Source organism: Primulina tabacum, chromosome 15, assembly GCF_025594145.1.
Source record: "Primulina tabacum isolate GXHZ01 chromosome 15, ASM2559414v2, whole genome shotgun sequence".
NCBI classification, from domain to species: Eukaryota; Viridiplantae; Streptophyta; class Magnoliopsida; order Lamiales; family Gesneriaceae; genus Primulina; species Primulina tabacum.
The window spans coordinates 33,940,186-34,081,157 of record NC_134564.1 but is presented as its reverse complement, the minus strand read 5'-3'; the positions used below and the strand labels follow the sequence as shown (position 1 = coordinate 34,081,157).

Genomic DNA, 140,972 nt, shown 5'->3' with positions numbered 1-140,972 from the left:
GTAAATTCATAAATCAAACACATATATTTATAGTTATATAGATTTAAAGTATAATAAATTGAAGGCAAAAAATTGTGTGAGACGAATCTCTTATTTGGGTCATCCATGAAAAAATATTACTTTTTATGCTAAGAATATTACTTTTTATTGTGAATATCGGTAGACTTGACTCGTTTCACTGATAAAGATACGTGAGACCGTCTCACAAGAAACATACTCTAAATTGAGACCCTGAGATTGATTTGCTACCCGAACTTTATCTAAAATTTTATTTCAATATTTAAAGTTCAAAATATCCACATGAATTTTAGTATATTACATATATTTATCAAATATATATTTCATAAATACTCGATCTTATAATTGTTGGCTAAAAAACCTCTTTTATTATATAATTTTATTATATAGAACATGATTCATTAAAATAGGACTAACAAGTTTTGAGTTACAGGATTTTTGAAGCCAATCAAGAAAGGGGCCGATCTAAATTTGAAGATAAGACGGTTGCTTTGTCAGCGAAAAGGAGCCTCTCCACTGTTCGCCATCCTAGCTCCCTGAATCAGCAGCCTCTCCACTGCTCGAGAAACTCGGGCACAAAGGACTAAAAGATACAGTGACAGGAGATCTCCTTGTCTTAAACCCCTCTCCATGTTAATCGTACCAAAAATGGAGTGATTGATATGGAAATCATAAGAGATCGTAGAGACATATCTCATCATTAGATTAATCAAAGATTCTGAAATCCTCATTATGAACATCAATTTTTGTATAAATTGTTCTTTCTACTATCTTTTTAAGCTTTATTCATATCCAATTTGAGCAACACATACCCAACTTTAGCCTTGCGATTGTTTCGTATCCAATGCATAAATTCAGTCGATTATTTGGTTAAGAATACTGAACCTGCCGAGATACGATTTTGTAGCAGGTGTTGCAGATGTTTATCAGCCTAAAATCTTTCAAGCTTGGCGGATCTTTAATATTTGTAAGAGGTGTAATAAGAGTAGTTATTCCATTCCGTCGGGTCCCTCTGCTCATTGAGGATTGATAATGCAGCCCCGTTATATCCTTACCAATAACCGGCCACAATTTCTGACAAAAGATTGATGTGAAACCATAATCGGATCTTTAAGCTTTGAAAAAAAAAATTTGTAACCAAACAATATAAGTTTTTTAAAAAACATTTTTTTCGAACAAAATATTTTTTGTCCGTCGACTTCTCCAACTAAACGCAATCGCATCAACCAGGGCACGTGCCTTGTTAAAAAAATATAAATAAAAGGGCATATAATGCTTCTAATCTAACCACAGTTTAAAAAAAGTACTTGGAGATTCTTCTTAATCCTTAATCTTCGGAACTCACATATACGACGACCGTACAAAGTTAATGAACCAAGTTGATGGAGTATCTAACTCATGATTTTTTGGCATAAGTAGCTCAACTGATATCAAGTTTTTTTGAACTAATAATGACGGATGTGGAAAGCCCGTGACGGAAAAAGGCTCAGAGGGAACCCAAGATGAGACAAGGCCCCCGAGGGAGCCCAAGATCGGGATAGTCCATGATCGTTAGACGATCTCACGAATCTTTATCTTTCAGACGAGTCAATCCTATTGATATTCACAATAAAAAGTAATACTCTTAGCATAAAAGTAATATTTTTTCATGGATGATCCAAATAAGATATATGTGTAACAAAATACGATCCATAAGACTGTCTCAAACAAATTTTTGCCAAATTTATTATCCAAAGTTTTTGTGGATCCCTTAAACCATGGCATATTCCTGGTACAAACACAATTTTGGGGGTCCTGATCGTACGCGAATGAAGAATCAGAATATATAACTCCTGTTACGATAACGAAGCCATAATCAAATATTTACTCAAACTGAGCATTCAAGAAAATTGTATGTCCTCCTATAAAACCGGTCAGAAAACAACGCAACCCCTGTGTCTCGTCATCTTTTGTCTCTCTCGTGTTGCATGTTATTTCTTGAAATTTCGCTCTCCTTTTCTGTTTAGTTTGGCTTCTAGGATCATCTTTTGTTATTCAATTTGATCCGTGATTTGATTGAACTGAACCCGCAAAAATCCCGTGCGCCTTTTTGTTTTTCTTTTCCAGGAACTGTTGTGGAAAGACTCGAACTGAGGGTAGGGAAAAAAGAGAGAAAAAGGGCACCTTTTTTCAATTTTTGAAGGGTATATATAGTGGGTTTGGGAGGAGAAATGAGCAAGAAGCTAGAAAAAATGGCATCAATTGATGCCCAGTTAAGGCTATTGGCACCTGCGAAGGTTTCAGAGGATGATAAGCTGGTGGAATATGATGCTCTGCTTTTGGATCATTTTCTTGATATTCTTCAGGGCTTGCATGGGGAGGAGATCAGAGAGACGGTGCGAAATTTTATTTTATTTTTTCTAAGAATTATTTATTCATTTTTTTCTTGAATGGTGTCTGTGCAAACTTGTGTTTTGACTGTGAAGTATTGTCGATTTGGTGATGTTACTTTTTGATAATCGAATATATGTTTGACATATTGGAATTCTTTTTTTATGGAGAATTCTATTTGACTTTTATGAGTTTTTTTGTTCTCTTTTGCTTAGGCCATGGTTAGAAAAGACAGATTTATACTTTGCAATTAAAACCTTTTTTTTTTGGTTTTATGATCCAACATTCTTTCTACTTTATGATGGGAACGGAAGCAAGTTCTTGTGGGTATTATAAGTGAAACTGTTGTAAAACTAACAATTCTAATGTTAAAATATGGACTAGGTTCAAGACTGTTATGAGATTTCTGCAGATTATATGGGGAAAGGTGATCCGATGAAACTCGAAGAACTAGGGAGAGTTCTAACTAGTTTGGATGCTGGGGACTCCATTGTTCTGGCAAAATCTTTTGCTAACATGTTGAATTTAGCCAATCTTGCCGAAGAGGTTCAGATTGCATACAGACGCCGGATCAAGTTAAAAAAGAAGGACTTTTCTGATGAGGCCTCGGCACCCACTGAATCAGACCTCGAAGAGACTCTAAAACGGCTTGTTGGACAACTGAATAAGTCCCCCGAAGAAGTTTTCAATGCGTTGAAGAACCAAACTATAGATTTAGTGTTGACGGCACATCCTACTCAGTCTGTCCGTAGATCTTTGCTTCAAAAGCACGCGAGGTTTGTATTATTCGCCTTTTTTTATTCTAAGCAAGATTTGTGAGATTAAATAGGGATTTTCTTTTACTCGTATATTTTCCAGGATTCGTAATTGTTTAACTCAGCTAAATGCTAAGGATATTACTCCCGACGACAAGCAGGAGCTTGATGAGGCCTTACAAAGAGAGGTGCTTTTGGGATATTCATTAACTTTTTGTTAGTTGATATCAATGAATTACTCCTTAGACATTAAATTTTCTGTTTTTATCATTTTCGATTCATTATCACAACTGGTAAAACGAAGTCCGTATGTTCTTTGTGGATTCTTATCATTGAGCTAATATTAAAAACCATTTATGAGATCAATTAAAGTAGGGGCATGCTTTAAGATATATGCGATTGCTTTTTTAAAAGGATTTTTTTGTCTATCATGCAATTCTCATAGTATATATTTGGTCCTTTCAGATTCAAGCTGCATTTAGAACAGATGAAATTAGGAGAAATCCTCCGGCCCCCCAAGATGAGACAAGAGCTGGATTAAGTTACTTTCATGAAACCATTTGGGAGGGAGTGCCAAAATTTTTACGGCGTGTGGATACTTCTCTGAAAAATATTGGAATAAATGAGCGGCTTCCCTACAATGCTCCTCTTATCCAGTTCTCTTCCTGGATGGGTGGGGATCGTGATGGTATTTCCTTCTTTAATGCATTTTGATTATTATTGGTATCCTTTTTTGCCACTTTTTTAGATTGCTAAATAATTTAGTAGAAACAAGATTTTACCGACTTTGCTATTCCTATCTCGATTTCTTTTTTAACCAACATGATTGCAACTGAGATGTGTTGTATGTGTCTGATGGCAGGAAATCCAAGGGTAACTCCTGAAGTTACAAGAGATGTATGTTTGCTGGCTAGAATGATGGCTGCAAATTTGTACTTCTCTCAGATAGAGGATCTCATGTTCGAGGTAAGAAAGTGAATTTTTTGGCATTTCTGGATTTTTCTTGAAAAAGTCTTGTTTGGTAATATATATTCTTTGGCAGCTTTCAATGTGGCGCTGCAACGAAGAACTCCGTACTCGTGCAGATGAATTGCAAAGGTCATCAAAGAGAGATACAAAACACTACATTGGTACGTAAAAACATATTTAATTTTGTTTTAAGTATCCTTAATTCCCGTGAATCCGTTTTATCTACTGTACTACTCATTGTTGGTAGTGTTATAATACAATCGTGGTGATCATGATCTGTCTTTATATGTTCCAAAACGTCGAATTTTTATGATTTACTCATTTTGTTTTACCCCCAAAATTTGTTGACAGAGTTTTGGAAAAAAATTCCACCGAATGAGCCCTATCGTGTTATTCTTGGTGATCTGAGGGACAAGCTCTATTATACGCGCGAACGTGCTCGTCAATTACTATCAAATGGAGTCTCTGATATTTCTTTGGAAGCAACCTTCACCAATGTTGAAGAGGTCTGTCCATCCCAAACACTTTAAATCTCTTTTTGTCACTTGCTTCTTCTGACTTATATTAAGTTCCGAGTATTTCACTAAAACAGTAACAGTTTCCAACACACGAAAATAAGTTTATTTCCTGGTCTTGCAACATATGCAAAATTGATGATTATTTATGAATTGTTCGACTATCATTCCATGATATTCATGTCTACGATTTTATGATTTGATTACATGCCAATTTTGCATGAATTTTGTTGGTAGAAGAGGAGAGAGTGTTTGATGCAAAGTAGTCCTTGAAATTTCAATATATTCCTTGGAGTGAAACATGAATACATTTTTTTAAAAAAGAACTGCGTTATTGTACTTTGTTAATTTTCCTTCTTTGTATTTGATCTTGGTGCATGAATGTAATAACAAAAACTTTTATCCTCAGTTTCTGGAGCCTCTGGAACTTTGCTATAGATCTCTTTGTGATAGTGGTGATAGACCGATTGCTGATGGGAGTCTTCTTGATTTTCTGAGACAAGTCTTCACATTTGGGCTTTCACTAGTAAGACTCGATATCAGGCAAGAGTCAGATAGGCACACTGATGTTTTAGATGCAGTTACCACGCACCTGCAAATTGGATCCTACAAGGAATGGTCGGAGGAGAAAAGACAAGAATGGCTATTATCTGAACTTAGTAGCAAGCGCCCATTGTTTGGGTCTGATCTTCCCCAAACTGAGGAAATTGCTGATGTTTTGGAAACATTTAATGTCATTTCTGAGCTTCCCACTGATAATTTTGGTGCATACATAATTTCAATGGCGACTGCCCCATCTGATGTGCTAGCTGTGGAGCTTTTGCAACACGCGTGTCATGTCAAAAACCCATTAAGGGTTGTTCCGTTGTTTGAAAAGCTTGCCGATCTTGAAGCTGCACCTACTGCGATGGCTAGACTTTTTTCAATAGATTGGTATTGTGATAGGATCAAGGGGAAACAAGAAGTCATGATTGGATACTCGGACTCAGGAAAGGATGCAGGACGCCTTTCTGCAGCATGGCAACTATACAAGGCCCAAGAAGAACTTGTAAGCGTAGCTAAACAATATGGAGTGAAGCTCACGATGTTCCATGGTAGAGGTGGGACAGTTGGAAGAGGAGGAGGTCCGACGCATCTTGCCATTTTGTCGCAGCCACCAGAAACTATTAATGGCTCGCTGCGTGTCACTGTTCAAGGGGAAGTAATTGAGCGATCATTTGCAGAGGAGCATTTATGTTTCCGGACTCTACAACGTTTTACTGCAGCTACACTTGAGCATGGAATGCATGCCCCTATTTCACCAAAGCCAGAATGGCGTTCGCTCATGGGGGAGATGGCTGTTGTTGCAACAAACGAGTATCGGTCTGTGGTTTTCCAAGAACCTCGATTTGTTGAATACTTTCGCCTTGTGAGTATCTCGTTGCTTTATCGTATTGTGCTTATTTTCTTTTAGTCACCTCTAAAAAGCTCGCACGAAATAATTGTATAAAATAAACAAGGTGAAACAATGTGCATATGCCATGCAAGGGGGCCCCTTCTTCTTGTACCCTCGGATCTCGTTTTCCTGATTACATTTTCTTTTTCCTGTCTCTGAATATTACAGGCCACGCCTGAATTGGAATATGGCAGGATGAACATTGGGAGTCGTCCATCAAAAAGAAAGCCAAGTGGTGGAATAGAGTCGCTTCGAGCAATCCCATGGATATTTGCATGGACACAAACAAGATTTCATCTCCCGGTATGGCTTGGGTTTGGGTCTGCGTTGAAGCACGTAATTGACAAGGACATGAGAAATCTTCAAGTGCTCAAGGATATGTACAAAGAATGGCCTTTCTTTAGAGTGACTATTGACTTGGTTGAAATGGTGTTGGCCAAGGGAGACCCAAGAATCGCCGCTCTGTATGACAAACTCTTGGTTTCAGAAGATCTGTGGTCATTCGGAGAGCAGTTGCGCGCCAACTATGAAGCAACTAGACTCTTAATTCTTCAAGTAAGGCCCTTCAATTCGTCTGTCCACCTAAATGATATTATAGGTCATTTAAAGATGCATTTCTATTCTTTTTTTGTTTGAAAAATTACCAACTCGTTCATGTTCCCCTTAGGTTGCTGGGCATTCCGAACTTCTTCAAGGTGACCCTTATTTGAGGCAACGACTCAGGCTTCGGGATCCATATATCACTGTCCTCAATGTCTGCCAGGTTTACACTTTGAAGCGAATTCGTGACCCAAGTTACCACGTAGAAGTTGGTCGGCACCTGTCGAAAGAGGTCACAGAGATGGAAACAAGTAAGCCAGCTTCAGAACTAGTTAAGCTCAACCCGAAGAGCGAATATGCACCAGGTTTGGAAGACACTCTTATCTTGACGATGAAAGGTATTGCTGCAGGATTGCAGAACACTGGTTAAAAGCACCGTGAACCCTTCGTATACGATGCTAGGTTGGTTAATCATAGCAAACTATGTTACTGATTCGAAGAGTTGACAGTTGGAGAGTAAAAGACTTGAGTAGAATCAAGTTCTAACTATGTGCTTACTGATTAGTATATGTGGTTTTCTACTTGTTTGTTTTGAATTTTTTTTACTTTAAAATCTGTGGTCATTTTGGTAATCCCACCCGGGCCTAGCTATCGTAATGCGTCCCGATGCCAAAGCTTCCTGAACCTACTGAAGCAAGGAATTCCATGATCATATGCTTAAAATTGTGAGTTTTCTAAATATCTAAGTTTTACGTTTCAAAAATGTTACTTGACTTTAGTTTAAATGAATATTTTTTAGAGGTGATTTAAATGAATTTTAATTGTATTAATAAAGCAGATATCAACATAACTATAACTCTTAACCTGATAAAACTATGAAGGTATCGATTATCTATCAACGAAAACTTTAATTAAATGAGTTATCTGCGACACTTGTTACAAAATAATGTTGTTAGTATTTGTCTTTCTTTTATATATAAAATATTATAATTAATTTAAAGAACAAAAAATTCATTCTGGGATTTCATTAATACTATTTTCTTTGTTAAATTAATTTTAAAGAAAATATTAAGTATTTATTATGTAAATTGCATATTTATGACGAAGTGCAACAACATACATAGTAGACTTGATTTTTTCCTCGAATATATATTTTTATTTAATTGTAACTATATGTTTATACCTTCTCTTTCAAATTAATTATTATTTTAAGAATACATAACCCAAGAATTCTTAAGATCAAATATTCATGTGAATAAATGAGAAAAAGTGAATGAAAATAGTATAGATGAGAATTTTATAAAATAAACCTTTGATATTGTATTATATCTTTCAGATATCGATCTTATCATTTTTCTATCGTCTACCATATCCCAACATAGACAAAATTACTCGTGACAACTTCTCAAAAATCATCCATATCAATACTGCTCACTCATGATTGCTTAGCTCAACAAGAAAGCTTTCAAACATTGATAGCCCCACTTATTTCGTACATAATAATTATAAATAATACCTAAGATTCAACCAACTTGCTAATGTCAACAACACATGTTACCAAAACTAAAGCACATGCACCCCGTCCACAGACAACGATAGCATTTACTAGTACAGCTGAATGACTCAAAAGTCACAAGATTCAAGAAAAGTAGCCGCCCGGAACACTGCATTATTTAAGACGTTCTTGTGAACATTCGCAAACCTTCAGTTGCTTGACTGGCGAAGTTCTGGACGAACAAAATCAGCATCTGGGGGTACTGAAATGTCCACGGTAGGTCTCAACTGGGCACATACTTCGATGGCTCCATGCACGGGATCTGACAGGAAGTTGCTAATGAGATCTTGATTGATGGGCGCTCCATTGTCGACCGCGACCAATGCCTGCTGAGTAAGAATGTAATCAAATCTTGGTGCCCACTTCCTGGATCCCAGCCGTGCCGTGGTTGAGCAGTTGTCAACCATGAACGAAACCCCTCGAGCATGCATGAATGGGTTCAATGAATCCACAGCCTCGATCACACTCTCGTTTATGATCTCTGAGTAGGAGTGCCCCTTCTTCCTCAGAATCTCAATCTGGAATTACCACAAAGCGAAGTCAAAAGACTAAACTCATTATTTACAGAGGTCGATCAAGTAATACGTCGTTCTTGCAAAAAAAATAAAATTAGCAATCAACTTTCACTGGGTCGACAAATTAAACATGAGTGAAGTTCTGGAAAAAAATAAAAAAATAAAACACGGACCAACACACACCTGTGCCATCATCAATGCAACAAAGACACCTGCAGTGAAAGGATACAGGGGTCCCAAGTCTCCTGGTGGACGTACAGCGCGTACACGCTCACCAACTTTCCACATGCGTGTTTGGTCGATCTTGCCCATTGGGAAAGACGGTAAACCATCCTTCTCCTGCGAGATGAATGAAAATTTTAGGAAAAGAATGGAAATGATGCTTGCACTTTGTCACAGCAGATGTCAGACCAACATACATAAAATCGCCGCCCAGCCAAGACAACGCTCCTTATCTCACTGCCACTGGCTACGTCTTCATAGCACTCATATAAGATGTCCATGCAGGGATAATACGAGGCACTGTATGCACGCTCAAAGTCTCTTTTACCATCTCCACTCAATGAATTGTAGACAGCTAGCATGCCCTGCAACGAGACTCATCATCTAAATTCAAATGTCAGAAAAACTAACAAAAGAATTAAATAATATAAAACAGTCCATGGAGGCTATATAAACTTAGGAAGTGTAGCCTAACAAAACTATATGTCCTTAACCTGACCTTTGTTGATATGGTCCTAGACACAATTCCTGTAACAGCACTCCACAGTATTCTTGTAAGCAAGATCCTCACTCATCCCGTTCTCAGTGTATCTCCTGAACAAGGTTTCCACAAGACCATGCACAGCACCAAGTAAAATGCCTATCAATCAAACAATTAAATCAGGAACCATTAAGTCTCGCAGGAGTTCATCAAGACAATCATACATTGGCACGGGTAAAAGTTAAAACTTCTAACCTCGCTCCCCAAAAATGTCACTCTTGTACTCCTGCTCCAGAGTAGTTGCGAAAGTAAAAGGCGAACCAAGAGCAACAGACCATCCAAGGGCAACATCTGTAGCTCTTCCATCCACATCCTTCAGAAGTAAAAGTCATCAGTGTTCACAACACAAGAAACGTGAAAACCAAAACAGGTAAGATACCCACCAGTCCACACCCAAAAAAATATATATGAACATACAAAGAGATGAACACACCTGGTGGACAGCAAAACTTGAATTTATACCAGCACCATTAATTTCCTTCCCCTGTACATACAACCTCCTGACAGAGGGTCCCATTCCCTTGGGGCACACAGCTATCACACTGATGTTTTTAGGAAAATCATGACCCATTGACTGCAAATGACCCAAAAGGAATCCATGGGAAAGTCCAAGTATGCTTTTTGGTTTCATGTGGGAGAACAGTTTCTCATGATAATCAGCCTGCCATGCGAATGAAAAAAGGAATGCAATATCTCAGCCCAAACAAAAGATGAGTAGCAGAAAACATGCCGAATAATCATTTGTGTAGAAAATCTAATCTCTAAACGATGCCAGTGGTAATTTCACTTTTCACCTATTTTGTCTGCAAGAGAATTTTTTCTTGCAGCACATACATCATTAGGGCAGCACATACATCATTAGGGCAGCACATACATCATTCATGTGCCTAAAATTGATTTAATAAGTTGAAGCTGAATATGTACAGAACTAGCGAGCACAAAACCAAACCCTGATGTAAGAAAGAAAGGCAATTCAATACCTGGGCGGCATCTGATATCAATAGCAGCACCAAATCACTTCCAGACACAGTCTCCCATATGTCTCCCAAGGTTCCATTTTCTTCAGTAAACCCAGCAGCACGGGCCTCATCAAATGATCGAGATCCCTTCCTTAATCCAATCTGCAAACAAAGCCAATTAATATCCCATACAATATAAAAGATCTGGTCTTTATTTATTGGAAATAATTAAGAAAAAGACAACAGAAGAAAGACTACCTTGACCACTATATCGTACTTTACATCAGCAAGGGAATCTCTTAGATTTTGAGCTTGTGCAGGTCCCTGGAGAAATTGAAAGAACTACCATCATAAAAATATAGATTTAAAATGAACCAAGCCAACTATATAATTGAGTTGGCAGAAGATGATTCGAACTAAAATAGTTATGACATAAGATATATGCGCGCACATATACAGAGTTTTCTAACGTGGTACAATTCAACTACTTAATCCATATCAAACTGACAAATGTTACAGAAATACATTCAATAAATCCCTAGTACAACAATAGCAAAGCAATGCACCTGTGAACCCCAACCAATCACTCCAATCTGCTTTACACCCTTGAATGCATCCGGCAGCAACTTGAACAAATTTCTCCCTCCTCTCACAATGTACTACACATTGAGATGGATCATGTTAAACTAGCTTCACCTTTCAGAAAACACATACTCAAGTTGGGCTGTATATATAATTTTGCAAGTTCACCAATAAAAAATTAAAAACTTTAATCATATAAAAATAAACAACAAATGAGAAAAAAAACACCATAGTAAATGACTACTTAAATGTAAAAAAGCAGAAATTAAACCAAAGATACAATTTCATTCATCTAACAGAAAAGCACAATGTTCTCAGACCTCGAGAACCTTCCACCACGTTCACTATCTTTTGAAAGCAGAAAGAGCAAACACGTTAACAATCATCAAAAAATATCTAAAACACGTCGTTAAGGTACTTTATTTCTTCACACACAAACCTCATCGTGACCAGCGAGATTGATTTTCTCCTTGGTGAAAACGGAGGAGTCGAAATCGAGAGAAGCAGGGGATTTGATGGCGGGAACTGAAACCATGCTAGCCGTAATAGCCGATCCGGCGGCTGAAGCCTCGCCTCGGGCAGTGGCGGCGGTTCGGAGAGGCTTGAGGGACGGGGATGACGACGAAAGGAAACTCAAGGATGTCGAAGATAGCTTGGATGGCGCATTCAGAGATCTGGAGGAAGAGGAGGAGGAGGTGGTGGAGAAGCAGGTAGACGACGCCGCCGCCATGAGTAACCGAGAGTAATGTGGCTTCAGAGGTTACTGAATGAGCAGAGGATAAGGACCGCTGATATCTGATATAGTTGCTCACTATTGACCTATCAGTTATAGGATTAATCGGAGTTATTTGGAAAAAATCTCAAATCCAATTTAATTTAGATTTACTCCTTCCTAACTAAAATTTTAGTTTGAATTCTGTAATTTCGACAAATTGATAAAAAAAATAGCTTTCATGTTATAATTGAGATATGATTATGACAGTTTATTATTGTGTAATTATATGTTTGAGAGATAGATTTTTTCGAAAAATTCTGAATCTGAATATACGTTCAATATTAAATATTTACATAATTTATTTTAATATTTTGGAATATTTACGAGAAAAAATAACCAATGTCAGACATTAAGTGCAAAAACGAACATATCAGTTTCTCAATGTAAATTTATGATTCAAAGCTATAGGTTCTTAAAAATTATCTCGTATTTTTCTGAACTCTCTGAGATTTAAGATAGATATAAAAGATGATACAAAACTGTGACAATCAATTATATTATATATCGCATAAAATTGATGAAATCTTTGAAAAACAAGAAGAAATTCTTGGACCAATAAAACATATTCAAATAAGAATCCAAATTTTAGAACAACAACCAAGTTCTAGTAAAAAGATATCGGAATGAAGATTATCATGATCATTTGATACTGAACCTTTATTACACCAAAGAGAAAATGTCAACTAATACCAAAACCTTTAACCGGCGAATAAAAACTGATCAATCTGATTAAAACTATCTCGGAGAAGAAATTAAATTAATTACAACTATAGAAATGATTGATCTAGAATATCTTCAAGACCTTGTAGACTTTTTTTGTGAATTTCAATATCGTATATCTGAACTTAGTGATCTTCCTATTGATCATCAAAGGAAATGGTGTTATTTCGTGACAACTATGAGAGGACCTCAAATATATTTTATTCAAAATAACTTATACTATTAAATATATTAGAGTAATTAAATAACGTATTAGATTATTCATATCTTGTAATATATATATATATATATATATATAATACAAGGAAAGAAAACAGCTATGAATGATTTTATGATTTAGACATGGTGGTGGACATTTTATTAGAGATATGATAACGGAGCGGGTGTAACACGGATTTGGCTAAATCTCATATTTGTCAGTGGAAAATTAGAACCTGAATTTGAACCGGTATCGTCTTCTTTTTAGTCCTGCCCTCTCAAAACTCAGTGGGTCCAACTTGAGTTAAACCTATGAATTTATTATACATTTAATTAAAAAAAACTTAAATAAATTATTTATATATATACATAATGATATTGATAATGTGTATATATATATAATGTACTGGTTAAATCGCGAGGTCTGAAACTATAAGGGACCCTACAAAGATTTTGGAAGGATTTTTTAGGTTTGCCACTCATGCATCACTTAAGAGAGGGGTAAGACTTACAAAAATACTCAAACAAACTATCCAAGACCAAGACTCATTATTGTAGTTATTTTTTGGCAATTTATATATATATACACACACAGGGTTCACCCAAATCCGAGACCCGTCCTGAACTCGAAACCCGTTTAACCGAGTTTAGTCCACCCCAAACAAGATGGCTTTAATATAAAATCTAATCTATTGTCATATCTATTTTTAATGCTTTTGGGGAGACCATTCTCTTCTCTGTATTATCTGTTTCTATTTTTTTATATAAACACAAAAAAGGAAATACAAACTTATCCCGCAACACTTATTACTTAAAAACTAATAAATAAGAATATGATCTCCAAGTTTTTGGTATTTTTTTGTTCCTTGATTGATTTACAAAATGAATTTCTTTTTATTATTTATAATGTACCATAATTTTTGCTCTTTTACTTCAGTTTGATAATTTCACGTTTCATCTTCTTCTTTCAATATTTATAAATATAAATATCATATTTCCATAAATTAATAATCTCTATCACAAACATTACCTTTTTAATGTTGATAAATTATGATTGTTTATACACGTTTTATAAATATTTATTTCTTTACTCGTAATAATTTAAGTTTTTGTGCTCGGTACTTGAGAACATGATTTTACTATTTAAATTATAAAAAATATAATATTTCGTATTTATCTTTAATGATTCATAAACACAAATAAGAATTAAATAATTATTAGTTTCTTTTCGAATCAATTTAATAATAAAAACTATTTTGGATATATTGCTCTAAAAACCTCACGTGTTTGTATTTATAATAAAAAATACTTTGTTTCCTCACATCAATAAAAAATAATAATTAAAGGTTAACCAGTCCAAAAAAAATAAAGGTTAACTTAAAAGTTAGTTCACCAAACTTTTTGATATTTCTGGTTTAAATTAAATTATTTACGCCGCCAATAATATTTAATATGCATTTAATCCGCTAATGTAAGTTGCATATAGGGATGTAATCGAGTCGAGCCGAGCCGAATTCTTGAATGTTTGAGCTTGGTTCGTTTATAATCGAGCCGAGCTCGAGCTTTATTTAACGAATATATACATGACTCACGAGCTTATTCAAGCCTTTATTGAGCCTAAACAAATTTAATAAATATGAATTATACATTTAAAGTTTCATTAAATTAATTAAAAAGTACTTAAAGAAAAATATATTATTCTTATTAAAATTTATAAATTTATTATAATAAATAAATTTAATAGATTTTTCTATATATTTCATAAATAATATGCAAAATCAATAAATCAAATATCAAAACTATTATTTTTTCATCTAAAAGATTACTCATGAACTTACCAACGAACATGTTCACGAGCTAACGAGCCGAATACTGTAAAGCTTTAGTTTGGTTTGTTTATCTTAACAAGCCCCATTAAACGAGCCCAAACGAGCTTTTATCGAATCGAGCTTCGAATAGCTCACAAACGATTTGGTTCGTTTACATCCCTAAACTTGCATCTATATCTTTCCAGCAAGCATATATAATATAATATAATAAATAAATATATGCGCATTTTCATAAATCATAACTAGTGGCATCAATTTGCTCCTTATATCATTAATATTACAAACTATTTTGAAAATTTTAGAAATCTAACTGAGTCAATCAAATGTTTTTAATGGGATTTTTCATATAAAATTATATATATATAAATAATTTTATATTACATTATGGTTGCTGTATCTGATATGAATTCATTTTAAAATTATAAAACACGAATATTTAGCCATTGGAATTTTAAAATATGCTAGATTTGTTTGAGTACTTGTTCCAAATATTATATATGTGTTTATAATAATCAAATCAACTTACTTTCTAAATTAAAAATATCTGAATAATTAGTATACTAGTATATACTATTTATACCTACCAAGTCATTAGAATTATATTTCGATGACTTATAATTCATTTTACATCAATATTTCAAGTTTCAAACGGGATCTCGTTTGAAATATTCAATTGTAATAAAACCCTTCTTTTGACTGAAAAAACCGAGCAATCGCGTGGATGGCAATCGAAGACTCTATTTTGATAACTCGAGAAATCTTGTTTCATTTTATGTAATTTTTTTGCTAAGTAAAATAAAATGATAAAATGGTGGGTTTAATTGGGCTTGGGGCAAGTAATCAACGGTGATTAGTACCATGTAAAGTGGGCTTCTATCTAACAAGAGAATTATCCAAATCCACCAGCTGTAACATACCATTCCATCTCTGTAATGGGCTTTTCTCAAAATCCTCATTTGCGAACTACATAGAGACAAATTGGTGTCCAATTATCACAAAACAATGACTAAATCAATTACTTCTAAATAATAGTTGCAACATGTATATATACTACTTACGTAATATGTAACAAATAATACAAGTTGTCAAACCAAGTACTAAATCTAATAGCATTTGTCACACACACACACACACACACACACATATATATATATATATATGATGAAATCATCATGCATACTTGAACCTAATTTGCGAACATGGAACCCAACATCTCACATTTCCAAATATTCAAGTTGGTGGTTGACTCTTGTTTACCTTATAGTATTTGGTTAGGTAAATTATCGGTTTTCTTGTCCTCTATATAAAAATTAATCTTCATTTGCAAATATATTAATTAATTAACTTTTTTTTAATGACATGATAACTCACGATCATTAATTTTTCGATACGTATTGGATAAATCATCGGGCCAACGCATTAGCGTGCAAACCACGATAACCAACTAAAGTATAACTTGACAATCTATGTGACAAGTTTTTCTTGTTGGTAGCAGGAATTGAAATCCTAATAATTTTTGGTCAAACGTTCACCTACTCCACCAATTCAGACATTTCATAAGAACCAATAATTAAGTTTCTTATTAGCATTTGATCTGACATTGGATTCCAACAAAACTTCAACGATCATTTGGAATCCTATGTCATATATAACACTAATAAATTGCCAAACTATTTAGGAAGGACGTCCCATTGATAAAGGTGACCACAAGAGTCAGCTGGTTAATCATTTGTTGAACGAGTGCGGTTGACAGTTTGGCTGCCTTCATATCAATTAATTTTATTTCAACGAGGAATTCGAAATTAACTCCACGATTTGAAATAAAATAAGAGCAGAATACTTTAAAAATTACCTAAACAATTAAACTATATATATTTATATCAAATATTTTAAAACCGAAATTCATTTAGTCCTCTTTCATCGACTAAACATGTATATCTTCATGTTCCATTGCATCATTTATTTATAGGCAAAAACTTGTGTGAGACGGTCTTCACGGGTCATATTTGTGAGACGGATATCTTATTTGGGTCATCCATGAAAAAGTATTACTTTTTATGCTAAGATTATTACTTTTTATTGTGAATATGAGTAGGGTTGACCCGTCTCACAGATTAAGATCCGTGAGACAGTCTCACATGAGACCCACTCTTATTCATATGATTCTAAACAAGATTAAGTTTTTTTAAATTTTTAAGCTCGAATTTAATTTTACATCGAGTTTTAATCTGAGATCATTGCATTCAATTAAGGCAATTTCTTTAACTCTGAGTGGCAACGAAATTAATTAATGTTATATATGAGCAAAGTCTCTAAGTTCATCACGATAAGGGAAACATTAATATCTACATTTTTAGATGATGATGATGATGATGATGATGATGATGATGATGATGATGATGATGATGATGATGATGATGATGATGATGATTTGTGAGATCAAAGAACCTTCGAAGTTTAAATTTAAAATTATTCGAGACTAATATATATCATTTGGTATACACCATAGCACTATTACACGACCAGTCGTGTCAGTGATTAAATAAATACGAATTTGCAAATGTATTAGTATAACATTCGCATAAACGCGACTACGCAATGATTTTATATATGAATTAACTTTTTATTCGTCCAACTTCTGCGAAAATTGTATTCCAAGTTGCAATAAGAATCCGTATTAACCCTTATAAATCACTTTAAAACGTTTATTTTTAACCGATGTAAAACTACGATATGGTTCATGTCATCATATTTTGAATAAGTTTGTTATTACTTTATATATATACAAAGATCATTTTATTGTATACTGGTATGAATTTACTGATAGGGCTAAAAGAAAATTACTGGTTCATAAAGTGCAAAAATTATGTAATTATTGTAAAGGGCTAAAAGAAAATTACTGGTTCAAGGCGACTTGTGTATTGTTTTGGAGTTGGTAAAGAACGAGTTCACACTGAAATTACCGACGACATGTATTTTAGTCCCCGTGCAGGGAAAAAGGGACCTTGAAATTTGATGAACGGCCTAACTTTCGAAGAGATTTGGTTTAAATAGTTGTTTGCACACAAGTTTTTCTCCCAAAAACATGGCCTGCAGGGACACCAAATGGCGCATAGAGTTAATGCAGCGATCAAAAAGTAGCAGTCAGGGCCCAAGTAAAGGATTCTAGTTGACATTTGAGTGGAAATTTCGCATCCATCATCTGTATTATTGTGCTTTTATAACAAATCTTCGATATGGTTTCCAAAAGATTTTGCCAGTATCCCATTTTATGAACAAAAAATCCAGCACAATTACTACAACCCACAGTTCTCGTATCTATCATTGGTTTATCCCATCAGGCAACTGATTTTATAGAGCAAAACAAGCTCAGCAATCCCATTTCAAGAATTATCACCTCTTTTAATCTGCCCCAAAATTCTTTTGCCTTCGCCTTGCAACGGCTGTGTTTTCTGATAAAAAAGAAAAGAAAAAAAGATGGATTTTTGCAACAACTTTGACGGGTTTTCAGACAACTGTTTTGGGTTTCAAGAGGTCTCAAACGAAGGGTTATCATTGGTTTTGGATGGTAAGAGAGCAGAGCGTGTGAAGCCTCTCGTTAAGCCTGGACGAAAGGTAACCGGTGCAGAGAAGGCATTGTTAGCTTTGAGGAACCACAGTGAGGCTGAAAGGAGGAGAAGAGAAAGAATAAATGCTCATTTGACCACTCTTAGGGGTTTAATTCCTGGCACAGCTAAGGTAACGCAATATTATTTTGTTCCATTTTGCGTTACTTCAGAGCATATCATTCTTACGCAAGTATTTCCATCTCCCTGGGATCTCCCTGATTTTGATCATAGTGCGCGCGCAAATGTGTTGTAGTATTGCTATAAAAAGTTTTCTTGATTTTATTTGTGAAGTTTTCATTCCTATAGCTGTCATCTTACTCAAAATTATTTCCAGCAGACAACTTTGTAAAGAATTTATATCAGATTATTACTTTGCTGTTCCTTGCTTCAATCTGCTGGCGTTTTTGTGGTTGATATCGATGTTATCTCACAAAAGTGTTGTCTACGAACATTTTAAACTTTACCCGTATGTTAAAAAAGAGTTTTTGCACTTGTTGCTATCAAGATATGCTTGATAGGATAGACGTACAGAGCAGGTATCTCATATCTGCTTGTTATCATAATGAGCTTAGATAATCATGAACTATTAAATCAACATCAAAATGGAGGAAAATGCTGTTTTCTTTTGTTTTTATGAGGTGAAGAGATGGAGGGAGTGATTAAAAGGCACGATGACCTAAATCATTCACCATTTTCAACTTTCAAAAATGTCCTTAATCTTTTTCAAAATTTTTGAATTGGTTTTTTCATTTATATCAGCTCAATTTGAATATTATTGTTGAATTGGTTGATCATTTTCACTTTCTTCGGCAGATGGACAAAGCAGCATTACTTGCTGAAGTAGTAAATCAAGTAAAGGAATTAAGAGACCATGCGACTGAAGTTACCAGTGGCACGCTCGTGCCAACAGACATTGATGAATTGATAGTAGAACGAGAAGACCAGGACGATGAAAATTCCTTTTCTATACGAGCATCCCTGTGTTGTGATTTCAAAGCCGAGCTTCTCTCCGATATAAGAGAAGCCATTGAAGCTCTCCCTTTAAAAACAGTAAGAGCGGAGATTGCTACCTTGGGAAGTAGAATGATAAATGTCTTTGTGATTGCTGGATGCAATGCGGATGTGGAAGGATCCCAACTTCTTGTTGATTCTGTTCGTAAGGCTTTAAGGTCTGTGCTCGATAAATTTTATGAGTCAGAAGAATTCTCATCAAGAAATACTATGTCTGATAAAAGGAAAAGAGTTTCCTTATTCAGTTCTCTGAACTCATCTTCTCACGGAGATATATGGTGATAGGATGGTTTTAGTATAGGTTCTTCTGTTCGTTTTTTATTATCAAGGACATTGGTGAATAAGTTGGGGATTTGTAATCTGCGGGCATAAGCCTTGGCATGCATATCTTCTGCTTTTTTGTGGAAAGGGATGTGCATGCCTTGTCTTATGCCTGCATTTGTAGTGGTATATATATGTTGCACTAAGTATTACTTGTTTTTAAATTTCATCTTTATAGTGAATTTTGCTGGTGGTAATGTCGAAATCTTTTTCCTGCTGTGCTTTATATCGCATTGTATTTAAATCAGAATTGTGTAACTGCAGCAACGAAGACTGGATCCACTAGATTGAAGTAACCTGCCAAAATAGATCATATACGTCCGTCCTCGTTCTTGTTGAGTTTTGTTTGCTTTTGCTGTGTATTGTAGAAGCGGTTGGAAAATCTTTAACATGAAAAATAAAAAATTTACTGTCGATTTAGTTTGAAGACAATGAAATGAGACTGAAAGGGTATAAATGATTCTGAGTTGTATCTCCATCTCTTAAAACATCAATGCTAATGTTTATGAGGATTCTCTGAAAGAGCAAGCCGTGCACTACTCGTAGAGAAATGATTTTGTGCTTGTTGCAAAATGACAAGTAAACAGGCGCTTAAAAGCAAATGGCTTGAAGGTACATTAACTTGCGGGTCTGTATGATTTGTACCAGAGACTCAAAAAACCTACGAATCTGTAACAAAAAATGAAACACGACATCACAACCAAATTATTCCATTTCTGTGACTCCTTCAAACCTTGCCTCATCAAGAATCGATCCCCATAAATTAAACACTGGCCTTCTATAGTGTCTAAGCACCTCAACTTCCCCTGTTCTCCTCCATACTCATTGATCATTAAACATTCAAATGGATACTTGAACAGGCTCAGGTACTGCATGAATTTCCAATACTTGGGTATTGCATCCTTTGATAGAAAGTATCCCGAGAACAGGAAAAATGACCCCATAATACCAGCGACCAGAGACATTCCCATGATGAAATTTGGCACCAGTGCACTGAAGCACGCTACAAAAGAGTTTGACATCAAGACAACCATCCAAACTACTAGAAAGAAGTAGAGAAATCCATCAATTTCTCGCCTCAACCCAACAAGCCAATATACGGGAGTTGCGTAGAGAATAGAAACTACTAGTAGGAATTGGAAATACACTATGGTGTTTGCTATGATGTAAGAAGATACTCTATATGCTCCCCTTGAAGTCTCTCTCATTAGAATTGTTTTTTCTTGCAAGAAAATTGGAAGAGCTTCCGTTGTTGATGACATTAAGAATGTAAGACTAAAGGCAAAGAATCCCAATTGGTTTTGCACCTTCGTTTTCACGGAGTCACTGAAGGCATTGATGAAAATCGTCCCTAACATGATTCCCACCAGTGATGCTTGAATCATCCTTGCTGCGAAAAGCTGTTTGGTTCTGAAAATGTTCAAGGAGAATCTCTGGCTGAGAATCAGCACCTCTTTGAATGGGGAATTGCAGTATGATATTCGATATCCTTCTGTATTTTTGGAGATACAATCACTTTCTTGCTGCATTTCGTAAGGTTTGACGTCATTTTCTTCTTTATGCAGGCTTTCTATTATATCAACTGCAAATTCAAGCACATTTACATGCCGAGGGATGAAATGGCCCGCAGATTTAAACCGTTCCTCTAGGAGATGCAAAGAACCGTCATGAAGAACCACACCATTGGATAGCAGTATAACTTTCTCGAATAATTCAAGAATCCGAAATCCCGGTTGATGGATTGTTAGTATTATCGTCTTACGTTGGTTCTCGGCCATGGATTTGAGAAGCATCATAACATGAAGAGCAGAGGCCGAGTCAAGCCCGGAAGTAGGTTCATCAAGCAGAAGAACTGCAGGGTTATGCACTAAATCCAACCCAATCGACACTCTACGCTTCTCGCCCCCTGAAATTCCACGGCTCGATTCACTCCCGACTCGGACACCAGCAATGTGCTCCAGTCCCAGTTCCTTCAGCAGCCTTTGGATTCGATTTCTGACCTTATCAGGACCCGCTTTAAGCCTCAGACGTGCATGGTAAGTCAGCGTCTCTTCAACCGTTAGGAGTGGAAAGAGAGCTTCATTTTGCGTCACATAACCTGATACTCTGCGAAAATGTTCTTCGTCCATAGGCTGGTCGTTGACAAGAACCTGACCGGAAACCCTAAACGGGACTATCATCCCTGCTAGAATTTCTAGTAATGTGGTTTTCCCAGCACCACTTGGACCAGTAATCGCTGTAAGTTCTCCCGGTTTGGCTTCACAATTCACGTTCTTCAAAATGCGCTTAGCATTGCAGCTTGAGCCCTCTCTCCACCCAAGCCAACCATATCTTGGAAACAATGTGTATGATAAATCTTTAGTCTTTATTTTATAATGATCAGTTTCTTGGTGACCAGAATATGGTTTCTTCACAGGCAACTCCATAGCCCGAAAATTTGAAGAAAATGGATCAGAGGGGAAGATGGGCTACTTAATCTCGAAACTGGCCTTTATTTATATCAGTAAATCACAAAGGTGATGGTATGCATCATGCATGTACTTCGTGTTGAAGAAGTACTGTGGAGGCAATTTCACGTGGTTGGCAGCCAATTTTGTTGATTCTCACATCCAGCCCCACATTGAAGAAAGGTAGGTTAGGGCGCTGCCATGCAATTCAAACTCTCTTTGCATTATAAAGCAGATTGGATGATGTCGGTTATCATGTGCAGAATCGAAGCTGGTGAAGTTCATGTGTACCCAACTTGAACTGTAGGCCCCTCTTTTACAGAAGGAGAATTCCTTCTTGCAAGGCTGGTCAAGGGACACATGAAAAGTGTCACCTAGTGTTGTGATAATCGACGGTTTCAAAAGTTGTAATAGTTGAGTGTTTTTCATGTGTACTAAACTAAACAACTGAAATTGAAATTTGTGATGCATGCTGAACAAGCAAAATTAATTATTGATTTTTAAATAAAAGGACCAAAAGTTGGAGTTAGTACTGTTTATCAAATGACCATTTCATTCATGTGTTTCATGTCCAAAATCGATAGATAATTAATTTTTATATATTTGTGGTCTCCAAAAATTATTAAACTGGTTTATAAAATAATATTGGACAAATCTTTTTTTTTTTCCAAACATATATTTTATAAATAAATAATATATTATGGCAGTAATAAGTTCTCTCGCTTAACATTTACATAATAGTATAAATTGTGTTTAATTTAATGATATATTTAAAGTTTTAAAAATAAACATGCTGAATGAATTAAAATTTTCTTGATGTTTATTACATGACCTTAAACCCCCCTCGGCAACTTAACTAGGTAAATGAGTTTAAAACAATTGGTCACATTAAGCATGCATGTCGCGAGGGTGTTTTTTTTTTTAAAACTGAATGGAACCCAAAAAACAGTAAATATCCAAAAACAAATTAAAGGGATCGAGAAGTTTGTTGGCGTGAAGGGACAATGAGGTTTCTTCGGCTCCTCTGTGGAAGCGTTTGATGAGTTTGGTTTCGTCTCTTTTCTCGTGATTGAGGTTCATGTTGATAGAATCCTGGGCATGTTATCGAATCGGGCTAACGTTTCGAGATGCGTCGGAATCGTACCAGAATTTTACGCGCAAATGCATAAGAATTTGGATCTGTAAACTTTCGGTATGTGTGATGTTTAGAGCAGTAGGGTTTGAACTATTTGAAGAAAGAAAGAATAACAAATAATAATAGTAATGATGCTTATTGTGATCATCATTATTATAACAAATAAATCAAAAAATGTTCATTGATATATTATCCTTTTGATTTCTATATTGTAATTTTTATTTTAAATGATTTTATCATATTTATTTCTAAATTTAATGTGCGTGGAAGTTTTTTTTTTTTTTTTACATACTCATATGTTATATGTGTATAAATTATTATTTTGTATAGAAAATTTAGAATTATATTAAAATTTAAAAAAAATATTCTTTCTCATATGATAAAATGGTATAAGTTTTGTCATGAACATGACATTACTCTAAAGTAATTATTCTATATCACGTACCGAACTGTTTGATATACTATATTTGTACAAAATTTTAATAAAACTCACTTTATTAATCGATTGGATACGATGAAATATATCAATTATATAAATCATCTTTGATGCAGCTAAAATAAATGAGTCGAGTAGACTGCACACGCGAGATCCGACTGATTAGTAATTGGTCCACGTGGCCCGTAAACGAGCTCACCTGGCTGGTAAACGGATCCACGTAGACGATATACAGTTAATTTACGGGGCGTCACCTGCGTCACGAACACTCGTTAAGTGGGCGTCGGGAGGGTTCTCGACGTAGACACTCCGATGCTCAAGTCAGTAAGCAGACCCAAGAAAATTCAGAGAACTAAAGAACTTTTATCAAAATGAGAGCCCCCTCAAATTGCCAAGAGCTTCATCTATTTATAGATTTTTAAGAGCGTCTGATGGGCTTGGGCTTCTGCAAGCATAATCAATGATTTGGACCTCAATAGCACTAAGCCCAATCGATTCTATTAATCCAACAAATAATTGGTCTTATACCCATCATAGGCCCCCCACTCTCGAGCAGCTGCAGGTAAATGGAGGTGATGGAGAGTACAAAATTCATATAGAAATAACGCAATCAAATGTCCAGATTTTGGTACAAAAGTGTCGTTGATTTGGAGATTTTGTGAAATTTACTGCAGGATTTTTGTCTTACATTTTACTTTTATCTCCCTTGCAAATATTAGTGTTATTATTACATACCATACTTGTATAGATTATTAGTTGAAGATACCCACGTAATTGGTATGTCCGTGAATAATGAATCTTGATTTCCTCCCTTTCTTTTTTATTATTATTATTATTATTATTATTATTATTATTTTTACCTTACATTTTTCTTTGTTTTTGAATTCAATATTGTATAGTATTTCAAAATAGTACACACGTAGATCTTTTTCAACGTAAATGGGTATGCGTTGTCTTCTTTCTCTTTTCATTATTTTTGGATCGTTTTATTACTTTCATGCTTGCACTGTCTTCTCCCTCTTTATTACTGGGGCTGTTTTGTTTTGTAACCCTGGTCAACATTTTTTTTTAAAAAATAGCCTCATGTAGTGTATTTGTTCACTACATAGGAAGGTCATTTTTTTAAAAAAAACGTTGACCAGGTCTATTTCCCCAAATATCCCTTTATTATTACTGTGCCTTCTATTTTTTATGTTTGTATTTGCTTTATTGTAGTATTTATAGTTATTTGTCTTTGCTCATGGTTGGAGTAAAAATCGAAGGTTCCTCCTCTGTGTGTTTTTTTTTATTTCGTCGCTTGAGCTTTGAACGATTCTGCTATCTGGAGTGATGGTCGGGGTGTGGGAGCAGCACATGCGGCGACGAGGAAAAGCATGAAGAAGAGATCGGCGAAGGCGAAAGAGAAGGCGAATGATCCGGGCTCTCACCGCTTTTAGCGAGCGGGATGTGGGGGTGGAATTCGAGCGCCGGGACAGCATTAGGCGGCTTTTCTGGAACACGGTGGTGGAAATTCCGGTGGACATTTGCGACGTTAGTCCCATACGAAGTGAAAGTATCATTCGGAGCATTCCCATTTTCAGCATAGTTGGTGAAAGTTGAACCTATCACGTTCGAATTGTTCCCGTAGCTCTTGAATTCATTAGCGGCGCCATTTCCATTTTTTCCGTAGCTGGTGAAACTCTGGTCCCCGGCGTCGGCGTCTTGGGAGTATTGGGTGAATGTTTGTTTCTGGGCATTGCTGCTGTCTGAACAAGAAGTAAATTTGAGACCGGGCACGTTTACTCTAGTGTTATAATTCTTGAATTTCCCTTTGCCACCATTTGTAGAAGTTCTGTACGTGTTGAAGCGCTGGTCTATCACATTCGATCCCGTCGCGTAGGCAGTGAATTTGTCGTTATGGGCGGTGGAGCCACGGCTGTAGCGGCGGAAATTGTCGAGGATGACATTATCATGCTCGGAGTATTTTGAGAAAGAATCAACTCCACCGCCGCAATTTGTTCCGTAGTTTGTGAAATTCTGGTCGAGGTAGGTAGCGAAGTTCACATCATGCGAGTGTTTCTCCAGGCTAGCGCGTACATCGGGGAAGCAGAAAAGACCGGCCTTTGTGCGGAAATCGGGAAGGTGAGTCGACAGTGAATTCTGATCGGCGAGTTTGGAGAATGCTGCGTAATCCGCGGCTGTAAGCGGCGAGGCCTTGCCCAGCAAGAACGATGGTTTTGGCAAGTTGTTTGAGACCTGGAACATGTCTTCTTGTTGACTTTAAATTTTTCAATATAACATTGGATTTGCTCGACTGGGTATTCTTGTAGGTATTATTTTTGTTAAAAAAAGTGAAAAATATGTGCAGGTTGTGTTCCTCGAGGGAAGGAGTATTCCTTGCTGATGGCCAACCGCCGGAATAGCCAAACTTTAATAAGTAGCTCTAGTGAGAGTGATGATTCTAGTAGTGACTCTTCAAAATCTGATGGCGCCGACTTCTCGGGTGGTTCGGTTTTTTTTAGTGACTCCAAGACTCGATCTGTAGCCTCTCGTGGATTCCCTAGGGGATCTACGCCATTAGAGAATCCCTTGTTGTGTGATGATCCTGAATGGATCAAACCTTTAGGCTGTGACGATAAGGATGCCTTGTCTAGCCAAGATGTCGGAAGTTTGCGCGAAGTGCTTGGAATACCACCCGAGTGTGACATTAGGGTTCCGGGACCTCAAGATGATTGTCATACCTCACCGCCGGGTTACTTCACCCTTTTCCTTGAATACTTTACTGGTGGACTTACGTTTCCTCCGCAACCTCTATTAGTTGAGTTGGTTAAAAGCCTCGGTATGAGCTTTAGTCAATTAACACCAAATGTCATTATAGTTTATTCGGTCTTTTGTCATAAGATGAAGGAAATTCACATGCCTTTGTCCGTAGAATTGTTCCACTCACTTTTCTTGGCGCGTAGAAGCAAACCGGATTCGCATGTTCACTTTCAACCTCGGGCCAAATGCAAATTTTTGTCCCGAATTCCGTCTCCTAGAAGTTCCTGGAAGTCTCACTTTTTCTACGTTAAGGACTGTGGGTGGGGTATACCCTGTGGTCTGGAGTTCGGGACTTCGAGTGATTGCAATGAGAAGGACTCACCATGCACTTCAACTTCAATGTCGTGATTTAGGTCTTTTTGAAGAACTTCGTAATCCTAGGAATTTAACTACTTCTGGTATTTTTTGGCGCTTTATGTTTGTAATTCGTTTTTGCTCTTTTTTTTAATTTGGCATTATAATATACTGTTTATCTCTTATTTATATGACTTTTTCGGCGATTGTTCATTGGTAGGTGATAGATTTGACTTGGCCACGATCCGGGCTCGCAAGACCACCTTGGGGAGGCCATCCCCGCTTGCTGGGAATAGTAGAGCGCCTGTGGATCGTGTCGACACTATGCGTAGGGGACTTCCACCGGCACGCTCTGAGCATGTCCGTGGGTCGGTCTCTAACTCGCAAAATAAAAGTAACTCTTCGCCATCAAACAAATCTTTGGAAATTAGGCCCCTGAGTGGGGGAGGAGGAGAGGTGAAAAAACGAGGATATGAAGGAGTGGAAAAAATATGGACGAGGAAGCACAAAAAAATCCTAAAAGGACCCGTGTGGATGACCAAGGAACAGCTTCCAAGACTCCGCGTGCTAAACATATATATGTTGACGAGGTGAACCATAACGAGAAGGTTGACTCTTTCTGGGATTTGGATGACCCGGAGATAGGGTGGAAAAAAGGACGGAGCATTGTGGGAGACTATGACATGGTCCGTTTGGTGTCGCTGCCTACTGATTCATTTGCTCATTCCCTTGCTTGGAATTCATGTCAGGTATTGTGCTTATTATGTTAGAATCTTGCAAGTTTTGTCTGCTTTTTGATCGTTTGGTCTTCTCTTTGTAGAGTTTGTCGTTAGCTAGTGCTGTGCGAGTTCGGGAGGAAAAATTGCGTAATTATCAAGATAAGCTGCGAGAAGAGGTTGCTCGGCTGAAAGAAGAGAAACTTCGTCTTACTCAGGAGAAAGAAAAAGCCAACACGGAGCTGCTCCAGGTTCAGGGAAATCTTGCGGACAAGATAAAAGAATTTTCGATCCTGGAAGAGAAGTATTCGACTGAGGTGAAGACATGTGGTCAATTTCTTGTCTCTGAGGCGGGCAATAATCTTCTGAAAAGGACTGAGGAGAAAGGCGCTCAGAATTTCAAAGCATCATCTGCATTTACAGATGAAGTACTTGATCGCGCCATGATCATTCATGATGAGGTAGTTCTAGATTGTCGAAACCAACTGAGGAAGAAACTTGTGCCTGAGGATATAGTGATGATGATTGAGCCCAGTGTCTCGGAGGTGGGTGGAGGCTCCATGGTCGATGTCCCTTCGGACAATGCTGAGATGATTGAAGCTTTGGATCTCCTCCCTACTGAGGGGGAAGCATAGCGTTAAATTTGCATTTATTATTGCTCCTTAAATTTGTTTATTTTCATTCGTTACTTTTCGCAATGTTGTTTATTGTCTTTTCCCATGGATTGGGTAGTCATTTCATTTGAGTATTGATGTACTTCATTTATAAATTTGCTTCATACAGTGCGATGTGTTGTAGCTTTGTTTGTGATGACGTAATGCTTTTTTTCACGTATACTTGGGAGGGGATCAATCTCCCAAGATTTTGTCTCAAGGGGAAGTCCTAAACCCCCAATAAGGGTGGTGAGGTATCCCGGGACTTGTTTCATCGTTGTCCTTCTCTAGAGTCGTCATGTCAGCAGTCCCACGAGGTTGGCCAAACCTCTTTTTTTTTTTTTTTTTTTTTCTGGGAGCCCTCGAAGACTACATGGGAAGGTGACGGTATAAGCATACGTATTCGGAGTATTACACCTGAAAAAATTCCTTGCTAACATTGGAGAATAACTGATAATTTTATTGAATAATGTAGTGATGGAGATACATGGGCAAAATGATGACACATGAAACAACCAAACATAAACTATTATTTTCTTTTTCAACTACGTTCCTCTATGCATAAAACTTCTTCAGATTTGCTACATTCCACGGCCGAGGTAATACTTTCCCATTTTGGTGTTGGAGGCGATAAGTACCCATCTTGATTATCTCTACCACCTTGTAGGGGCCTTCCCACTTTGGGTCAAGTTTTCCGACTGGACGCAAGACATCAGCTTTTCTCATCACAAGGTCTCCTACTTGGAAAGATCTTGGATTTACTCGGTCATTGTAAACCTTAGCCATGCGTGCCCTGTACCTTTCTGCCCGGATGGATGTTTCCTCGCAATTCGTCGATTAAATCCAAGGAGGCTCGAAGGGCCTGATCATTCTCAAGTTGCTTGTACTGTTTCACCCTCAATGAAGTTTCTCCTATCTCAGCGGGGGCTACAGCTTCAATACCGTAAGCTAGATTGAAAGGTGATTCCCCTGTCGATGTGCGCGGTGTAGTTCGGTAAGCCCACAATGCGCTCGGCAATTCTTCCACCCAGTTTCCTTTAGCGCTGCCGAGACGGGTCTTTAATTGTTGCAAGATAGTTCGGTTAGTTACCTCTGTTTGCCTATTGGCTTGTGGGTTGCCGACCGACGTAAATAGTTGTTTGATAGAGAGGCCCTGACACCACTCCTTTAGTCTTGCTCCAGAGAACTGAGTGCCGTTGTCCGAGATAAGAGCTCGGGGAATCCCAAATCTGCACACTATGTTTTTCCAAAGAAAACCTATGACGTCTTTCTCTGAAATTTTCGCCAATGGCTCTGCCTCGACCCACTTCGTGAAATAATCTACGGCAACTATGAGAAACTTTCTCTGCCCCGTAGCTTGGGGGAAAGGTCCTACCAGGTCCATTCCCCACTGAGCAAAGGGTAGGGGGCTTTCAAGTGGTTGTAACAACGCCGCGGGTTGGTGATGGAGATTGGCGTGCTCTTGGCAAGATCGACACCGCTTAACCAATTCCATGGCATCTTTCCTCATGGTGGGCCAAAAGTAACCTTGTCGTAAGGTTTTGGCTGCCAATGCTTTCCCTCCCAAGTGGTTTCCACATATTCCTTCGTGGATCTCACGAAGAACGTAGTTTGCCTTGCTAGGAGTGAGACACTTTAGGAATGACTGAGAGTAACCTCGTTTATAAAGCTCTCCATCTATAATTGTGAATCGCGCAGCTCTTATCCTTAGCTTACGTGCAGCGATTGGATCTAGAGGAAGATCGTCACACATTAAATAGTTAACAATCTCTTCTTTCCAGCTTGGTTCTTCTCCTTCTACGCAAAAGATGTTGCAGTCGGCCTTCTCCTGCCTCCTCTTTACTGATTGTCAAGAAAGTTATCGTTCTGTTGTCTATGTTAGTCCAGGAACTGGCTATCTTGGCCAGATGGTCAGCCACTTCATTATTTTTCCTGGGCACTTGTTTTATCTCATAGCTCTCCAGTAGAGCTAGTAACTCGTTAACTCGGGTCACATATTGGTTCATTTTTTTCTCTTTGTCTTCGTAAGTTCCATTGAGTTGGTTAACGACTAGCTGAGAATCGCTGTGCACCACCAAACTTCTTGCTCCTGCCGACAGAGCCAACTTAATTCCTGCCACAAGTGCTTCATATTCGGCCTCATTATTTGACGCGGAGAATTTAAATTTGATGGAATACATCAATTTATCACCTTGAGGGCTTTCTAGCAACACCCTGACTCCGCTCCCGTGCGAAGTTGAGGATCCATCGACATGGACCACCCAAGTCTGGACGGAGCATTCTGCCTCATTAGTGGTCATTTCGACAAGAAAATCTGCAAGAACTTGTACTTTAATGGCTGGGAGAGGTTTAAACTCAAGTCCGAATTCGCTCAGCTCAACGGCCCACTTAACCATTCGACCTGACGCCTCTGGACTAGATAGCACTTGCTTTAGAGGGTGATTGGTGAGCACCACCACTTGGTGACATAGCAAATATGGGCGTAATTTTCTTCTGGCAATTACTAAGGCAAGCGCTAATTTCTCAATGTTGGTATATCGGAGCTCGGCTCCATGTAAGGTCCGACTTATATAATACACAGGTTTATGCTCTCTTTCTTCATTCACCACGAGCACAGCGCTAACCGCTTCAAGTGAGACTGCCAAATAAAGAATCAATGGGTCCCCAAATCGAGGTTTTGCTAGGAGTGGCGGTGTGGACAAATACTTCTTTAAGTCTTCGAATGCTTGCTGACATTCTTCCGTCCACTTGAATCCTTTTCCTTGCCTTAGAACTTTGAAGAATGGTAGGCCTTTGTCTGCAGATCTAGAGATGAAACGGTTCAAAGCAGTCATCCTTTCAGTTAGTTCTTGTACTCCCTTCACGTTCCGCGGGACAGTCATGCTTAAGATTGCTTTTATCTTTTCGGGGTTTGCTTCTATTCCTCTTTGCGAAACCATGAATCCAAGGAACTTTCCACCACGTACCCCAAAAGAACATTTTTCTGGATTTAGCTTCATGCGATACTTTCGTAATATTTCAAAGCATTCTTCCAGGTCCTCCACATGTTTGATCGCTCGGATACTTTTTACAAGCATGTCGTCTATGTACACCTCCATATTCTTCCCAATCAAGTGTTCAAACATCTTGTTAACCAACCGCTGATATGTTGCTCCCGCGTTCTTGAGTCCAAATGGCATTACCTTATAGCAATAGATCCCTCGATCAGTGATGAAACTAGCCTTTTCTTGATCCTCTGGAGCTAATCCTATCTGATTGTACCCTTGGTGGGCGTCAAGGAAACTGAGCAATTCGCATCCCGCTGTCGAGTCGACCAACAAATCGATCCGAGGCAAAGGGAAAAGATCTTTAGGGCATGCCTTGTTTAAGTCAGTGAAATCTATGCAAAGACGTCATTTTCCTCCAGTCTTTGGAACCAACACAACATTTGATAACCATTCCTGGGTACGAAACAGGCCTGATGTATTTGGCCTTTATCAACTTTCCCACCTCATCATTTATATGTTTATTTTTGTCTGGGCCAAAAGCTCTCTTTTTCTGCTTAATCGGTTTCATTCGTGGATCCACATTAAGACGATGAAGTGCGTATTCTGGAGGTATCCCTGGTAAGGGCTCGTCACCCCAGGCAAATGCATCGACGTTGCGCTGCAGAAAAATTGTCAAAGTGTTCTCCACTTCTGTCGGCAGATCTGACCCAATCTTGAGGGTTTTTCTTGGATCACCGGGAACTATCTCGATATGTTTGAGAGCTTCTGTTGCGGTCATCCTTTCTCTGTCATTCGATTCTCCATCCACGAGATGTATTCCCTTTTCATTTGAAATTTGTTCAAGTTTTTGTTTCTTTCCCTTCAAAGAATCTATGTCGGATCCCTGTCTTCTTTGAGTCTCCACCGCATTTAGCAAAATGGACGCATGACATTCTCTTGCGAGTCTGCTATCTCCGACCGCCTCTCCCGCCCCTTCTAGAGTCGGGAATTTCAGCTTCATGTGGTATGTGGATGCAATGGCGCGAAACAGATTGAGGCTTGGACGGCCCAGGATCACGTTATAAGCCGACGGGGCTTTCACTACTAAGAACTTCACCATTTTCGTGCTCCGCCGCGGGTAAGATCCCAAGGATATGGGTAGAGCGATTTCACCTACCGCTTCAACTACTTCTCCGGCAAAAACCGACGAGAGGAGTATTCACTCGCATTAATTGCGCATTACTCAGACCCAACTTTTGGAATGCCCTATGAAAAATGATATCTGCAGAGCTTCCTGAGTCCACCAATATTTTCTTTACCCAAAAGTTAGAAATCGTGGCGGAAATGATTAAGGCGTCATTGTGTTCCCCCCGAGAGGCTTCCAAGTCCTCTTCTCCAAAAAATACTTCTTCATCTCTCTTCGATATCTCGTTAATCGAATGAGTTATGGCTAAATATGAGGAATTTTGATCATGTCTGGCTGCACGTGCGAGATTTTTCCTTGCATTGTTTGAATCCCCACAGGCGGGTCCCCCTGGTTATAACAGAGATTATGCCTCCAGTGGGCATATTCTCCTCTCTCTGCTCGGGTTTTTTGCCCCTTTCAACCCGTTCTCGCTGCTGCTCGCTTGGGCGGTTGTCATCAGGACGCTTGTTGCCTTTCTGCTGATTGCGGAATCTATCCACATAGTCACCTAAATATCCTCTTTTGATCAACTTTTCTATCTCGGCCCGAAGGCTGAAACAATCCTCAGTGGAATGACCTTTATCTTTGTGGAACAGGCAGTATTTGTCAGATCTCTGACGCTTAGGATTTTCTTTCATCGGGCACGGGGGTTGCAGTAATCATTGCTGCTCTGCTACTACCAGTATGTCTGACAAACGTGCCTTTAAGGAGTATACTGGAGTCTCGGACTTTGGGCCGTTCGTTTGTCCTCCCTCTTTGCCCCCTCTGGTCTCTCATCTTCCCTTCTTTTCTTTCCTAAGTATCGTGGTTCGATGGCTTTCTTCAATGCGTATATGTTTTTCGACTCTTTCTAACAATTCCTCCAGAGTGCTTGGGGGCTTTCCAGCTATAGATTCCTTGAATTTTCGATGGCGGAGGTTCTGCTGCATTATTCCGGCTAACAGGTCATGGTTAACATGGGGAACCTCGTGCACAGCTTGTGTGAACCGTTGTACGTATTCTCTCAGGCATTCCCATTCCTTTTGAATTATCGTAAATAAATAAGCTGCTGTTTTTGGGTATTTTTTGTTGATAGAGAACTGATGGAGAAAACGCTGAGTTAGTTGCTCCAAGTTATCTATGGTTCCTGGAGGGAGCTTGTTGAACCAGGTAAGCGCACGACCAGATAGCGTAGTTCGGAAGATTTTGCAGTAAGCGGCTTCACTAATATCGTATAAATCTGCCTTCGCATAGAATTTGTCGAGATGATCTTGTGGGTCACCCATTCCCTCGTACTCTGGCAAGTTGGGTATTTTCACTCCCACTGGTACCGACTCGGCTAAGATGGCAGTGGCAAAAGGGCTGCGCCGAGCAGGTAAAACGGCCAATCGGCTGTCTTGCTCATTCAAAGCGCGAGATCCTCGTGCGTAAGTGTGGAGCGAGATACTTTTTCTTCGTGGAGGAGGGCGATGTGTACGGCCGTCTGATTCATCTTCATTGCACGCTTCATCATTGCGCCTGGTCGTCTTGCTGGGGTCATGGGAAGTCGAGCGGTCGTTGGGAGTTGTTTCACCGGTATTAGTACGTGGATGATGTGCAAGCATCTGGGCCACTGCTTCAGCTGCTGCGCGAGTGGCTGTCTCTTCCATCATGGCTTTCAGCGCCTCTCGGGTGATGAGCATTTCTGATTGCGAAGGAATAATAGGCGGGTTTCCCTCACCTCTTACGCTGCGAGAGGTGTGCGAACGAGTGTGCATCCTCGAGTGACGAAGTGACACTTTTCCCGCAGACGGCGCCAAGCTGATGCAGCTAAAATAAATGAGTCGAGTAGATTGCACACGCGAGATCAGACTGATTAGTAATTGGTCCACGTGGCCCGTAAACGAGCTCACCTGGCTGGTAAACGGATCCACGTAGACGATATACAGTTAATTTGCGGGGCGTCACCTGCGTCACGAACACTCGTTAAGTGGGCGTCGGGAGGGTTCCCGACGTAGACACTCCGATGCTCAAGTCAGTAAGCAGACCCAAGAAAATTCAGAGAACTAAAGAACTTTTATCAAAATGAGAGCCCCCTCAAATTGCCAAGAGCTTCATCTATTTATAGATTTTTAAGAGCGTCTGATGGGCTTGGGCTTCTGCAAGCATAATCAATGATTTGGACCTCAATAGCACTAAGCACAATCGATTCTATTAATCCAACAAATAATTGGTCTTATACCCATCAATCTTAATATTTAACATATATATTTAAGTGGATACAATAGTCGGACAATATATCAAACTATATTTATGCATATGTAGTATGTTGCACAATAATAATTTAATACAATTGTTGATATATAATATATATTTGATGTTAAATCAATTAATATATAAACAGTGGAAACTTATATTAAAATTGATAATTTTTAGCGATGATTTTATAAGATTATTTATAATAATTTTAAATAGATTAGGAGTTAAGGACATTGTTTACATCGTCAATTTACGAAAAATAAGAAGATTTTTATGGAATATAAGACGCAGTAACTAGTCTAAGCTGATTCTTGTACACGTGTCAAAATCCCATGCCCAAAGCTAACAGGATGCATTCCTTTCCACCTCTACGTTTCTCTCTTTCCCTTCTGCTCAACCCTTTTTAATCCCCCTCTGTCTCCATTGTATTTTTATTTTTCAATTTTGTTCATTTTTTTGAAGTATAATTCATCATGCTTTCTGCTTTTGGGGTAACTTCTCGTTCGTCAGTTCGTAAGTTCTGCTGCTTTACCTTTTACTGATGATATTTAAGTTTTCTTGTTGACTTGTATGCTTTTGATCGTCCTTTTACTTATATATTTCTTGGGTTTAATGTAGCTCTTCGAATGTTTTTTGAGCTTTTCGTTTTGATTATTAATTTTTTGAGTTGGGTTTTTTTTTTTTTTGGTGGAGTAAGAAAAATGGTTTTCGTGAAAAGTACGGAATTTGGGTGGAGGCTTGGAGTTTGGTCTTGTTTTCTGGTTGATGGTTGACTTACAGGGTTCGGATTACTTCTGCATGAAATTTGGTATGATTACGGTTTAGGTTAGATTAAAAACCTTATTTTGGAAATAGAGGAACTGTTGATGGCCTTTTCTGTATGTGAAGTTTTATTCTATATCAATGAAAGTTGAATTGTGAAAGAATATATTCCAATGACAGGAAAAGGGTTCTTAAAAAGTTCCCCTTTTGAATGGGAATTTTCGTCTGGAAGTGATTTTGTTTCAATGGTTTGTAGGGATTTCTGAGTTTATACTCCAGCTATGTGCTGGGGATTCTTCTCTAGAAGTGTTCTTGCTATGTTTCTCATGTTTTTAGTTTGCAGTTTCAAATATGTGAAATCCTTCTTTTGGGTTGCCTTCTTTTTAGTTATGCGCCTGTTGCATTAATTTTGCTGGAATATTTTCTAGCAATGTTTTCATGTTTAATGATATTTGCGATATTGACTTGCCGGGAATTTAGTATAACTTCTTTCTTAATCTGCTCCTAGGTGTTTTTTTTTCTATTCTCCATTCAAGTTTATTTTTGACTCTCCATTTTCTTCATAGTTCTTGAGCCCATGCAATAATGAATTATGTTTTATCGATTTTTTGCTGAAAATATTTATTGATTGGGTGTTGGCGGAGTTAATATTACGTCATTCTTTTTGTCAACTCGCCGAATGGCTTTTTGTTAACTGTGAATGGCTTCTTACCACAATTTATACTCTTTTGTCTGGTTAATTAAATTTTAAGACCTTTTGGGTAGAAGCAATATGATTTAGCGTTCCAATCACGACAAAACGTTCGCCCTCTTCCTTAATGTCAAAGGTCTGTATTTATTGAGCTTGCTATACTTTCAAGTGTGCCCAATCTTTGTTGTATAATAGTATTTAGAAAGTTGTTTTCATGTCTTACAGTTGAATTAAATATAAAACATGATTAACGAACAGAGCGGAACAACACCTCGTCCACGAGAATCTACTTATGCAATATATCTTGTTTCGCATTAAGAAAAGAGATGATTAACTAACAGTGCAGAAAACAATTAGCACCTCATCCAAAAGAATCTACTTTATCAGATATATCTCGTTTGAATTTTGACTTCTGAAGAGCATTCCTCTCCTTTTCCTCTAATATCTATATTATGTTGTTCAAAATTTGTTAAGACAGTGAGACATATCTGCGTTAGTGTTATGGCTTCATAGTTATGGCTTTTTTACTGGAATGGAACTCCAAACTAGCTATAGTGTGGAAAATTCAACAAAATATATCAGCTGATATTTTAGTCAAATTCCTGCAGATGAGTGCTGAATAATCTTGGAACTTGGACTTTGACTTCGATAATTGTTTTGGTATGGATTTCAAAGGTGTAGCTTGGGCAGGTGATGTATACCAAAAGTTTGAGGCTATGTGTTCGGAGGTAGAAGAGGTTATGTACCAGGTAACTACTCGTGTTTTCTCTTTCATGCTGTAAATTGAGTTATGTGTTCTAGATGTAAAAGTTCTTGTCGGTGATTCTGTTTAGTTCCTTCATATAGTTTCTTTTGTTTGTTTCCTTAAATGGCTGGAATTTCCGTCAGAATGTCTACTTTTTAGACTAGGACCCTGAGCTGAAAGTACTTTCGCCGAAGTGACAGGCTTATTGTTGTTCGAAGTCAATGAATTCCTTTCGAGAAACGAAAGAAGACTTCCATCTCCAAGTTTACCTTAGACTGATCGACCCACCATTTAAGAACCAAACAAAGCAATATATGCAATGGGTTTGGGTTTGAAATACTTAAAGTCCTTTAATACAAATAAACCTCGATGCTTCTGCGCCTTTTAGTTGGTTGCAAGAAAGCACGAGGTGTGGCATCTTGGGTCGATCCAAGTCGGGAAAAGTTCAGTCAATGTTTGTCTGTATTCAATATTGTCTTTTGCTGTGAAGTTCACGACAATTGCCTTCAAATGATCTCACGCATCAAATTGCTCATATCTAGACTCTAGATGTGTCGTCCTTCCCCTTAATATAAATTGGCTGGAAATAATATTTTCCTACTGATGCATTGTTGGTTCTTTAATGTACCTTTACCCTTGGTCTGACAGATCTTTTGATCAATCAACAATATTATTTTTGTGCAAAATAATTTCATCGTGGATTGTAAAATTAATCTCGTTAAATTTACGTTGGCGTGGATATACTTTACCTTGTACCCTTTCGATATAATCACTTCTTCCTGAAAACAATATATACGCAGAACTACATCCCATCACGCATAGTGTGTCTACATATGGCTCTTTTCTCTTTTTCAAGTATTGGATCATTCGCAAAGACACACCTATTCTAGCTTTTACTTGCTTTTAATTCTGCTTCAAATTTTCAACAAATAATGCTATTACTATGTTTGATCGGACTGGAACTTTTTTTAATATCTAACATTTTTTTTATCATTTTTGTACAGGATGCTGTCAAGTACATGGAAAATCAGGCACATAAAGTCGGTGCGAGTGTAAAGAAATTCTACTCAGAAGTAATGCAAGATTTAATGCCATCATCTTGTGTAGATCCCGTGAAAGTTGCTGCTGGAGACTTATCTCTGAACCCTTATGTTCACACTGATCTTAGTAAGAAGCCAAAATCATTCTCATTAGAAAGCCCAAGAGAGCTAAAGAAGTTAAAAACCGAAGATGAAGCAATCTCTGATACAAATTTGCCTCCTCTCTGTTCTGAAGTTTTGGTTCAAAATACATCCTCTGATTTGTGTTCTTCAAAAAGTAAGAAATTTGGAGTATACCGACGTCCCATTGGAATCAAAAGGATTTCACAGATGGATAGGCCTTCAAAATTAGCGGGTCCAGCAACTTCTCTGTTGGGACTTGGGAGCAACGAGAGTGCATCATGTGGTGGTAGTGGAAGTCATTTGAAGTCCTCCGGTGACATGAATTTAAAATCATCCTTGGACTCTCTTGAAAGATGTGATCCTGGACCAGTAAACCAAAGTTCGCCTGTTTCTGATGTTAAAATCGAGTCCTCTCTCACTGACAAACTTATAGCAGCTGGATCTGGAAGGCAGAAGAAATACGAATCTGAGTGTACCTCATCTCTTGGTATTTTATTCTCATATACATATGATTTCTATATCAAAAACCCTACCTTTTCTTACGATATATCGTTCCTTGGCAGGTACATCTGTGAACGGCACTTTAATTTCTCAGACAGACTTGAATAATGCAACTAATGCATGCGACGTCAAATTAGTCGGTGAAAAAGTCACGGCATCTGATGAAGGTTATAACACTTACATATATCAGAGAATGTATAGCATCTTTATTGTGGTATTAGGGAACTTAACGCATGTTAAGTCAACCTTTTCATTTTCTTGTTTCAGACACAACCATAAAGAATGGCTCAGTTTTTCGACTCATATCCAGATATAAGGAGTACCAGTACATGCAATGTTGAGTTTGCTGTCGAGGAAATTGTGATGTCTGACAGAGGTGTGTGAATCTAATCATTTCAGAGATGGGTATTATTATCTACGTCTTCAAAGTTCTCTACTGGAAAACAAAGCATTTAGAATCGACGACTAACTTTTAACAGAGTGCAAATTCTTGGTAGCTAACTGTAGCATCTCTGCAAGTAAAGTTGGTAGGTAGAGTTTCATAGAAGGTGATTTTTTTTACTGAGTACTGTTACCACATGGTCAGATAACTTTGACATGGAGGTGATCCAGAATGAAGAAGCTGCTAAACCAAGAATTGAAACCTTCGAGGCTTTTGAAGGGTCGAACTTGGAGGAAACATGTGTTTTCATTGAAGGGGGCGATCTTGATTTTCTTTCAATAGGAAACAGAAAACATAAGTCGTACAAGGTTTCTTGCTGTCTGCCTTCACTATTTATTTCTTTTGAATGAATGCATGTTTAACAATCTTGATTTCTCGCAGAAAAAGATCTGTGACGCTCTTTCAGCAAAACTGAGGTCCACAAGGAAAGAAGGGCATAAAGATTTTTGTGGAAAGAACAATCCAGAGGAGATGATTCCTGCTCATTCTATAGAATCTGGCCTGAAACAAAAAATAACGGATCACGATTCTTTGGAATCTGAGTGGGAGCTTCTGTAGAAACATATAGTATATGTAAGTTAATTCAGCTATCTGTGAACTATTACTGAAGATGCCTATTATGTCATTAACGGCCTACGGTGTAAGTAATGTATCGCAATATAACATATTATTATGAGACTAGTAAGCTTCTCTCCCCGGTGTTCCGAATCTTCAACAAACATAATATGTAATGGCTGTTTATATTCGATAATTCGTGTGTATGTTTCCTTCCCGAGGCAGACGAGACGGGTGGTCGCAATATTCTGTTGAAATAAGGCCAGTTTGTTTTTATTTTGCAGGGGTGGACATAGTTGCTCCCGATGAACCTAATTTACCTTACCTTAATTTTTGCATCTAATTTATTTATAATGTGAGCTTTGGTCGACTTGTCATATAAGAAATATTTATTAGATTTCTAATTCATATATTTGATATGTATTTTTATTGTTTAAAGAACTAAGAACATAAACTCCAAATCTCCTCACATGTATATATAACAATGTCGTGTTAATTACGATGGATTTCAACTTCACTCAATAATAAAGTCATTTGAAATGTCATTTGAAATACATTTCAGTTTATCTTACTAATATATAAATAATTAATATATAAATTTAAGATTTAATCAATTGTTTCGTTATAAACAATAAACCAATATCGAAATTAATGAATTCCGAATATGTTTGAAACAAAAAACAAAGTTAAGTTAGGTGAGCACAACCAATTTCTATATTCTATTGTTACTATAATAATGACACAAATACATGAGGTGACAAAAGCATAGCGCCAAATTACTATTATTATTATTATTTATTTTTTTTATGAAAGTGAAATATAATACGCTCCTCACTCGAAGACACGAAAGTGGGCAATTGCCTTTAATTTGCATTTTAACTTTATACACTTGGACATAGGAATGATTATATCTTAATCAAGAAAATTAATTAAATTATCCATATTCAATATGAAGTCTTAATCAAAATCTTCGAAAGATTTGGTAATTTCTAATTGTAAAAAAGGGTGTATATATCTTTGTGGAATGTTTTGACTTTAATGCTATCTTTGGCAATGGGATGCATTACCCAAATTAATTAGGCATAAAATTTCCTATAATGTAAAATGAATTTAGGGGCTTTTTTGCTTTCAGTATGTATTAATTTTATTTCTTAAAAAGAAATACTTAAAGGGGGCAAAATGCACCTTTGCTACTGAGAGTTTGGTGAGGAAGTTAAGTGGATGTTTTGGATTCTCATTCCACATATCAAAAGTTTTACAGAAGCTACTAAAGTGGTAGACCCTACATTATTAATCAAACCTTGTCGATGTTGAAAGGGCCAAACATGCCACTATTTAATATTTGACAAGATTAGACGATTTCACAGATCTTTATTTGTGAGACGAGTCAATCCTACATATATTCACAATAAAAAGTAATCCTCTTAGCATAAAAAGTAATATTTTTTCATGAATGACCCAAATAAGATATCCGTATCACAAAATACGACATGTAAAACCGTCTCACACAAGTTTTTGTCATTAATATTTATACTGAAGTTCATTATTTAATTATTGTCTAATAAAATGACGAAATATTCGTATGGTTAAAGTATCATTATATCTATAGAAAATGATTTTCTTTTATTATTATTAAAAAGAGTTTATAGTACTGATAGTTTGTTTGTACCTCTGGTTGATGAGACAAAATAGCCTATTATATATCCATCACCTCATCCCGCTAAGTCCATTGATGATCGATTCAAGTAGTCGTGACGAGACTTGTAAAGTCGCACTTGATATTTTTTTATTATTATTCCTGTTTCAATAAAAAAAAAAAGTAAATTTATGTTTTATTGAATAATTATAATTCTGTAATTATATTTGTTAGATGAATTTTAGTCATTTTAGTCAAAAATCATGTAGATAAATGATTAATAATTTTGACAATAAAAATATACACACCATATTTGACTAAAATTGATATTTTACCATTATAATTTGATATTAGCCAAAAACTTGGGTGGGACGGTATCATGGGTCGTATTTTGTGAGACAGATCTCTTATTTGGGTCATCCATGAAAAAGTATTACTTTTTATGCTAAGAGTATTATTTTTTATTGTGAATATTATTATGATTGACCCGTCTCATGTATAAAAATTCGTGAATTCTTCTGACAATGGGGATACATTGTTGATATTATATGCTGAAATATAATTAGTCAAAGTTGTTTATAAAATATAAGGTCGTGTCACAATCTATTGCCGTCTGGCACCGAGACATCATTGGAATGATTTTCCATATATCACATGATTAGTGTCACAATAAAGTCTTTGTCCATATAATTATCAATCAATTTGTCCTTAATTAATTGTATATTATTCAGTTAATCGTTTCATTAATTTCAAATATTTAATTTACATCGACTACAAGATTGCATCGTCTGTTTTTTTAGAAAAGAACAAATTGTTGGGCATTTGGGGTTACAAATTTTATAGATGTTTTAGTAAAAATTACATATAAAAACTTGTGACTCAATGGAAAGGCACATGGAAGATGGGGAGATCCACTACAACATGTCTGCCATTTCAATTTCTGAAGAGAATATACGATAGCAGGAAGTGAAACCAACACTTTTTGACGGAGTTGTGAATACGTTTCGACAAAAGATAGGCTTGTCAACTCAGCGAACACCAATAATATCAGATAGCAGTAACTATACAATTTAGCATAATATAATTTTGCACTAATGACTGATCGGAACAGAGTGTAACATATCTCATATACATACTATTTATATTTATATATATAATTATAATTATAAACAAGAGATTTTCCAACAGTGCCCCCTGATCCACCTCGCCTTTAATGTAAGTATATATACACTTCAAATTCGAAGCCAGAACTTCAAATTTAAGATTCGACATGGTCTCGTTTCAACTAAAAGCCTTGCTTGTAGTGGCTTTCTTGTTTTCACATGAGACAGCGGCGGAGCAATACCTCAACACCACCACCACCACTACCTCCGCCGGTATCGGCAGAAAGCTGGCCGGAGGGTGCAACATATTTCAGGGCAAATGGGTTTACGATGCTTCTTATCCTCTCTACGACTTCTCAACTTGTCCATTTATAGACGACGAATTCAACTGCCTCAAGTACAAGAGACCCGATCGCATGTACCTCAAATATAGATGGCAGCCTTTCTCCTGCAACTTACCGAGGTACGTAACTAGCTGTAACAGTGCTCTCTGCGCCATAATCACACAGATAATCCAGTGTTTCAAATGAAGAAACTTGAACGGGTCACAGTCACTGGGAAAAAGCTAACCAGAGCAGCAGATGAATAATTTTATCGCAGTCTGTTATATATTTCTCGAACAGTATATGAAAGGGCTGTCATGCAATTTTTTTGCTTTGTTTTTCTAAAATTTATTTTCCATGTTTTCAGCCTGCGCTAAACTAAATGAGTTGGATGAATTTCAGTTTTAATGGGGTGAATTTCTTGGAGAAATGGAGGGGGAAGAAGATCATGTTTGTCGGGGATTCACTAAGCTTGAATATGTGGCAGTCATTGAGTTGCATGATTCATTCATCGGTACCGAATGCTAAGACATCGCTCATCAGAAGAGATGGCCTAGCTCAGCTCACTTTTCTGGTAAATTTTATTTTTAAAAAATTTTCGGATCTTTCCCACGATTCGTATAAATTCTTTGCATTTATTGGATCATGATTTAATTCAAGCAATTATAATAATAATAATAATAATAATAATAATAATAATAATAATGACTTTTGGATAGTGCATGCGTGTGTTTTCCTTTTCCCTTTAAAACTTTTTGGCAGCAATTTGCAATATGAATATATGCTGTTGCTTTTGGTTCCTTTCAATCATAACTTGTAAGAAACTTAATTATAACGTAACACACAAAAATTAACCATCATTAGGTGGAAATCATGATTAATCCTGAAATCAAGTGTGAATTTATTGGTGATCCGTGATCTAACTTTTGTCCTAAGGGAGTCCCAAAGGAATAATAATTCATTTTAGTCACTACGATTTGATAATTCTTGCCACTTTTAGCACCATATGATTTAAAGTTTCTTAACCACAACGTTAATGCATTTTTGTCACTAATTTAATTATGGTAATTCAGTTTTATATCATGAAAACGTAAGATTCGGATTTAAGTTTTTAAATTTTCTGCACAGAGAATTTTATGCTACGATTTAGTCTATGCTTCTGGTGCGGCATGATTCCTCAGGGTAGGGACAAATTGTGCACTTTCGCCATTCAAACAATTGTCGTTTTATCGTATGTTCAGATGTATGCACACACACACACATAATATAATATAATTAATTCAATTTAATAATAATAATAATGTATAAATAAAAGAGTTTGAGTTGAGACTTCAATTTTGACTTTTGATTGATAATTGTTTTCAAAGCCATCAATTTTGATCGTTAAAGATTGAATTGCTGGAATAACCATAATTCATCAAAAGCCATCCATCAAGGTAACGTAATGCGTGTGAATAACTTACTAAATATATCGGACTTTAGGGTCAATCCATTATTTTGTCCAGAGAATAAGTCTTTTGTGAGACGGTCTCACGAATCTTTATTTGTGAGACGGGTCAATCTTATCGATATTCACAATAAAAAGTAATACTCTAAGCATAAAAAGTAATATTTTTTCATAGATGACCCAAATAAGAGATCAATATCACAAAATACGACCAGTGAGATCGTCTCTCAAAAGTTTTTGACTTTGTTACAAGACAATCAAGAATTGGCTACATAACTGGTCGATACATTTTTGTCACACGCTCACGTGGAAAACTGAAATCAAATGGAAACAAAAATCCCAGAAGTCAGCAAAAGAATTTATGTGCAGCATTCATTCATTTATTTATTTTAAACTAAGAATCACGTTCTTATAATTAGATTTCAAACTCGAGATATCGTCCAAAACTTTATACCTTTGCGTCGTGCAGTACTAATTTGAACGTATTCAAAATTTTGCAAACATATGAGATATATATATATTCTCAAATAAATATATGTGTATGCAGCGCGCAGGCCTGTGTTGGGTTTTTAAAATAAATGGGTAAGCTCAGTTAAATATTGGGTTTACTAATGTGGTGTATGGTCAGTTTGGGATTTCCTAGCAGTAATGGATCATTCACGAGATAAAAAGAGAAACACGTGGTTAGGATGTAGGAGCGGGAAAGCCGACCCACGGAGCTAGGGACCGATAAGTGGGGTGGGGTTTGGTCCAAATTAGAATCGATTTGACTATGGGATGTTGATTGAGCTTTGGAAGTACACAACCAAAGTTGTATGGTCCATACCCCTCTCTGTTTCCTCTTACTTTTGGGTGTTCAAAGAAGAATTAAACCTCGTGGTCACTAGCTAGCTAGGGGCAGTAAAGACAAATTACTGCTGCCTTTTCCCAATACGACTATTTTCAAATTTCGTTTAAAAGTTTTAATTTCTGGGAAAAAAAACCATATATAGTTGTATCAATAATCAAACGCAATATTTCCACATGCATGCATGTTGGCCTAAGTGGCATCAGCCTCCCTATATTGGGAGGAAGTCTCGAACACTCCCAACCCTAATTATCAAAATAATAATAATAAAACAGTATGTAGCATGTTTAATTGCTTGCAATGACAGAAACACCCAGAAAATAAAAATAAATCTTTAATTATACCTGATAATTTATATATATATTTAACATCTTATGGAGTAGATTAATTAAATTTGTATAATTTGGGTTTTCAGGATTATGGGGTAAACTTGCTACTTTATCGGACTCAATACCTTGTAGACTTGGAGAGGCAACAAGTGGGTCGTGTTCTGAAGATTGATTCAATTAAAAATGGCGATGCATGGAGAGGTATGAACATGCTGATTTTCAATTCCTGGCATTGGTGGACTCACACCGGAAGCTCTCAGCCGTAAGATGATCTTATCCCTCGTTTGTACACACACTCATGCAAAAGAATTTAATTGACAAAAATTGTTAGCTATTTCGATATAATTAGAAATATATAGATTTAATTTGAGTAGTTGCTCTTGAATGCAGATGGGATTATATGGAAGAGGGAGGGAAATTGTTCAAAGATATGAACCGTTTGATCGCGTATTATAAAGGGATGACAACTTGGGCACGATGGGTCAACAAAAACATCGATCCTTCCAAAACCAAAGTCTTCTTCCAAGGAATTTCCCCCGTGCATTATGTGTAAGCATTCCGTTCCATCGTAACATTTTATTTTATTTGTGCAAGTGTTCTTTTCAAAAACATCCTACTCGATCTATAAAATTTGCAGGGGAAAGGATTGGAACGAGCCATCAAAGACATGTGTAGGGCAAACACAACCATTTTTAGGGGTAAAATATCCAGCAGGAACCCCAATGGCTGCAGTGGTAGTGAACAAAGTGCTGAGCCGAATCAAGAAACCAGTATATTTACTTGATATCACACTACTGTCGCAATATCGGAAAGATGCGCACCCCGTTTACTATGGGCTGCATAATGGCTTGGATTGCAGCCACTGGTGCCTCCCTGGGTTGCCGGATACTTGGAATCTGCTGCTCTACGCTGCCCTCTTCATTTGAATATAATATTTGTTGAGTGGAAATGTTCATCATAGGAATTTTACTCTTCTTATTCCCATTTTTCAATGTGTTTGTGTCGTAATAATCATCTCAGGATTAGTTTGGCATTAATTAAAGGGTTTGCCTGAGTCACATGAAATGAACAGTTGGCCCCATATGAACTACTCAAACAATGTTTATACTTACTGTAAATTGAATTAAACTCGATTTTTTATCCAATGAAAAAATATTTAGTAAATAAAATCTCTAAAAGAAATCATTTAATTCGGAAATATATTATTTACGTGAACTATTAAAACGAAAACTATTGTATTAGCGTATGGTATTAATTCTTTGATTTGCAATTGAAAACTAAATTTACTGTCCAAAAAAAGAAAAGAAATAAAATTACATTAAATGCTTCCCCATTGAGTCAGCCAACGGGATAAAGTTATTTTTCATATGGGATGGGAAAACTGCAAGATCCGTACTGTTGTCATTGGGGCACGTGTCAGCACTAGGAGGTATTTCAGTTGCTGACTCACTTGAGTTTCTTGATGTCTCACCACTTGTCCATCTCCGTTTAATTTTTATCGCAACAACCGCCATTGTTCCTCCTCTTCCTCTCGCTTTTATTTAAAGCAATTGATTGATCGTTGTTTGTCACTATTCACAACTCGCAAAAAGAACTCAAAGTAAAAGAAGATTAAGGTTATACAGACACGGCGGAAGTGCGTATTTAATAGCTTGAAGATGGCTTCGGAGCAAGCGAGAAGGGAGAATGTCGCTGATCAACGCAACACAAAGGTGGAGAAGGTTGTGGTTCCGAAAATGAGAACCCATTACGAGTCTCTGGCTGAGAAGGCTAAGTCGCCTCAGGGGTCTCCTGGTTCTGCTGGATCAGCGGAGAAAGTGCACCATTACGAGACTCTTCCTGTTGAAGTTGGAGAAACGAAGGATGAACAAGGCAAGAAATGGGGAGGTGAAAGGAGACAAGGGCCGTCGTTGGAGGAGATCTCGGAATTGAGGGGTACGGCTCAACAGAACTCCATGGAGGCAATCAGGGCTGCGGAGGAGCGATACGAGAAGGCTAAAGAATCATGTGCCTCGGCTTTGCAGAAGACTGGAGAATCAGCAGGTCGAGGAAAGGACAATGTTCTTCAAGGAATTCAAACGGGAAGTCAGTATATTGCCGATAAGAGTGGAGCTTTGAAGGACACTGCGGTTGGAAAGGGCCAGCAGGCCAAGGATTATACCGCGCAGAAGGCAGTGGAGGCAAAGGATTCTATCTCATCAAAAGGTGAAGCTTTGAAGGACACCGCAGTTGAGACAGGCCAGCAGGTGAAGGATTTTACGGCGAAAAAGACGGTGGAAACAAAGGATGCTATTGCCTCGACAGGCCAGTCTGCTGCTGGATACGCCGCTGATGAAGCCAAGGCGGCAAAAGATACGACAGTGCATACCACCACAAATGTTGCAAGCTATGTTGGAGACAGAGCAGCGGCTGCAAAAGACGCTACGGTGGAAAGTGTAAAAGGTGCTGCAGGATATGCTGGGAAAGTAGCCACAGAGGCAAAGGATCAGGCCGTTGCGACTGGTTGGGGGGCAACCCATTATACTCTGGAGAAGGCGGCGGAGGCCACCAAAGCAGTGGCCGGGGTAACATCTAGCGTTGCAGGGTACACAGGGGAGAAGACGGTGGCCGCCAAGGATAAGGTCGCTGGTGCTGGACAGACGGTGGTGGACTATGCTGGGGAGAAACTGGCGGCTGCTAAGGATGCGGTGATTGCAAGTCATGAAAAAGCAGCAGAGTATGCTGGTACGAAGAAGGCAGAGGCACAGAAGGATTTGGAAGCAAAGAAAGCTTCATATGAGAGGGTAAACCAGTTTTTCTGTCCTCAATAAATTTGAGTTTATTTTTCCTTTCTTGCCAAATGCAAGAGGACATGAATTAAAAGTTGAATCTTTATAGTATAATGATCATGTTGTATGCTAACTTGATGTTTGTTTTCACATAGGGAGAGAGGGGAGAAACGTTTGAAACGAGGGCGAAGAGGGAAGCGCCAACGGAAAAGTTCTTTCATGGGGAAGACGAAGATGAACAAATGCCAAGGACGGGGAGCGGCGGTGGCGGCGGAGTCTTTCAGGCCATTGGCGAAACTTTAATGGAAATTGGGCAGACAACTAAGGACCTACTTGTTGGGCAGTACCCAATTCGAGTTCTGGAACAGAAGGATCGTGGATCCAAGGATAGAGAAGATGAGCCATATCGTGGAACTGGAGAAGGGATTTAGATCAAGCTCACATCTAGGTAGTCCTTTCGGCTGTTTCTGTATTTGGTGTAAAATAATGCTGAACATTGAATAATCTTGCGCATTGGGAATAGCGTCCAAAGTTTGTTTCTTTTGGTTGGCAGAGAAATGTTGGAGTCCTAGTTTCAAATAATAATGAAGTATAATCCATGATTTTCTCCCAATTATAGTGGAGATTATGAGAGAGAATCTTTAATCACACCTGCGGATTGTTCATCAATGTGATGAACAAAAATTAACTTGAAAAGAAAGAGCAACGATTGATTATACACGGCACTACCCATTTCAAGGGGATGATATTTACATGTAGAAAATCGAGTCACGCTAGTGCTTCTGCTGGCCCTATAGTTGCGATAAATCTTGAAGAAAACAAACATATAATCGATTAACGAAATAAACAAGAAATCAATTGTAACAAATGATCCCAATACAAGGAAAAAAGTTTTAAAAAGTCAGCAAGGGATTTGAGAAGTAAACCACTCCATTACATGAATGGGGGCTTTGATGAGCTCCAGCGCCAACTCCACCAACACCGTCACGCACAGGCAACAAGGGCATATGCAGCTCAACGTCAACCTATTTTCAAGATCAATACAACAGATACCGCCTCAATATAACATATTTGGAATTACAAAACAAAAACACATCATAGTAAAAAATTCCGAGTAAAGAGACTTCACCCCACAATCCAGACGAGTATACCGACGAGGGAGACGAGTAAGGAAAGAAACGCAAAGGGCAAACCCAGTAGGAAGCCCAAAGGCCTGCAATCCCCATTGCAACACATACTACGATCTTCTGAAAAAAGAACAAGGGAACTTCAAATCCTTGCTGGGTTCTTGTTATCGTTTCTTGGAATTTCCGGGGGAAACTGAGGGCTTATATATTGGGATTTGTAATCGTTTTTGGTCATCTGACTGACGTGTAGGAGCGATAATTAGAGGCCACGTTCAATGACTCATTAAATCAACACTGGTGGGAAATCCTTGTCAGGCCATTTATTTATACGTAATCTAATCTCCCAAGTCTAAATATTGTTTTAAACACTATTACATCTTACCTCAAAAAAGAAATTTGTTAATATGAAGCCAAAAAAGTCAACGGATGATGCCCGAATCGCAATCGACACAGCTCACGACATGTGGTCTCATTTAATTGTTATACATCCGAAGCTTACTTCGTGTCAGCTTCAGGGTATCCCTCTGAATACTAGTTTAAAATATAGACGCCTAAATTGTATTCCTCAAGTTAATTCAGATCTCACCCGAGTTAGACCAATCTACATATAAATCAATAAAAAATTGCATTGCTGAAGTAGATGGACGATACAAATCCAAAATAAGAGATGAAGAGTTTGTTAAACAATAATAGAAACATTATTTTGAAAGAAAAAAAAAAGATACACAGTCTATCTAAAGTGACTTCTCAAGATCTTCGAGCGAGACTCGTAAACTTTATTGTGAGCGGCAGAATATTTCTTCCGATTACTCGGCAACAACCCAGATATTACAACGGAGGATTGTAGCCTTAAACCCCTGGGAAGTGGAGATGAATCCAAGTAAAAGTGAGTAATGTCCATTAAAGGACTCCTATATTTTGGAATCTTTTCGATGTTTTGAGAATATGGGGCGATTTTATTTGAAGGGATGTTCTCTTTCTCGCTATACTCCATGATCGAAACTTTCACCTCCATCGGCCACGCAAATAGATGTATCAAGGAACAATGTGTGCTGGTGTTGGGAGGTATTTGTAGTAATGGTGAAAACAGAATTTGGAGGGAGGGATGATTTGGTTTTCGAAGTTCGAGTTTCGATTTGTGTGTGCTTTCAAATTTTGTGAATATATTTTGGGTCGGTGAAGTTTGACAATGGAGGGAACATCGAAAATTGGCGCTCGCAAGAATATATAAAAGCTTCACAAACGCTACGTAAGATTACATCTTTAATTCACGAATAACACTGCCTTCGAGATCATGTAAAAAAAATAGTTAGGGATGTAGATGAATCAAATTTGTAGTAAGTTATTTGAAATTTGATTCGTAAAAGTTTGTTTGAGCACGTTTAATGAATCTCGTTAAAGTAAACAAATCGAATTAAATATTTACAATATTCGAATCCTTAGTTCGTGAACAGATTTATTTGTAGATACATGAGAGATACAAAAATAATAATTTTGATATTTGATTTATAGATTCACACTTTATTTATGACAAGTATATTAAATTTATTTATTATAATAAAATTAAATAATTTAATAAAAATATTATATTTTTCTCTAAATATATAAATTAGTTTTTAATGAATATTTAAAATTTTAATTTATATTTATCGAGATCATATGGGCTCGAATAACATGTGAGTTATATTTATATTCATTAAAATAAAACTCGAGTTCAACTCAATTGTCAATAAGTAAAGCTCAAACATTCAAGAATTTGATTCAGCTCCATTGCATCCCAAGAAAATTAATAAGGTAAAATAGTTTTGTTCAGTCCATTAATTTGCTTAATTTGGACTTTGGTCCACTAAATTTTCAAAGTTGGATTTCGATACGTTAACTTTTAATTTCACTAATTTTGTAAAATTTGCGGTTGAGGTATTGAAAAATGCTCATGTGACTTCGAAAATTACTAAATTCTCATATGGCAGGTCGACAATTGAAACAAAATTACCGAAAATTAAAAACTACTATATCTAAAAAATTGAAAACTTAATTGACGAAAATCCAAAATTAAACAAGTTAATCGGAAAAAAATACATTATCCTTTAAAATAAAATCTTTTTTCAAGTTTAGTAGACAAATCTAGATTTAATTAATTAACTATTTACTTATTATGACAAATGTATATTTATTTAGAAAATAAATCATGTTCGTCAATGAATCATCGATCGATCATTTAACTTCTCAAAACGTTCGTCATTTGATTAACTATCGCCCACATCCACACAGAGAAACTGGGAATTATTTATTGTTTCTTAGGTACAAATTCTCCCAATTTGTGTTCTACCATATCAAACATATCATAGATAGATAGAAAGGTGACAACGAGTCTTCATAGGGTAATTGTCACTGCTTTGTATTTTATTTCCTATTCGATTTTCTAATTTGTCCCCCAAAAAACCGAACTCTGCATTACCATTTTGGCATTTTTTTATTTCCATATTTAAAAATTCTTTGTTCACTTGAATCAGAATTTCAATCCGGAGGATCGAACCATTTCTACTGAGTTTTTTTCAAATTCGATAAAGGTTGGTTGATCCGTTCCCCCTAACTTGCGTCTCTTTATTAGGAAAATGAATTAGAATCCTAATATAATACTATCGGAGTGAAACAAAAGATCTAAAAAAACATAGATAGAAAGGTAGGAATTTATCGAACGAACCGCACGCTTTTTTTTTTATTGATTTATGAAAGATTGAAGGTGAATTTAGATTTTCTCTGCACCATAATGTCATTGTTATTTATTTATAGCCTTAAATGGACGAATATTGGGGAAATATGAAATACTGTGAATTAGTCATATTTGCTTAGATTCACAATTCCAGGCCCCTGAACACTGAAAATTGAAGAGACAAATTGAAACGGCCCATTGATGAATTTTGGCCCAATATATATTTTCCCCAAGGCCCGGCTTATGCATCCCTTACTCTCCATTTTTTTTACATACTTCTCCAAACATAAGAAATGCAATTGATTCTGAAGCTTCATATGCGTTTGACACCTTAATTAATAAGCATATCAATAAATGTTTAATCTAAAGTTCATATGTTAGATGACTTGCTCTGACACTAAAGATTTCAAATATGGAACGGGATTTCGCGTTCAAGACTCTGTTGTTACAATAACTAAATTTGTAAAAAAAATTGAAAGATGTATGACAGACTAAATTTTGACTAAAAATATGAAAATCATAAAGTATAAAAAATGTAAATTTCCCTGGTAGTAATTGTGATTGGAGAAGCCTTGTAGTGTGTGTATATATTATTTAATGAATAATATATAAAAAATTTAAAATGAATACATATATATATACATTGAATATTATGGATGGATGAATAACAAAGAGAAAAAAGAATGTATCTAAATGGATATGGACCACATTCATTGATTGGCGTTTGCTTCATTCCACATTGCTTTCCCAAGCACGCGAGTTGTACCATTTTCAAGGCGTGTGAACGTACAGGTATCACAATTATATCACGCACTTATTTTGATTTTTTTTTTTTTTTTTTTGAACATTTATATCTGAAATTTAAGCCACCCGACGTGCGAGGGTAGAAATTTATTTCGGATCACGAAATAATTCCTGAGGAAAAATTATTTTAATTTTAAAAAATATTTTATAATTTATATTGCATGCATGCCAGGCAAGACACGATGTAGGAGATTAGTTATTATATATAAATAAACAAAAAGTTTAAAGGAGAATTATTTTCAAATAGTTCGGAACAATAAACAATATTACTAATCATATATGTTCGATATATGTTCTAAAAGAATTTCTCTAAACCTATCTTAATGAACAGTAAAGACTATATCTTGAAGTATATATGCTAGCCAGGGTGATACATTAAAGCTCCAAATTAATCAGGCATCGTCGTTGCAGGTATAAATCTACATCGACGACTCGTCTCGACTCGCGGCCGAATAGCCACATTTCGCGATACGAATTCGGTGGGTATATTAGTTAGAAATCAATTATTTGTGTTACTCTAGCTATGATTCATATGTCCTCGTAAGAGTTCAATTCACAGGATGTAACAAATGCCAAACTATACCGCTAAAAGTCGTTCGTATACGATCGACTTGATCTTCGATTATCCATAACTAGATCTGATTTTCACTTGCATTACCGTACACATCTTCCTTCTCTGAAATCAAATTTACGTGACAGGCGCAAGAAAGAACAGACACATTTCATACTTGAATTTTGTCCTTGAAATAACTTTGGTGTTCTTGTCTGGGAATCTATGGTCCACCTGCATGTACTCATTTAGTTCCTGCTCAAAGAATACAAGTAAAATATGGTTTGATTTTTGTCTGTTGTTTAGTGTGAAGATGAGATTCAGCTTTATATATAAACGTTGTACGCACACATAAATATTTAAATTAACATATATGTTTAATAATATTTTCTACGTTACGTAGATTTGATCAATACTTTGTAAATTTTTCATATCTAATTATTGCAAGATGTGTATATATATGTGTATGTATATACGCTGTTGTGTACAGTAGGGGTGGTGGCTAATTAAAATGACTGGAGCTAGTTATAATAAACTTTTTTTTTAAAAAAAAAATAGCAAGTTGTTGGAGAGATAGGGACATGTTAACATTTTGTGTTGCAGTGTGAGTCATATTTTTGCAGAATAATACTGAGTGGACATTAATCATCTTGGATCTAACGACGTTACATATTTCATAAATTTCAAGGATTTTAAATTCAACTGTCGGAAACCCTACATCCCCCGTCAGATCGATGCATCCTTTATCCTTCTAAGATTGCATTCACACGCATTCATCCATCTTGAACATTTACGACGAGTTCACTGAAAAAATCCACATATATTGATAAATGTTCATCTTTAGATATTCATTGAGGTACTATCTTAAAGTATCGTCCCATTAATCGTTCTAACTCAACATTTTTTAGGAGATAATTTGATTTAACTATAAATTAATTTTGTTAAATATAATTAAATTCGAGTGCCAAACATAGAAGTGACTTGTCATAAGCATAACAAGTCGATCCTTTCTATAATAAAATGTTGTGTAATAAAAATTGAATATATTGGAGACGATCATTATTGATTGATTTATCATTGAAAAGGAAATGTACGTACAAATAGCGGTAACAGCTTATGGAAAGGGCAAAATCGGGCGCAAAATATGCTCGAAAATGAAAGCACGACTCCTTTCATGCTTTTCCTTTTCATCTAAATAAAGCGTGCATTAAAGGAAAAAGGAATTTCGAGCTTTTGACTATGTTTGTGTGTGTGTGTGTATTTTTTAAGTCACATATATTAGGAATGAACTAACGATTAGGGTTTGTGCATTTGCCGTGTGGGTCGTTGGTTTGGACCACTATTTTTCACGAATCACACTTTTTTTAGCAATAATTAAATTTAAAAAAAATGAATCGAATGATTTAATAATTGTGACATTACCAGAATCAACAAAAAACTTCATTTTCATTTTTATCGGGAAATTTATAAAATATAAATGAGGTGCCGACTTCCTTAAAATTGGGAGACAGATAATACTTTTTTAAAGTAATTAAGCAAAAAGTGTGGTGATTTTTCGATTAAAAGATTACGATTGCGCTTATTTATATGTATAATTGCGCAATAGATTGTGCAGGGCTCTAATGTAACTATATATAGACTCTAGCTTGTACATACATATATATACACACACACATATATAATGTTCATCAGATTTTATTTTTTTTTAATTATTTGTGTATGAGAATTATTACATAGCATATATCAATTAGCTAAACTTTATAATTTCAGGCTAGTAAAAGTAGACGTGTTAGTGGGAAGTTCTGCACTATGGAGTATGTAGAGCATGTTTGGTTCGATTTATAAGTTGTTTTTAATATTATAAAATATATTTAGAAATTTATAAATATATTTTTTAAAATATTATAATATAATCAAATGACTAGGATATATAAGATCTTTGGGGGAAAGGTCGATATCTTATTATTTAAGGAAAAACAACATTTTTTGTCATGATATTTGTGAGATTTGGAGCTGAAATTCATAGGTAGTACATGGTCTACGATATAGATGGTCACCCCCGAAAGATGGAACCCACCAATGACATGCCGGCGAGGAACGAATGAACCGATCACACAATAGAATGAAAGATATTAAATATTTAATAGATATTACTTATGTCAACAAGATGTATCATCTTTTTGGGAGAGCTCATAACATAAGAACTTCAGAGTTAAAGTGTGCTTGACTTAGAACAATTATGGGATGTGTGACTCATGGTGATGTTTCCGTGTTGATTGATATAGGGAAGTTCGTCGTCGAATCTTGGACGTTACATTATCGATCAATTCACGATTTTAGTCTACTAACTTGCAATTTTTTTTATCATATGTAGTCTTTCTCACCGAGTGTTGAAAGAGAACCCGATATGTCGGCATTTCCCGGTGCCATGCTCAATTCACGGTTTTAGACCGGACATGTCAATATTTCTAGTACCACAATTTTTCGTTGTCAAGTCAGCAATTTTTCATGTGCGTAACATTTTTCGGAGTCACGTAAGCTCTTTGGTGAAAAAAACAAAAATTTGAGAAAAAATGCAAATTAATGGTCTAAAATAGTGAACTGACTCATAACATTATTAAAAATAAAAAATATGCAAGTTACATTACAAAAAATTATCATCTCTTATTTTAAAGATAACACACGCTTTGCTCAAACAAGATTATAAGATTGAAAATTCATACAGTACGATAACTTATATATCCAGAAATAATTAAACTACTAGACACCGGAGACATTGAAGTACCAATTTTCAATACAGTAAATTTAATGTCCGAAGTCTGAACTAAAAATTTCGTCAATTTTGTAAAAAAATAAAATAAAATATATATACCCATATTTATGTACGTCATAACCCAATATTTCACCTTATTTCCTCACAGCCATGATTCTTCTCCACTTCTTCTTCTTCTTCTTTTTAAAAAAATACTAATAAAACCACATGCTTGTATATTTTGAATATTTCACCCAAAAATGACGAGAATGTCTCGATGCTATATTTAATTTTTTGAATATATAGAGTCGAATAGAACTTTTAATTTGTTAGTATCTAATAAATTATGCGCCACATTTTCCTTCAATTTATTAATAGCCACAGGGTTACGATAATGATGTAGGGATTGAACAAGAATATTACATCGTATGTATCTAATGTGGCAAGTACAATTACAACAATTAGTTAGTTCCGATGATATTTTTACCACATTTAGTATGGTTTTTCAAATAGCTCCACCGATGCCTAAGTGAGAGAGCGGCGGAGATATCGAATGAGCCACGCCGGAGGTTAAATTTTGTTCATGTCCGACGACCTGGCCTGAAAAAAATTAGGTGACATAATTATTTATTTATTTATTATTATTATTATTATTATTATTATATACATAAGTATTCCATTTGATCGAAATTATCTTTGAATTTGGTCGGAATATATCTTGCTCACCTTAAAAGTACTTCCTATATGTATTTAGTGCTACAAGCCTTCTCTACGAACTTTTGCTGCTGGGGCCGAAGCCTTTTTCTCTAAAGCATTGGCCTTTATAGTTTACGAGGGTTGGTGTATAATTAATTACATAAGACTATAGTCGAATTATTAGTCATCAAAGAATTTTTACATTTAAGTAACCGCTAAAATTAAATACTTTGACTTCGTTTTAATTATTTATTTGAGTCGCACTTATGTTATATACAAAAAAAATGAGAAGCTAGAAATCATGTTTAAAAATTATATTAATGGTTCCTTCTCCAAAATTATATTTAAGCATGTTCCAAAAAATATATATTTAGGCACTAAGTAAATTGACAATTTTCATCTTTTATGTTTGTGTTTTGTGTGTGTTTGGTACTGTATACAAGAACGTCATGTCGTCGCATATATAGATTAAGATTATATTTTGATAATGTAAATGATAAAATCACGCTGATACAACATACAATTAAAAATTTAAGATGTTCCCTTTTTGTGAATTGGGAATACTTGGCACAAGATGTAAATCCACTTGCAAAAACATTTGATTTGATAAAATAGCATAGAATTTGAGTTGATAGTTGACACTAAAGAAATATAAAATTAATCATGCAAAAAAAAAAGAGAGAGAGATATTTCAAGAAACCTCTATCAAGTTTCAATGTGGGTGGGTGGGAAAAGCAGTCGAGGGCCCTTTTAAGAAACATAAAATGACATTTGAACCCCCGAAGGAAAAATTAGAGAAAAAAAATTACAAGGGAAGGAGATAAAATTCTTGTAGCAATCCAACTTCATTAAAATTATTAACTCGTATAAAAATGAGCCAAAGATCGAATAAAGTATTAGCTTATATATGTACCTAATTATCGTTTTATACAAAGCCACCATTACACAAATAAATATGCCATAATTTAAGTTATTCTAAAAAAATGTACCAAATATCTATCCATGTGAAACTAATTTTGAAATGCAATATAATTTAAAAAGAAAATATATGCCGAAATTTAAACGATTTTTTTTACGAAATGCCACAAATATAGTTAACTCATAATTCTTACACAACTAGGTTATTTATATATATGCCTTCATATTGTGTGTATATATATAAGATCTACTGTTTCATTCATTTCTGTACCATTTTGTTCCAACCTTACCCTTTCTTATCTTAGAAAAAATTCCTTCTCACAAACTCAGATCTTTGCATTTCTGTCTCCACCATATCTTGCCTTGATTTGGAGATCTTGAAGCCATAACTTATTTATCATATTTGTCTCAGAAATAAAATATTAACTTTATGTTTGTCTTTACTTTCACCAGCTTGTTTTTGGGATAGGGATTTCTCAGTAGGGTTTTTCTGGGGATCAACATCACCAGCAGAGGCACAGCAGAAGGACCAGATCCACAGGTTAAGGGTTGCAGTTGCTGCTGTACTCTAGCTATAAACTGCAAAGCAAACCTCTTCAAGATTAGGTCAAGAAAAGAGAAGCCCGGAAGAGGGAAAAAAAGAAGAAAAAAGTGATTCAAAAGCTGAAATTCATAGAGCTTTCCTTTTAGTTGTAAATTTAAGGAGCTCTTTAATCAGGTGGAATCATCAGTGTCCATAAAAAGGAGAAAAACCCTCTTGCATCGAGATAATTGAAGATCCAGTTATGAACCGACAATTACAAGAACTTGAATAATTATGAAAGGGAGCGAGATAGTTCAAGTTCAAGGTGGGCATATTATCCGGGCTACTGGCCGGAAAGATCGACACAGCAAAGTTTTCACGGTGAAAGGGCCGAGGGATCGTAGGGTGAGGCTTTCTGCCCACACTGCGATTCAATTCTACGACGTTCAAGACCGGTTAGGCTATGACCGGCCGAGCAAAGCCTTGGATTGGTTAATCCAGAAAGCGAAAAATGCGATAAATCAGCTAAATGAGCTACCTACTTGGAACCCCAGTACTGATAATGCAGTTGCTCCAAGCTCAGACTCAAATCCGAGCTCTGGTGAGCTAGCACAAGACCAGCCAGATATCCATCTTCAAAACACAAGTAATAGTAATCCAAGTATTAGTACTTGTTCATTTATGCACGCTGCAGATGTAAGCTCGATGAAATCTCTGTTCCCTACAAATTCTGTGAATTACTCTGATTTTTCGAATGAAGGGATTATTCCTAGAGCTTCATACCAGGCGGAAGATCTTGGCCTCTCTCTTCAGTCCTTACAGGCTGATCAAAATAGTGAGAATCCTGGTCACAACCCGCTTCTTTCGGGTTCGAATAATTTAATGGGATTCCAAGATACTTTTCAAAGAACTGATAACTGGTGTAACGGTAGTGGAAACATGGAGGCGATTTCACAGCAGGGATTTTTTCCTCAGGGATTTGCATTTTCCCAAAGGGATCTCCTTCAGTCCAACTTACTTGCTCATGCTTGGAATGAGAGGCCATCATTTGCCGTCGCAGACCACAATTATCAACCTCCTCGGGGCCACCAATCTTCAGATTCTGCGAACCATTTTGATTTGGGGTTTCATGTTCCAGCTCAATTTTATGCAGAAGATGGTGAAGGAATGAATCGGTGATGAAGAATTGCAAGGACAAGTTATATGGTGTTCATCTTCATATTTATCAGGTACTTTTACCCGATTTATATTTTTTATTCTATATTATTTTCTTATTTTATTTTGAATTATTTTTTGAAGTGATATTCCCATGTATCCTTAAATTTTCTGGCAGCAATGCATTTTACTTTTCGTTAGCTTTATTGTTTTGATTGATTTGATGGTTTTGCAGTGTGTTTGTTGTAACAGTCGTGCAGATATGTTTCACCAATTCCGGCAGCTAAAAGAGAAGAAAAACTATCATTTTAAGTTCTTGCCAAGCAATTATTGTATCAGAATAATGCGCAATCAATTATTTCAGTTTATTTTTTGTTCTATTGGAATTTTATTGTGTAATAATGTCAGGTAATATTATAAGTTTTTTCCCCTTATATTGATCCATTTAATTTTTCTTGCATACATTGTGTATGAATAGAGATTTTACATAAATTTCTTAGATGAAAGAGCAAGTAAAGTTTTAATATCGAAAAAATACTCAAATGTCACATACAATAATTCAAGAACTGGAAATTGTAGTAATAATTTTCTTAATAAATCACATGTAAGTTCGAAAAGAAACATGAAGTTACGGATCCAAATCCAGTCGTCGTCCCGATGAAAATTTTTTTGCATTATTTGTTCCTAATGATATCAAATGTGTGGAACAAAACCCAAAAGTTGATTGTCACTGTATATTGACAATATTCTTTAAAAATATTTAATCAGAAAAGCCAAAACTTCAACAACAAAAAAAATCGAACTATAATTAGCTAGGTTAGAAAAATCTCTTAGTTAATGTCATTAATTTTTAAAAAGTTTGTGAGATTATGATAGATCAACGTCTTGGAAATTCTCCCGTTTTGGAATAATATAAACATTAAATACAAACAAAATCTACATCGGAAAGAAATTTAAACTACGAGTTGATAAATTATTCATTTTTCAATGGATAAATGGGAAATTTGTACGTAAAAGAATACTAGATTTACCCTTGACATGTATTTGGAGCAGAATTTCTAGACATTAATTTTCTAACAGCTTCAATCATTCAGAGTTTATAATTTTTTTTATCCTTGGGGCAAACTACGACCTCAGAATGAGGAAATTACTTTAATAAATAACAAATCCATAAGTGTTGCATGATAGTTCAAAGCAGAATAATTGTGATATGCAACCATATAAATTAATTTAACCTTTTAGTCGAGATAAAACATCGTTTCATGGGACGAGATTACACCCAAAAAAATTTAAGAATATATACGCACACAGACACGCATTATTAAAATAATTTAATAAATATATTATATGAAACAGGCAGCAAAAAATATATTAAACTAATTAGAAGGTCCAAACATGTAGAATTTAACATATTAGGAGTTTTGGGCCTCCAGCAAACAAGGAAAAAACCCATCAATTTATTGGGCTTGCAAACCCAATAGTTGAGAGCATCAGATTATAATTGGGCGAATTCAAGACTGTGAAGCTTATTAGGCCTTTTATTTGAGGATCAATTGACAGTTACGCGGTGCAACTTTGGCGCTATTGCTAAATTTGAAGGATTCGTAGTCAGCTCCCCCAAAAAAATATTCTCCAATTCTGGAAGTATTTTATTTTTAATAAATTATTTCTAATTTTATATCTATATACTAGGCCCCTTCCCCCGTGTAGTGTTAAAATTATTTTGTTCTCCTTCTTCTTCGTGGAAAAATTTGTTAAAATTGGATTTTGAAATTGAGATCATATATCTCGATGACTTGTAGCTAATTTTGTACCAAAATTTCAAGTTTGAGACGATATCTCGAGTTCAAAACTCAATTATTAAATCCTTCTCCCTAACACACAAAACAAATTAAGAGATCACGTCTAAAACTTGGGACATAAGAATTCCCAATTATAACAATCATCTCATCAACTAAAAATAAATAAAAAAATTTGAGATCACATCTAAAACTCGGGGGCAAAAACTAGTGTGAGACGGTCTCATGGGTCGTATTTTGTGAGACATATATATCTTATTTGGGTTCATCCATGAAAAAATATTACTTTTTATGCTAAGAATATTAATTTTTATTGTGAATATCGGTAGAGTTGACATGTTTCACAAATAAAAATTTGTGAGCTTGTCTCACAAGAGACTTACTAAAACTTGGGACCTAATTATCTATCGGATAAGTTTTAATCATCACAATCTTCTCCCACAACTCGAAAAAAACAAAATTGAGATCACGTCTAAAACTTGTGACCTAATGACTTGTAAACTATAAGTCATCGGAGAACTCCTAATCATAACAATATATCGCCCCAACTAAACATAAAAATTTGAGATCACATTTAAAACTTGGTATAATAAGTCACGGGAGAACTCTTTTCTTCTTCTTGGTATTGAAACCACTTAATTATAGTTGCGACATGCATACATTAGCTAAAAATTTTATATTTTTAAAAAATATCGCAAATCTTAAAATTTTTTTTATAAGAAACCATATTTTTTTAATGATATGATAAGAGTTAGTTACAAGCAAATCCTAAATATTTAAATTATTCCTGTGACATGCCATTGGGTTGCAACCTAACCGAGCTACTCAATAGCTACTCGATCTAAGTTTGACCGAACTCAAATCTAGCTCCAGTGACTCAAACATCCTTTCAGTAAAATTTTAGTTTTGATATCTCTGTCTCCACTGTTCAATTTTTTTTAATAAAAAAAAGCTAATTTTTTTAGAATTTTTATTTTAAATTAATTATTGGGTGATACGTCGGCAGGAGAGGATCTAAGATTTAAGCTATAGGGGAATCGCTAACAAAAAATAGACGAAAGAATGAGAGAAAATATAAATATTTCACCGATTATATTCAACTAAAAATCATAGGTATGTTTTTAACAAGAAAAAAATTATCTTGTAATTCGACGTTCTTCAAAAATTTCAAATTCTTCAATGATAACATGAATACAATTTCTCTTTCGATAAATATAATCAATGTATCCGAGAAAAAAACATCTTGTATTTTAATTCAAAGCCTAGTTTTGACGAAAATACACGTTCTTCTCATTTATTTCTAGGGCTTTTATTTATTTATTTATTTTCTAAAAAAATTCTATATATAATAGAAGAAGAATGAAATTTTTTGGGGGGCGTGGCACCCTTGACCTTATGGTAGATCCGACATAACATTGTATATCGGCACAAGATCAATAATATTCAACGCTATATTGTTATTGTTATTATTATTATTATTATTATTATTATGGAAAAAAGGAGTAAAGTGGAAGACAAAAAACGAAGTTAATTAATTAAAACCTTTTTTTATTAACCAGATTACCGGGCGAAATCTAATTTAATCGGCTTATAGGATAATTTTTTTATATTTTCCAATTTCAAAGATGTCTTACTTACAAATTTATATATATATTAATTTCGTTGTCCGATCCTAATCACCGGTCAATCTCGCGCATTGCATATTTATGACGCTTTAATTATTTGAGTGAAGATTAAAGCGCAGGAAACTTCATCAGAAGAATACAACGGAACGGATTTGTCAAAAACGTCAGTACTCCAATTTCTAGTCAACACCTTGCGATTCACGGTGTGTTCCTTCGACACGCAAACCCCCGCGCGCGCACAACAAATAATAAATAACGAAGCCTTTCGATTCACATTCTCCTCAGGTATCCAAAAATCTAATCCCCCTCTCTTGTTCTCTTCCGTCCCAAATTTCTCAATGGGAATTGGCGACGACGAATCTAACAACAAATCTTTACTTTTCGACAACAAAGATAAGAAGATTAATAACTATGAGGCCAATAATAAGATCATGATCACGGCCATTATTTCTTTATCATTTGTTGTCCTCCTCGTCACGCTCCTTCACGTGTATGCAAGATGCGCGATCCGTCGCCAAGGTCGCCGCCGGGAGGAGCTTCGGCGCCTTCGCTTGTTAAGAACCTCCGCCATCTTGCAAACCACTGAGCCACCAAAAACGGGCCTTGACCCGTTGGTCCTCGCTTCCTTACCCGTTTTAGCATTCAAGCAAACAAGCCGCGGGAGCTCCGTCGAGTGCTCAGTTTGTCTAAGTGCGGTAGAAGATGGTGAGAAGGTTAGGCTTTTGCCGAATTGTAACCACAGGTTTCCATGTAGACTGCATTGATAAATGGCTTGCTTCGAATTTAACTTGTCCCGTTTGCCGCGCGGAGGCTGAGCCAAGGCTGGTGGCGGAGCCGAGGGAAGGAATGGTGGTGGCTGCAGCTGGAACAGCACCGTCGGCTCCGCCGTTTGAAGGAACTTCAGATGGCGGCGGGGGACAATCCTTGGCTAAAGTTAACAGTGGATCAAGCTCGAGATTAAATTCGTTCAGAAAGATTCTTAGTAGAGAAAGATCATCCCGGAGGATTCAGAATCATCAATCATGTGGACAAGATGACAGTTTCCCAGTCGACCTCGAGAGACAGTGACAATGTAAATAAAAAGGTATTATTTCACTTCGATTTTGTGATTATTACATACAAATACACACAGAGCCGAATTTTTTTTTGGGATGATTTCTTTTGGTCCATGTCTGCGTTTTCATTTAATTTTGTCGTTTTTGTAATATACGAACTCTGAAATTTTTAAGTTGCGCTCTTCATCTACAACGAGACTTTCCTAGTTCTTTCTTCTATCCCACACAGTTGATGATTTAGTTTGTCAAAATTAATCTTATTTCAAAAAGTAAAATTGGAAATTCAAATCATCCTTCTATACATTTTACCTAAACTTAAAAGTTCAAACTAAAAGTTTAATTTGGGCGTGATTACAAAAGTTTAATTATAATATTTAAGGGGAACCAAAAAAGTTTGAAATTTTTTGTAACATTATTCGTAGTTTGATCATGCATGTGAAACGTTCTTGAATGTTGGGTAAACTAATATGATAGTTTGCTGATTAAGTGGGACGGCGAAATAAACAATGGTACTAATTGTAAATCAAGTCAATGAATCAATTTTGGTTTGGTGGCACGATGTGAAACCACGGACTAAATGCATTTTCTGATTGTGTAACCATTGACTAAAGGAAACACCTACTTTCATTGAAATCAACTAATTTCCACTTCTCTTGTTGGGATCATCGGAAAATAAGAAGGGGATTTCACGTGGACTGACCAGTGCATCGAGCAATGTCAAAAATTAGATGCGACTCTTATTATATCATCGAATGAACATTTAGAGCAACAATATCCTTAGTGTAGGATCGAATAAATATGTACATGAAATAGATATAAAATTTATTTAATAACATTAGCACAATTTTTTTGATATATAAAAATTGATATCTATATTTTAATGTCATCAAATTGTAACAAAAAATAATCGAAAATAACATGATTAGCCCCCAATTGTACGTGCAAGTCAACTTAATTTTAGTATGGCGCTTTGCGAATTGCAACTTGCAAGTCAGTCCCCCACTTTTGTTTTTCATACGGGTGTTATAACTTTCACATAATTTAATAAAAATTAGTTTCACATTAAATAATCATAACAAGATGTACAATATCAATGAAAAATATTAGATTTACGATGGAGATTTAAAATCGTTTTTATGAGTGAAAAAACTTAAAAATGTATTTGGACAAATTTTGTACAAACATTTTTAAACAAACTCTTCTCCAAATATAGATTTTAAAAAATAATAATTAAACTTATTTTTCAATTTTTTAGAATCATAAAAAAATTTAAAAGTAATTTTCCAAATAGAGTCGTGATTTTCTCTTTATTGTACATTTTTGGGTCATCGATCAAAGGCTAGAAGTCTGGAACCTGCCTTTTGCTTTAGAAAAATATACCAATATTCAGCCAAAAATGGCATTTAGTCCATCCCACCTCTCGGATTTCTGGACTCGCTGTTCTAACTAATTGTCCATCCTTTCCAACTAAGATTTCCTAAGGGCACATATGTTGAAGTAGATTCTTCTTTTCGTGCAAATGTGAACACACACACACTCAATACACTTAAAACTCGAGCTGACTTGTACTCAAGGATGGGTATAAATGAGTTCATCTGTAATGTATCCTCAATTTTAATTATTTTATCATATGCTACCATCTATTATGTAAACATGGAAAGCTGTGAAAATCAATGAGCTGATGGAAGCACCAAGAGATTTGTATAAAAAATTTAGGACAACAATGCAACAGGAACCACAAAAGGTCAAGAAAATGAGCATGTTTAACAGAAAATCACTTGGTGATTCTTTAAGCGCGGGATTGATAAGAAATATCTATATGATATTCGAACAAGAAAGGATTGTTACATACAATGAATTAATGTATCCAGTCTTGTTTTCACTACAAAATTACAAGTGGGATGGAAAATAAGAGACAAATCGAAATCGATCCCAAATCCCATCGTCTCGAGATTGAATTGCTGGCACTCATATCCGCAGTAGCCGGCCCTGTTGTCGCTGAACCATTCAAGTTTACATTTCCCTTGCTTAAACAGCACCAAAATACACAACCATGAGTGTTGGAATTGTAAAAAAAAAAATCACAAGTTCTCAATCTATACAAGATCATCCTAACATGCCCCGGATAAAAAAGTGAAGTGACCAGTAAACTCTTTGGATTTGGGGTTTCTCTAGTATTTATGTCCTAACATCTACTTGAAATCATAACAGAGTAATGTGGGTGTTGTGAAAAGCAATTGAACTTACAACACCACAGAGAGCAGAACACTAGAATTCATACAGTTGACACAACTGAATAAAAGAATGATCGGCCAAAAATAAAGAACAAATTTTTAACCAGGTATGATACAAAATTTTGCACAGTAGCTCACCTGGATGGAAATATGCACTTTTTATAACCTGAAACGATATGGGAAAAAAAATTGATAACATAATTTAAAATCAAACAGAAGTGGGAGACAATGCGCCAAAAAATTCAGAAAGCTCACTAGGGTTCAAGGAAGTGAGAGCGGCAGTGTTACTAAAGTTACAGCTATCATCAGTGAGACCATTTTTTATGAAGTAATCATTGAAGGCAAACGAAGCCATACGAAGGATGTTGGACGCGTCGTAGCAAGGCCCACCATTTTGAATCGGGGCGCAATTCGCTCCGCCGGGCCCACAAGCCCAATCTAGGGCCGACTGCAGGGCACTGTCCTCCGCGTTGTTCTTGGCAACGCACCACAGCTCCAACGAAGGCACTCCGCCTCCATTGCGCGGCCGACACGGCGGAGATGAGACAGAATAAGAAGAGATGTAGAACCCCCGCGAAAAAACCAGCACCCATAGCTAAGCTAAGAGAGAATGAATGAGACGTGGAAGAGTACAAAATCGAAGTCGAAGGAATTGGTTACAGGAGTTTAACAAGGATGCGGTTTTAAATCTGCAGGAAATGCGACCGTTGGGTTTCATTGAGAACTGAGCAGACGCAGGAGGATCAGTAACGTTGGAATATATTGTCTGCATTCATACAACCTTTGGTCGATGGAATTATCCGACGGACCCCTCAACTGATCATTAATTAATTTTCGATCTCACCTCTTTTTTTTTCTTTTTTTTTTCAAATTTAATTTATAAATTTGAAATAATTGCAGAGTTTCTCTACATATTAAATTTGAAATGATCATTAAAGAAACATTCTGGAATATCAAGCATGAGATATCATAAATAATTGCCGCTTTCCGTTTCTGTACAAATTAATTAGTAGACGTATATATTTAATTTTCCGTTTCGGCAAAATAAATTATAGCAATATATGTACAAATCTATCTATTTATATAAAAATAGTATTGTCTATATATTAGTTTTTCTCGGAAAATTTTATACTAAAAAGATGGGGATTAGGAACATTATTAAATAGCACCAATCCTCTCTATTTTCTTTTTTAGTTTAAGGTTTTGAGAAGTTTAAATTAGTGCTATATTTAATAACACAAAATTTTTTGTGAGCATGTGTCACGTGTCAATTTTGTTAGATGAATATCTTATTTATGTTATCCTTAAAAAATATTATTTTTATGTCAAAATTATTATTTATTATGGTAAATATTAGCATGTTTGATCTGTCTCATGTATAATCGTATAACAAGAGACCTACTAATTTAATAATGTTCAATTCTTGAGATGAAATCTTTGAATGCAATTTATATTTTCAGCTTAATTAGATTTAAAATTAAATTTGATATAAAAATGCAAATTTTCTAAGTTATTCAAATTTTAAAATTGAAAATTGACGTAGAATTTGAGAAGCTTAAATAGAAAATGTATATAATTTTTTTTTGAGTGTCATAAGCTCATAATATTATTGAAATAATCATCAATTACAAGCTTAAGTAATCAGAAAAGAAATTCACCATTTACCCAAGCAAAAAGATGAAGGGGAAGACAACGTAAAACGAGCAATATGATGTGTTATTTTATTAGCCGATCTGCATTCATGAATAATCTCAGAAACCATAGGTGCTTTCATGTTCTCTATTATTTCTGCCGTACAGAATCCAATATAGCCATGATCCTCCTGATTGGTGATGACTGCCTGCACCACCAAAATTGAATCTGATGCAACTTGAACATCTTGAAAACATTTCTCGTAAAGTAGTTTAATGCCTTCTCGGATTGCCAGGAGTTCACCATGAGTTACAGAAATTGGTTGATTAATTTGTTTCCCGAATGCCAATAGAGCCGCCTTTGGGTGTCACGAACTATTCCACCAACGCTATATTGATTTCAATAATCATCCACGATTGCATCAACATTAAGTTTGAGAGTGCATGACCTTGGTGGTTTCCGAGTCTTCTCCTGGATTCCGTAGATGGTGTATTTTTGTTTTATGAGGTATGTGTGCTTAAGAACCTCAATCACTACTATTTATTGACATTTCTCATGCCATCAAAAAATTGATCGGGAGCTCGATAGTCAAAAGAAGATGCACACGTGTGTCTCAATTTTCTAAAATTGAGGTGACATGTGTATCATTTGTCAAAAAATGCAGGCTTATAGTTGTTGCCATTTCCACTATCCAAGGAGACCCATAGCTGAATTTATGACCCGATCTTGTATCTTCTCGGACTACATACATTCCGTCAACAAAAAGAACGACCCTAAAACTCTCTCCCTACACCAAAATATCCCAAAGATGGAACCACGTTGTCATGGACACCGATTTTAATCATGCCCAGTGTTGAGATTGGAGTTTTGACCTAACACAACCCCAAAAGCAAGCTCATAGGGAGAGGATTATCCAATATCATATGTACAACTCACATGATTTTATCCAACCGATGTGAGACAAGTAACATACCTCCTCCCCCATCACGCCCAGGAATGAACAATTGGAGCGTGAAATTTAGAAAAGACCCAACTATCAGCAGAACAGGTGGCTCAACTATGAACAATCCAATACATAACAGTGTAACCTGAGCTCTGATATCATGTTAAGATTGAGATTTGGATCTAACTCAATCCCAAAAGCTAACTTAAGGGATGAAGATTATCAAAAATCATATATACAATTCACAAAAATTTTATCCAAACGATATGAAATAACTACTCATGTTGGTATCAATGAACAAGTGAAAATTATAAGTACTCCGCTACGCTGAGCAACAGTTAAATGAAAGAGACAAATTTACAAATTTCAAATATTATTAAACAAAATTAATAAGAAAAAAAATTACAGTGCTAGCTTGTGTACTGTAAAACATTAACGAGAAAAATTCAACGAAGGGATTCTTTCAACACCACGGAAAATGTAAAAATATATAAATTTTAAATAATAATAATAATAATAATAATAATAATTCGAATCGATAGAAGCGATATTTCATGAAACGTTTTTTTTAAAATTTTTATTTTGAAGATATAATTTTTAGAAAATTATTATTTTTTTAAAATATTAGTTCAGGTTTTTCACTGTATATTTCACGAGTATAAGAGAAACAATGGAAGCCATGAAACCAACAAGCTTTTAATAACTAACCAGGAACACCGGAATTTTCATCTCCATGGATTCATTGTTTCCCTTCTTATTTTAAGAACCCGTGAACGAAACAGAAACTACAGACAACATACACAATAGACTTGCCGCAGCTAAACAAAAGTGGGAAACCAATATAAAAAACATGAATCCAACTGACTTACCAATCAGATTGGTTACCTACATGAGTATGCAATCCATGTTTTGTTAACTTTTGCAATAAAAACGCCTCATCTGATGAGTTTTAAACTTCACCAGCCATTTTTCAAACAAAATCTTCCCTTACAATGATGACTAAAACTATAACGATGAAATATTTCCTGGCTATGGTACTTTTTTGTGTCCTCTGTGGTTCTTCGTGTGCATATTTTGGCCACAATACAAGCGAGGACATCATGGATGTCATGATGAAGAGGTACCAAGCTTGGATAATACAACATGGACGAAGATATGAGAACAGAGATGAATGGAATTTGCGATTCGGGATTTACCAGTCAAATGTAGTGTTGATTGATTTGATCAATTCTCAGAATCTTCCTTATAGACTTACAGATAATGAATTTGCAGACATGACTAATCTGGAGTTCAAATCGAGATACTTGGGTTATAGGAGTCGTGGCCAGCGGCAGGCAGAGGACCAACACAACTGCACGTTTGGTGATTCTTCAGTGCCATCTAGCATAGACTGGAGGAAATTTGGCGCTGTTACTCCGATCAAGAATCAAGGAACTTGTGGTAAAAAATATATCTAATATCATGTTTTAGCCTTGTTAATGCGCTAGTAAATGAAATAACCAAAATCTTATCTCACCATTTAGTAAATATTAGCGGTAACATTATAATATAATGATTATATCAATCACACACTCGAAAAAATTTATTCAACTTTTTCGATGTCAAGAAAGTATATTTCCTTGAAATGGTTCTCAGAAGACACGAAAGTAAATGCCAAGACAGGGTAGTTGTAAGGTTTGCAGCAACTTATTAAACTTCAAATATCATTGGAGTGACAACTGAGAATTGTAGTAAATGTTGCGGCGGATTTCTTTAGGTGAAGAATGCTTGAAAGAAACAATTGTATACTGATAACCAAATAAACATGTTTAATCACAGGCAGCTGTTGGGCATTCTCCGCAGTAGCGTCAGTGGAAGGCATCAACAAGATCAAGACTGGGAAATTGGTGTCTTTGTCAGAACAAGAGCTTGTAGACTGCGACTACAAGGGAGAAAATGAAGGTTGTAATGGTGGATACATGGAAAAAGCATTTGAATTTATAAAAAATAATAATGGCATAACCACGGAAAAAAACTATCCTTATGAAGGGTTACGTGGAAGGTGTAAAATTGACAAAGAAAAACAAAGAGCAGTGGTAATAAGTGGCTATGTATCAGTACCTCCTAAAAATGAGAAGGCCTTGCAAGCTGCAGTGGCTAAACAACCAGTAGCAGTAGCCGTTGATGCTGGGGGGTACGAATTTCAATTGTATTCTAGTGGGATCTTATCTGGATATTGTGGAAAAGATTTAAATCATGGAGTTGCAGCTGTAGGCTACGGTGTAGAAAATGGAGAGAAGTACTGGCTTGTGAAGAACTCGTGGGGGACTAAATGGGGTGAGGAAGGATATGTCAAAATAAAGCGTGATTCTTCTGATAAGAATGGTGAGTGTGGCATAGCATTGGAGCCCAGCTACCCCACTAAAAGTTGAAGGATGTTCGATGGCAAATGCTAGACTCCAGGTCAAGTCTTAGATAATAATTTCCACAAACAAAAGTTATATGATCAAGCAATAACTCTTGGGTAAAAACAAAGCAGTTTTCAAGAGTATAATTATACAAATAATACAAAAGCAATTGGAAGGCTATTTGTTATTAATATTATTATTTAAATTATATATAAGATCTTACCAGATGATTTTTTGGACGCACGAAATTCAGAATTAATACTACAAAGATTATGTTTTTCTCATATGTAGGACATCACAAATTTCCTAGTTAAGTGCATCACGCGTTTTGGATGGTGTGATTTGGACTTAAGATAAGGGGTTTGATGGATTGATTACAAATTGGCTCTGTTTCGTGACATTATATTAAAATAAACAAACAAGCTTTAAAAAGGAGAGAATTTAAATTCATGAAATTCAAGAATATCCAAAAGGGTGTTTTGGTGGGGAAGACTCGAACTTGAGTCTCTCACAAATGCGAGGATGGTGCCACTGAGCCAAATTGGCTTGGGTCATACTTCAATACAAACGTTCCTTGAGATTTTTCAAGGTAAAAACAAAGGTTGACATCAAACTTAAAAACTGGGTTTATTTTTCTTGAAACACTACCTCTTGTAAATTCTCTAACAATTGAGTTCTTAACGATCACAATAATACACTCTAACTCGAACATCAACAAATTTGTGATGCATTAGTTATTACAACATGGATCCAACTAACCAAACATATTCTGGAATTGGTTAATTTTCCACATACAGGTAGGTAAAAAGGCGAGAAAGATAAAGATCAGTTCATCAAAGCCATGAATTCAAACAAAACTCAATTATGAATTTAAACATCTACTAAAACTTTTAATTTCAATATTATATTCACAAAAATGTGATTGAGATGTTTAGCATTTTGCAGCATCAAAGCCATGGATTGAGACCAAACTCAAAGATGGGTGTGATGTCTACTATAACATTTCAGTATCATCTTTACAAATATGTGATTGTCAATTATAATAGGTAATTTAACATTTTGCAATGAAGGAATACTGATATATGTCTTGAAAAAGCTTGGAACAACAAAACCTATAATTGATTCTGCTGTAACTCCAACATCCAAATGTTTTTATGACAAATCAAGCCAGCTTACTGCCGAGGGTAATGCGCAGCAAATCATGCAAAAATAAATTGCTTTGCCCAATCCCTCGAACACCCGCTGCTGCCTCTCTTTGATGTATGGTATAAACCCTCTTTCGATCATTCTCATGACAAACTTTCCGGCCAAAACGAAATGACGTCCCTCTAAGAAGAAACCTCGAGAACTGATTCATAGGCCTCAAATCCAATATGCACAACCTCACCTTCTAAAAACTCGAGCATCTCTACTGATCTCCGTATGTCCCTATTAGCACGCATTGCACCGATTGCTTTTACCATGGTATCTTGCCTTGGATTCAATCCATGCTTGCTCACCATTTCCTTCACCATTCCTAGTACCTCAGTTGTCATTCTTCGCTCACTCATTTCACTGATCAAAGCTCCATAACTATCCAAATCTGGAATGCAACCCGCTTTGCTCATGCACTGCAAGACTTTAGTTGCTTCTTCTAACCGATCAACTTTGCAGAGCGACGTAATAAGGTAATTGCAAGTCCCACAGTAAGGAGAGTACCCAATTGAGTGCATTTCAGATAGGATACTAGAAACAGACTGCAATTTTTGCAGGCGGTCAACCCATGCATTGGAAAGTAGTAGATTAGTTTGTGAAACAGGACTACAACCGTAACGAAGCATTCGTTGTAGGATCACGAACGCAAGTGGGAGAGGATTCGAGCTTCCAAGAGCGTAAGATAGGAGAAAGGAATAGACTCCATACAGTCGGCCACGGGGTCGAACACAAATTAAGGACTCTAAAATTCCATGAACCACATGAACTCAATGGCTTTCAGTAAACTTGGATAGAAAATTAAGCAAAGGGATTTTGGGTTTCGGCCAAACTCTTTCGAGGTTAACAAGGGGTTGGCTGCCTGAAAGAATGAGTCACGCACAAGTTCGGAAAGGTATCCAAGATAGCATAGCTACCTGTTTTCTGAGAAGAGATATATATAAACTTTTCGAGACAGTTGTACGAATTAATTTTGTGATCCGAGATCCATCCCACGTATAAAAATATTATTTTTTATTTCAAAAATATTATTTTTATTACATGTATGGATCAGATCAATACGTTTGTAAATACGTTAGTAAATCCGTGAGATCTTCTCACAGAGTATTTATTCATTTAAGAATCTCAAAAATTTATATCATGAGAGCATCTCACGTATAATTACATATAGTCATTTCTAAAATCACAATTAAATTGGAAAAAAAGGTAAAACAAAATATAAAGATTTGAATAGATTGTGGGTTTTTTCGGCCCCTTTTCCCGGGGGAGCGCACACTCTCATTTATAAAATCACAATTAAATTGAGAAAAAGTAAATACATAATATAAATATTTGAATCGATCGTGGGTCTTGCCGGTCCCTTTTCCCGGAAACGGGGCACACCCCTTTTACATTTCTTCGATCTTTCGCGCAAATATACAAATACATTCATGGGGGCGTATCGAGCAGACGATGACTACGACTACTTGTTCAAGGTTGTGTTGATCGGAGATTCCGGCGTCGGAAAATCCAATTTGCTCTCCAGATTTACTCGCAACGAGTTCAGTTTGGAGTCCAAGTCTACTATTGGCGTTGAATTCGCCACTCGAAGCATCCGCGTCGACGATAAAGTTGTCAAGGCTCAGATTTGGGATACCGCTGGTCAAGAACGGTATTATTACCTCGCGTTCTAAATTTATGTGAAAATGAGTATGGTATCTTCTGTGGAGGTTTGCATGAGAGGAGCGCTTTCTTGGTTTGAGATCTTCGCTTTGATTGTTGCAATGTTGATTTTTCCTTGTCGTTCCTTTTTGAATTTTTGAGATCTAAGGTTTTGAAAATTGCATGACCTGTTTTTTACCCGTTGTTGGTATAAGGATTAGATCTGAAGCTTTTTTAGCTGAGATCTATCTGCATTTTGCAATGGATGGTTCTAGCTATTTCTGAAATCTGTTGGATTCAGCTCAACTGTTAATTATAACTTCTTGGGTTTATATATTTTGTTAAAGAATGTTAGATTTTATCTGGCGTGACTAATTTCCCTCCATATATGTTGCATTTGACATTACATTTGTTCATTATTTACAAAACTAGCAACAGTTAAAGGCCAACATTGATTTCTGGAGAATGTTTTTGTATGGAACCAAGATAAGTTATCTGTCAGTGTTTTGGTATACTTGCGAAATTTAAATAAATAACTTGCAATTTATCCTATTTATAATGACCTATCTGTAACTTTTGGTGTTTCCAAACACGGAACATCACTTGGAAATTAACATTGACACCATGAAGCTTGTTCCCAAGTGTATTTACGGATCTTGAACATCAGTGGTGTAAGTGTTGTAAGGTAACTCTTCTTTCAAGAGTATGAAGTTCACTAAATCTACATGTTATTAACCTCGTGCATGTTGTTGTATTTTGTTAAATAGTAGTCTATATAACGAGCCTAATAGCCTATTGCCTGTAACTTAATCTCGATCATCATTTTTCATGGAAAGACCGTTATTCCTTGTGACACTAAGCTGCCAATAATAGTGGCATTTGAGTTACTGTATGTAATAAAATACAATTTCATTTTTCATAGATAGACCAATTGTTATTCCTTGTGATACCAAGTTGCCAACTGCCAACTAAAGTGGCATATCTTGAAGTACGCGGACGTGTAAAATTTTCTATGTATCTAGAAATACGATAGGGCAGTAAGGAACTAAATGCCTTATAATTTCCTGTTTTCGTGTTTCCCTTTTGCCGGAGTTGCTAAAGAAGACATTGAGTTATTGTGCTATTAGCATTTAGCTATATGTAACTATTGATCATGTAGTATCACTTTTCAGAAAGTTGTAAAGCTATGATATTCATATTTGAATGCGTATGAATCTTTGAATATGACAACAAAGGTTTTATTATTATCTCATATTTTGAGTTTTTGCATCATTAATCCAAAACTGTTTTAAGTTCCCCGAGTATTTGTTTTGGCGTAACAAATGTAAATCTAACTTAATGGTTGTGGTTTATTTTTGGGTGTTCAATTTTCATCTAAACCATGTGACCTATTACATCATACCTAATCCGACGTGTGTTATTTGCTGAAGATATCGTGCAATCACAAGTGCCTACTATCGAGGAGCTGTTGGTGCATTGCTTGTTTATGATGTTACGCGCCACGTTACATTTGAGAATGTTGAGAGATGGTTGAAGGAACTGAGGGATCATACAGATTCAAGCATTGTCATCATGCTTGTTGGAAACAAGGCTGATTTACGTCATTTGCGTGCTGTTTCCACTGAAGATGCGACAGCTTTTGCTGAGAAGGAAAACACGTTTTTCATGGAAACCTCTGCCCTGGAATCAATGAACGTGGAAAATGCTTTCACAGAAGTGCTTACTCAGATACATCGCGTCGTCAGCAGAAAAGCACTTGAGGCTAGTGATGATACGGCTACTTTACCCAAGGGACAGACCATAAATGTGGGATTAAAGGATGATGTTTCAGCAGTAAAGAAATCCGGGTGTTGCTCTACTTAAAGAAAGCTAACAACTCCATGCAGCTACATTTTTTTTAGTTTTTATATTATGGTATATGTTTGATGTTTTCTTTGTATACATCAATCACTTGGATTATTTGGCCCCAAAAGTCAAACTTTTCGGCATACACATACATATCTGTTAGCTTAAAAAGATACCTCTCTGAGAGTAAGGTTCTCACTCCTTTCTTCGCTTTTTTTTTTATCATCGCGATCTTATGTTTCTTGAAAGAGTATTTTATTATTTGTTGATAAGATTGAGATTAGATTATCGTAGGTTGTTGATTTGAATTTGAAATTAGATATGTAATTGGCATTGCAGTTGCTCTATGTACTCTGGTTCTACTCTGGTTCGCTATTTGATTTGTGCTTTTATGTAATTTAACTTTTCTACTACCCATCTGTGGACAACGTTGCTTTTGGTGGGGCCAAGTACTTAGTCAATGTTGAATGTATGTAGATTTACAATTATTTGACTGGAACCGAAACTGATTTGAAATGAATTACGTTCCCAGTTTTGCGCATCCTGGTTGTCTCCTCATTTTGTTGTTTTTTCAATCAGAGTATTTTTATGGCAGGATATCGAGCAGTTTCAAATGGTAGTATGGTATGTATTTCTTGGTGGCAACTGGCGAGGAAGCTGGATATCAAACAAACCGAGGCATTGGGCCTCAACGTGAAGTTCACTCTAAAAGATCATTATGCTTAAACTTATACTAGATCAGTTTAATCTTGCAAAGCATAAACTTCACCGTGATGTTTCGATGGTTCGTGCTTTTTGTTTCGATTATTCGTGCTCTTTTAAAATCTTGTTAAAATAAATAAAGCGTGTATAGCAACTGGTCTTCGGTATTTTTGTTTGTAGATAAATTAAGCATCATGGATTAATTTATACAATTTTCACCCACTGTAAAGCTTGGCGCCTTCGAAGTAAGAGTTAGTCACGTGGTTGTACTAATCGAACGTAGCTAAGTTGGTCTTCAATCTAAGTTATTGAACTCGACAAAAAACTTGAATCGCCTCTTTATTTTTAGTAAAATTCTTGCAAAGAATCAAACAAAAATTTGAAATTCCAACGAAAGGTCTTGGAAAATGTAAATCTGACGAACAACTAAATTGTCTCGCCTCGTCCTTCGCTCACTGCCCGATTCCTGTGTGTGTCCATATTTGACCATCCCATCTTTTCATTACTTTGTTTATTCTATGACATCACTTCTCATATATGAAGCGTTGGCCTCGTTCAACGATAAAGATAGCTGAGAAACAATGGGATAAGATTGAAATCGGTCCGGGAGATTCTTTCATAAATGTTTCTGTTTAGATTCTAGTACGGTTACTCGTGAGGTAAGATTGAAATCGGTCATCGAGGTCCTTTCAGAAATGATTATATATAGCATATTATTTGATGAGCATGGGTGTAATTAATCACCACTTTGGTTAATGATTAGTAAATATGTCGTAGTTAATTAATAATGCCTCAACAAAGCAGAGAGAATGAATTACACTTCACAGCCTAGTTTTGTATAAATCCGACAAATAACATAAAGAAACAATGATAGAGATGAACTAAAATCCGAACATGGAACATATTTTCAGCCAAGATGAATGCAGGGGGGCATGAGGTTCGAAGATTTCACAATCCAGACAAATGTGGAAACACCCTCGGACTCTTTTCCCCACGAATCAAACTTTATGCGTTCGAATCAGAATGCGTATACATTTGGATAACCTCGGAAGGATTAGTCTCGCTCACTAATGGCAGTCAAGTGCTCTTCAATCTCCTCAGTCGACAATACTTTGAACACCGGATCCTCTTTCCTCACAACACCGACCTGGTATAAACATCAAAATATTTCTCAGCATTCAGCAAGTTTCGCCTCTAAGAAAAATATAATAACAATAGCATTAAAGTTTTGGAAAGCAATCCATATCCACATGACAAAAATGTAGAAAGCCTATGTTCTTCGATGGTGCGCATTTAATGTGCCTAATATTAAACAATATGTTTACAAATAAGGTGCCATCCCTCGAGCAAAGTATATGATAGGTTTTTCATATTCTAAATAGTTGAGTTTACACTGCGTAGTCGTTAATAAAATACAGAACTAATAAAAAGACCATGCCTCCAGTTTCAGAAAATACGAATACAAATAAAAGACTACCTCAATCTCAGTAGCTTTGAAATCCTCCTGGAGAACAGACTGCAGAGCAGAAATTGTAATCTGCGATTTGGAAACGTTAGAACACAAGTTATTGAAATCAATAATGTAGCTGAATTCTAACCAGAAAGTTTATTTCATAAGAAAACCTAAACAAAAGTTCACCTCCAAGAATAAACTGAATGACAAATTGCATTAGATTTCAATAACTTTTAAGAGAGTAACTTCACAAAGATTTCAAGACAACTTCATACTTTAATAATCAAGGGCAATAAGCCAAATGTCAGCTGTTTTGATGAAACTTTTCATTAAAACACCAATATCATCTAAAAAGGGACATGCCCTAAATTTAACCAACATGCATGGTATTCAGTCTATAGCAAATAATACGCTCAGTATCCAAAATCAAGCATTATTCATGAGGAGAGCATGTGCAGTAAACCTATTTCGTTACCCGTACAGTTTCTTCATAGGAGAATGCCTGATCATTTTTCATTTTCTTCTCTAGAAAATTAATGGCTTCTTGATCTTTTGATCCAGCACTTGTTGCCTGCCAGAAATAAATGGAAGTTAATACACAATGCAAGACCAAAGAGAAACAAAAAGAAATGAAAAAAGAAAAGAAAATTACTGCAACTTTACGAGTATATCACAAAAGCACGTCCCTCAGAAACTAATGCTACAAGTTAAGGTTATGTAATTGACATCCATCTAAAATCTATGACAATCAAATGAGTCATTTGATTGTGAAGGTAGACAGTACTCGTACTTCGGGATCTTTAGGAAGCAACGTTAAACACTTCATTTGATAGTGAAGGCAGACAGTACTCTTACTTCGGGATCTTTAGTAAGCAGCGTAAAACACTACACATCAAAGCCAAAGGGAACATGGAGAGGCGAAAACGAAGGGCATGGAAAACACACCAATCACCAAGGTGTCAAGACTAAAATAAATACAACAAATCACAACTCATCCACGATATCATCATTCATCCAATACCACAGATATATGCAGTGTTTCAGTTTCGACGAAAGCCAGTCGCTCTTGCCAAGCCGGAAAGATTTTATAAAGAATTCCAAACCTGTATACGTTAAATTCACAAAGCTGACTAAACTAAGGAAATTAACCAGTAAGAGCAACTGTATAGAATAATGATGCCAGAACTCGAGGAGCCATTTTCATCAAATTCAACACTCCCGAGTCTAGGGCAAGCCATAAGCTTGCACAGGCATTCAAAATGACCCAGGGGAATAAAATTACGAATTTCCTATCTAGCTAACCATCATAGAAGATAGTGTAAGTCATGAAGAAAAAAATTGATGACCATTTCAAATTCTATTTTCAGAATGCCCCTTGTTGGAATTTTCATGGATTCTTTTGCAAGAAGATACCGCACTAGATGTCCTCAAGATTTCAAAGTTCGGTAATAACATTTGTATACAATAAAAATTCAAGAAAGGCACATACAAAGTTCTATGGTAAGTAAAAGGCAAAAAGGATAACAGATATTCACATACAAATAGAACAAACATAAAAATAGAAGCGAAACCATTTTTAAGTTTCATTTCAAAAGATGGAGAGTCCAAATTACCTTGTGACCAAAGAAATGGCCGGCAGGATCACACTTGAAGAGCTGCGGACCTTTCTCTTCATCAATACCCAAAATCATAGCAACTGCCCACGTTAAAAGACACATTATAAATAAAACTTATTATACAGCGAGACATTCTATAAAGAAGTGTTTGTAAGAGTAGAAATAATCTGCAACCAACCGACTCCAAGTGGTCTCATATAGGCATGTTGTGTGTAAACCTGAGACTTGTCAGCAATCCTGTGGCATGGATAAATATGGCACTATGATTCGAGTGAAACCAGAAAGTTTAAAACTTTCATCACGCTATTTTTACTACAGAAGAGTAAATATTTGAACCATTAAAGAATTCATTGCAAAAAAGTCCCAAACAACTACCTATAAAACACATGTTTTGAAGATCCGATTATAGGATTGTCACACTATTTCAAGGAAAAAATTGGAGACATAAGAATTGGAAGTCAATTCATCGCACAATCCTAGGATTACATTTGGCTAAATGTGCACAGACTAAATGACCATTAAATAATCAGAAACACATGATTTATAAAAAAAGAAAGCGCTTTGCCTCAACAAACATCATAGAACCAATGCACCATCAAATTGTATGGAATTTTACTGCAACAAAAGTATTCAAATCAACATACCAGCGCGCCAATGCATCAACAGGCATTTCATAGCCATATCTAAAGCGAAACTCAGCAGCTTCATTCCTTGCTTGTTGCACCAAAGTCCTTGCATCAGCTGGAAGGGGACCAACAAAAATGATCAAAATAAAAACCAACATTTGACACTAAAAACGATATGGAAGAACATTGAGCTTCTTTGCAAAATAAAATATGGATTTTCAACCCAAATCGAATGCAAAGCAAAAACAAACAATTTTCCAGAACTAAACAGCACGACTAGTTTTGTGAATTCACAAAATACTTCGTTCCATAGCATAAGCATGTAAATCAAGTCTGAAAAATGTAAATAGGGTTTAAATCAACATATACTTAACTAGCACTGTACAGCTCGTTCACTGTGGTTAAAATAAATTAATCCACGTGACCAACAGCATGTAAGTATGTAACCACAGACTTTGCATCCGCATAAAATTACAAGATACACCAGTTATTCCCATACAATTAAAAAAAATCATTTTTCATCTAGAAAGATTATCAATTCATGTCTCCAATAATAACCCATCAGTTAGTTAATGTGCAACTCGGTAAAAGAAAATGCTAGTGAAAACAGAAGTCAAAGCAAAATGTACCTGTCATGCCTGTAGCCAACAATCCAAGGTATTTAGTGATTGAAAACAAATGGGTGACACTCGTCTGATCTAAAAGCTTGTCCTGCACACTCGTCCACAAGAATCAAGTTTTGACAACTTAACGTCTACTGGAAAATAAAAACAATCATCAAGATCACGATTTTTTCAGAAAAACTAACAGGAACTTTCTTCTGAGTAACAACGCAAACGGAATCCGACCCACGAACGCCAATAGAGGTAACTCCGGCAGCTTTGACGGCCTTAAAAGCATACTCTACATAGTTCATTCGGAACAAAAATAAATCATAAAAACCATAATCCCAAGAAAAATAAACATCGAGACCTCAATACAAATAAAGAATGGAAAATGCGGAAATAACAAAATTTGATGCAAACAACATACCAACTTGATAGAGACGACCCTCAGGAGAGAAGATCGTTATATGCCGATCATATCCACCCCCACTTCCACGGCTCATTCTGTTGGATTATACTTGTGAGTTCCGATGAATCGAATTTGAGATGTCGAAAGATACCAGAAAGCCCCAAGGGTTTGCACAACTAAAGACTACAGAGAAAAGCAGAAGCTTTGTGCCCAAGCAGAGTCGACCACAAGTACGAAAATACCCCCGGGTGGGTTTTATTAAAAAATATGTTGAAATTTTTATGTTCATTTTACTAGAAAGCCAAGCAAGCATTGTCTGTTTTAGAACAGATTTTTGTTTTGGAAATTATGAAAAATACGAACTAATGTTGAACTAAATATTTATTGGTTTAGTTTAATTTGACATTATGTCGCTGATTTTGTGCTTTGAACAAAGCGAAGCCCACAAAAACAAATCACACAAGCCCAAACGGAAGCAAACTTGAATCTTAATTCGTTTTATTTTTTCAACTTGAATCTTAAATCATAATTTTTATTATTTTTGACATAAAAAATAAAAAATTTTGATGAATAAAATCGGATTGAAGCTATTTTTACGTAGACGATAAAACAAATATTTAGGCATAAGAAGACAATATAAAAATATAGAGCGTTGGGGAAATGGGAAGAGAGATTTGAAACAGCGCCTGGTTGCTAGGCAGACGCGTAGAAGCAGGCATTGGACACGTGTCAAGTGCGGTTCAGCCCTGGGAAATTTAAAAAATAAGTCAAATTAAAACAATTTAGGATTAGGTTAATTAGCTTGGGCGAGGAGCTAATTAATTAATTAATTAATTAATGAGCTTACAAATCTCAAAAAGAAATTGTGCGATTTTTCGTCAGTTTTTTTTTTTTAGCGACGTAAATGAATTGTTACAATTGAATATCGAAATTTCGTTTCAAACTTTAGAAAAACTACGGATTATTATCGACCACATGTTTTTATATTTTGTTGTTTAAAAAATTAAATTGCATAGATAGACGATAATTGGGTAGATGATAATGTAAATGTCTTTGGTTCGAGCGACATTCGTAAGGAAGTAGGCGGGAAAGGAAGAATCCTCCTTAAAGTGGAAACAACTATATAAAATCTCTATCCAAACTAATTGCACTTGACATTTGAGAATTTGTCCCAGACAAAAATGGCTGAAGCTTGCTGAATTGAGCGTATTTTTATCTTATTTCGTATCGGAATTTTAAGCAGTTTTTGTCTTAATTTCGACTGGAATGTCAAATTAATATTCCTTTTATCACTCTTATTTTTTAATAAGCATACGTCTAGGTCAAAAACTTATTTGAGACGGTCTCATGGGTCGTATTTTGTGAGACGGATTTCTTATCTGGGTCATCTATGAAAAAATATTATTTTTTATGCTAAGCGTATTACTTTTTATTGTGAATATCGGTAAGGTTGACCTGTCTCACAGATAAAGATTCGTGAGATCACCTCACAAAATACGACATGTGAGACCGTCTTACACAAGTTTTTGTCATAATTAAACAAATATGTAACTGAACAAAATCTTATTTTTATATTTATTATAAGTATAATAAAATTGTATTATGTAAAATTTTATAAAGAAATATCATTAGAGATTTGTTGAGGATTTAAGAGTATTTTTGTAAAATTAAGTAAAACTGCAATAAATTGAGCTAAATTAATCAGTAAACAATACACAATTTAATAATTTTTTTGGATATAAAATACTCAAATTTAATATAATAGAAGATATTTGATTACTTTTTAGCCCTAGCTAGAAAGCATTGCCGAATTCCTATTCATTTAAAAAATAAAAAAAGGAGAAAATATGCATGTAATAGCGATTAAATAGAAAATATTCGTAATTGTAACCGCAGATTTAGTAGCAGATAATTATTATCTACATCCCGTGCTTAAGTCAAATCCCTTGTTGACTTGCGCCCCACCCGCCTCTTTATATAAACAAAGCTTCCGTTGCACCATTTTTTCATAAACTTTTCACCGCACAAGATATATTTTATTTTATACGCTCCAGGGATCATAATGACGGCGATCAATGAGAAGGCTAATGCCGGAGTAAACGGGAACGCCAAGGTCAAGGAGGTGCACTTCAGAGGCGTGAGGAAGAGGCCGTGGGGCCGTTACGCCGCCGAAATCCGGGACCCGGGCAAGAAGACCCGAGTCTGGTTGGGCACCTTCGACACCGCCGAAGATGCGGCGCGTGCGTACGACACCGCGGCACGCGACTTCCGGGGTCCGAAGGCCAAGACTAACTTCCCCCTCTCGCACGAGGTCCGCAGCCCCAGCCACAGCAGCACGGTCGAATCGTCCAGCGGCGACCTTAGCCAGCGTGCCCCTGTCGAGCTGGATCTCACGCGCCGCCTTGGCGCTACCAATGACGCCGGCTTCGGCTTGGCTGACGCGGCACCGATGGACGGGTATCAGTTTTTACGGAGGCAACCCTCGATGGCCCTGCTGCCTAACGGACAGCCGGTTTTGATATATGAGCCTCTGGGCATGCCGGCGGCGTACCGCCTGAACCCGACGGCTGTGGGGTTTAGAAACTCCGCGGCTCACAGCGACTCCGATTCTTCATCTGTCGTGGATGAGAATCATTTTGACGGATCTGATGGAAAGAGGGGTCTGGATCTCGATCTTAACCTTCCACCTCCCCTCGATGCTTGATTGAATCCGAACGAGCGAGATAACGACTCTCACCTCTGATTTGTAGATAAACGATTTCCATATGGCCGTTTCCTATTTTTTTTTGCAGACTGCAATTTCTCTAAGCTGTTGCATTTTCGAAGGGCCATTAATTTTATGTTATTTGAAAGAAAATAGAAAGAAAAATTTCAGTAATTTCTAGGTTTTCATGTAATATTTTTACAGTTCAACCCATCTGAATGTTGAACCATTATTGTTACTCTTATTTTGGCTCTTCAATTAAAGATGGGCAGCGCGTATTATTTTTACAGCAAGTATATTATTACCGTAACAAAACTATTATTTGTCCGTTGGTGGATTATTAGATCGTTCATCTCAAACAAGACCACTCTAAAATGTTTATTGTTCGATTTTTTTTATTTTTGCTATATCCATCTAATCTTTTTTTTTTTTTAAGCATATCTATCTAATCTTGAAATACTATGAGGTCCGAAAATTTTAATACTCTTGTCATATATATTTTGTAATAGTAAAAGAATGGGTCAGGTAAAATGGCTGTGTGTCAGCGTTGGTGTCGAGGCAGCAGCCATTTAAATTACGTGTTGACGGGGGGGTACATGCGTGTGTAAGGTGGACGGCACCACGTGTTACTTTTAGACCTTGTTACCCATTCCTATTCATCTCTCTTTTTTAGAAATAAATAATTTCAAAATTTTGTTTTTTCAATCAATCTTTTTGCAGCATAAAATTGTTGAATCTCGTTCAAATCTTATTTTCACAGGCAAAATTTTCGTTCTAATACTACGAGAGAGAACAACATTGACATATGAATATAATTTTTAAATATATATAAAAATGACCATTATAACCTATTATCTCCAAAAAATAAATAACTTGAAATTAGATAAAAATGTATCAATTGAGTCATTTGTGAAAGTTTAATTTAATATGAACGCGGTATTTAAGTAATATTTGTGATGTATCAAAATATTATTTCCTAATGTTCCTGAAAATGTAATGGTTCGATTTTATTTTACAAATGAGTAGGTCTCTTGTAAGACGTTCTCACGAATCTTTAACTGTGAGATATGTCATTTTTATCGGTATTCACAATAAAAAGTAATATTTTTTGCATAAAAAGTAATACTTTTTGCATAAAAAATAATATTTTTTCATGGATGATTTAAATAATATATTTATCTCACAAAATACGACTCACGAGATCATCTCACCCAAATTTTTACCATTACAAATTTAACAACATCGAGTAACCATGTGTCTACAAATATGTGAACGAGTTTCCTTTTGAAAATCAATCGTTATTGTTGGCACGTGTGACATCTACTAGAAGTAGATGAATGCATCACACGTTAAAATATATATTTAAAAAAAAACAAATGTAGAAAATGTTCGAAAAGATTGGAAAAAGTGGATAAATTCCTGACAAGACGAAGCGCGTGGGGTGAGGGAGGAGATAAAGGTCGGCGGGGTCCGCGGTGGAAAAATTGAGCTGTCGCGATTCCGCTGCCGCTTTCGGTGGGCCTCAACCACGATGCGTCGGCGGAAGTTGTGGAGTGTACACTTTGTTTCCTGCTCTCCATGCACACCACCCATAGGCTGGCTGTACACGTAGCATTTTGGAAGGCTACTTTTGCGTTACATTCATTTACCATGTCAGATATTATTGCTCCTTTTATTTTTACAAATATATTATATGGTATAAATGGATGAAAATCTGGAGATCTACTCTTAGCATATGCTAAAGAGAGTTAGACTGATATTGAGATTGTAATATATTAGATATAAAATTAAAACTAAAATCCATTTTATTGGCCTTATACTTGTAGACGTGGAGCTTCTCAAGTTTCAAGAGTAGATTTTAATTACTCGAATTTCACGTTGTGTTTGAACTATAGTATTTAAATTATAAGAGTGTATTTGCAAGAGGGAGATGAAATATCTTCATATTGGATTTCATTTGAAATTTGCAGTAAAAAATAAATACTTTTAATTTGAAATTCATTCTCAAATGAATTTATCCGAACAAAGTAATAATTTTGTTATCATAAACTCAAAATCTATTAATCCAAATACAAAAAATAAAAATAAAAACTAATCGGAAAGTGAGTTTCTTATTTTTAAAAATATAACATTTTATTTATTTTAAAATTATATCTAAATGGTTGAAATGTCATTAATAAAATAAATAAATAATCACAAAATCAAATGTGTATACATAAATTTGTGTTTTTTTTTTAAAAAAAAGTTATTTTTTGTAAAGAAAATTGTACGGTGGAGCTTTGCAAAAATAAAGCAAAACCGCAGCGTGAATGACGGACTATATAAAATGAGAGTTTAAATCCAAGTTTAATAATTTGAAAATTATATTACTTTAAAATGATGAACTTGTCAACTTTTTTTTTTTCAAAAAATTATTTATATGTAAAATATTATGCAATTTATATTTTAAAAACTTCTACTTTTTATATTTTGTTAAAAAAAATCCCTTTATTGATTTAAATATTTGTTGTTTAGTTTTCCGAAAAATAAAGAAACGAGTATGTGTATCAGTTCACTTATTTTTTTATTTTTTTACTTGAAATATGATTAATAAACAATTAATAACGACAGTTGCAGTATGCAAATTCTTGAATTTTCATATTTAAAATTCTTGAATTTTCTTACTTAAAATTCTTGATTTGGCGATATTTTAATTTTTTTAAACAAATTCTTTTACTTATTTATATATATGTTAGTTTAGTTTTAAAAAAATAAAATAAAGGAAGGGATGTGCGTCAATCTATTTTTTTTTTTTTAAATCAATGAATTTGGACTTCAATTCTTATTTTAGTTTGTTGTGGACTAATTTGAATGATAAATCAGTTTAAAATTGTGAACTGATTTTTTTTATTAATCATATTACTAATAAAAATAAAAATGAAAATAAGTGGATGGATATACATATATATATTTTTTATTTTTCGAAAACTAAACAACCACATATTTAAATATTTTTACAACGCTTGTTATTCATAGAGGTGTTTTACTTTATGTTTGCAAAAATCGGGCATGCACCTTTTTTTAAACAATATTGAAGAAATCATTTTTAAAAAAACTCTATATATTTGTATTGAAAAGATAATATAATATATTTTTAATAATCAGGATATTTCGAAAAATAAATCTAATCAATTTTTTTTTTCCCAAAAAAATTAACTTTCTCAAACGTATTGTATTATAAAAAAAAGTAGGTATCTTGTGAGACGGTCTCACGAATTTTCATAAAAAGTAATATTTTTTCATAGATGGCCTAAATAAGATATATGTCTCACAAATCGCAACCTGTGAGGCCGTTTCACACAAGTTTTTACAATAAAAAAATTATGTTTTAAAAATAAAATTATCTAAAATACCACTTTTAACCAGCTTGACTCGTGAAATATCACAAATATAAGCGCCGCCGTGGCCGGCACACCGCTTGACCCGCCGCTGTTTCTTGGAAGTGGCTCAATACCTAGCCACGTGTCACGTAACTAAGCGGACAGACGGATAGTTTATTTATAATCACACCAAACGCGCTTAGTGGGGCGGCTCCGATGTTCTTCTCACCAGTCAACACTGTGTGTTATACGGCGGAGTTTGATTATTTTTTATTTTTGTTTTTATAATAAAAATAATATATATATATGTGTGTGTGTGTGTGTGTGTATTTCTTACGTTCAAGTTGACTCCATAGTCTTCGTTATGAATTGTGATGTGATAAGAAGTCGAAGAAACATCACGATTTCTTCTAGTAAATGATGAATTGCATATTTTCATGTAATATTTATTTCCCAACAAATAAGATAGTTTCTCGATTAGATAATAACAATATTGTTATTTTACACGTATAAAAGCTCAGAAAATGTATCCGAAATTTGGTAATTGGTCTCAACTCCTCGAGTCAAGTTTATATTCACATTTATAACTTTAAGATTCACAGTTACTCAATTTAAGTCTTGGTACCATTAATTAGCAATTTCATGCTTTAGTTTAAATGTTTTTTATTCATATTTGTAACTTTAACTTCACAAAATGTTTTGTCAATATCGAAAAACTTTTATTCTATTTCTCTATCCAAAAATTATAAATGGATACTCAATTTGAGTCATTTGTTGCTTGAAATGTGTACATTTGTATCATAATTTTAACGTTATTGATCCCAAAATAATAAGATTATTCCATATGTACCTATTTGAACCCAAAAAGATCAAGATGTTGAAATGGGAAAACACACGGGGTTAAATATATACCTCAGTTTCATTGAAACTCAACATTTTTAGAGTAGATCTCTTGTTAGACGGTCTCACAAATTTTTATCCGTGAGACGGGTCAACCGTACCGATATTCACAATAAAAAGTAATACTCTTAGTATAAAAAGTAATACTTTTTCATGGATTATCCAAATAAGAGATCCGTCTCACAATTAAATACGAACCGTGAGACCGTCTCACACAAGTTTTTACCTTCTAAAATTATCATTTGCGCCACTTTTTCATTCCATGCGTAAAATCAATTTCATGTAGGTTATATTACTTATCACATACCAAAGTGTGCAAATAATTGGTTGCTTTTAACAAAATATTTAGATTTTTAATAGAATAGAATCATACGAGGTTGAGAGAACCTAACCACATATATCAATCAAATGGGCTTTTTACTATGTTGTCACAATCTGCACAAACTAGTCCAATTTACAAAGATGTGAACCCAAAAAAGTATAGAATACTCAAAAGTAATATTAATCCTATTCCGGAAGAAATGAGGAACTTTCTTTTCAATTTATATAAAAAACTCATGCCAAAAATTTGTGTGAGACAGTCTCGCAGGTCATATTTTGTGAGAAGAATCTCTTATTTGGGTCATCAATGAAAAATTATTGTTTTTTATGATAAGAGTATTACTTTTTATTGTGAATATCGGTACGGTTGACCCGTCTCACAAATAAAGATTCGTGAGACCGTCTCACAACAGACCTGCTCAAAACTCGTATGGGGTGATCTCACAGATTAATTTAATTAACTTCAAATTGAACTCTTTGAGTTGATACGTTGTATTAACATTGGAATACATAATTTCAACAAAAATAAAAATTAATAAACCAAATATTTATTTCATACATCATAAATCTGGGATTACCAAGATTTACTTGTTTCTAAATTATTTATTTATCGATCTTTCATGTCAATACTTCATATCAATTCCTCTCCCCTTTTATACTTTCTACGATTTGGATACTATGCGTGTTTTGAGTATATAATTCCCACCTCAGAATTTAAAGTTTCTGGTACCGCCTGCGGTCGATGTCTGTAATTACTATTAACGACGTCTAACGTCCAAGGATATTCCATATTTCTGTCCGTAAACATTTTCATCTCCTCTTGCAAAATAGGAATTTTGACATACTTTCTTTGTGTAGATGTCAATGTTCGCATGAATGACTGGAAGAACAAAATCTAAAAATTCATCATCAGCCGCTATTATTTGACTGAAACAGTAGCAAGTGGCTGAGAAGAGGATCTTTTACTCCATCAAGAAATTAACGAAACATCCGAAAAGCCAAAATGAGAAGATGCTAGTATATATGTACACATCCACCTATGATCCACCCACATGGATTTGATAATCCAAATTTGCTTACCCCACCGGACAATGTCTCCATCCTCTCTATTTTTCTATCTTTTTTAAAAATCTATTTTCCTCTTGATTCTAAGTCACTTAGCAACGGGTTTTGAACTTACATTCACAATATATTTGGTATTTACCTTTTCTCGTGTACTATCATTTTTCCACTTGACAAAGTCGGCGAAAGTCTAGATATGTAAACTAACGAGATAGAGATGAATATGCTAAAAAATCTAAGACTCAATTCGTGTCTTCGAGCTCGATCGAAAAATTTTAAATTTTTTATTCGAGTTCGTTTCGAATTAGGGTTCAGGTTCGAGTTCGGCTTCGAACATGGTCGCGAGCTATTTGAACTATTGCTCGAAAGTAAATATTCGAAAAGCTCGAAATCTAAGTATATAAATAATATCAGTTAAATATTAAAACTAGCGAACGGCTCTCGAACTGTCGAAACATTTAATTTAAGATCGAGTTTGGTTTTAAAAAGTTCGAATATGTTTGTGTTTGGTTCGAATTCGATAAATTTGAATATAAATAAAATATTTTTCAAACTGTATCGAAAATTTCGCGAAGTGACTCGGTTCGTTTATATCAAGTAAGCCTAAATAGAAAAGAATATTTCACTGAAAAGTGGTTAATATAAACATCGTTATCATAAAAATTAATATTAAAAACTAGGTTTTTAGTATGTGTTGAATGTACCTTATGGTCAGCTTGTCTGGATACGTGGGCAGCTAATCCAAAAAAGGTTCTTTAGTTGTCTAACGATATACTGTTGAAATAGTATTCATTTGTAATCTACTTTTATACTCTTAAAAATTATCAGTTTAGTTTGAGTTATGATTTTTTTAATAATAGAATATATAAAAATAATAGGTAATATAATGTTTGATTTCATTGATTAATTTGATTAAATTTGAGATAATGTGATATTACCGTTTTGTTTTTTTTAATATTAATAAAATATTTATAATATCATTTATTAAGGCTATGTTTGGTAGCCATGATAAAGGAATGATTATTAAATAATCATCATTTATCTCACATTTGGTTCATTTTTTATTTAGCTTGCAGGCCCTTGATTATGATTGAAAACCCGTACTATTCATGTTGTTTGTGTGATTAAATATCCCTCCTCAAAAGTGTGATAATGTATAATTTTTGAATACTGATCATGATAAGATTGTATATTAACCATAATACCCTTGAATTGTCTTCTTCAATATAATATGAAAATTTAATAATTAATATAAAATTTAAATTTTTATTATATTTTTTTATAAATTAATTTCATATATTTTTATTATTTTCAATCATTTTAAAGAAAATAAATTGTAATGCAAATCTATCTTAAATTAAATTTTTATAAATTTTTAATCTTGTTAATTAATTCTTTTATGAAAATAATATTTATTAAATTCTAATTTATTTTGTTTATTTATTTAAATCAATTTTAATAAATGTAAATTATAATTATAAATATTAAATTATTTATCAAATTATTTTAAGAATATTTATAATTATTTTTAAAAAACAATAATATTGTAATTATTATTAAACTTTAAGTAATATTAACATTCAAAATATTATTGATATTTTAAATATTAAAGTAAATGCATATTTACAAATTTATTTCTATAAATATATTTCAATTAATTTTAATAAATAAAAATTATAATTATAAATATTTAATTATCTATCCATTATTTTAAGAATATATATTTAATTAGCACTTGGGGCATTTTGGTCATTACAATAAAATTTACAAAATTAATCCATCATTTTAAAATCATACCAAAATCCATATTATTTATCTCACCATTCTATTAATCAATATCTCTCATTTTTTAATCATTCTAATTACTAATCACTTAGTTATCTCATCACACATACCAAACGGAGCCTAAGAGTAATATTGTAATTTCAATTCAATGATTTAACTGATGTGAGATAAATGATTGATGTAAGATAAATGATTGTTAGATTGATAGATAATATATTGCATCAAACATGATATTAGATTGAATAAAAATGTGGACAAAAATATGGATAAATGATATAGCGAATCAAACTGTACCTAAATTTCGTGCTAACTGTAGTGTATAATATGTCAGCATGATACGGACGAGTTGTTATGAAAAATAACCATGTAATTACATTATGTGAATTTATAATTTGCAATATTATAATCATTTAAAAATATGATGACATGGTAAAAATCTACCACACTTTTAATTATATATTACAGATATTTCAGAATTATGAATCTAATTATCTTTATATAATAAAATCTTATATCGACTAAAATTCTACACCATCCATTATGGGCTCCGGATCCTTAATAAGATATGAATATATTTATGCAATTCACTTATATATATATATATATATATATATATATATATATATGAAATGATTATATATATATATGAAATGATTTTTGTCATCCTCGATCCGTCAAAGAACTTGTCTGGACTAGCGCGGGGAACTCTTTCTCCCAATTTCTTTTTAGCCAAAGAAGTTGCCATCAAGTACCATGGGAGCATGTTAAGAGTATGACGAAGTTGGTAACTTTGATCATTTTATGATGTTAGTATTGATAACTTCATCTCATGGTACTGCATGGGTGAAATGATGTTGTATATATAGTGTTGGAATACGAATTTTTTGTTTTATTAAAAAAATTGCATTTAAATACAGAATAATTAAAAATAAATAAAAAATACAGATAATTAATAAAAGTCAGTTACACATAATTAAAAACTACACATGATTAAAAAATACGTATAATTAATAAAACACACATGATTAAAAAGCAGATGAATTTTACTATATATCATTGTGTAAACTTCAAATATGTTCGATCATATCTTTTTGAAAGCAGTGGTAATTTAAAAAAACACACATAATTAAAAAAACGAAAATACACATATATTAAGATTTTTTTATATAATTTTTCTTCGTTTTTCTGATTTATTATGACTTTTTGGGAGTTTTATTTGCAATTTTTAATATTTATTTAATTTAAAATCGTTTCTAAAATTTCTAGTCCACCATACGTGCACTAAACAAATCATTTTCCTCTTTCAATATTCGTCACTGTCCAAACCAATTCAAATTGCTTCCTACTACCTAAGGGCTTAGAAAACGAGTGGGACATTCTCTGAATAGATCAGTTTCCTCTCTCAATCTTGGTCACTGTCCAAACCAATTCAAATTTGTTCCTGCCTAATACCAAAGGTTTCAGCACCTAGATTCATACCACATGAAAGGAAAAAAATAAGTCAATTGAAGAATGCTATGTACAGATTGAAGATTATCTTACGTAATATACTTTATTATAGTAGTATTTGGAAGAGTTTCTAGGAAACATTTTCTATATTTTAGTTGCATGAAAGTGCTTTTGAGTTTTTGGCAAAACTTGTATGAGACAGTCTTTCGGGTCGTATTTTGTGAGACGGATCTCTTATTTGGGTCATCCATAAAAAAATATTACTTTTTATGCTAAGAGTATTACTTTTTATCGTGAATAAGACAGTCTTTCGGGTCGTATTTTGTGAGACGGATCTCTTATTTGGGTAATCCATAAAAAAATATTACTTTTTATGCTAAGAGTATTACTTTTTATCGTGAATATCGGTAGGGGTATTACTTTTTATTGTGAATATCGGTAAGATTGACCCATCTCACATATAAAAATTCGTGAGACCGTCTCACAAGAGACCTACTCTTGAGTGTTCATGAATGTCAACTTTAGATTCTATAGGTTTTATCCAAAAGCTAGAAACTAGAATATAATGTTTTTTCTTGTTTTTCATATTTTAAGATTTAAAATTACAATTTGACATTTATATCTTTAAAATATTTTAAATATTTATATAATTCACATTTCCAGAATTTTCTTTATATATTTTGTGTATTTATATAAATTTTGTCATTTTTTTATATTTTTATTTTTATTAATCTTATATATGTTTTCAAACATGTTATAAAATATAAAATAATTTTGATACAATATTCATAATGTAACAATAATTATATAAACACATCGTAAATATCGTGAATATCAAATTTTTTTATATAATTTTAAAAATATGACTATTATCTAACTAAAAATTAAGCTTACAAAATATTATTATCCGAAAACTCAATATATTGACATTAAGCTTTTTATTTTCAAGCACTCTTTACTTTAATTTTCTCACTAATCAAAAATAATTTTTAAAATAATCAACAAATGCTTTCTAAAAACACTCCTTGTATAATTTTCTTGGGGGCCACGATATCAATCTTTAAGGCACTGGTTGGATACGGCACGACTTATTTTTTAGGTGTTTCTGTTCCAACATTCATATTTTATTTATTTTATTATATAATACAAATCGATGATACTATGATTTTTAAATAATTGTGACGTCACGTGTTACCTCACGGACTTCCGTCCCATTAACTAAAAAAAATAATTTGTTCGTTTTTTTTTAGAAAAACTTTAAGCATACTGAATGTGTAAAGGGAATAAACTTTGAATTTGAAAAAAATACATATTAAAAACCATAATAATAAATAGTAGTTTTATTCAAATACATGGAGCAAATTTTGGAGTTTGGACAAATGACACTCGTAAAAATTTAAGAGTAGGTCTCTTGTGAGACGTTCTTACGAATTTTTATCCGTGAGACGGGCCAACCTACCGATATTCACAATAAAAACTCTTAGCATAAAAAATAATATTTTTTCATGAATGACTCAAATAAGAGATCTTTCTAACAAAATACGACCCGTGAGACCGTCTCACAAGTTTTTGCCAAAACTTAATTATTATTAGAGATCAAAATTTGAAGGTTACTGAAATTGAGTGTATTTATAAATAATTTATATTATATATATAATAGATATAGACACTCATATTATAATTATTATAAAAACAAGGAATAATGTACATGTGATCCATGCCATTTATACAATATACCAATCAACTTGTTCACGTTCAATTTTAAAATAAAAAGACAATATTTGGTACGAATAACTATACAAAAAAATATTGGAGTAATTATTTAGGATATTGATCGAGAATTTTGACAAATTGATTATATATTATTTTGTTATCTATATAGTTTATTAAAGTTAAGTTAAATATTTATATTAGCTATTTTTTATATTAATGAAACCTATTACTTTTATTCCCAGTAATTTTCTATCTTCAATCTTCTCGTTCTTTCTTATTTCATAATTTGTAATAAATAATACAAATTATTTAATACTTAAGATAATTATATACTCAAAATTTTATTTCTTTTATTAATAAAAAATTTGAAGCCGACTCCCTTATATCTTCTATATAATAGTGATTTTACGCACACCCACTTGTGCGCCGCTCGACGACGTTGTTTTTACGATGGAGAACGGTGGGTTATCGAGAAATCAATGGCGGTTCAGAGCTAACGAGGAGCTTACAAAGGCGTCGGCAATAACCGTGAGAGGCGTGCTCAATATGCTTATGGGTAATCTCAACGCAAATGATTCCAGGCCCGTCATTCCACTCGGCCATGGCGATCCATCCGCCTTTCCTTCATTCCGCACCGCCACTTCGGCCGTCGATGCCCTCTGCTCCGCCATCCGCTCCGCCAAGTTCGACGGCTATTCCTCCACCGTGGGCATTCCTGCTGCGCGCAGGTGTACATCTATTGACCTTAATTTGTGCACTCAATTGACCGAATTCTTGATTTTCTCCAAGTTTTTCGCACATGCATCACCTAAATCTAAACTAACTGCAACCCAAGGCCGAGATATCCTTGTCATTTCCTCGTGTTATTTAGTAAAGTACATCCGGGGTCAAAATTTCAGTCCATTCGTTGGCCATCTGCCCGAATACACATCGAACCATCTATCTTGTTTGGGTTTGAATTGGTTAAATCCTCTATTTTTGGGAATTTTTGTTTTTTCTGGCCTATGTTATGGGCTTTAAACATTAACTTGCCCATGCTAAGTTCATTATATTTTTGCTTTGAGATTGTTCCCTCCATTTTAGTTATTCAAGCATTTAACACCACACCACTCAGTCTATTTGAAGAAAAGTATAAGTACTGTTAATCGAGTTGGCCGAATAAGATATTTATATTATGAGTACAAAACCACTTTGAAAATTTTACGAAATCGAAAATTTTTGGAAAAAATTTAAAATGATTTACATAAAATAAATAAATTATGTTATATTATAATTTCTGGAAATTTTTTAAAAAATAACCTTGCTATCTATATCTCTTAGTGTCAATTCTCGAAATTCTTTCATAAATAATTATCATATAAATTAAGCAATTCAAATAAAAGTTATTTTCCAATATAGTGAAATAAATTTATCATTAATCACTATTTATCTTTCCGTAGGATAAGAAGGCGGCTTCTAGCTGGGCTTTTACTTGATCATCAATCTTTTAATGGAAAATTCCATTTCATTTTTACATGTTTTTATTTATTTTTTCAAGGCAAAAACTTTGGGTTATCCATGAAAAAGTATTATTTTTTACGCTAAGAGTATTATTTTTTATTGTGAATATCGGTAGGGTTGACCCGTCTCACAGATAAAGATTCGTGAGATCGTTTCACAAGAGATGTGCTCTTTTTTCAAATTTATATTTTCTTCGTTTTTCATGTATATATATTAATAATAATACTTTCATAAAGTTGATATTTTCATAATGAATTAGTGTATAATTATATTATAATATTTGCTTTATTAATATGCTTGTTTGTTTTTATAAAAAGACTCTAATAATATGTTTTGAATTTAAGGCTAATTTTTAAAATCAACTTAATCTAAGGCCAAATTTATAGGAGTTTATAGAAGACATTTTTGGAGAATCCTAATAGTTGGGGGGAGAGTCATGTGTTTGGACTTAAAGCCGAGATTTCGTCCCGGATTTGTGACCTTGCCAAATGAGCTGTAAGCTGATAATACTTTTTAGCAGCAAGTTAAGATGTGGAAAAATCCTTCTAATTCTTATTTGCTATTTAGAGCTGATTGTTCCCTTTTCATTGTGTGAATTCAAGAGCTCGACATGTAGCTTTAACTGTTTATTTTTTCTGTGATCGCTTGTCGGCTGCAAAATGCAATACTTCCCGGGAGAAGAATATGATAACAGACAATTATGATAACAGAAAAGTTCCTTCTATTTTTGACAACTAGCTAGGCGGAGCCCTTTAGTTTTTTTAGTCTCCATTGTTTGAGGTTCTACTTCAGTTACTTTTCCCTGAGTTGGAAATTTGGGTGACAGGTAGTCTATGTTTGACTTGGTTATGGATTATGGTCCTATTCTATGTAATTTTTTTTTTAATATTTCATAGATTTGGTCCTTCTGATTTTGTCTTGATTACTTGATAGTTGTGACCAATTGATAATCTTGGTGCAAGGCTCCCAAGTAGGAGCATTAAGTGAATATACTAAGTTTCCACATTCCTGGTATTATTGGATACATTATTCTTTTTCTCTTTACAGTGCAGTAGCAAATTACCTTTCTAAAGATCTTCCACACAAGTTGTCCCCTGATGATGTTTTCTTGACTATTGGATGCACACAAGCATTAGAAGCCGTTGTCACTGTCCTTTCACGTCCCAAATCCAACATTTTACTTCCAAGACCAGGCTTTCCTTATTATGAAGCTAGGGCAGGTTTTTCTCATCTCGAGGTCAGACACTTTGATCTTGTTTCAGAAAAAGGCTGGGAAGTTGATTTGGATGCTGTTGAGGCTCTGTCAGATGAAAATACAGTTGCCATGGTGATTATTAACCCTGGCAATCCCTGTGGTAATGTTTTCAAGTATGAACACTTGAAGAAGGTGCGCAATTTCTTTATGGTTATGGCATCGAAAAAGATTATAATGAATGCATAGCTGATGGTCTCGCTATTCGAACTGTCCACGTGATTTCCTAGATTGCAGAGACTGCTAAAAGGCTTGGAATTTTAGTAATTTCTGATGAAGTATACGACCACCTTACATTTGGAAGTAGCCCATTTGTACCCATGGGGGTCTTCGCGTCCATTGTTCCAGTTGTTACAGTAGGGTCAATATCAAAGAGATGGATTGTTCCTGGGTGGAGACTTGGTTGGCTTGTTACTAATGATCCAGATGGCATTCTTATGAAACAAGGGGTACTTTTTTCATCTCTCAAATTCCATATATCTTCCTTATCAGTTGTTTTCTGCAAATTCTTCGTTTTGAGTATGATAATTTTAGAAAGTAAAGTTGGAATTGCAACCTTCAAATTTTATGTGAACTAAGTAGTTTTTTTTGATAAATCTGTAGCTATCTTACCGATGTAAAGTGATTTTGAAATTAAACTTACGTTTAGCAGGGTCTTTTGTGGTTTGTAACAATTTCATTTCTCGTTATCGTGAGGGAGTAAAATAATTGGCTTCTGTGGGAGTAGGTATACTTTGACTTATTGCCTATACTTATTCATATACTGGAACTACTGCTTTCATGCCATCCAGAAAAAATTCTCATGCAAGTGCTGGTATTCTGATTGCCAGAATCAGGGATTGACTATACTCCACCTGGTGGAGCATAAGCCATTGGAACTGGACCCCACATCATGGCGTGGGACCAACACAAAACCATGTGGGACCTAGGGTATCCAATGGCTCCCCTGAGAGATCAACCTTTGCAGCTTAGCATTTTCCCTTTTTGATACTTGATAGGCACATTGTGCATTGAAAATTGTACCATTGACATTGTGTTGCGTCACAATCAGTAATGTACTTGGCCTTTGATCTTCGGTTTATATAGCGACCGAAAGCAAGAGTCCATTTTGATATCATCTTGGAGTCTAATTGAAATGAACAGTTAGTTCTCAAGCGTATTACTATGATTGATGTGGAACTTGATAGCAGTGCTCTTGATGTATATATTTTACGTGTTAGTTAAAATAAATTTTACGTGTTAGTTAAAATAATTTAAGCACTTCGAAAAGTATTTTTCTCCTTGTGAACCATCTTAAACTGATTTCTGAAACCTTTTGAAATATCATGAGAAATGATGAAAAGTTTTTTGTGTCTGCAGATTGTTGATAGCATCAAAGGTTTCTTGAATATTTCCTCTGACCCAGCAACATTTAGTCAGGTTCTTTCCTCGACAGTTGATATTATTCACATATCTAGTAACTTCTTAACTCTATCTATTTTGTCTTTCATTATCCTTTTTAACTTTCGCCGTCAAGAAATTTTGATGGATGCGCTGACTGGCACAAAATGTTACAAACAAGTGGAATAACTAGAATTTCAAAATCAGGAGGGCAAAATATATCTGGTGGACAAAATATAAAATTTTGTTACAAAATAAAAGAAAATTATGGGTAAAATCATATAATTTTAAAAAAATTCTTGTGGGCGACAGCTTGACTTAACCTCAAAGAAGATCCCACCTGGTTACATAAATAAGACCAAGGTTGTTGACCAGTGATCGTACTGCTAGGGAGTAGGAGTACCAACTGTCAACCCAAACTGTGAATCAGAGATCGTCTTTTAATAAATTAGTAACACTTCATTTTTGCTTGAACAGGGGGCACTCTCACAAATTCTTGAAAATACCCCTTCTGATTTCTTTGAGAAAATCATTGTTGTACTTAGAGAATGTGCAAACGTAGTGTATGATCGAATCGAGGAAATTCCTTGCTTAACATGCCCAAGCAAGCCTGAAGGATCCATGTTCGTGATGGTAAGCGAGAACAGCTTTATACTTTTTTCCTAAATAATTAAGAATCGGTCCATAGTTTTATTTGTAATGAGTTATTGCATGACAGGTCAAACTTAATCTACCCCTTCTGGAAGGCATTAATGATGATTTGGAGTTCTGCCGCATGCTGGCTGAAGAAGAATCAGTGATAGTTCTGCCAGGTAAATATAAAAAATCATAAGACTACTAGAGTAATTCGAGTGCCGATTGCTGCTGTATGTGTCGCAAAACTACTGATCTATAATTTTATCTTTCTTGGTAATGATCTCTGCAAAATGCTAGCACGCGTATTATTCGGTGATATCTACGAGTTTCAGTTGGATACCTCTTTATCTCATTGTTGTAATTTTTTCTCATTACTCGACGTACACTTATCACTTGATCGAGCAAAAAATCGATTAGTTTATTTACTAGCTTGATAAAGAGAGAAATTTCATTTGCAATTGCAGGGGTTGCAGTAGGACTCAAGAATTGGGTCCGAATAACGTTTGCCGTCGAGCCATCATATCTTGACGATGGTTTTCGAAGAATAAAAGCTTTCCACCAGAGGCATGCTAAGAAACAATGAAAGAAAGTTGTTTCTTGGATAGTATGTTATGTAATTTGTGGATGCAACTAGCCGTTGGATTCCGCTGTTCAACAAGTATGGAAGAATAACTCTTACAAGGTTTTTCTTCATTTCCGATATCTATTGAACTCTAGGAAATAATGTTTCAAACAGTGCTCGCTGTTTGCTCTGTATGTCTTCGTGCCAACAACGATGCTATAATTGTTAAAAGTTTGTTGCTTTGTTAAAAGTTTGTTGCTGTTATCCACTTTCTTCGTGTGAATTTTGTTAGCACAAAAAATTCACGAGAGTTGCAAAGAAATAATCTACAAGCATTTTGCATTTAATAATCATAATGAGTTTTAGGAGGTGTCAGATGGATATTTTTGCAATTTCCAGAGCCGTCAGTAATATACATCAAACTTCGATCGATAAAAAAACTCAAAATTCTCAAAAAAAAATCAAATTATTTTCTTTTTCAAATCAAAATTTGACAGACATATTTAAAGAATAAAATAAAAATTTGAAATCAATCAAAACCTAAAATGATTGTGATAATTTCTTCTATCCCAAAAAATTCCTTTTTCCAGTTGTTGGACTCAGGAAAATCTTGCGTGGAAACGAGGTTACGAGAATATTAATATTAAATGAAAACGACCTTACAGAGTTTAAGAAACTCTAATATCTTCGGCACAATCTGGAATTTATTCAACTGGTTTTGGCAAGAAAGTTTAATCCTATCCATTGGCTCCGGGAATTTGTATATTGCAAAGAACACGATCATTGTCTTGGTTTTGAATACGTAAGAATAGCCGTTTTTTGTATATAACAACGTTGAACAACGATCACTGTTCAACATATAAAATGAATATATGATTATACAGATAAAGACAACCGTCGAAACATTAAGAACATTGTTTAAGCTTATTTATAATTGGGAAATTAATTGAGTTACATATAAAAAAAATAAAAAAAATTTAGGTTTTAAAGCTTAGATTTGCAAGAATCTCCCACAAATAATTCCATCCAGTTTAACTTAAAATCGTTTCATTCTTAAACAAATTGTTTAAGCAAATAAATTACAAATATCACTTCATTTTAATTTTTTTTATTATTACTTGTAACGAAAAGAGGTTCGACAATTAAAACATAATCAGTAATTCATTTTATTTCTTTTTACTATTATTTTTTTAGTAGAAGACAACTTTTTATTAGTATTTGTAAAAAGTGTTTCACATTTACCACGTGGCTTGCTTTCGATGATTTCACCATTATTAAATAAATAAATTATTTGTTTTCATAATATTTAATGAGCATTCATGTTATCAAAATTTGACTATTCAAAGAATAAGTTGTATAATTGATTGATGAAAAATCAAAAACTAAAATAGTGAAACAGGTTAACTGATAGATGATTGTGATGATTTCTTTTAACCATTGTTGGACTCGGGAAAATCTTGTGTTGAAACGAGGATATTGACATTAAATAAAAATTGCCTTACAGAAAGTTAAAAATCTGTAATATCTCCAGCACGATACGGAATTTATTCAAGGTTCGGTCGACCCTATCCCTGCGGACACTGCCTGCAGGGATCGATCCAACGGCTCGGATTTTTTCGAGCCAATTTTTTTTTTTTTCTTACAGAGAGGTGGAGTGATCCGGGCCGTTGGTTGAAACAAACCAACGTCGTCAGCTTTTCTATTTTGGCAAGAAAATTTAGACCTATCCGTTGGCTCCGGGAATTTTTTTCTTGTTAAATACAAGCAAAATCACCACATCTGGTATACACTTCGAACAAAAGAATCTGTAATAAAAGCAGTGAAAAATGGAGAATAAATTTGGAAAATGGGGTTTGAAGAACCAGAAAGAGGCTAAGTTTACCATTAGAGATCTTCTCGAAACGATGAAGAAAGAACTGAAGAAAGATGACGAAAGGCCCGTGATCCATCTCGGGAATGGAGATCCCTCTGCATATTCGTGTTTCAGAACTACGCCTGTAGCCGAAGAAGCCGTTAACGGAGCGCTTAGATCGGCTAAATTTAACGGCTATGCGCCGGCTGCTGGCTTGCCTGAAGCAAGGAGGTTCTTAAGTTCACACAGATTGATTTTATATCTTGCATGGAACACAGTCTGGGGCCATGATGTTTACTGAAAATGATCCTAAGATTAGAATATTGTTTAAAAGTATTCTAAAAAACACTTACATCATTGAAGAATGGAATAATGTTACATTATTTTTAAAATTATAATCTCTACTTGTTTATAATATATGTGCTGCATGTTGATGCAACAACAGGGCAGTTGCAGGATTTTTATCGAAGGATCTTCCATATGAATTATCGGAAGAAGACATTTTCATCACCGCTGGTGCAGCTCATGCAATAGAACTCATATTAACTGTCTTGACTCGCCCCGGTACCAACATCTTACTTCCCAGGCCTGGATATCCATCCTATGAAGCTCACTCCGCGTATATCGGTCTTGAGGTCCGGCATTTCGATCTTCTTCCGGAGAAAGGCTGGGAGGTCGATCTTGATGGTGTAGAAGCTCTGGCAGATGATAACACCGTTGCCATGGTTGTAATCAACCCTGGGAATCCAAGTGGAAGTGTTTTCTCATTGGAACATCTTCAAAGGGTAAAAGGTTTTTGGTACTTCTAATGTTGGTGCTCACAGCGGCTCACTGGAGTGGAATTGCCAATAAGTTTAATTTGATTAGATCTCTCATCTAATATATTTTAGCAGTTCAATTTTGTTTTTTGGTTGGCTAACTCTTGGAATTGTTGAATCTTTGGATAAAAGATTGCGGAGACCGCGAAAAGGCTTGGGATCGTGTTGATCTCTGATGAAGTTTATTACGATCTTGTTTTCGGAGGCAACAAATTTGTGCCAATGGGTGTTTTTGGATCAGTCACCCCTGTTGTCAGTCTTGGAACGATGTCGAAAAGATGGCTGGTTCCTGGGTGGCGGCTTGGTTGGATAGCTCTCTCTGATCCGAATGGAATTCTTAGGAAATATGGGGTAATTAATAGCTTTCCCCTATCTTTCCCCCCTCCAATTTAACAACTTTAATGATTTCTAAGCGACACAGAGAACCGCTTTCTAAAGATGCGATGGATATATAGAAACTTGATTTTTTTTTTTTTTTGTGTAATCAGATAACAGAATGCATCAAGAAGTACCGTAACATCTCGGCGGATTCTACCACTCTCATTCAGGTATATGTAATATCTTTGGTGCATAGATTGACTGAAATTTAAATGTTAACACCATGTAGTAACAACCTCTTGGTATAGTTTCTTTAAAGGGCATTTATCTCATGAATTATATTTAGGGAGCAATTCCAGAAATCCTGGAGAAAACACCAAAGGATTTTATATCAAACATTATGGTTCTACTTAGAGAAGCTGCGGATACTTGCTACTCAAAGATTATAGAGATTCCTTTCCTTGACTTGCATCATAAACCACAAGGAGCCATGTCTACGATGGTGAGAGCTAGTGCAAGACATATTGATTCTAAGTCAGATTTCACTTATGTGTATGCTTTGTTGTTTCGAATGAAGCTTGAACACGTTTTTGCAGGTGAAGTTAAATCTTCAAATGCTGGAAGGCATAGAAGATGACATGGATTTCTGCTATAGGCTTGCTAAAGAGGAATCAGTTCTTATTCTTCCAGGTCACACACACAGACACACACAGACACACACACACTTCGAGTAGATGAAGGATGATGTTTATATACAGGTGTTTGGTGCATGCAGGGTCTGCTTTGGGACTCAAGAATTGGTTGAGGATAAGTTTTGCAGCAGATTTGGCTTCTTTGGAAGAGGGGCTTGAGAGAATCAAAGCTTTCTGTTTCAGGCATTCCAACATGATCACATAGCTTTCAATATTTGTTTGATTAGTAACTTTTTGAACCTCTTCTTTTTTGTTGCGAACTCTAAATATATCAGTTATGAGCTTTAAGGGATTACAAATTGTTATATGCAGTTGATAACTAAAATATTATTACCTTTTTAGGAATAAAAAGATATTACTGTTTGCATAATAATCAAGGAGAAATTTGCTAAAAGTCAATAAAAATTAACGGACTTGCCTCCCGTATCCTTCCCGTTAAAACGGTGTTACCCGCCGTTAACATTTCAAAATCTTCAAAAGTCGACACCATCTTAGACGGCTATTGTCGCCCTTCAATAATAATAATAATTTTGAAATAGCTATGGATTCCACACCACACCACCTTCTTGCCGATCGGAGCCTCGAACCCCAACCAAATCCTCTTCAAGGCTGTCGAAACTCCGTCATTACAGTGCAGACATCCCACAGCTATTTTTGGAAATAGTCCCTTACTCACCGAAACTATCTACTCCGTCACCTGCTTCCACTCTTTCTCCTGGGCTACCTTACAATCTACCGCTCCGCGATCTCCTGATGATTTCTCCTTCGTCTACCGAAAGATAAAAAAACGTCTTTCAGATAGGCTTGAAAAGGCAGATGATGCTTTTGTTGAGGCCAGCGGAGTTAGAAAAAGATGCAATAGTATAAATGCTTTATTGGGCTGTGCTGCATCTTCAAGGAGTAGTCGGAAGTCGAGGAGACGATTGGAGCAAGAAATGAGAGAAGAGAGGGAGCTTTAGGTCGTATATGTTATGTTCTCGTGTTCCTTTATTTCTATTTTACAGAGATTATTTAACTAAATGACATTTGTTTAACCGTAAATTTGAAATCTAACATTCTTAATATTTGCTCTTTGTTTAGTGTTTGTATTTCTTGTATGTTTTAGTTTGGCAATTTTTTTTGAAGAAATGTCATAAATAAATAAAAACATTTGACTAAGATCATTTTTCAACTTATCACCTTTTTCTAAAAAAATTAACCCACAAATATTGCTTAAACTGCCCAATTCTTGTAGCATCTTCTAGTTCTTATGACTTATCTCAAGTGGGACTTCTATTTTTGGGAGTGTCATTCTTCTCAAATTCCATGCGCAAAAGGTATGGTTGAAGGAGCAATTTCGGAACCAAATTATGCTTTCGTAGTATCTTTTTCTATGTTGTTAACTGTTGCTGCCGATTTCGAAGGGATGCCAATGATATGAAGCGTGATTTCAAGTTGAAATAAGAAAATATAGTGAAACTTGGCAGACTAATACTTCCAGCAGCAAATTATTCAATCTCAAAAACAAGAAAAGTGTTCTCAGGAGAACCAGCCATGACCCTCAAAGTGAGTATCTGACGTTTTTAACTCTGTGAAATCAAATATTATGAGAATGGGGTTAAATTACTTAATTTTTCTGCTAATTTAGGTTGTTCCTTTCTTGGTTGTGGGTGCTGAATATGGCCATCTTGTTACCCTATGGAGATTATGTGCACTTAGTAAGCTCATTGAAAATTCGTTAACCGGTAAATTGTCTGAATTTCTTGATGAATGACAAACACCTCGATTGTGGTTCTTTCAGGTTTTTTCATTGGCTTCAGTTGCCCAAAAATGTATTCCACTTACTAAACTGAATTATCGAAGAAAGGTTGGTAAATCCTTTCTAGTGCAAGCTAATTAATCTTGTGACATTTCGTACCAGAAAACTGAGTAATTTGTTGAACGAACAGTTGAATATATGAAATCCTGGGCGACGGAAACATGGGGAGCTTGCACACACAAAAAGATCGTGGCAGCATCATTCGTGACTGCTTTTTGTGGAATCTCACAGCCATCAGAACTCGGATTTTTGCTGGTATTCCTTAAGAAGATTACCGATGAAGTCATATCGATCTATAAACTTCGAGAGAGACTAGTGGGTACATTAAAAATTGATATTGTTTGGTTGGTTTTGTGCAGCAATCTTGTGCCTTGTAATGATTAGATACCGGAGACAGATCACAGAAGTAAAGAATGAGGAAGATATAGGAGGAAAAAAACAGGAACAGGAACAGCAGCAAACACAGGCATCAGTTGCCATAGAAATCTAATCCAAGAAATGATTGATTCATTTCTTGTGTTTCCGGGGTGTGAATTAGGCTCGTACTTTCTCATGCTCAGCACGACACTTTATAACATCTAACACCAAATCATCCATTCAGGCAATAAATTCAATTTCTCGTTCAATAGTATGTTGTATACTTGGAAGCTTGTGATTCCACACTTACTATATAGTCTATACTTGTATTAGTTACCGCATTGTTCGTTTGGTTAGCAGGCTCTCTCGCACTTCTAAACACTTAATCCCATGGCTGTACTTTTATTGCTGTTCTTTTTAATATATAAAAATTGGGTTACGGCTTAACCTGATTTCATTTATATATCAAATTATTATATTTTGTTCAAAAGAAAATTGTTTGCTTCTTGTGAAATTACATGGGCAGGCGACATAAATGACGAAGTACTTCACTATCAAGATCTCCAATACTAACAAAAATTATTAAACATCGACACAATATAACTTTCATTACGAAGAAATTTAGGAGGAAGCACCACATTTGGAGTCCAAAGGTGGCGTCTATAACAAAATTTTTAACAAAGTTATCGAAACATGTGCCAAAAAATCACGAAGCACACATTACGGCTCTGTGAGAGTAATGCTTGATATAGCATCCATATTATGCTTCATCACTACCTGGCAAAATTAAAAGGATACATTTCAGTGCTCGACCATTAAAGATCCAATTGCTTTCGCTCGACAGGTATTGATTAGATGCTTCATTGCAAATTGACCAAAATTGTGATATGCATTACTAATACATGACGGAACGTCAGGTTTAAGTACACTGTTAACAGCATCTAAACTCAACTTGATAATTGGCATAGGATAAAAAGTAAGGCTTCCACTCTGAATTATTAGAATTGGCAACTAAGAACGGCAGGAAATACACAATCATGATATCTCCAGTTCATTTGATACTTTTAACCGAACAATATGCACGCAGTAACGTTTATTATGCATTTTGCTTCATATATTTCATGTGGCTGGATTTCACAATAGAGGAATCAGCAACAGTTTAAAATGGGTCAAATGTGTTCTCCAGGACATAAATATTTGTTCATATAAGACAATTTCTGGAAGAGACCTTGCTTGAGCCTTTGAAGGATGGTACCGATCATAGATCATCATTGCAAGCTGATTAATACATGGAAAATCAGTAAAATACTTTAAAAATGAAAATTTTTGACTGCAATCACATCTTAAACAGAGATCCACATCCAACAGCAATTAAATCTCAACGAAGGGCCACTTCATAAAGTATTCATGCAAATCGATCTCGTCTTTCATGAGCGAATGTCTTTAACATCCAAAAGGAAAAAAAAATGATGATACTCAAACTTTATCATGAGCAACAAGAAATTTTTTAGTTTTCTAGGCATGGACACAATATATAGTCCCTTCTCGTAGCCAATCAAACTTCTTCACTTTCCACAATTGGTGTTCGAAAGAAGATTGTAGTTTAAATATTTCCTTGCCTTCCAAAGTTCATCACACATCATCATTGCAAGCTGATCGAATAAAGATAAAATGTAAGTTTCGACCTTGATTGACTTCCCTCAAAAGTTTTATCTGATGGAACTGATCCTACAGAAACATGGAGTCCTAATTCGATGAAGGTATACACACAAACACAAGTACTCCAAGCAACAAGCAAGCAACCATCTAACCCAAACTTAGTTGGGAAATTCTGCAGTTGTTTAGAAGAGTGTAGAGAGGCAGATAAAAGAATTTGAGACTATGAACATCAGCAAAAGAAACAGATAAATACATTGGTAAAGAAATTCAACAATAGATATATTCCACCTCTTGGCACACAGAATAAAGTAGGAAAGTCTTGTTCATAACCGAAACAAGGAAAAAAATGTTTTTTCAAATAAAAACATTGTCTTCTGTTTAAAGAGTTCTGAAAGAATGAGAAGAAATGCAATGATCTTTGCTTCTCCGTCTTCATCTAGTCTTGTCAAGGCCTACACAACAAGAAGAATGAAGAAGGAATTTTTTTTATTCAAATGGAGAAACAGGCATAGGAAAACAGATATTGAAGCTGGATGTTATATATAATCATCATCATTTTTAGAAGCTCAATCTCATCAACAATGTGAAGAAAATATTACACAGAGGAGGAGGAGAAGGAGAATATAGAAGGGAATGCTGCCAACAACTAAACTAGCTTGAATCCCACAAATATGGAAGGGCTTTATGATGTTTTGGGTGGAAGATGGACACAACTGAAAAATAAACTAACTTACCAGATACATGAAAGAAGGACAAGGGCAGCAAAAGATGGCTCTACAGATCTTGCTAGATACCTAAATAAAGGAACGAGAAGATACTGGTTAGGCAACCTATTGGCATTCATGAAACTTAAGGAGCTGCGCATAACGAAGCTGCACCAAAAGGACTTTCCCGAACAGTGGTTTATGGAGAAAAATCCAGAAAAAAATCTTAAAATCCAGAGATGTCAAGAAATATCTAAGTACGCCGAATCCAAAATAAAGTAATATTTTGAAGAAACCCACCCATTAAAGTGGATGAACGAGTCGAAAATAAATGAACCAAGAATTCAAGGTTAAGTAAAATGGTAAACTTGTAACCCCCAAAAAATTGGCTCGGAAGTTGAAAGGACTGTACAAGAAAAGCTGTCGCCTCTCGGCACTAGGTAGGGATGGCAATGGGACGGGACGGGACGGGGCGGGGACGGGTTTGCCATTCCCATCCCCGTCCCCTAATCATATCCCCACTCCCATCCCCGCACCCATCCCCGGATCTACCTAATCGGGGAATCCCCGTCCCCGAACCCGCGGGGATAAAATCCCCGTCCCCGTCTTCGTCCCCGAACCCGTTTGAAATACCCGAATATATTATTATATTTATATTTATATATAAGTTTTATATTTTTTTATATAATATATATATATATATATATTACTGTATATACTTTTTTTATATAATATATATATTACTGTATTTATATATATACAACTGTATATGTATATAATTATATTATCTGGGCGGGTTTGGTATGGAGATAGGATTCCCAAACCCGTCCCAATATATTTCGGGGATTTTTAAAAATCTCCGAACCCGAAACCAAACCCATTAACATATCCCCGAACCCGCCCCATTTCGGGTTTTCCCCGCGGAGCCCCGAAACCGCGGGGAAAATTGCCATCCCTAGCACTAGGACATAATATTATTGCACGCTTCCTCTGTTCAGGATGAAAAGGCAAACCGAAGGATCAGGTAAATGAGAACTGATGATAAACTGACACCATTTTACTCCATCCCCCACCCCCCATCCCAACAGCTACCTTTCAATGCTCATATAACTTGTGATAAAGGATTAGATAGAAATGATCACTCTATTATTGTATCATATTGCTTCACATATAATAGAAACAACACTGAAAATTGCATCCACCAACTTGAGCATTTGAAAATCCATACATGTATACAGAATGAAAAAGTCATTATTCATCACAAACACACCCAACTATACATAAAGGACCAAAAAAATAGCATGACAATGCACCACATATCAAATAATGTACTTAAAACATTTCATGGATAAGCATAGGCATGTACGGCAAGTTCAGATTGATTTTTCACGGAAAAAAGAATTATTTAAGCACGAAACTATTAGAACACAAAATGCGAAATAATAAAGAAGTTAACAAAAAGATTAAATTCAATGAGAAGTACCTTCTGGAAGCCAACCGTATCCAAAGCGAGAGGCAGTAAGCATCGAGGTCATCAGGGCCGAGGCCGTGGCAGTGTGGTATGGTTGCATTGACTCCAAGCACGCACTCATTTCAGCAGGGGACCTTTCAAAATTATTCACCGAAAGAATAATATTATGAACGTTTTCAGTTCTAAATTAAACTAAATCATTTCAGTTTTAGACAATTGAACCCAGAATATTTTACGTGTAGATATAGATGATTACCTAAAGATGCGGTGAGCAAGCGGGGTCCTGGAAGGGAGGCCGAACGGCGAGCGAGCGGATTTCGTTTGGGAGGCGAGTCTAGAGGTAGCTTTACGGAGGGATGACGACCGGAATATGGATCTAGCGGCAGTTGATGCGGCGGCGATGGCCATTTCCTTTTGCTGAACTGCTCTGCACAAATCGTAGATTTGGTTCAAGAATAGGTGATTGTAGGATTTATTTTAGTCCGATGGAAGGGTTTCCAGGGCCTAAAAACCCTTAACGCGGGTTTTTGGATGTTGTATTAAATAATAATATTAATTAATTAAAATGTACGTATATGCAACTCTAAAAAAAATTAATTTACCCTGTCAAAAAAAAAAAAATTTAATTTACCAGTTCCAAATCGTGGAAATCCAGTTGCAACAAAATCCTCACTCTAATTAAAAAAATTTGAATATATAATTTTTTTTAAAAAAAATAGAGGACAAAAAACCCTATAAAAATGGGTTATTTAAAATTTAAAAAAAGAACCCTCAAATGGTTGAAAAATAGTGTTTTTACATTATTTTAAGAACTTGATGGTTGCCCTCCTTTTTCATTTTTTGAATAACATAGAAGTGTACATCTTTGGAGTTAAGACTCTTACGTGAAAAATTTGTCTGTTTTCTTGGGTATAGAAGTGATTAAATCTACTAACCAATCGTTAGTTCTCACTCAAGCCAAGTATACTCGAGATCTTCTTGCCAGAACTAAGATGAATAAGGCTAAATCTCTGCCTACACCGATGATTACCAACAGCAAGTTATCTGCACATGATGGTGAAATCTTTGAAGATGCTACCTTATATCGAAGTACAGTCGGCGCTCTTCAATACCTTACTATTACATGGCCCGATATTTCTTTCAGTGTGAATAAAGTGTGTCAGTTTATGCAACGACCTCTTCACACACATTGGAAAGCGGTCAAGCGTATTCTTCGATATCTCACAGGAACTCTTGACGTTGGTCTCCATCTCACCTCGTCCTCTAATCTCAGTCTTGTTGGCTACTGTGATGCTGATTGGGGAAGCGATATTGATGATCGACGATCCACTTCTGGGTTTTGTTGGTTTTTTGGAAACACCTCTATCTTTTGGAGCTCTAAAAAGCAAGCCGTGGTTTCACGTTCTAGTACTGAAGCCGAATATCGAAGTCTTGCCAGTGCTATATCGGAACTTCTTTGGATACAATCTCTTTTATCTGAACTTCATGTTCTGCCAGTAGCACCTCCCATCATATGGTGTGATAATCTCAGCACCATTGCATTAAGTGCAAATCCAGTCCTTCATGATCGCACAAAGCATCTTGAGCTTGATCTCCATTTTGTCCGAGAGAAAGTGGTATCCAAGGCTATCTCCGTTCGTCACGTTCCAACTTCTGATCAAATAGCAGATATTCTCACTAAACCATTGACCGCTGCATCTTTTCTCAAATTACGGTCCAAGCTCAGAGTTCTTCCTTCACCACTGCTGAGCTTGAGGGAGGAAATTACAGAGAACAAAGATTCAAGGCCCAAATCAACCAATCAAAGTCCAGTCCATGATCAAGCAATCAAGTCTGGGCCCATCAAGAAAGAAGCGGATAAATATGCATCTCCAATATAACAGATTAGATTTGGTCTGTCACAGTAGTTACAACAGAAATCCATGTGTCATGTTTTCATTTGTTATACTTGTTATAAATCAAGGATCAACAATGTAAACAATCATTCACGATGAATAAAATTATCCAAGTGAGATAGTCTTCAAGCTTTTCTAACTACAAGGATCAAGAAAATCAGGTCAAATGTAACAGAGCAAATTTTATTCAACTTCTTGAATGATTCTTCCTTTGCGCAATGGCACTCGATCGGGTGGCATACTTCCGAGGGCACTATGAGATCTCCTCCTCTCGGCCTTGTTTCTTTCAGCATCAGTCACGGGACGTCTCAGGGAAGCTGCTTTATAGATTGCCTTAGGCAAATGTCTGTGCCTTTAAATTCACATTACAGAAGGAACCGATGCTCAGGCAAAACGTTTCACCACATGAAAAGCATCTAATATGTTAACTTTGTGTAGGGAGCCAACCTCATTCGAAGGTGGTGAATTCCATATACTAATAGGAACCTGATTATGAATCAGGGTAATGGATAATTCCTCAAAATGGGGATGAAATGTTCTTAAATGCAGTGTAACTTGACTGAATGACGTCACAACCATCATTCTAGACCTCTAATCCCAACACTTGCTTGCTGCATGTTTGTTGTGCAATCAAAGTTTACGACCAGAAGATTGAGCACTGAGCAGTCTCATAAGTGGACAAAATATAGCAATCATACTCCAATTTACAATACGAAACGATTTTCATCCAGATGTACATAAAAACACAGCCTTCCAGATAATCCAAACAAATCAGTTTACCTGATCACAATTCGCTTAACCTCAGGAAGATGCTTGTATCGATTCTTGACAGCTTCCAAATATTCATGCTTTTTACACTCTCTTGGTAAAAGCTGCAAAAATTGATTGTGTAAGTCATCAGCCACAGACAGTAGAATTAAATATTTGTAAGAGGTATTGTCACGCTACCGACTTCACTCTCAAATTTACATTCGAAAATAACAGGCTTCAGAAACCAGTCTTTCTATTCATAATACTTAATATTTCATTGTCTGATACAAACTCAAATAACTAATGTTTTACAGCGGAAATGTAAAACCAGACACAACAAGATTTAACAGATACATCGGAAAACATGATTTAGAACTGAAAAACAACAGTCTTCTTCACCAGCCGTAGAACTGATTCTGCTCTTCTTCTTCTAACGATTCTTCCTTGTTCTTATCTGAGATGAGTTTGGTGGATGAGTGATATGGTTGTCACTCAATAAGCGGAGACGGGAATAACTCCAAGTTTTCAAAACCATTTACAACAGAAACAGTAATACAAATAATATACAGAAACTCTTACTCTTACTTTCAGAACAGGAATCGGTATTCAGGAATAACATGTTTCAGAACAGAAATCAGAACCTAAAATTTAGCAAGCAAGCGCGTGTTTGTGAATTTCATGGCTAAACTGATATATGTTCCCTATATATTCTCTCCTCTAAGGGATGATGCCAGTAATCAGTAATCAGGAATGTTTCAGAATATATATTCCTACCATTAGTTCACTAGGTTTCAGTGGTTCAAAAATCAGGGATCAGAAATCAAAAATACATATAATTTGCTTCAAAACAAAAATTATCAAACTGGTTTCAAGATATTTATACACAAGCTCACTTGCAGTAATTTGCTAAAAAGTTTCGGTTGAAGTCTGGAATTTGCTTGCTCTCGCTACTGGATTTTACTGCTCGAATTTCGAGTGATAACTCAAGATTTGTGTAACATCATTTCAGAGATTTGAGGGTGTTATATATAGGCAAAATTCTAAGTGTTAGCCTCCCAATTAATGACCATAATCTGACATTATTTGACATTAACAGCCTTTATTCCATGTTAAATGCTTTAGTTACAAGTCATAAGCAGAATCAGTAGCTGTTTGCTGGAATCTCGCGTTACTGAACTCTTCTGCTGCTGGATTCTATCTGCTGGAAAAATATCAGCTTCTGAAATATTAGTTGCTGGTGGAATTGTTAGCTTTTGCTGAAATTTTTGCATTGATACTGAATATTGCTAGCTGCTGCAAAATGCAAGCTACTGCTGGAAATTCAGGTTCTCACAGTATCGACTTAAAATTACATAACTGTCACACCCATGACCCAACTATAACACTGAAAGAACTAGTTTGCTCTCTTGATCTTGACATTTGAATGCCATTTACCCCTTTAAGAACAAACTTAACTCCTTTATAAAGATGGCCAGAAACTCTTATCCCACAATCATTTGACCACAAATATTTTGATGAAAAATATAAAAATCAAGGTAAAAGATGGCAAAATTCATACAACTCGTAAGTGCTCAGACGCTTTAGCTTTCCACAGACGGAGGTTTGTATCATCACTTCCAGAGATCACATAACTTGCATCACAACTGAATTTAACACAGAACCCTGTAAAGTTTCAACCAATTAACAAAAATATATATTAACTTTTATTCTTGTGACAGACATTTTTGTATAACAAGTCACCAGCATGGCTACATTTAATGTTTAATAATTAATAATGGGTTTAAACTATAATGTAAAGCTTCAATGCTGTAAGTTATAATAATATATACACATTGACAGGAAGATAAATATCTGAAAGTACTAGAAATGTTAAAACCTTTGCATTCTCTTGGTATGATAGATTTCTCGACTGTGACCACCATTATACTGGAATATCCTCACCTGCAAAACATAAAATATAGCCAGAACTCAGATCTTTATTGGCAACTAATAGCTCCTGAAAGATGCATATAACACCTCTATCCTTCCTCATCCTACTTGGACATGGAAAAGTATATGGCCACAATATCAAAAGAGCAAAAGACAGTTTAACGAGGACTCACAGTTCTATCATAAGATCAAGCAACAAATTCACGACCGGTTGGCGAGTAATCAATATCCAGTCTGCAAAGGTTTGATCTTGGTAAATTGCATATGATATGTACTAAATAACATAGAAAGAATAAGCACGCACTTAAGATTATTTAAAAGCAGCGCGCTACTCGAGTCTTACATGGCAGAGAGACGATCTTTGTGCACACATCTAGCTTCATTTAATTTTCGAGCATCATAGCCGTAACAATTGCAATCTTCATTTGCCTGCATTACTACGAGATGTTAGTTCACAAACATGATGAGTGTGGGGGTGAATTAATCCTAGTTTCATTTGCATGCATGCTACCAAAGTAAATACCCAATAGCTTACATGACAGGTAAAGGTAAGTGCGAAAAATTATCAATAAAAGCGAATTTTTGAAATAAAAAAATAGCCTTCTTCCCTGGGTTTATATCTCACACAAGTATTATTCCGATACCATTTGAACCTCCACTGAAGATGCATGCAACTAGTAAAATAGAATCAATTATTTGAGTGCACATGGCAACACCCTTGTGATAATCTTAATAAGTTAAAATTCGATATTATTTTTTTAAAAATTATTTAAATCAGTTTATTTATTTTGTTTCGGTCATTTTTATAAAAATGGTTATATCGAACTGAGTAAACCGATTTAATTCATTTTTATAAAATAAAACCAAATTTAATTTTCTAATCAAATCGATTAGTTGTTTTCTAATAGAAATATTCTTAACCCCTAATTTTTATATTATTGTAATAATCATAATTATTATTGATAAATCAAACATAAAATTGAATGTTATTCAAAAAAAATCGGTTTATTCGATTTAATATAAAAAATAATCAATAATCAAACTAAATAAACCAAGTATTTTTTTAAAAAAATATTTATATATAATTTTCATTGAATAAGTTTAGCACGCTATTTTGTTATGTTATAAATTTGTTCAATCCTAGTTTAACTGATTTCATTTTTTTATTATTATACTTAGTTTTATTAATATTTTTAAAATTAGTAGTATTATCATCAATAGTTTTCTATTATTTATTATTATTTTTGCAGGAATATTCTTAATATTAGTTTATTTCTTAATAATGATAGTCTAAATAATTTATTTGTTATGAATTATTAATATATTAATGTAATAATAAAAACATAGAAAATTAATATTTCTGAAATCAATATTTTTAACATCTAATATACGTGAGACAGATTGATCTGATTCATATTTACAATGAAAAATAATATTTTTCGGATAATATTTTTAATGGATTGAGTTTAATGTTTATCTTATAAAATTGATTTTCGAGATCTCATATGAGTTTTGTGTTAATTGTGATTGAGAAAAGGATAAAGAAATGGTATTTTAGGATATTTAAGAGCCTATGTTGTATAAAATTAAGGTAATTTTTAAAAAATACAGTTCTAACTTGGATTAAAAAAAAACTGTTTTCAACAAAAAAAAAAAACTTGGATTAAAATAAGTAATTCCCCAACTTATTCTATTCAATTTTTCTATAAGCTAAAGTGTTAAGCTCATTTATTACAAAACAACATTAAATCCCAGACAGAGGAACGTACAAATGTCACCCTTTTGGAGCCAATCTGACATCTCGCCGTGCGCAATTAACGGGGACTCGGCACGAAAAACAAATATGCAGAAAGATTTCCATTTTACCACAGCTGAATTTGTACAAAAAAAATTGTCTGTTTTTTGTTAGTGGCGTGACAAAATGAAGAATGAAGCAGCCAGTTAAGCACAAGATGGTGGAATCTTTGATATCCCTTGACGTTGCTACTCGACCAGTACACCATCAGTTGAGGGGGGCTTCAGTCCCAGTGGTAGAGGAAGCCATGGCTTTGATAAAACATCACCAATGATTGCATCTATGTTCTCCTTTGGCTGATAAAACATTGATGATGACAAAGTCAGGGGAAGAAAGAGAGCAATGTTCAGCAAAACTTTAAGACAGACTTTTAGTTCATAATTAAAGCGTTCAAAGAAAATTGCTTGCTTTTCGTATGGTGCAAGCTGCACATGAATATTGATTGGGGACTCAACACTATATACCCAAGACTAGATTGATCATAAGACAACCATTTTATCACGCTCAGTTTCATGCATTTATGTCCCCTTTTTTTTGGTAAGTAATATTATTTGAAATCTAGGAATTACTGTTTTTAGTTCTCAGTCCATGGAGCACGTTCCACCATACCTCCAGGTTTTTAGCACTTTACAAGAAATCAAAGTGCAACAGTGAACTGCATTTCTAAAAGAAAACCTATAAGCTAATTCCATGTATATGTGGCTGCCATATGCAGTGTTCTGACATTTAAATGCTTCATAAAATTCATAAACACGAAAAGGAAATCTTACCGAATGAAAGTCAAATGGTGGTTCAGGTAGTGTTTGTCCAGGGGTTACACAGTCGGCACACCAACAACAGGGTCCACTCTGTACATGCCAGTAGATGGTATGCCTTGTACAGCAGGCGAGGGAAATGTCTGCATGATTGTTATGTGGATAACACCAACACACAGATTTGAGTCCATGTATTCTTTGGAAGAAAACAAATTAATATGAACTATACAACAATCTGAAGAGTAAGATATTGCAACTACCATGGGTGTAAAAGGCGTCGTAAAGCAAGGTATTCCTGGTGCCGGAACCTACATAAATGATACATGCCATTAAAGGCAAGAAAATTTTATTTAGGCAAATTTGTGTATTGAGTACACTTACATTGTGGTGGTGGAAATACCAAAAATTAGGGTCGCTGGATGGTGATGGCAGCGAAGGATGACCTGAGACCCAAACAGGTTAGGGGAATTGGTGGTAAGGCCACAAGTGCATATATGATTGGTCGGCAGATGGATGACCCCATACATGTAAAGGTTTATAATGAGGAAATGTTGTCACCGGGGGAAAGCCCGTTGTAGGTACAACCCAAGATTTTGCATCTGTCCTGCCTGCTACACCATGCCTCCTTCGGCTCCAGCTTGCAGCCTCAGCTTCTCGAGCAAGCACTTGTTTCTGGTGTGATCGATATTTCTGCTAACAGGAAAAACACATACGAGCCTATTGAAGCTTATTAGCTGTGAAAAAAGAACAGCATGCATCAATAAGAATATCAAGGATTGCCAATGTCACTAAATTATTTTGCAAACATTATTTTCTGCTATCAAGACAAGTTTAGCACATTTTGGGACAACATTTGGCATGTCAAGATCCGACAATAGCAGAAAACTTTGAATTTAAGGATTGAAGTAATTAAATGATTATTCAATCTCGATAGCTGTGATCAATAATCGAAAAACAATTTGAAATAGCACATTTAGACAAAAATAAAATAAAAACATCACATGGGGGAAGAACATTCCGCTGTTGCAGAAAAAACTACAAAAAAATTGCCATTTCAGAGACAAGGAACAAGTGATCGCTGGACGATAATGAAAGAAATGATAAATTAAGTACCACGAGAAAATATCCTAAAAAATGTGCATACTTGCAGATGGCTAGCAACATTATAGCGAGTGAGAGTCAATTCCCATGAGCTCCAAAATCGTTGAAGGCATAGCCTTATCCAAACCTAGCTGTTCCACTGCCTGCACAAACTTTTTGTGTAGCTCAGGCGTCCAATCAACCTACGTACAAATTAAGAAACCACCAATCTTTTCTTGAAATCTTAAACGTAAATAAGTTCATTCAAATCCATAGAACTCTAAGAAGTACTAAGTTCATAAACTAAATTTAAGCAAGGACCTGAATAGCTATGGGGTGATGCATGTAGCATATAGAATGAGTTGAAAATTTTAACTAGTATGACTTTGATAGAGAAAACGTTCTATAATCACAGAAGACATAACAGGACAATTCAATCTGGTTTTACAAATTCCATTTGCTTACCTTCACTTTCTTCTTCCCTACAGGATTTTTCAATTGCACTGAAGATTTACTTCCTTTCTCAGCTTCTCCAAAAGATGGATTAACCACAAATGTTCGTTTGCTTTTAATCACAGTTTCCTCTCCCCGTATAAAGCATGATCCTGAACATTGGTTTGAGGCTGAGGTTGAAACAGAGGCTACCTTTACTTCTTTGTTCGAATTGCTTTCTTCAGATATTTTTTCAGCTGATACTGATGTACTAACATGAGTAATCATTTCCAGTTTCTCATCGGCACAGGCTGAGATTTCAGCAATAGTTTTTGAGTCCATCTCCATATCCAGCTAGTCATCCCAATCTGCACAAAAAGATCAGCAGATAACAATGTCAAGCATATTCCAGTTAAAAAGTCTAAGAATTTTTCCAATCCATTCAGAACTAGTTTATACTCTCAGCCATAAATTTTTGGCGTTCCTCGATAGTTTGACATTATGCGTACATGCATATGAAATTTAAGAATATATGGGATAGAATACAGTACTGTATAGAATATTAAGACTAGAGAGGCTTAAGCCACATGGGATCGCATATCAGAGAACAGTAACGAATGAGAATGAGTGAGACTGATGTGATATGCTTTTGCTCACAATACAATTATATACTAACAGTTAAAAGGATTAATAACTACTACTTTCGAGAGGCAATTAACTCCAGTTCAACAACAAATTTACTGGTCTAAATTTTGTTAGCCAGGACACTAAATTTTTATATCCTAAAACCGCACCAGGCAAAAATGGAAGTTGTCGTCTAAAATCTAGTACAAGGAATTTATGTCTGAAAAATAATGGAAAAATAGATCAGACAACAAGCTTTGATGTTTTGCCTTTAAGATGTAGGATTGATTGGATCCGGATCCAAACAAACAAAATTAGCCACTTTAGGGAAAAGAATTCAAAAACTATTACTGAATACTCTATACATATGTTCTAATTATGAGCTTGCACCCCAGATTAATCCACAAGATGATTGGACCTAAACACGATATGCTCCTCTTTTTTCCATAAAAACAAGAAGAGAATATACCAACCAGACTACCAGTACTAGACAACTGAATTCAACTTTAAACAATGTCCTCCACAAAAGGAGATAAATTTAAACTGCAGATTTAACCTCAAGCTCTAAGATAGAACTTTCTGCAACACAGGATCGGGTTCATGTAAGCTCTCCATGATCAGCAGCTGCTTCTAGGCCAAGTCTCCTTCCAACTAAAGCACGAAATAACAGGTAAAAAGAATTACACGGTATCCACACAACCTCCACTCCAGAAGTGTAGTCACGAGAAAAATAATAACAAAAATCCAAGCCACAATTCTGCTAGCTAAGGTAGCAGAAATACTCCTGCACTATGTAAAGCAAGAAATTTGAACACTGACTTACGAGATCTCGCCATTTGTACGCTCCACGGCCGATGCCCGAACAAGTAGAGGTGATCAGCAGAGAGTTTCGAGTCAAACTTACAACGATAACACAATCTCGAAACGCTGATTGTTGAGGAGTAGTGATTCACGAATTAAACTCGTCGCCTCTCCAAAATCTCTCCGATCAAACGATCATTAATGAGTTATGAACAGGCATGAATACGCCAGTGAGTTTCCTGAAAAGCTTGTGATCACGAATTAATATTATAATAATATAATAATAACAGCCTACAAAAGAAAAGCTACTTCTATGATTAATAATTGAATTGAAATTATTTAAGTTGTATTTTTATTTCCATATTTGGCAAATTTGCAGTCTTTTAAGATGCATACGCGGGTTTTGAGGGGGGTGATTTAGTCACTTGCGAAAGAAAATTCTTATAATCGAGTATTAAATCTGAGATTTTGTCACAAACTTACAATTTCGGTGCTAGATAAGCTAGCCGTTTTCGTTAGTTACATGCGATTATATATATATATATACACTAATGGAACACGTACATGTATGACGAAATCAATGAATATTATATATTAGTTATGTTGTTTGATCTGGTTGGTTAGGTAAATCATAAAAGAGTGACGTCAGATCTTAACCGATAATATTGTCTCAACTGAGGACATGATCGACAATAGAGAATGGATAAAACTAATTCGGAAATGAGACAACATTTGAAGTAGACATGCACCTCCTCGAACTCATGGACTTAATAGTTCGACTCATTAGTACGCAAGTAGGTACAATATACTCTATCACGAATAAAAAAAAAATAGTACTATTTTAAAAATGGCTGTGCACTATGGCAGTGTTTGGTACGTTTGATTAGGTAGGTTTATTTTGTTTTAACCTACCTAATCACATGTTTGGTACGTTTTTTATTTAACCAAGTCAATCCCTTCTATGAATGATTAGGTTATATTAGGTGTGATAAAATTATCACTCCTCACCTCCTAGGATTATTTATCCCACTCTTAATCCAGCCTATTTTTTCAATTTTACCCTTCTCCTCAATTTAAACTCACAACCACTTCCCTCCACCGACCGTCGGCCGACCACCACCGCCCGCTGCCCGCCGACCGCCGACCGCCACCGACCCCCGCCGCCCGCCGCCGCCCGCCGCCACCTCATGCCGGTCGACCGCCGGCCGATAGCCGGACCGCCGCTAGCCGGCCGGCCAACCACCGTCGACGAACTCCGCTGCCGCCCGCCGCCACAAAATTGGAAGTGCAATTTCGTCAATTCATCAAAAGATTATTATTTATCATGTTCTTAAAAATCATACCAAACATAATATTATTTTATCATTATCTACTTCAACCATTTTTTTATCATTTTTCTCTTAATCATTTCATTATTTTATCCTCCAAACCAAACGTAGCCTATAGATATAGCTTTTGAAAGAGATACTAAGAGATTTGATCAAGCAGCATTCGCATTAATAATTTTAACGATGAGCTTATCATCTATCAGATAGCTATAAAATCAAATTAAGCATCTTGTTGAAATTAATTTTTTCTTCTTAATTACTGGCATAAAATATTTCTATCAAAATTTTGTAATGATCGGTATTGATTTGGCTACATAATATTGGAATTTAAAATATAAATTTAAACTAACTCTAATCTATGCTATATATAAATGAGAGCTCATTAATATTAATGTTTTTAAGTATATACACATAATTATCGCTTAAATTTTAAAATAAAAAATTACAACAAAAAATCTATGATGATAAATTGCATAAAAATGTTCATTTATCTAACAAATCTTATACAATATTATAGCTATTCCTGAATTATTATTTTTCCACGAACTTAATATTATTCATAAGTTTTTTAAAATTTAATCTCACTATTATCTCATATTTGTATATTAAAATTTATTATATTACCATTTTTAAATTTGAAATTTATAATTAAAATATATTATCCGAGAATAAAAAATATATATTTTAGAAATATGACACATTTACCAGTTAGCTATACATCTATAATTAAAATAAGGTAGCTTAGTTCATGTTACGTGCAGATATCTACTCTTAGTAATTAACATATATCTTAAGATATACGGGCACCCCGGGAATTTTGTCTAAGAAAACTTATACTTTGAAACATCTGGAAATATCAGTGTCTGAGATGCATATTGACAAGAGAGGTAAATATTACATACATTAAATACAAGTGAAATAAATGCAAAAATCTCAATATTTAAATATTACATTATACACAAAACTACGTACGCAACTAGACCCGCTGCAATCGTCATTTGACGGAGAGACCAACTAATCAATTTTTAGTTATATTTGACGGATTGGAACAGACTAGTCCGCAACCTGCCACAACACATCATTTAGCGGGGCAGAATGTGTTAGCTCGTAATTTGAACGAGTTAAAAAATTATCAACTTAACACGTATATTTGACAAATAACGGGTCTGGTTCGTTTTAACAATTATGTATGTGCGTTAAAACTCAAGAGACAGTACACTGTAGTTGGTCTACATATAAAGAAAGCACCATCTTTTTTTAGGGCCCTTTTGTGCTGGACCTAGCTTTTCTCAGTAGTCCATTTCAACGTATTCATCATTTCCAACTCGACTATAAAAGATCTCCCAAAAAAAGACTATAAAATAATTAACTCACAAATAAATAAAAATACTAAAGATTTTGTAGCATTAAAAGACTGTAAGCCAAAATATGTGACATTTCACTGTAATTCTGTTTATTATATTTGTGGAAACATGCGATTTGGGACAGATGATAAAGAGAAACACAATAGCCACATTTTGTTTGTGTTTTCCATATGGCCACATCATCCTCATTATTATTTTTATTTATTTGTGAGTTTATTTAAATAAAATTAGATAATTGTCGATCGAATTTGTCGAACAAACCAATAAATTTGTTATATGAATTTTATTATTATGAATTTGAAATCTATATTATCAAATCTATCAATTTTAATACAACAATAAATTTGGTTTTTTAATACTTTATTTTATTAAATATATATTATATTTTCTAAAGAAATGTTTCATTAATGAATTTTACTATTTTTATTAATCAATATTATTGAAAAGACCTAAATATTTTTTTTATGAAATTATGACTTATTAATTATTTGGAGAATAATAAAGTTGACCGATAAATCAAAATAATGTTTACAAGATAGAGAAATGAGTATCATAAATCGATCTACGTTAAGTTTGAATAAGGAATACATTGATATCGAAATTATTGAGTTGTAAACGAGGCCTGTTAAAGTTTGCCATAAAAGTACAAGTGATCAATTTAATACATATTTCATTGTTTATATTGCTCATTTCTCAATATATGGGATTATTCACCATGAGATTATTGAATTTTTGATGAGGTTTTAAGTCGTATCCATATGTTTCACTCGTAAGATGAGATGAGAAATTGAAATATAAGAATAATTTTATATATTTTTCAACTCCAATTGTTGTAAAATTTGAACCAAACATGAGATTAATACGAAGATGTCGAATATCATCGTATGCACAAACGGTGTCTTAGTTAGTTTGTAATAACCCAAACCATTTCTTTCAGTAATAGAGTTTGATGACTCTGTACAAATGAATTAGTCTCTATTTGAATTAAAAAATTTGGTCTTAACATAAAGTGATCATGTATATCCATACAAGAAATTAAACTATTTAAAAACCAATCAATACTGAAACAAGAATCAATCTGCCGTTAAATGAGACTCTATTTATTATTATTTTAGATTAAATATTTTACATACAAAAAGTAGCGTCGCCCAAAGTCCATGATACACAGTATGTTCTTGCACCCATGGGAAAAAGAACAAAGCCCACACACACACACACACACACACACACACACACGAAAGAGGAAAACATGAAGATTAGACCATGATTTTTAATTCATCGATCTGTGTGCCGGAAATGTCGTCGAATTTTAGGGTTTTTTATTTTGTTTAATCTGGAAAAATCCAGGAAAACAACAAGAAAGAAAAAAAGCTGCAAAGAGCTTGATTAGTTATGCTTCTTAGTTGGAACATGTTGGTGGTATTTTTGATATTCCTTGAAGTTGTAGCTCCGACATTACACTGTCAGTAGATGGAGGCTTTAGTCCAAGTGGCAGCGGTAGCCATGGTTTCGATAGTACATCTCCAATGGCTGCATCTATACTCTCCTTTGACTGTTTTAAAACAAAAAAAACAAAAAGGTCGATGTTATAAAAATAAATTTGAGTGATATACGCCCAATTATATATATAACATAAATATTTCATTTGAAATAATGATATATTTCCTAATATTGTGGGTATGACTACTTAAAGAAGAGAAAAATCATATAAAGTTTACCGGATGGACGTCGGAAGGGGGTTGGGGCAGAGTTTGTCCGGAGGGCACGGCTGAGTACATTGCAGGAGGTGGTGATATCCCTTGAACTCTAGCTGTGGGAAATCTCTGCAACATTAATGAATTGGTTAGATTGTTTAGTTTGTATCCGAACATTTAATTTATAAAACTTGAGAATGACCTAAAACAAAGTACGTAGAGATATGCTACTAAACTTTGAAGCCATAATAAAAAATTGTAGTAGGGTTTAGTGTTATTACCGTGGGTGGCAGATGTGGTGGAAAGCAAGGGGTTCCTGGTGTTGGCACCTGTGTACACACAAAAACAAATATAATGATGCATTGTAGAGACAAGTTCAAGAATGTGGTTCGTGTAAACACGTATGCATGCAAGCACGGATCCCGTAGGAAAATAACATGTACATATAAAATCAAGATTCAGATAAAGTCACTTCTTTTCTTATCAAAATAAATTTTATTCTGGAGACCTTTATGCCTTTGGACTTACATGGTGGTGGGAATGCCAGAAAGAAGGGTCGGCAGATGGTGGCGGTAGCAAGGGGTGTGGTGGTGGAGGCCAAGATTGTGGTGGTGGGGGTGCCGATAGATGTTTAGGCCATGTGTGCATAAATGATTGGTCGACGGATGGGTGACCCCAAACATGTAAGGGTCTAAAATGAGGAATTGGAGACACAGGAGGAGGGAAGCCCATGGTGGGAGCAATCCAAGGGGTTATGTCTCTCTTCCCGGTGCCACATCCGGCACCGTACATCTGCCGCCTCTGGCTCCAATTTGCCGCCTCAGCTTCTCGGGCGAGCAAATGTTTCCTATGGGACCGGTATTTCTGTATAAGAATAAAACAAATTTTTTATACTAAACATCCCATATATTTATTCTGTATAATCAGCTGTTCAATTTGGTTGAATAGTTAAATCTATAATGTTGTAATACCGCCACGCCAATGTTATCAAACATAACCGTTCAGGAACTTTGTATTAATTGTTTTCACATAATATTTAAGAAATTTACAAAAGAAAATTGTATGAAGTATCCAAAATCCTCAAATCATATAGTAAGTAAAACGCACAGTGATTACTCGAAACGGGACAATATATACCTACTGTGGGAAGACAAAATTATTGGGATATATAATTTGGGTTTAGAGTACAGAAGATTTCATCAATCATAATTCATAAAACGTAAATAATTGTTTGTTCGTCAACTTTATTTAAATTATTAAAGTGAAGTTTCTTTTTTAGTTTTTGTCAATCCATAGAAAGAAAAATCTTGACAATTTTGAGTTCATTTGAAAAGTAATCTGAATGTATACAAAGAAGGCTTTAATGGGAAGTGACAAAAGACACGGGACAAAGGAGATAAGCTAATCATGGAATGCCAAAAACTTTCATTGTTCTTTCAACATCTCTAATAATTTACATATATATGTAGATAGAGCTTGATTATAAATTTTGGTGTTATATGTTGCACATGAATTTTTTTTCCCCAAAACATACAAAAGGATTGAAATATTAATTTAATTTAATTTTAATTAATTTAATTTACACCCTTTAAGAATTCTCAGAAAAATTCTAAGTTGCAGAAGGGATACTGAGTTAGTTAAATATCAATACAGAAAATAATAAATTAACATAAATACTGCACACACATTTCATTCAACACAACTGATTCATGTTTTTCTTTTTGAATGCCAATGCATTCATGTTTTGAATAATTGTTTTTAAAATTCTTAAAATTTTGAAATGGAATTAAGTTATCTTCTCGCTCGAATCCAGGATCTAAATTATGGCAAAAACTTGTGTGAGACGGTCTCACGGGTCGTATTTTGTAAGGCAGATATCTTATTTTCAGGTCATCCATGAAATTTTTTACTATTTAAGCTAAGAATATTACTTTTTATTGTGAATATCGATACGATTGACTCGTCTCACAGATAAAGATTCGTGAGACCGTCTAATAAAAGACCTACTCCTAAATTAATGGTTTAGCAGCGAGAACTTTGTTATGGACTCGGATCCTATTTCTTCTGAGAGAACACATAAAATGAAGCATGAAAAGAAATCATGGAGATGGAATTAATGAATATACATACTTGAAGATGGCTTGCGATGTTATGGCGAGTGAGACAATCGATTCCCATAAGCTCCAAAATCCTCGAAGGAACTGCCTTATCCACGCCAAGCTGCTCCACTGCTTGAACAAATCTTCTGTGCAGCTCTGGTGTCCAATCCACCTAAACACACATTTCAAGAAATCTCTTCATCCTTTGTTCATGTTATATATATATAATCATTTCAGATTCTTATCAAATCAAACCCATATAAATCCCGCTGTGTATAAGCTTTTAATGAGTTAAAAGTAGATGCATTTACATAGGTTCGGTTTCAATAGAAAACACCCCAGATTCACGTGACTTTGGCTCCCATGATTTGTGTGACAAATCCATGAATAAGAAAGGAAAAGATCTAAAACTACTCCGAATAGATAAGTTTATGTTTTTTTAGAAAAACAAGTCCTTTTTCTTTCCCTTTTTCGTACTTGCAGTAAATTAGTTAACACTGCAAACCTAGTTTTTACAGCATATATTCCTTTTTCAAGTTTGTTTTTTACATGGATTTAGGATTAATTTTGAACTTTAAAGGTAAGTGAAGATCTGAATCTACTAATTAATATAAATTTTTTATACCTTCACCTTCCTCTTGCCCAGAGGATTTTTCGAAAGAGCGGATGATTTTCTTCCCTTATTATCATGGCTTTCCTCTGGGGATGGATTAACTGCAGCATGTGCATCCCTTTTACTAACGATTTCCTCTCCTTGATTAATCAAGCTGGACGATCTTGAGTCAAGTTCCGAAGCCGAGGCTGAAGCGGAAACTGAAACTGAAACTTTTTCATCTTTTCCTGAATCATCATGATTAACCGAGACAACTGATAAACAAGTGGTGCAGTTCCTGTCTGATTCTTCGCCCCCACTGACTGAGAACTCAGCAATAATCTCCGTGTCCATTTCCAAATCCGGCAACAGATCTCCATCGTTGATTCCCATAAAAAGGTCATCAAAATCAATGTTATCCAGCAAATTGCCACCTGAGAAATCAAGAAACCCGTTCTCTTCCATTGAAAACCCTTCCATTTCACTTTCCCTTTCATTCTTTGCGCTCCTCAATGGCGAAACAGCTAGCATTCCAGATCTTCAACTAACTCGATTCACTAAGTCTCAAGCTCTCTCTCAATCTATATGCAAGATTTCATGAAATACAGCTCATATAATGAACAACATGTGCGTACGTTTTGCGTGTCTGTGTACAACAATAAAAAAAATAAAATAAACTAACAAGAAAGTAAGATTTATATAAGTCTGGCTGGATATAATTCGCTGCTGTAATTTTCTTTTATTATTTTTGGGAGCGTACAGGTGTGACAAGGTCGAGAATGGAAGAATTGGATATGCACCACAAATTGACTCAAGGGGGCAATACAGATTTTGTTTTTAAGCTTTTGTTTTGGCTTGTCCTATATTATATATAATCATTAATAACTCAACATGGAGTTTATGATTTGTGGATGCCCTTTTTTTGAAGTTTGAAAAATCTCCGTAAAAGTGTTTGCTCGTGAGTAGTTTCAATTTTATTTTTGTTCTCTCATGGAGGATAAACACAGAGAGACGGAGGTTAACGGCTTTATCAGACAGTAGCTAAGGAGAGAGAATTTGGTTCGAAAAGTAATAATAGAGGTAGCCTGGTGTTTATCTGTTAGTACAGTAAATATTGAATATAGGAGGATTGGCTTTGACCACTTAACTGTAACTAAGAAAACATTGAGAGAAGAGGAGTGTTTGATTGAGTTTTAAGAAGTGTTTTTTTTATTCTCACAGGATGAAATTATTTTGGAGTGTTTATGAAAATTAGTTTTTGCTTTCATTTTTATAATTATTAATCAAAATTATTTTGGGGTGTTTATGAAAACTAGTTTTTGCTTTGGATTGTAGAGGGATAAAATTCTGTTTATGTAATTTTGTTAATAGTTTAAAGTTACAATTTGATATTTGAATTTTTAAAAAATTTATCGTATTTTACAATTATTTCCAATTTTTATTTTTTTAAATGTTAAATTTTATTTATACATGAGTTTTTAAGAATTTCGAAAGAAATTTATTAATTTCAAAATCATATTTTATTACAAGCATATTATATTTATAAATTATTTTTTTATAATTTACATTTTCAATTTCTTTTTTTACATATTTTGTGAATTTATACAAAAAATTTCATTTGTTTTTATTTTAATTAAATCTTATATAAATTTGCAAGCATTCATGCTATAAAAAAACTTATTTTTGATAAAAAAAATTCAAAATTTAATAATAATTATATAAATACGTTTTTATTGTGTGAGTATCAAAATTTAGATAATTTATAAAGATAAATGTTATGCAGGTTAAGGGTATTGTTGTAATTTTTTTAAAAAAATCTTGGAATAAATTTTTTTCTACTATCAAACTTTAGCTTGTATTAGCTTTAAAATTTTATTTCTAAATACTCTTTACTTTTTTCTCGCTACCTGAAAAAAAAATCTCTAGAATCACTTTAAAATAAATAGAATCTCTCCCAAACAATCCCTAAATATGATCTAAAGGGTCTGAGTTAGAAGAGTGAGTGAGTATTTTGCCAATAGTCAGAACCCAGGAATTCGATTCTTCCAACCAACAGCTTCTCTGTTGAGCTATCACACATGGCTAGCCCAGGTGGTTTATCTGACGAACATGGTGTTGAATTGCGGAAATCTTAACAATCTTAATTTTGATGATAAAGAAACGCGTTATTATATTTTAACATATTAACTCGAGTGTGAAGTTGTGTCCTCAATTCGAAAACTAGAACCTGAATGCATTTGAGATTATATACAATGTAATAGATTAATTTACTCATACACACAATCATTCACAAAAAAAAGAGAGTTGAGCTTCAAGAAAAGTTGAGTGATAGTCTTCACTCAAAAACATTAAATATTATGTTCGTAGTCTTGACACAAGAGCCATTAAATATTATGCAGATTATGAGGTTGCGGTCTATAATCGAAATGCTCCAGGAGTCTCGATTAGGTAGGGGAATAAGTCCTAAGTCAAAATGAGTTTGTACAAACGGTTGTATAAATCAAAGTTTTCTAATGAATCGTTCCTAAGTTGAAGAAGGGGTAACGTAAGAGTTTTATCTCCAAACAATCATAAACAAATTTATATCTCTTATTTTATTGCATTTAGTTATTTTTACTATTTTTAATATGCATTGTTGACGCATTTTGTGTAACTTTCAAATACTAAAATACCAAATGTTTGATAAAATACTTCAATCAAACTATTTTTATTATTTGAAACTTGCATATTTTTAAATGATTTACCAATTAATTAATCGTTTTAGAGGGATTATTTTTAATTTTTTCTGTTTGATTTGATAACCAAACTCAATTTAATTTCTCGGTGCTCAGTTCATTTTTGAACATTTCAAAAACGAGTTATTGTAATTTTTTAACCACAAAATATTTTAAAACGTTTATTCATATCCATCCAATGGTTTTGCATTCTATTATGTTAGTACAAATATTTAGCCAATGTGCACCAAAAGATAGAGACTTCATGTTCTGAAGTCATAAATTTTTTTTTTTAAAAAAAAACTACATTAAATATGTATCAAATGCATGCACACCGATGCGTAGTGTGTGTGGGACTCTATTGTGATTTTAAAAAAAAAAAATCAATTAAATGTTGCTTGTTGAGTACGATTTATTTTGCTAGCGTGATTTACAGATCACTATGATGTTTTTGAGTTTACCCAAAACACGTTATCGGGGCTCCAACTTCACCCAAAAAAAAATTAATACGAGCTTTAAGGAAAAAAATAGAATACATTAAATATATATTAAATTTCTTTAATGTTGACACAAAATAAAATCGTGAACAAACAATATAATCGAGCAACCGACATATATTTGCGGTTAAAAAGATAAAATGGCCTGAATAAGAGCGCGACGGCCAATTTAATTACAAATATATCTTAAAGTGAAAAAAGGAAGGAAAAAAACACACATAAACAACCTAACCAAACCAAATTATTAGCCATGTAAATTGATATATATAGATTTTGGTTTTTTAAATTGATCAAAATTCGGTTTATTGGGATAAATTTATTTTTTTTGCACTATTGTGATTTTCATTGGAGAACTAATATGACATCGAACATGTTATCAATACTCGGCGTTGTGTCGATAGTGTCTGATACCATGTCAATAATTGGGCAAGAATCAACTAAAAATTCACAAAAATAAATTATTTTGCCAAGACTAAATATTGACCATTTAGAGTACCAAAAATCAGTATAGGCCAATTTACATTATCAATTTTGCCTTTCTCAGTATTACAAAATTCCTTTGTGTTAAGCTATATACCTGATTATATTAATAGAAAGAGATAAATAGATATGAATATTTATCAATGTCATATTTTAACGAAATTAAATTTCGAGAACAAATCATTTTCCTGACAAATTTAACATCAAATTAAATTATAAAGTGTTTGCTATTTAATGTATTTTGAATCATTTATATTAAAACTCGACTTCATGTTTGCGCTATATCGAAATATGATCGATAGTAAAAAAAAACTCAAACTACGAGTTTAAAAATTAAATTTGACTACTTCGAAGATTCAAATCGAAAAAACACATACTTATATCACAGTATTCTTTTTTCCATTGTGGTGAGTATTAAATTAATAATTTACAACTTGGTATGATGCAATAACTCAGTTAATTGTTACTTACAAAAACATATTGGTCATTTGGAGTGCACCAACAATTTTCGCTCATTTTGTCTAAAACTGGGGAAATGTGGCAAATTATATCGTTGATTATTTATAATAAATACTCTAACTACGAATACTGCCTACTTTTGGACTCCCCCGGGTCTTTCTAATGGTGAGTCCTTGCGAGAAAGGGGGAGAAATGATTCTTTTGCCATAATTTTGGAGTGACATCTGTACTTTTATTTAATTCATTGTAATATTTTTTTTTATGCTGTTGGATAAACTGAATGAGCGTATTAAATTTTTTATTTCAATAAAAAGTGGTTCAATGTCGAACTTTTAATGAATACATTATTACATTTAAATGGTAAATAGGGTTCATAAATTCCACGGTCTATATCGACCAAAGATATGTCCCTGTCCACGTCTTCGTGTCCTTGTCCTTGTCCCAAGTTGCCGCTTTCACTGCACTTACAAAGTAAAACTCCACACACGTAGATATACGAGTAGATCTCTTTTGAGACGGTTTCACGAATCTTTTTCTGTGAGACGGGTCAATCCTTTCGATATTCATAATAAAAAATAATATTCTTAGCATAAAAAATAATAATTTTTCATGAATGATCCAAATAACCGATATTCACAATAAAAATATTACTCTTAACATAAAAAATAATAATTTTTCATTGATGACCAAATAAGAGATCTAACTCACAAAATACGACCCGTGAAACCGTCTCACACAAGTTTTTGCTTATATATATATATATATATATTTGTTTTTTTAAAATAGTATTTTTACTGTTGAATTATTAATTTTTGTTTGAAACATTCAAATATAATAATAATAATTTTTTTAGAAAAAGTATATAATTAATATTATATATATCTATTCTATTTTATTAAAGTTGAAGACATGATATTAACTATCTAAGATAGACACCAATTTTTTCTTTCAACTTTACCATTATATTATACTAATATTACACTTTTGTTTTTTGTTTTGTTTTTCTAAATTTCAACATACACTTTTATTTTTATTTTTTTTTCAACAATTCAAATATCAATTTAGTCCCTCCATAATTTGTCAAATTTCACTTTAGCCCATCGATACTGATAAAAAAAACTGTATATACACGTATTGCGTGTGCAGTATAACTAGTTATATTATTAAGTCATAAAAACTAGAGTCATGAAATAACTAATTTTGTCGTCATAATAAATTGTTTAAAATACCAACAATACTTATTAAACTTATAAAAATACACTATTTTTATTTAATAAAAATACTAAAAAAATCTATTTTTGTAAATTATGTATTTCATGTCACTATCATATCCATTTTTTTTCAAAATTTTAAAAAAAATTAAAATATTTTGTTTAATCTTTAATCAAATTTCTTAATGATTATAACGTTTTTTATTATAAAACTTATTTTGAGATAACATTAAATTAAAAATAACAAAAAAAAAAATTAACACGTAAAATATCACAATGGGGAAAAGATCGCCAGTACAGTTGAAGTTGAAGTAGTTTAAATGGCGAAATAGGTGCTGCCTACAATTAATCGTGACAAACACATGTCATATGTTTAATGAGAGGGGAGTTTTGATATGTTTCATTTATATATTTATGCACTAGGATAGATCTGGTCCATCCTTATAGTAATAAAAAAAAATTTTGCAAAAAATTAATATTTTTTTCATAGATCGGGTTGAATTAGATATTCGTCTAAGATAATTGACATGAAACTGTCTCGTCTCGTATGAGTTTTTGTGATTTTTAATTAATTAATTTTAAAAGCATAAGGCAAAACCATTGCCTGGGATAATTTTTGAGGTGATTTACATTGTAAAAAGAGAGTAATTCTTGGAATTATGAAACTTAAAAGTTCTGAGGGGGAAATCTCCCATTATTAATAATAATGTTTAGCATTTATATCTTGTCCCGTCATACATCGTAAAACGTCAAACATTAAAAACTTATTTTTAAAGAACACTAATTTTATTTAAACCTGTGATTTATTTTCAACACGAGTACCGAGTTTCTAATTAGGAAAAAAAAAGAAAAAGAAAAAAAGATGCATAAATTGTTTTTCATTTGATATGATGACGAAATTTAATTTCTCAAGTCAAGGTGAATCTGAAATTTGAAAAACCATATTGGTTTTTGGCTTTTGCAATTAAGGTAAGAAAATTCTCTGAAGTTAGTACATATGCCAAAGTACAAAACAAATTTTAAAAATACTAAAAAAAAAACAACTTTAAAAGAAAGAAAAAGTCTGAAAAATAAAAATTATATTTTTATTCATGTAAATGACATGTTTTCATTTAGTTATTTTGTTTTGAATTCACTCCATTATTTGTCATTTTTCAATTTTAGTTATTTTCACTAAAGTTGTGACATGATATCGAAACTCTTAACAATTTTCGTTCATTTCATTATTTTTTGACGATACATTATTATTCCAGCAAAAAAAGACTAAAAATTATTATTTTTTTTCCAAATCTGAAATACATGTATAGTAAGTAATGTGGGGATACCGTAAGTCGTCTCAAAGCCAGTATTATGTGAATATTGGTAATCCAACGGAAGTCCAACAAACTGAAGATTATCCATTAAAATAATCGAAATTCAACTGGCTTCAAACACTGTCCCAGTAGATATTTGAATTTTTTTTAAAAAATATTTTATCACAATCGTCTCCGATTTCTTTCCACCGACGAAGCATCAGATGTTCTCCCAAAAATCTTCAATTTCAATAAAATAACAAAATTTCGAACCACCAATAGCTATGTAATGTCACTTTATTTTAAAAACTGGTTGGTCATGGACATATTACGATGTTTTGAACATGCAACTGTTAAAATAAACCATTACCCACAAAACATTATAATATTTAATCTACATTATTTTGAACTTAAAAAAATTATATAGATGGAGAGTATCCGTAAGTTTTTTTTCCAAAAAAAAAAAAAACAACGATTTACACGTGAGCCATTAAATATTCAAATTATTTTCCAATTTAAGATTGGTTTTGTAAAAAAACCAACATCAATCAACCACTTTATCCAAAGTTTAAATACTTACTATAGCATCAAATACCTCTATATAAAACAAAAACTGTTCGAACTGTAAAGTTATTTAAAAATAATCGCAAAAATGGACAGAGATGGCAAGAGAATTAAGAACCACATAAAAGTAGGTGTTAAAACTAAAGAAATTCCTACCACACAATTTTGATTTTATAGATCTAATCTCTGTCTGAATCTTTAAACTGACTTTTCGAATTGCTTTTGGCCTATTTTTTTATTTTTATTATTATTATTAATTTTTTATGTATATGTACTATATTATATTATTATTTTAACGAGTCGCTTTTACGCGACGGATATTCCACGAAATGGTCTCTATAGCCACCAGCATATGTCGATTGATATCCCATTACAAGGAATATAGAAAGATGGGGTAACTCGTACAAGCTTGCACATTTTATCCGCCAGACCCAACAATAATCGAAAAGCACTTAAACAACTAACACCAAATCTGAAATAACAGATCAATTTTATATGACAAATCTTTTATTTGATTTGATCTATAAAAAATAATAATTTTTACGTCAAAACATTATTTTTGATTATAAATATTGATAAAATCAAATAATCTTATCAAAGATATCGTATCACAAGATAACTATTCGACAACAAACGAGTGGATGCTTGTTCTCTGGTAATTTTTGGTAATAGTTGATAGATACGTGTTGCTGCTAATGGATCCTAATTGCTAATGCTTATTATCGGCTTCCATTGATTTTTATTTCACGGTTGCTAATGGTTCCTAATTGATCTTAAATAAATCTTATTAAATATTCTTCAAATTAACCTCCCCATATCCATGGAATCCTTTTAAAAACATATTTATCCTTCTATATAAATTTTGTAAAATATTATATTTAATCTGAAAAAATAAATAAAATTTAAAAATATTATAAAAACTTATTATATTGCCAAAAAATTTCATTGTATGTGGAAAATATAAATAAATTAAATCTTTTGGGCAAATTTAATTTTTTGGTATCTCGATGTGAATTTTTATATTTAAAAATCTATAGTTATTACCTTTATTTGTTGAGATTTTAAATATTATATTTTTGGGTAAATGTTTTTTTGGTATTTTTTTACTAATCTCTAATGTTTTTTTAAAATTTAATTTTTTGGTGTTTGCACGGAAAGTTTCAAAATGTAATATGGAAGAATAAATTTGTTGTTTTCAGAATGATTTCGTAGATAGGGGTGGATTGATTTGGAGAATATTCGAGGGGAATCATTAGCTTCTGTTAAAACAAACATTAATGGAATCCTCTTTCAAAAAAAAAAAAAAAATAATAATGGAATCCAATAAAGGAACACGTGTCAATCAACTCATACGTAGAGCGTGGAGTGTATGCATGACTGTGGAGAGGAATCTTGGCGTAACGCGTGTGTCTTCAAGACCTCGCCACGGAAGAAAACTCCATGGTTAAAAACTTTCGAATAAAATCTCAAAAATAAGGGAAATAGCATTACGTGCTTTTCACATAATTTGTGGGTTAGTGAGATGTATGCTTAACCATCCGCCTGGTTTTGAAAACGGCTCAAGTCGAAGGTAGGATCCAATAAATAGGACAGCACCGTGAGTCGCGTTGTGTCCGAACACGTTGAATAGCACTCTGTATTAACATCTTATATTAGTAACTGTCATGATTTTTATATATGTTCAACACAGATACCATTTGTAATTCAACATTCAAATCCGTTTTTAAAATAAAAAATTCCCATCCAAAATAACATTTTCATCCAAACACAACGTGAAACATTTCATATGAAAACTTTTGATATTCCAAATATTCAATACCAAAAATAACCCTGATATCATCCAAACGGGGAAAATAGATGTACATGCATTGCAAGTTTTGGAAAATATATATCTTCATAAATACGATAAATTAATATATGGTTTTTCACGTGAATGATGACAACATTTTAAATCACTCTAATGTTGTATTCGCATGAAAGAATTTGATTTGATATCGTATCATAAGATAACTATTCGATAACAAACGATTGGATGCTTATTCTCTTGTAATTTTTGGTTTCATGATCCAGGCAATAGTTGATTGGACACGTGTTGCTTTATCTGCTTCCATTTTGCTAATGGTTTCCTAATTGCTCTCAAATAAAGCTTATTAAATATTCTTCACATTAACCTCCCCATGTCCACGGAGTCCTTCTAAATTTTTTTTTATCCTTTTATATAAATTTTGAAAAATATTATATTCAATCTCAAAAAAATATTTTAAAAACATATTACTTCTGCCAAATAAAATTGATTGGGCGACAAGGTTCGGAAAACTAATTTGAAATCACACACATCGAGCATAACATTTCAAATTTATCGCAATTACATATGTATAAATTAACAAAGACGTGATTTGAAATTCATCCGATATAAATTCATCCAAATAAGTTTTAAAATAGGTCCCACTTTTATTACCCGGACTAAGTTTTAAATATATTATATTTATCTTGTTTTGGATTGGTGAATTATTCCACGTTACTTAATAGCCCCACAATATGGTGATTCTTATAATTTTATTTCGTTAAAATTATTTGTAAAAAAATCCAAAACTTAATTACGACATGCATCACATGCTTGCTGCAGTTTTATTTTATTCACTGTTTTTGTAATCATCCGTCACTTAAAATGTCGGTTGCACTTGATTAAAGTTTCGATTCGACGTCAAGCTACAATTATTTAAGACGTTTTACTATTACAAATTTCAATATTTTTGAATTTTAGTCGTTTGTGTGATGAATCTAATAATTGTCTCTGTCGTACACTTTGTTATCGAAATCTTGTTTTAGCCCGTTATCTCTTCTTTTCTTTCTTTTTTTTTTTTTTTTTCATTTTAACCATTTTTTTATGTGGCGCCAATATGACACCAACATAACGCTAACATATGTAGTGTCATATCAGAACTCCTGCAAAAATGGACTAAAATTGCCAAAAAATTAAAAATACAAGATTAAAGCTGAAATTTCTTAAAAAAATATGATCTAAATCGCAAATTGACAAACAAACAAACAAAATTGTATTTTTACTTATTTTTAAGATCAAAATCGCAAATAGATGGCTTCAATTTTAATTTATAAGACCATATAAAAACTCATTAACTGATTCTTAATAAAACTTTTTTTAATCACAACTGATTATTTCTATACTAAATGTAATATATACAATAGTATTTATAAAGATAATTAAATTTGTTTTATATAATTGTTTTGATCCAACATTGTTCTCATAATATAAGTTGCAGTGTCATTTTATTTTATTCCAGTGAAGTGAATTATTCGAGTTTGAATCCGAGAAGTCACGGGCACTAAAAAGTTTGAAAAACTCGATCGACCAAATATTTTAATAATTCCATCACATATGGAAAATGTGCACAACACCGTTAGAACTGTAAGTTGAATAAATATAGCATCAACAGACAAGACAGAAAAGGATGCTCCGAATTTCTGGAATCACGCAAAATAGATGCTTACAATACAGAAATTTATACCATACAATTCAGATTTTATTGAACTACTTTTTATATTATTCTTTAAATTGGCTCTTCAATTTTCTTTAGACCAATTTTGTGTGAGTGTCTATATATATATATATAGTCAATTTATAGTTTTAGTTAGTAATTTGTATTTTTAGTATAATTTTAGTTATTTTTTAAAATTACTGACGCAATATGATAAAATGATAATATGTCGTCGAAAATTGATGACATGACCATTTAGGGTGAAAAAATTTAAATTGAAAAAAAAAAATAAGTCAGTTGAATAAAACCGTGAATTGATTAATGACATAATAATAAAAAAAACGTGTAAGCTAAATAACGAAATTGTATTTTTTTTCCACTTTGATTTCAAAGCGAAACAAACACGACCTAGATCAAAGTATCGCGTTCATAAATAGGAGGAGCATAAAGTCTGCGAAGACTAAAGAATTAATATGATATTTATTTCATTGAAGTCGAAAAGACTATAAATATTTAATTATTTTAAATTTTAGGGCAGAGGTTATTTAAAACTTTCACATGCTATTTAAATATAATTAAATAACAAATTGAGATGGAATTATTTTCAATAAAATTTAGTGAACATTTTTTTAAAAAACTTTCAATATAGTGATCATATAAATTAATGATCAATCAAATCCTAAAAAAAATAAATACACACATATATATAGAAGTCATTATCTTGTATAACGTTATTATGTTTTTACGTTATTTAAAATATTTTATAATAAGATTTTTTAAAAACTTATTTTTTTTAAAAAAAAAAACCTTATACTATAATCTCTCGTGTTGATTAATTGTTGCCACACGATCGGTAACTCCGGTGGCGAGAGATATGGGCCCCGTGGAGATGTTTTTAAAATTTATATTAGCTATATAAATTTATTATATTCAGCATGATTTCTCCGGCTGCGTGTATTTAATTTTTTTTTCGAGTTATTGTGAAATCCCAAAAATACGGTACATTTAATTTTCTCAAATATTAGTGCTTGAAAACACAAATTCTAATGAATTGGCAGTCTGTGCAACCGTTTTTCATTCAAATCAATATATATTATACAATATATTTTTAATATAAAAAGTAATATTTTTCACTCAATCATCATTTATTACACTATATTTATTTATAACATAACTGAAAAACGACATTTTGTACTGAAAAATAATATATTTGCTATAAAAAGTAATATTTTTCATAAGTAAGATAGAGTCGCATTGATGATTCGTCTCACAAAATTGATTCATGAGACGATCATACAAGAGTTTTTGTGAATCTATATTATTTATATTATTAAGTGTACAACACTTAGAATAACTACATTAGAGGACATCAAAATATTCAATTTTATAATTATCCTACTTACTCTACTAAAAATCTCCTCAAGTCACTCCATATTTTACATAGACAAAAATCTAAACAAAACTTCCCTTTTAAATCGAACAATTTTTCTAAATTGAAAATAATTTCGTGTTAATTGTTTAATTTTATTTGATCAAATTAAAAATAATAATAACACATGCAACGCATATGCATCTTTTACTATTTCTAATTATGTGCTCAAATGTCAAATGTAAACTCATTGTCGGAATAAAAATTCATTTTTGGCCATAAAGTTGTATATTTTTAAAAACTATGTTTATATATATAAAAGAAAAATTTAACGTAGTTGAAATTTCCAATTTTCGTCACAAACAAGTTTGGTGGCATTAAGCGGATTATAATTTATAACAGTGGGCGGCTAATTTGAGGATAGTACCCTCCGATTTTTCACCTGTATGAATGCCAATTGTCATCCTCATTTGAAGGAATGAAAATCTTAGAGATTTCGATGATAGAACGACCATCTTTAATTATTTATGACCGAGTTTGAATTTTGATGCATGAATAAATTTGAAATCTATATATTTTTATCATAGTTTATTGTTCAAAACGAATCAATTGATAAAGTCTTAAATCTATATATAAATTAGTTACACACAGTAGAATACATTTATTATTGGGTGAAATTGAAATTCATTGTAATTAATATGAAACAATGTATAAACATATATAAAATATAAATGTATGAATTTGAATTGTGTGATTTTTTACGATCAATATTTTTGGTGTCGGGAATAGTAATGATCACCTTTATTTGAAAATGTTGGTCGGGAATAATAGTAATAATCACCTTTATTTGAGAGATTCTCATACTAGTTACCGTTTATAAACCTTCCCAAATGCGAATGAAAGTGGCATCAAGAAGAGAGAATAGACTCAGCTCATTATTTCTACTAAATGATATTATTTTTGTTCTCATTTTATTGAAGAAAAAAAAAATACTTTCGCATTTTCAATAAGGATGCGTTTGGATTAAGATTTAGGTTTGATGAAGCATTTCCTTTATCCACAAGACAAAATTGTTTGTATGAAGTGTTATAAGTTGCAGACAATCGTCTCTGAGATATAATAAATTCAAGTCGAGATATTACAACACTACAAACTCTCAAAAGCAGTGAACAAAATTACGCAGCAACTTTCAAGGACAGAGTGAAGTAATATGCAACAAGATGACAAGAAGAAGAAAAAAGATGTATGATAGGGATTATTTATAATTGATCACCAGATGCGTAGAAGAGACACGAGTTTACAGACCGGATGCGTAGAAGAGTCACAACTCTCTACGAGTAGTCAAGGGATGCATAGTTTGGAGCAAAACGCAGCCTGGAGCGGATGCTACCTTAGCCAATGGACGCGCACACTGTTTGGCGGGTTGATAATCAGTGCAACGCGCGACAATACGCGCACAACAGGAGGCGTGCATCCGCACGAGAAGACGTTCACCCACGCGGCTAGTTCTGTTCTGCGCACGCTGTTCCAGCACTAGGCATGCATCCGCATGCCTAGTTCTGTCCGGATGCATCCTGGACAGCTACAACGTTTCTGGCACGCACCAGCGCAGGTGTTATTTTGGTTCAAAAAATTTAATGCCGGTTAAAGACCGCACCACACCACGCCTAGCGGCCTGCCGCGCGTGTTCCACCGAGACACAGCCTATTAGCGTCTTCCACTTTCTAAAAAATTCTGGTATCTCTTGAGGCTCAAACCTTAACTCAAACTTGGAGCTTATAAGGGAGACTTGACTTGGCTATTTTTCAATGTGAAACGACTACCATCATCTTTTTCATTCACTACTCTTCACTCTTCTTTTCTCTTCATTTATCCAACATCCGTTGCATGGTTAAAAAATATACGAGTGGTGTTCGATTGGTTAATTTCTTTCGGATGATCAATTGAATGTATTATCGTGGAAGAGAAAGAGAGTATTACGTTGTAAGATAGAGACTTAGACTTCTTTCAATTGTAATTTCCCAGTCTCGCACGTTACACACAATTGTCAGTGACAATAATTGAATAAAATGTTTAACCGATTTTTTTTAAAAAAAAATAATTAGGTCCAATTCCATGGCCTCAAATGAACTTGTGTAGCACACAGTCTGCAAGATGCTGTGTAACTGTCATGGACCAACAAAGTTTATCTAATATAATGGTGGGGGACATTTTATACGATATGGATCTTGGGACCATTCTACCCAACATTAAATGACCCATTTATTAGTACCTCAAAAAAGAGACAAAATTTTTTTTAATGCTGGACTTGGAAATAATGTAACTAAATGGGACCTCATCAATATAAAAACATTTAAAATTTACGCAAATTGTTGATGTCCGAGTAAACAAGTGTCTTCAATAACCAAAAAAAAAAAAAATTATGTGAGACGATCTCACGGGTCGTATTTTATGAGACGGATCTCTTATTTGGGTCATCCATGAAAAAATATTAATTTTTATGCTAAGAGAATTACTTTTTATCGGTAGGATTGACCCGTCTCACAGATAAAGATTTGTAAGACTGTCTCACAGTTTTGTATATTTCTTAAATTCAGATTCTACAATAGCTTCTGTTTAATTTAGTTATGCTTCTACAAAATTGATTATAGGAACGAGTTAACAGTATAATCAATCATTTATCAAAAACTACTTTACTTTTAATTTTCAACAATTCATTTTTGTTTTGCGACCGTTACTCATTTTTTAATAATCTGTAAATTTAATCACTTATTTAGAAGTATAATCTGTAACAAACGCTCCATAAATCTCTTCGAGATGGAAATGGTGGAGACAATTCCAAAGTCCCTGTTTTCTTTA

General features: G+C 34.4%; 20 protein-coding genes, 1 long non-coding RNA gene and 3 pseudogenes across 34 annotated transcripts; 14 read left to right on the top strand and 10 right to left on the bottom strand.

The window, feature by feature from the left end:
* The first annotated feature begins 1,934 nt into the window (after positions 1-1,934).
* LOC142526471 (phosphoenolpyruvate carboxylase 1-like) lies at positions 1,935-7,293 on the top strand. The gene is made up of 10 exons (XM_075630899.1): positions 1,935-2,393; positions 2,773-3,164; positions 3,247-3,331; positions 3,609-3,831; positions 4,006-4,109; positions 4,186-4,273; positions 4,464-4,618; positions 5,037-6,035; positions 6,231-6,617; positions 6,730-7,293. Exons 1-10 carry the CDS (start codon positions 2,229-2,231, stop codon positions 7,030-7,032), a joined length of 2,901 nt encoding a protein of 966 aa, XP_075487014.1. The 5' UTR covers positions 1,935-2,228; the 3' UTR covers positions 7,033-7,293.
* Positions 7,294-8,047: 754 nt separating this feature from the next.
* LOC142526351 (ketol-acid reductoisomerase, chloroplastic-like) lies at positions 8,048-11,782 on the bottom strand. Its single transcript, XM_075630682.1, is given in 11 exon segments — positions 8,048-8,675; positions 8,856-9,011; positions 9,092-9,259; positions 9,394-9,429; positions 9,431-9,534; positions 9,631-9,748; positions 9,869-10,096; positions 10,416-10,556; positions 10,653-10,718; positions 10,961-11,053; positions 11,416-11,782. Coding segments are annotated over 11 exon segments (1,770 nt in total). The 5' UTR covers positions 11,707-11,782; the 3' UTR covers positions 8,048-8,306.
* Positions 11,783-17,572: 5,790 nt separating this feature from the next.
* LOC142527958 (transcription factor bHLH30-like) lies at positions 17,573-19,600 on the top strand. Its single transcript, XM_075632965.1, has 2 exons — positions 17,573-18,236; positions 18,920-19,600. The coding sequence occupies exons 1-2, from the start codon at positions 17,976-17,978 to the stop codon at positions 19,397-19,399; spliced, it is 741 nt and encodes a 246-aa protein (XP_075489080.1). The 5' UTR covers positions 17,573-17,975; the 3' UTR covers positions 19,400-19,600.
* Positions 19,601-19,852: 252 nt separating this feature from the next.
* Positions 19,853-22,207, bottom strand: LOC142527957 (ABC transporter G family member 10-like). The gene has a single exon (XM_075632964.1). It carries the CDS (start codon positions 21,862-21,864, stop codon positions 20,056-20,058), a length of 1,809 nt encoding a protein of 602 aa, XP_075489079.1. The 5' UTR covers positions 21,865-22,207; the 3' UTR covers positions 19,853-20,055.
* Positions 22,208-25,838: 3,631 nt separating this feature from the next.
* LOC142527995 (uncharacterized) lies at positions 25,839-28,005 on the top strand. 2 transcript variants are annotated; one of them, XR_012815580.1, is made up of 3 exons: positions 25,839-26,274; positions 26,770-27,298; positions 27,370-28,005. XR_012815580.1 is itself a non-coding variant. In XM_075633025.1 (3 exons), exons 2-3 carry the CDS (start codon positions 27,041-27,043, stop codon positions 27,898-27,900), a joined length of 789 nt encoding a protein of 262 aa, XP_075489140.1. In that variant the 5' UTR covers positions 25,880-26,653; positions 26,770-27,040; the 3' UTR covers positions 27,901-28,005. The 2 variants fall into 2 exon arrangements, 1 of the variants encoding a protein (XP_075489140.1); XM_075633025.1 differs by having other exon boundaries at positions 25,880-26,653.
* Positions 28,006-34,619: 6,614 nt separating this feature from the next.
* Positions 34,620-38,899, top strand: LOC142527563 (uncharacterized). 4 transcript variants are annotated; one of them, XM_075632404.1, is made up of 6 exons: positions 34,620-34,796; positions 36,349-36,489; positions 37,490-38,135; positions 38,212-38,316; positions 38,411-38,525; positions 38,736-38,899. In XM_075632404.1, the coding sequence occupies exons 2-5, from the start codon at positions 36,403-36,405 to the stop codon at positions 38,488-38,490; spliced, it is 918 nt and encodes a 305-aa protein (XP_075488519.1). In that variant the 5' UTR covers positions 34,620-34,796; positions 36,349-36,402; the 3' UTR covers positions 38,491-38,525; positions 38,736-38,899. The 4 variants fall into 4 exon arrangements, with proteins under 4 accessions (XP_075488519.1, XP_075488517.1, XP_075488518.1 ...); XM_075632402.1 differs by having other exon boundaries at positions 34,620-34,800; XM_075632403.1 differs by having other exon boundaries at positions 34,620-34,804; positions 36,354-36,489.
* A 3,127-nt stretch (positions 38,900-42,026) lies between these two features.
* On the top strand, positions 42,027-45,914 carry LOC142527562 (protein trichome birefringence-like 39). Its single transcript, XM_075632401.1, has 5 exons — positions 42,027-42,348; positions 42,611-42,782; positions 44,918-45,093; positions 45,222-45,380; positions 45,469-45,914. Exons 1-5 carry the CDS (start codon positions 42,053-42,055, stop codon positions 45,755-45,757), a joined length of 1,092 nt encoding a protein of 363 aa, XP_075488516.1. The 5' UTR covers positions 42,027-42,052; the 3' UTR covers positions 45,758-45,914.
* A 162-nt stretch (positions 45,915-46,076) lies between these two features.
* LOC142527561 (uncharacterized) lies at positions 46,077-48,147 on the top strand. The gene is made up of 2 exons (XM_075632400.1): positions 46,077-47,614; positions 47,755-48,147. The coding sequence occupies exons 1-2, from the start codon at positions 46,490-46,492 to the stop codon at positions 48,028-48,030; spliced, it is 1,401 nt and encodes a 466-aa protein (XP_075488515.1). The 5' UTR covers positions 46,077-46,489; the 3' UTR covers positions 48,031-48,147.
* Positions 48,148-48,288: 141 nt separating this feature from the next.
* Positions 48,289-49,012, bottom strand: LOC142527565 (signaling peptide TAXIMIN 1-like). The gene is made up of 2 exons (XM_075632406.1): positions 48,729-49,012; positions 48,289-48,624 (listed from the first exon to the last, which is right to left on the bottom strand). The coding sequence occupies exons 1-2, from the start codon at positions 48,833-48,835 to the stop codon at positions 48,501-48,503; spliced, it is 231 nt and encodes a 76-aa protein (XP_075488521.1). The 5' UTR covers positions 48,836-49,012; the 3' UTR covers positions 48,289-48,500.
* An 8,393-nt stretch (positions 49,013-57,405) lies between these two features.
* On the top strand, positions 57,406-59,295 carry LOC142527581 (transcription factor TCP10-like). The gene is made up of 2 exons (XM_075632426.1): positions 57,406-58,911; positions 59,073-59,295. Exon 1 carries the CDS (start codon positions 57,977-57,979, stop codon positions 58,859-58,861), a length of 885 nt encoding a protein of 294 aa, XP_075488541.1. The 5' UTR covers positions 57,406-57,976; the 3' UTR covers positions 58,862-58,911; positions 59,073-59,295.
* Positions 59,296-62,546: 3,251 nt separating this feature from the next.
* Positions 62,547-63,526, top strand: LOC142526791 (RING-H2 finger protein ATL40-like). The gene is given in 2 exon segments (XM_075631383.1): positions 62,547-63,004; positions 63,006-63,526. Coding segments are annotated over 2 exon segments (729 nt in total). The 5' UTR covers positions 62,547-62,599; the 3' UTR covers positions 63,330-63,526.
* Positions 63,527-65,117: 1,591 nt separating this feature from the next.
* LOC142526501 (PLASMODESMATA CALLOSE-BINDING PROTEIN 5-like) lies at positions 65,118-66,553 on the bottom strand (annotated as a pseudogene).
* Positions 66,554-69,065: 2,512 nt separating this feature from the next.
* LOC142528104 (cysteine proteinase COT44-like) lies at positions 69,066-70,751 on the top strand. The gene is made up of 2 exons (XM_075633176.1): positions 69,066-69,565; positions 69,944-70,751. The coding sequence occupies exons 1-2, from the start codon at positions 69,118-69,120 to the stop codon at positions 70,534-70,536; spliced, it is 1,041 nt and encodes a 346-aa protein (XP_075489291.1). The 5' UTR covers positions 69,066-69,117; the 3' UTR covers positions 70,537-70,751.
* Positions 70,752-71,840: 1,089 nt separating this feature from the next.
* On the bottom strand, positions 71,841-72,332 carry LOC142526114 (pentatricopeptide repeat-containing protein At1g06270-like). The gene has a single exon (XM_075630379.1). It carries the CDS (start codon positions 72,330-72,332, stop codon positions 71,841-71,843), a length of 492 nt encoding a protein of 163 aa, XP_075486494.1.
* Positions 72,333-73,016: 684 nt separating this feature from the next.
* Positions 73,017-75,397, top strand: LOC142526500 (ras-related protein RABA1f-like). The gene is made up of 2 exons (XM_075630946.1): positions 73,017-73,354; positions 74,775-75,397. The coding sequence occupies exons 1-2, from the start codon at positions 73,134-73,136 to the stop codon at positions 75,205-75,207; spliced, it is 654 nt and encodes a 217-aa protein (XP_075487061.1). The 5' UTR covers positions 73,017-73,133; the 3' UTR covers positions 75,208-75,397.
* A 1,227-nt stretch (positions 75,398-76,624) lies between these two features.
* On the bottom strand, positions 76,625-80,844 carry LOC142527589 (proteasome subunit alpha type-6). Its single transcript, XM_075632433.1, has 9 exons — positions 80,619-80,844; positions 80,395-80,489; positions 80,216-80,297; positions 79,605-79,701; positions 79,139-79,197; positions 78,958-79,040; positions 77,820-77,915; positions 77,369-77,428; positions 76,625-77,038 (listed from the first exon to the last, which is right to left on the bottom strand). Exons 1-9 carry the CDS (start codon positions 80,692-80,694, stop codon positions 76,946-76,948), a joined length of 741 nt encoding a protein of 246 aa, XP_075488548.1. The 5' UTR covers positions 80,695-80,844; the 3' UTR covers positions 76,625-76,945.
* A 1,737-nt stretch (positions 80,845-82,581) lies between these two features.
* On the top strand, positions 82,582-83,548 carry LOC142527858 (ethylene-responsive transcription factor 4-like). The gene has a single exon (XM_075632834.1). It carries the CDS (start codon positions 82,663-82,665, stop codon positions 83,302-83,304), a length of 642 nt encoding a protein of 213 aa, XP_075488949.1. The 5' UTR covers positions 82,582-82,662; the 3' UTR covers positions 83,305-83,548.
* Positions 83,549-94,299: 10,751 nt separating this feature from the next.
* Positions 94,300-99,319, top strand: LOC142527457 (nicotianamine aminotransferase 1-like). 2 transcript variants are annotated; one of them, XM_075632270.1, is made up of 7 exons: positions 94,300-94,621; positions 96,441-96,780; positions 96,876-97,094; positions 98,005-98,064; positions 98,503-98,658; positions 98,744-98,837; positions 99,126-99,319. In XM_075632270.1, exons 1-7 carry the CDS (start codon positions 94,344-94,346, stop codon positions 99,242-99,244), a joined length of 1,266 nt encoding a protein of 421 aa, XP_075488385.1. In that variant the 5' UTR covers positions 94,300-94,343; the 3' UTR covers positions 99,245-99,319. The 2 variants fall into 2 exon arrangements, with proteins under 2 accessions (XP_075488385.1, XP_075488386.1); XM_075632271.1 differs by lacking the exon at positions 94,300-94,621 and adding an exon at positions 95,761-95,888.
* A 1,709-nt stretch (positions 99,320-101,028) lies between these two features.
* Positions 101,029-103,218, top strand: LOC142528002 (putative aminotransferase TAT2). Its single transcript, XM_075633032.1, has 7 exons — positions 101,029-101,306; positions 101,521-101,860; positions 102,026-102,244; positions 102,382-102,441; positions 102,558-102,713; positions 102,808-102,901; positions 102,987-103,218. Exons 1-7 carry the CDS (start codon positions 101,050-101,052, stop codon positions 103,106-103,108), a joined length of 1,248 nt encoding a protein of 415 aa, XP_075489147.1. The 5' UTR covers positions 101,029-101,049; the 3' UTR covers positions 103,109-103,218.
* Positions 103,219-103,444: 226 nt separating this feature from the next.
* Positions 103,445-105,203, top strand: LOC142526113 (reticulon-like protein B18; annotated as a pseudogene).
* A 387-nt stretch (positions 105,204-105,590) lies between these two features.
* LOC142527793 (protein NUCLEAR FUSION DEFECTIVE 6, mitochondrial-like) lies at positions 105,591-109,399 on the bottom strand. Of its 8 annotated transcripts, none has more exons than XR_012815531.1 (4): positions 109,149-109,399; positions 108,905-109,026; positions 107,452-107,511; positions 105,591-105,835 (listed from the first exon to the last, which is right to left on the bottom strand). XR_012815531.1 is itself a non-coding variant. In XM_075632733.1 (3 exons), exons 1-3 carry the CDS (start codon positions 109,298-109,300, stop codon positions 105,819-105,821), a joined length of 291 nt encoding a protein of 96 aa, XP_075488848.1. In that variant the 5' UTR covers positions 109,301-109,399; the 3' UTR covers positions 105,591-105,818. The 8 variants fall into 8 exon arrangements, 4 of the variants coding, with proteins under 4 accessions (XP_075488848.1, XP_075488845.1, XP_075488846.1 ...); XR_012815530.1 differs by lacking the exon at positions 105,591-105,835 and adding an exon at positions 106,050-106,336; XR_012815529.1 differs by lacking the exon at positions 105,591-105,835 and adding an exon at positions 106,380-106,710.
* A 4,014-nt stretch (positions 109,400-113,413) lies between these two features.
* Positions 113,414-113,901, bottom strand: LOC142526456 (uncharacterized). Its single transcript, XR_012815271.1, has 3 exons — positions 113,810-113,901; positions 113,640-113,700; positions 113,414-113,478 (listed from the first exon to the last, which is right to left on the bottom strand). It is a non-coding gene; the product is annotated as an uncharacterized LOC142526456 (long non-coding RNA).
* A 1,226-nt stretch (positions 113,902-115,127) lies between these two features.
* On the bottom strand, positions 115,128-119,239 carry LOC142526112 (transcription activator GLK2-like; annotated as a pseudogene).
* Positions 119,240-123,027: 3,788 nt separating this feature from the next.
* On the bottom strand, positions 123,028-126,915 carry LOC142526682 (putative transcription factor GLK1). 2 transcript variants are annotated; one of them, XM_075631224.1, is made up of 6 exons: positions 126,064-126,879; positions 125,470-125,610; positions 123,868-124,203; positions 123,621-123,668; positions 123,364-123,468; positions 123,028-123,197 (listed from the first exon to the last, which is right to left on the bottom strand). In XM_075631224.1, exons 1-6 carry the CDS (start codon positions 126,559-126,561, stop codon positions 123,045-123,047), a joined length of 1,281 nt encoding a protein of 426 aa, XP_075487339.1. In that variant the 5' UTR covers positions 126,562-126,879; the 3' UTR covers positions 123,028-123,044. The 2 variants fall into 2 exon arrangements, with proteins under 2 accessions (XP_075487339.1, XP_075487340.1); XM_075631225.1 differs by lacking the exon at positions 123,868-124,203 and having other exon boundaries at positions 126,064-126,915.
* Between the last annotated feature and the right edge of the window lie 14,057 nt (positions 126,916-140,972).

Bases quoted from the DNA above. Each gene is read 5' to 3' on its own strand.
- LOC142526471 (XM_075630899.1), top strand. From the start codon at position 2,229: ATGAGCAAGAAGCTAGAAAAAATGGCATCAATTGATGCCCAGTTAAGG. The intron at 4,110-4,185 runs GTAAGAAAGTGA...ATTCTTTGGCAG, and splicing joins TAGAGGATCTCATGTTCGAG to CTTTCAATGTGGCGCTGCAA. The intron at 6,036-6,230 runs GTGAGTATCTCG...TGAATATTACAG, and splicing joins TTGTTGAATACTTTCGCCTT to GCCACGCCTGAATTGGAATA.
- LOC142527958 (XM_075632965.1), top strand. From the start codon at position 17,976: ATGGATTTTTGCAACAACTTTGACGGGTTTTCAGACAACTGTTTTGGG. The intron at 18,237-18,919 runs GTAACGCAATAT...TTTCTTCGGCAG, and splicing joins TAATTCCTGGCACAGCTAAG to ATGGACAAAGCAGCATTACT.
- LOC142527957 (XM_075632964.1), bottom strand. From the start codon at position 21,864: ATGGAGTTGCCTGTGAAGAAACCATATTCTGGTCACCAAGAAACTGAT.
- LOC142527995 (XM_075633025.1), top strand. From the start codon at position 27,041: ATGGACGAGGAAGCACAAAAAAATCCTAAAAGGACCCGTGTGGATGAC. The intron at 27,299-27,369 runs GTATTGTGCTTA...TTCTCTTTGTAG, and splicing joins TTGCTTGGAATTCATGTCAG to AGTTTGTCGTTAGCTAGTGC.
- LOC142527563 (XM_075632404.1), top strand. From the start codon at position 36,403: ATGGATTTCAAAGGTGTAGCTTGGGCAGGTGATGTATACCAAAAGTTT. The intron at 38,136-38,211 runs GTATTTTATTCT...GTTCCTTGGCAG, and splicing joins TGAGTGTACCTCATCTCTTG to GTACATCTGTGAACGGCACT. The intron at 38,317-38,410 runs GTTATAACACTT...TTCATTTTCTTG, and splicing joins AGTCACGGCATCTGATGAAG to TTTCAGACACAACCATAAAG.
- LOC142527562 (XM_075632401.1), top strand. From the start codon at position 42,053: ATGGTCTCGTTTCAACTAAAAGCCTTGCTTGTAGTGGCTTTCTTGTTT. The intron at 42,349-42,610 runs GTACGTAACTAG...GATGAATTTCAG, and splicing joins TTCTCCTGCAACTTACCGAG to TTTTAATGGGGTGAATTTCT. The intron at 45,381-45,468 runs GTAAGCATTCCG...TAAAATTTGCAG, and splicing joins ATTTCCCCCGTGCATTATGT to GGGAAAGGATTGGAACGAGC.
- LOC142527561 (XM_075632400.1), top strand. From the start codon at position 46,490: ATGGCTTCGGAGCAAGCGAGAAGGGAGAATGTCGCTGATCAACGCAAC. The intron at 47,615-47,754 runs GTAAACCAGTTT...GTTTTCACATAG, and splicing joins AGAAAGCTTCATATGAGAGG to GGAGAGAGGGGAGAAACGTT.
- LOC142527565 (XM_075632406.1), bottom strand. From the start codon at position 48,835: ATGTGTTGCAATGGGGATTGCAGGCCTTTGGGCTTCCTACTGGGTTTG. The intron at 48,625-48,728 runs GTGAAGTCTCTT...TCTTGAAAATAG, and splicing joins ATACTCGTCTGGATTGTGGG to GTTGACGTTGAGCTGCATAT.
- LOC142527581 (XM_075632426.1), top strand. From the start codon at position 57,977: ATGAAAGGGAGCGAGATAGTTCAAGTTCAAGGTGGGCATATTATCCGG.
- LOC142528104 (XM_075633176.1), top strand. From the start codon at position 69,118: ATGATGACTAAAACTATAACGATGAAATATTTCCTGGCTATGGTACTT. The intron at 69,566-69,943 runs GTAAAAAATATA...GTTTAATCACAG, and splicing joins CAAGAATCAAGGAACTTGTG to GCAGCTGTTGGGCATTCTCC.
- LOC142526114 (XM_075630379.1), bottom strand. From the start codon at position 72,332: ATGCTTCGTTACGGTTGTAGTCCTGTTTCACAAACTAATCTACTACTT.
- LOC142526500 (XM_075630946.1), top strand. From the start codon at position 73,134: ATGGGGGCGTATCGAGCAGACGATGACTACGACTACTTGTTCAAGGTT. The intron at 73,355-74,774 runs GTATTATTACCT...TATTTGCTGAAG, and splicing joins GATACCGCTGGTCAAGAACG to ATATCGTGCAATCACAAGTG.
- LOC142527589 (XM_075632433.1), bottom strand. From the start codon at position 80,694: ATGAGCCGTGGAAGTGGGGGTGGATATGATCGGCATATAACGATCTTC. The intron at 77,916-78,957 runs GTAATTTGGACT...TATTTCTGGCAG, and splicing joins GCCATTTCTTTGGTCACAAG to GCAACAAGTGCTGGATCAAA. The intron at 77,039-77,368 runs GTAGTCTTTTAT...TGTTTATACCAG, and splicing joins TCAAAGCTACTGAGATTGAG to GTCGGTGTTGTGAGGAAAGA.
- LOC142527858 (XM_075632834.1), top strand. From the start codon at position 82,663: ATGACGGCGATCAATGAGAAGGCTAATGCCGGAGTAAACGGGAACGCC.
- LOC142527457 (XM_075632270.1), top strand. From the start codon at position 94,344: ATGGAGAACGGTGGGTTATCGAGAAATCAATGGCGGTTCAGAGCTAAC. The intron at 97,095-98,004 runs GTACTTTTTTCA...TTGTGTCTGCAG, and splicing joins GCATTCTTATGAAACAAGGG to ATTGTTGATAGCATCAAAGG. The intron at 98,659-98,743 runs GTAAGCGAGAAC...ATTGCATGACAG, and splicing joins AAGGATCCATGTTCGTGATG to GTCAAACTTAATCTACCCCT.
- LOC142528002 (XM_075633032.1), top strand. From the start codon at position 101,050: ATGGAGAATAAATTTGGAAAATGGGGTTTGAAGAACCAGAAAGAGGCT. The intron at 102,714-102,807 runs GTGAGAGCTAGT...ACGTTTTTGCAG, and splicing joins AAGGAGCCATGTCTACGATG to GTGAAGTTAAATCTTCAAAT. The intron at 102,902-102,986 runs GTCACACACACA...TGGTGCATGCAG, and splicing joins ATCAGTTCTTATTCTTCCAG to GGTCTGCTTTGGGACTCAAG.
- LOC142527793 (XM_075632730.1), bottom strand. From the start codon at position 109,300: ATGGCCATCGCCGCCGCATCAACTGCCGCTAGATCCATATTCCGGTCG. The intron at 109,027-109,148 runs GTAATCATCTAT...TAATTTTGAAAG, and splicing joins CTTGCTCACCGCATCTTTAG to GTCCCCTGCTGAAATGAGTG. The intron at 106,337-108,904 runs GTACTTCTCATT...TGTATTAATCAG, and splicing joins ATACGGTTGGCTTCCAGAAG to CTTGCAATGATGATCTATGA.
- LOC142526682 (XM_075631224.1), bottom strand. From the start codon at position 126,561: ATGCTAGCTGTTTCGCCATTGAGGAGCGCAAAGAATGAAAGGGAAAGT. The intron at 125,611-126,063 runs GTATAAAAAATT...ATGTGTGTTTAG, and splicing joins TGGGCAAGAGGAAGGTGAAG to GTGGATTGGACACCAGAGCT. The intron at 124,204-125,469 runs GTATGTATATTC...ATTCTTATACAG, and splicing joins ACATCGCAAGCCATCTTCAA to AAATACCGGTCCCATAGGAA.